The sequence below is a fragment of the Oncorhynchus gorbuscha genome, linkage group LG06 (genome assembly GCF_021184085.1).
Source record: "Oncorhynchus gorbuscha isolate QuinsamMale2020 ecotype Even-year linkage group LG06, OgorEven_v1.0, whole genome shotgun sequence".
Lineage (NCBI taxonomy): Eukaryota > Metazoa > Chordata > Actinopteri > Salmoniformes > Salmonidae > Oncorhynchus > Oncorhynchus gorbuscha.
Window position 1 is genome coordinate 45874691 of NC_060178.1, and position 121896 is coordinate 45996586.

The following is a 121896-nucleotide window of genomic DNA, read 5'->3' on the forward strand; positions in this document are numbered from 1 at the left end:
AGGGATTCAGACCTCTTGGATTTCTTCACATTTTGCTGTGTTTACAAAGTGGTATTCAAATGGATTTAAAAGGCATTTTTTGTCAACAATCTACATAAAATACTCTGTAACGTCAAAGTGGAACAAAAATTCGAACCTACTAAACTAAAACTAAAATATAGTCCTAACATACATATTCAGCTCCCTGAGTCAGTACATGTTAGAAACATATTTGGCATTGATTACAGCCAGGCACATGCACATGCCACCTTGCCCTTCCAGTCTCCAAAGTGCCGTTTTCGGCGGCAGCAGATTCTTTGGGGGGAATACATTTTGTGTCCATTTGGTGTCCATTCTGAATCTACTGGCAGCAAGTCATCGTCAAAAAGAGAGTAGGGCAGGCCTACGTTTATATTATCTATATAAAATAGTTTCAACTACAGAAATCAACTACAGAGGCATCTTTGCCAGAACAATAATAGGCTACCTGGTGATTTGAGTGATAATTTTCCCATCTGTTAGTTTCGGTGGCTACTGGCTATACAGTATGTATAAAGATAAGCAGCTGTAACATCATACTTACTTCAATATTATGGGATGAAGATGTAACATATTCTGGCAAATTTATTACGATATTTAATTAATAAATTGTTAAAATATTATTTTTGTTAAATCTTCTATTTTGAGTGGAACATGTATTACAGTTCAAAATAGTTTTACCCAAAACTTTACTGATCAGATTGTGCTGCTTTCCCCTTTTGTAATAATTGCTCAAGGAGTCTGTGACCAGGGATGCGGAAAATATTACCCGTTATTCTTTGCTAAATTCTTCAAGCTCTGTCAAGAGGTTGGAGGTCATGGCTAGACAGCAATTTTCAAGTCTTGCCATAGATTTTCAAGCACATTTATGTCAAAACTGTAACTTGGTCACTCAGGGACATTTACTATTTTCTTGGGACGAAACTCCAGTGTAAATGTGGCCTTGTGTTGTAGGTTATTGTCCTGCTGAAAGGTAAATTCCTCTCCCAGTATCTGGTGTAAAGCAGATTGAAGCAAGTTTCCTCTAGAATTTTTCACATGTGCTAAGCTCCGTCCTGTTTTTTTTTTATCCTGAAAAACTCCCCAGTATTTTCTGATGTCAAGCATACCCATAACATGATGCAGCCACCACCATGCTTGAAAATAAGGAGGCAGTAACTTAGTGATGTGTTGTGTTGGATTTGCAGCAAACATAAGGCTTTGCATTTAGGCCAAAAATGTCCTTGCTGTATTACTTTAGTGCCTTGTTGCATACAATATGATATAATAGTTTTGGAATATTTGTATTCTGTATATGTGTATTCTTCTTTTCACTGTCATTTAGGTCATTATTGTGGAGTCTCTCTACAATGTTATGACTCAACCTCAGTTTTCTCCCATCACAGCCATTGAACTCAGTAGCTGTTTTAAAATCACCAATGGCCTTATCGTAACATCACTGCGCAGTTTCATTCCTCTCCTGCAGCTCAGTTCAGAAGGACGACTGTGTCTTTGATGTGTCTGGGTGGTTTAATACATCATCCACAGCATAATTATTAACTTGACCATGCTTAAAGAGATAGTCAATGTCTGATTAGTTTTTGTTACCCATCTACCAATCCAGGCTGTATCATAACTGGCCGTGATTGGGAGTCCCATAGGGTGGCGCACAATTGGCCCAGAGTCGTCCGGGTTTGGCCGGTGTAGGCCGTCATTGTAGAATTTGTTCTTAACTGACTTGCCTAGTTAAATAAATAAACTACCAATACATTTACATTTAAGTCATTTAGCAGACGCTCTTATCCAGAGCGACTTACAAAATTAATACACTGCCTTTCTTTGAGGCTTTTGAAAAGCTCTCTGGTTCTGTAGTTGAATCTGTGCTTGATATTCAATATTTGACTGAGGGACCATGCAGATTTTGTATGTTTGGGGGACTGAGGAAGGGTTAATCATACAAATCATGTAACTTATTATGTGATGTGTTACGCGAAATGGTTACTACTGAACTAATTTAGGCTTGCCTCTACAAAGTGGCTGAAAACGTATATTTTATTTGTGTATTTGTGTTTATTGCATTTTTCCTCCACTTTGACAGTACGAAGTATTTTGTGTCGATTGTTGACAGAAAAATGTCAAATCTATTTGAATCCCACTTTGTAACACAATACAATGTGATGAAATCCAAGGGGTCTGTATACTTTCGCACGGCACCGTATCTGTAAAGTATAAACATCAGGCTCCAGGTTTAAGAAGGAGACCATATATAAATTTATCTGTACACAAGAGCACTGGATTTCTTTACTACTTGATTGTAACTAAAAATTAATCATCTGCCAAAGTGTTTACTCTTTTTTTCCCTCTCTGTTTTTAATTTTGTTTTGCTTTTTAACAGTAAAGCATTGCAGAATTTAGGTTGTTTATACTGTATTTAATTCTGTTAGATAGGTTTTGTTGTTTCGTATTTTTAAATGAGGGGTTATCATTTAATTTATTGGTGCCTTGTTTTGTGCTCCTGTATATTTTACTTGGTTCTTTCTGTTTTGGTGTTTTGTGTCTGTGGGAGGGGAAGGGGGGTATGGGGGAGGGGGAGTTAAACTTAGCAACTTCTGTACTTACATGGAATATCTGTACTGTATGCCAAAATGGTCTCACTCACGTTTCTATGAAATCAAGTTGTTGATAAATATCTCTATATATTGATATATTAAATTTATAAAAATCGCCCAACTCTTGTTTGTGTTGCGTCGTTATTAGTACTCTCCTTGGGTCTCTCTGATTGCCCAGGGAACCACAAAGCCTCTATCAGTTGTCAAGGTCGATGGTAGGAACTGAGGTAAAATATCTCTTTGTTGGTTAATGGCTGATAAAGATGAGTTACCCCCGTGCAACTGTCAGCCGGTGTTTTCCCTGCTTCTATATTGAGTGTTGTTCTCTGGAAATAGAGAAGGAGAGGGAGGGACAGAGAGGAAGAGAGCGAAGCGAGTTGAGGGAAAGAGAGAGGCGAGTGGAGCGGGGAATAGAATAAGGTACCCCAGTGGAAGGAGAATGACAGCTCGCTGGGGGTTTAATGGATGTGAGAGCGGAGAGATGGCATTGGATATCACGGCTCAGAGGGTGGGATGGCCGTTGTTGCAGGGTTCCTCTTCACTGAACATGCTTCCTCATGCCCTCTTATGTCATATATGTCTCCTAGATACCAGAAGGCCACTAAAATATATTGCAAATGTTAATAATTTCATTGGAGATTAACGACAGACACAAAGCCACACTCCCCCCTCCATGTCACCTCAGATGCTCCCTACAGCCATGCCCAAGAAAGACAGCTAGTGTGGGTTAGGAACAAGGTGGTTGCCCTCTGCATTGCTACATGGCATTTCCACAGCAGTCAGGGATAGGGTTGAGACTAGGGTTAGGGTTGAAACTAGGGTCAGGTTCGAGGGTTATGGTTGAGGTTAGGGTTAAGACTAGGGTTCAGGTTGAACCCCATCTATCAGCCTCATTTATTATCCTGTACCCCAATGGCCAGTGGCGCTCACTGGCATCGTAAAAATAAAAAAAAAATGGGAGCAGAGCAGTAGGAAACCTCAAACACCATATTAATCTGACTGGCACCCTCTTCCATGAAACATTAATACACTGTTTGTGTCCAAGTACCAATTCTCCCAAGCCTCCCTGTCACTGGCGATGGGAATGGGAGCCATGGGGGTTTCTCTCTTCTCTCTGTTTTCCTCAGCAGCGAAATGGATGACATTTTCTATTATTTCCTAGAGTGTTTAAAATCAGTATTCAAGGGGAGTGGGGAGAGTGGTGGTGGTGGGGGGTTGACGGACTGAAAGAGTTATTACGGGTTATTACGAGTTATTTACTCTTGAAAGTCTTCACGGTAACAAGCCAGCCTCATCATGCTGTCAGATGAAAAGCCACATACAGGGGAGTGAAAGAATCTTTAATTCAGATTAGGAGTGTGTGTGTATGGGGGGGGGGTGAGAAGTAGGGGGATTTATATCAAAACGTAGTATCTTAGCATTTTGCATATTACGTGTGTGTGCGTGCACATTCTCAGTTCAGCTGGAGGCCATACTGTATCGATGATTACTGTAAATGTGCTCTTACCTTCTTTCCTCTGCTGGGTTTATATCCTTCCTAACTGCTATATATGGAACTGTAACTTTTAGAGAGAGACCTACGTACCCCCTCTCTGTCTGTCTGCTGTGCCTCTCTTCTCTGGAAGTCCTTGTTAGGAGTAGGGCTGATGCAATTTTTAGCACACAGTATGAAAAGGTTGGGTGTGCAAGACTGCCTTAGTATTCAGACCCCTTGACTGTTTCCACATTTTGTTACCTCACAGCCTTATTTAAAACTTCTTTACGCACCCATCCCGTCAACATCCGCTGAATTGCAGAGCGCCAAATTCAAATTAGATTACTAAAAATATTTGATTTTCATGAAATCACAAGTGCAACACACAGCGTAGCTTAATCCACCTGGCGTGTCAGATTTCACAAACACTTTTCGGCGAAAGCCAAGCGTTTATGTAAGGACATCGCTCTCAGCAGAAAAAAAAACATTACAGCTAGCAGCCGAGTAGATTGGTCACGAAAGTCAGAATTCTCACCTTTGATGATCTTCGGATGTTTGCACTCACGAGACTCCCAATTATGTAATAAATGTTTCTTTTGTTCCAAAAGATTATTTTTATATCCAAAATACCTCAATTTTGTTGGCGCGTTATGTTCAGAAATCCACAGGCTCGAGCGGTCATGACGGGGCAGACAAAAATTCCAAATAGTATCCGTACATTTTCTAGAAACATGTCAAACGTTTTTTATAATCAATCCTCGGTTGTTTTTACAATATATAATCGATAATATTTCAACCGGACTGTAGCTTCTTCAATGGGAGAGAGAGAGAAAATGTCTGCTCCACTCTGTTGGCTCATGTAAAACGCTGCTGGCACCCAGCCATCCAATGACGCGATGTGATCTTTCTCGCTCATTTTTCAAAATAAAATCGCGAAACTATATCTAAAGACTGTTCACACCATGTGGAAGCCGTAGGAAAAGGAATCTGGTTGATATCCCTTTAAATGGCGGGACGGCATGCAATGGAACAGAGAGCTGTCAGGAAAAACAGCACCTCCGGGTTGGATTTTCCTCAGGTTTTTGCCTGCAATATCAGTTCTGTTATACTCACAGACACTATTTTGACAGTTTTGGAAACTTTAGAGTGTTTTCTATCCTCATCTGACAATTACATGAATATTCTAGATTCTGGGCCTGAGAAATGGGCAGTTTCATATGTGTACGTTTTTCATCCGAACATCAAAATACTGCCGCCTACACTCAAGAGGTTAAAAATGGATTAAATACATTGTTTTCCCTCATCAATCTACACACAATACCCCATAATAACAAAACAAAAACAGGTTTTTAGAAATGTTTGCACATTGATTGGGTATGATTTGGAAAGGCACACACCTGTCTATATAAGGTCCCACAGTTGACAGTGCATATCAGAGCAAAAACCAAGCCATGAGATCGAATGAATTATCTGTTGAGCGCCGAGACAGGATTGTGTCGAGGCACGGTCTGGGGAAGGGTAGTAAAAAATGTCTGCAGAATTAAGGTCCCCAAGAAAACAGTGGCCTCCAACATTCTTAAATGGAAGAAGTTTGGAATCACCAAGACTCTTCCTAGACCTGGCCTCCTTGCCAAACTGAGCAATCGGGAGAAGGTCCTTGGTCAGGGCGGTGAGCAAGAACCTGATGGTCACGCTGAAAGAGCTCCAGAGTTCCTCTGTGGAGATTTAAGAGAGAACTCTTATCCACAAATTGGGCATTCACCTTATGACATCCAGTGGGACAGTCACTTAACAATAGTGCATCTAAAACTTAGGGGGGTGGGGTGAGAGGGATTACTTAACCTATCCTAGGTATTCCACAATACAAGGACGAGCATCTCTGCAGCACTCCACCAATCAGGCCTAGAGTGGCCAGACAGAAACCACTCCTCAATAAAAGGCACATGACAGCCCGCTTGGAGTTTGCCATAAGGCAACTAAAGACTCTCAGACCATGAGAAATAAGATTCTCTGGTCTGATGAAACCTAGATTGTACAGAGAATGTGCAAATCGGGGGCTGAATTTTTGTAAGAATTTGTATCCTATTTTTTTTTCTTCCCCAAACTTGTCTTCCAACATATGTCAGGTAGACATGAAAGCCTGCTCCAGAGTGCTCGGGACCTCAGACTTGGGGTGAAGCTTCACCTTCCAACAAGACACAGCCAAGACAATGCAGGAGGGGCTTCAGGACAAGTCACTGAATATTTTTGAGTGGCCCAGCCGGAGCCCGGACTTGAAATCGATCTAACATCTCTGGAGAGACCTAAAAATAGCTGTGCAGCCACACTACACATCCAACCAGTCAGAGCTTGAGAGGATCTGCAGAGAAGAATGGGAGAAACTCCCCAAATACAGGTGTGCCAAGCTTGTAGCATCATAGCCAAGAAGACTCTAGGCTGTACTCGCTGCTTCAACAAAGTACTGAGTAAAGGATCTGAATACTTATGTAAATGTGATATTTCAGTTTTATATGTAATATTTTTGCTAATAAATTCTAAAATCCTGTTTTTGTCGTTATGGAGTACTGTGTGTAGATTGATGAGGTACATTTTTGGGGTAAAAAGTCAAGGGGTCTGAATACTTTCTGAATGCACTGTATGGGTCTTTCTGCAAATAATGCGGCCAATGTGTGACATTGGGATCAAAATTGTAAAAAAAATGTTTGAAACATAAAAATATTTTTATGCAGTTCCAGGTGTATTTAGAGGAATGTTTGCAACGGAACACAGTGTCGTGTCTTTGGCTATGCTGGATTAATTGCTATGACATATTAATCTATAAAATAATTTATCCGTAATTAATATCACCCGATTGAGCTAATCATGTAAATGTAATTAACTAGAGAGTCGGGCACCACGAAATAATATTTATAAAGCTGTTATCTTCCGAATAAACCCTTAAAGATTTAGTAATATTCTACATCAATAGTAGTCAACATTAATCGTCATCTTACTTCAGTCTCATAATCTGAAAGTTGTAAATTCTTGGTTATCTGCAAGAATCCTGGCTAACAAGTTGAATCAGCAATACAAAATTGGGTTTAATTATCTATTTACTAAATACCTAACTAATCACACAGAATCACACTTCCACATAATTAAATCATAACTTGATTACAAATTGCTGTCATAAAGGAAAACGTCCCTAGCGGGCGGAACAGATATGACAGCTTGTTACACAAAGGAAAAGGGTCTGGGTTTGAGCGAAAGAGCGGGAGACTAGAACAAAGGTGTAGCTGTGCTATCGTAAATGCAGTATCTTATGCATTCTAAATTACCGCCCATTTGGAAAAGGAAAATGCAATAAATATTTATATATACTACAACTTGGATAAGTTGGGGTAGAGAGGGAAAAGGGGGGGGGTATTTATGACTGTCATAAACCAACCCCCAGGCCAACGTCATGACAACAGGCACAACTGTCTTCGCCGGCATAATGAATTAGACACCAAAATATTTGGTACATTCCTCGAGAACCGCCTTTTTTCCAGCACTTGGGCTGTTGTTGTAATGCATGCGCTATCACAACAGCTGTACATCACTTGACTGTCAATCCGACAATTCCTTCCTGGATGTGTGAGAATATCACAGCTAAAACTAAATCAGCTGGACACCAAATGTGCATCCAACAAGCATTATGCATAATTATTGAAGAACCATGTTAATGTCAGTATCGATTTAGGTTTTAGGTATCAAGGTAAGGTGACTCTTTCCGTGAGAAACTATACAAAAAACTATTGGACAGCTAGATGCGATTCTTACACAGTTCAATGTCTAAGTTAACTGATTAATGGTTAATATACAGTATGATATAACAACAACACTGACCAAAAATCCAAGGACAGAAAATGTATTATGTCACATGATTTTGGACAAATCTGTCAAGACACGAGGCATGATAAAGGGTTAAACATGGGTTTTAAATCAACTGGTGAATTATCAGATTATTATCATCCGACAGCTGTAAGAAGATGTGCAGCGTAGGAAATCATCACTTCTACCCTAGTTTATCGAAAGACTCCCAATGTATTTCATGGTTTCAGAGTCAGCATCATCATTTGCCCATCATTTTCTTTCATGATCTCCTATTTGAGGAACACAAATGCTTTGCAAGTGTTTGCTCTGTATACTCTGTGTGTTTATGTGCTCGTTCATGTGCTCATGTTTGTGTGCACACGCAAGTGACTGCATGTATGTGAGAGAAGGAGAGAAAAGCACGTTTTGAGTGAAGGCGTGTTATATCATGTGGGGTCGTCCTTCTGTACGCACCTTTGTTTTCTATTATCTCCTGTATTAGGAAGCATATTGTTATTTACAGTATATACGGTGTGTGTGCAGGCTTGGTTGTGTGTAGCTGTGTTTGCTTATTTTTTATGTTTATGTGTATGTGTTTAGAAACTGCGGGGGGTTGCTAATGAGAGTTCTCCTTGGGGAGCTTTTACAATGGTTTCTTCAGTGGCTTAGAGTGAATGAGGCCGAATGTTTCTGCTGCGGTGCTAAAACCTCACCATTGCACCTGCCAATATGGGAAAACCATCTATTTCAATCTGTTTAAGCTTGTTGTGTGCAACAGGGAGGGGCAATTCACTCCCCCCAAAAAAAGGATAGTTGAACATTTCTAGCCTGATGTTTGACGTGTCACGCTCAACCCGCTCAGTTTTTCACAACAAAACACCAGAAAATCATTTGACTATTAGATGTTCATTGTTCAACGTTTCACAATATTCAAATGAGAGTTCAGTTCACGTCACAGGGCGGATCTTAAAATGAGGGGCAGACATAAACGAATCACTAACCACGTGAAATAAATAAGAATCTTCATACATGACTTTGTCAAAGCAACAAAATAACTAGGGCTGTACAATTACAGTGAAAACACTGAATATATTAAGGGGTTAGTGGGTTAAAATCTTCCTAGAAGTAACAGAGGGACATGTCAAAATGCTGAATTTAGGCACTTTAGCAACTGCTTATTCACATGGAAAATCTGATTTATTGAATTACCCATGTGGTCTGTATTAAAGGGCACTTCATTTCATATGACAGGCTTTTAGAATGCAATATTGGCGCATCATTTCTACTTAACATATCAAAGGGACGCAAAAGGCACTTATTTCATGGAATGATCCAGTATGAGTTAAGTTCTGCCCATTTGACGTTGGTTATCTGCATATTAAAGACATGGAGTCACTAAATGACCGATAATGTATCATGTTTGCACCCATTTTATTTTCTACATTTGAATGCATGTTAGTGCTTTTGTTGTGTTTTTGTGCCAAATATTTAATCAAATGATTTTGTATGGGGAGGTTTTCCAATGCAAGATGTTGTATGCCTATTACAAGACTTGGAGGCATGACTTGTTGGGTGCCTGGATTAGTTTGAGTCTTTTTTGGCCTCCCAGGAGACGGATTGTCATGCCAGTTAATGTGTTCTGTTGTGTTCTGTTTTTAAAGGTTAGGCTTGTACACTGCCTGTTCTGCAGTCTTAATGATACTGACATGAGTGTATGTGATGTCAATGAACAGTCACCATTTTGTTACAATATGATTTGGGCAGTTTTTATATTTGCCTTACATTTGAATTTAAAATATTTTTCTCACAAATACATGTTGGAATATGTTTGACAAAACATTTTCAATTTTTTTTTTCCAAATATATTTACCAAAAACATTGATTAATACATGTGAAAATATATTCTAAAATACGTTCTCCAGAATTTTTCTTCTGAATTTTTTAGGAAATATACTGAATGCATTTAACATACACTGAGTAAACCAAACATGAGGAACACCTGCCTAATATTGCATTGCACCCGACTCTTTTACCATAAGAAAAGTCTCAGTTCATCGGGGGTGTCGAAAGTGTCATGACTGTCCTGTGAGGATCCAAATAGGTCAGATCAAGCTTGGCAATAGATGACAGTAACCAGACCCTCTCTCACCCACAGAGGGGGGAGGAGGGAGCTGGTGGGGGGTTGACACCGCACGCCCTGTTGTAAATGAAAGGAGAGGAGATTCAGGGTCACAAAGGAATGTGCTTTGTCTCCAAATACTTTTTCCAGACGAAACTCTAACACGTTCTAAAGCGAATACTGGAACAATATTTCTAATGTAGAATGTGGGGAATGGTCAGAGACGATCTAAAGAATAATGACGTCATTTCGGTTGTTATTTTGTGACGTCAATGAAATTGTTATAAAGGAAATACTGTAACTTGAAAAGGATACCCACTACATGTACAAAATCTCCATCCTCTACATTGTGCATGAAATATGAAGAATGATTAAAGTAGTTTTGTTAAAATAAGGAACTATCAGAGATAATTTGTTTTTTCTATAAACTTTTCACGGTAAGTAGCCACACCCCGAGTGAGGTCAGAGAGCGTGTCAGCCTGACAGAACCGTCCCTTTCGACCAGAGTGTATAAAAGGATTGGTAAAAAAAAAACATTTAGACCAGAGAGGCGTGTAGCTGCAGCTCACGCCCAAAGTGGTTTGAACTCTGAAATCTAAACACGAGGTAGAGGCGATAGCGTCATCTCCAGGACAATAACTGGTACGGCCGATTAGCTGTCCTATGTAAAGTATCTAGAAAAGGGAATTTAAGTGGGAAGATTCTCCTATTTTTAAGAGAGCGTGAGCGCCCTCGTCTCCTGTCTGACGGGTCGTGTGGAATGGCCCAGACTCGGCGAGGGATCACTACCCCGAGTTCACCTGCCGGTTCCGGGCTGTGTTCGACCACCCACCTGAGTGCCGAGCGGCGGGTGAACAGCTATTCCACCTGCGACAGGAGACGAGGAGCGCGCAGGACTTTGCACTGGAGTTCAGGACCTTGGCCCCAGGGGCGGGGTGGAACGACAGGGCCTTGATGGACCACTATCGTTGTAGCCTCTGGGAGGACATCCGCAGGGAGCTAGCGTGTCGGGACACCACCCTCTCCCTCGATGAACTAATTGACATGTCCATTCGACTGGACAACCTGCTGGCTGCCCGCGGGCGTCCAGAATGGGCCCTCCTGATTCCACCTCCAGGCCCTCCCATCTCCATGGAGTTAGGGGGGGGGGGGCGCATCGAGGGGGACCGGAGGAGGAGGTGCCTCCTGCACCGGGTGTGGTCGAAGAGGACACACTGCCAATTGGTGCAGGAGGATCTCGTCTGGGAGTCGGGACGGCAAGCAGAGCACTTCTCATTCATCACAGGTGAGTCAGCACCAGACTCACCCAGAGCTTCCTGTCGGCCATATGTTTTTGTTAATTTCTTTTCCTGGTTTTTCTCCCTCTCTACAGCATAAGGCGCAAGTCGATTCAGGCGCAGCTGGGAACTTCATGGATCGTGGGCTCACGTTAAGGCTAGGATTCCCCTGGTGTCGATAGACCAACCTTTCCCCGTGCACGCCTTAGATAGTCGATCATTAGGGTCAGGGCTGGTCAGAGAGGCCACGGTTCCATTGGACATGGTAACGCAGGGGAATCATAAGGAGCGGAATAGTCTCTTCCTTATTGATTCAGCTGTGTTTCCAGTGGTGCTGGGGATTCCCTGGCTGGCTTATCACAATCCCGTGATTTCATGGAGACAGGGGGCTCTTCGGGGGTGGGTAGAGGAGTGTTCAGGCAGGTGCATAAGAGTTTCCATCGGTGCGACAACGGTGGAGAGTCCAGACCAGGTCTCCACTGTGCGCATTCCCTCTGAATATGGCGATTTGGCTATTACCTTCTGTAAGAAGAAGACAACCCAATTACCACCCCATCGACGAGGGGACTGCACGATAAACCTTCTGGAGAGTGCTGCACTTCCAAGGAGTCACGTGTACCCATTGTCCCAGGAGGACACAGTGGCTATGGAGACATACGTCACTGAATCTCTGGGACAGTGGGACATTCTGCCCTCCACGTCACCCGTCTCCTCAAGCACGTCACCCGTCTGTGCATAATTGAGAATTTCAATAAGCATTTTTCTACGGCTGGCCATGCTTTCCACCTGGCTACTCCTACCCCGGTCAACAGCACTGCACCCCCAACAGCAACTCGCCCAAGCCTTCCCCATTTCTCCTTCTCCCAAATCCATTCAGCTGATGTTCTGAAAGAGCTGAAAAATCTGGACCCCTACAAATCAGCCGGGCTAGACAATCTGGACCCTTTCTTTCTAAAATTATCTGCCGAAATTGTTGCCACCCCTATTACTAGCCTGTTCAAACTCTCTTTCGTGTCGTCTGAGATTCCCAAAGATTGGAAAGTAGCTGCGGTCATCCCCCTCTTCAAAGGGGGGGGACACTCTTGACCCAAACTGCTACAGACCTATATCTATCCTACCATGCCTTTCTAAGGTCTTCGAAAGCCAAGTCAACAAACAGATTACCGACCATTTCGAATCTAACCATACCTTCTCTGCTATGCAATCTGGTTTCAGAGCTGGTCATGGGTGCACCTCAGCCACGCTCAAGGTCCTAAACGATATCTTAACCGCCATCGATAAGAAACATTACTGTGCAGCCATATTCATTGATCTGGCCAAGGCTTTCGATTCTGTCAACCACCACATCCTCATCGGCAGACTCGACAGCCTTGGTTTCTCAAATGATTGCCTCGCCTGGTTCACCAACTACTTCTCTGATAGAGTTCAGTGTGTCAAATCGGAGGGTCTGCTGTCCGGACCTCTGGCAGTCTCTATGGGGGTGCCACAGGGTTCAATTCTTGGACCGACTCTCTTCTCTGTATACATCAATGAGGTCGCTCTTGCTGCTGGTGAGTCCCTGATCCACCTCTACGCAGACGACACCATTCTGTATACTTCCGGCCCTTCTTTGGACACTGTGTTAACAACCCTCCAGGCAAGCTTCAATGCCATACAACTCTCCTTCCGTGGCCTCCAATTGCTCTTAAATACAAGTAAAACTAAATCCATGCTCTTCAACCGATCGCTACCTGCACCTACCCGCCTGTCCAACATCACTACTCTGGACGGCTCTGACTTAGAATACGTGGACAACTACAAATACTTAGGTGTCTGGTTAGACTGTAAACTCTCCTTCCAGACCCATATCAAACATCTCCAATCCAAAGTTAAATCTAGAATTGGCTTCCTATTTCGCAACAAAGCATCCTTCACTCATGCTGCCAAACATACCCTTGTAAAACTGACCATCCTACCAATCCTCGACTTTGGCGATGTCATTTACAAAATAGCCTCCAATACCCTACTCAACAAATTGGATGCAGTCTATCACAGTGCAATCCGTTTTGTCACCAAAGCCCCATATACTACCCACCATTGCGACCTGTACGCTCTCGTTGGCTGGCCCTCGCTTCATAGTCGTCGCCAAACCCACTGGCTCCATGTCATCTACAAGATCCTGCTAGGTAAAGTCCCCCCTTATCTCAGCTCGCTGGTCACCATAGCATCTCCCACCTGTAGCACACGCTCCAGCAGGTATATCTCTCTGGTCACCCCCAAAACCAATTCTTTCTTTGGCCGCCTCTCCTTCCAGTTCTCTGCTGCCAGTGACTGGAACGAACTGCAAAAATCTCTGAAACTGGAAACACTTATCTCCCTCACTAGCTTTAAGCACCAACTGTCAGAGCATCTTACAGATTACTGCACCTGTACATAGCCCACCTATAATTTAGCCCAAACAACTACCTCTTTCCCAACTGTATTTAATTTATTTATTTATTTTGCTCCTTTGCACCCCATTATTTTATGTCTACTTTGCACATTCTTCCATTGCAAAACTACCATTCCAGTGTTTTACTTGCTATATTGTATTTACTTTGCCACCATGGCCTTTTTTGCCTTTACCTCCCTTCTCACCTCATTTGCTCACATTATATATAGACTTGTTTATACTGTATTATTGACTGTATGTTTGTTTTACTCCATGTGTAACTCTGTGTCGTTTTATCTGTCGAACTGCTTTGCTTTATCTTGGCCAGGTCGCAATTGTAAATGAGAACTTGTTCTCAACTTGCCTACCTGGTTAAATAAAGGTGAAATAAATAAAATAAATAAAAAATTAATTATAGAGGTCTAAATTCAATCATAGTGGGGTTTAGTTACCTACCTCTCATCGCCACGGCGGTGGAATCATTTCACAGTGCGCGTTTCTTCACAAAACTGGACCTTAGGAGTGCGTATAACCTGGTGCGTATCCGGGGGTGAGATGAGTGGAAGACCGCATTTAGTACCATATCGGGCCATTATGAGTACCTCGTCATGCCCTATGGGTTGAAGAATGCTCCAGCCATTTTCCAATCTTTCGTAGATGAGATTATCAGAGACTTGCACGGGCAGGGAGTGGTAGTGTACATCTCGATGACATACTGATACTGATTCTGCCACACCGCGCATGTGTCTCTGGTGCGTAAGGTACTTGGGCGACTGCTGGAGCATGACCTGTACTTCAAGGCTGAGAAATGTGTGTTCTCCAAACAAGCCATTTCCTTCCCGGGTTATCGTATTTCCAACTCTGGGGTGGTGATGGAGTGTTACAGCCATGCGTAATTGGCTGACTCCGACCACGGTAAAGGAGGTGCTGCGTTTTTTTAAGGTTTGCCAATTACTACTGGAGGTTTATCCGGGGTTTTGGTCAGGTGGCTGCTCCCATTACTTCAGCAGAGGCGGGCAGAGCTTTCAGTCACTAACACATCCGGGCCCCTCTTTGGCGTTCATAGTGGAGGTGGACGCGTCCGAGGCTGGGGTGGCAGCCGTGCTATAACAGCCCTTGGGCACGCCACCAAAGCTCCACCCTTGCGCTTTTTTTTCTGAAGAAGCTCGGTACGGTGGGGGACCGGGAGTTGTTAGCTGTAGTCAAGGCTCTGAAGGTGTGTAAACATTGGCTTGAGGGGGCTAAGCACCCTTTCCTCATCTGGACTGACCATCGTAATCTCGAGTATATCCGGGCAGCGAGGAGATTGAATCCGCATCAGGCTAGGTGGGCCATGTTCTTTACCCGTTTTCGTGTCACGATTTCATATCGGCCAGGCTCCCAAAATATGAAGGCCGACTCGCTGTCCCACCTCTATGATACCGAGGAGCGGTCCATCGAGCCGACTCCCATCCTCCCAGCTTCATGTGTGATGGCACCGGTGGTATGGGAGGTGGACGCGGATATCGAGTTGGCGCCACGGCCAGAACCTGCACCCCCCCAGTGTCCAGCAGGGGTTCAGTACGTGCAGCGTAGTGTCCGTGATAGGTTGATTCGATGGGCCCATACACTACCCTCCTCGGGTCATCCTGGCATTGAGAGGACAGTGCGGAGTCTTAGGGGGAGGTACTGGTGGCCCACATTGGCTAAGGACTTGAGTTTTTATGTCCTCCTGCTCTGTGTACGCTCAGAGCAAGGGTCCTCGACACCTGCCTAGAGGGAATTTACAGCCCCTCCCCGTTCCACAACGGCTGTGGTCGCACTTGTCGGGTGGACTTTCTCACCGACCTTCCCCCATCTTAGGGAAGTACTACGATCCTGGTCGTTGTGGATCAGTTTTCGAAATCCTGCCGTCTCGTCCCATTGCCCGGTCTCCCTACGGCCCTGCAGACCGCGGAGGCTCTGTTTACCCATGTCTTCCGGCACTACGGGGTGCCTGAGGACATCGTTTCTGATCGGGATGCCCAGTTCACGTCCAGAGTTTAGAGGGCGTTCATGGAACAGCTGGGGGTCTCTGTCAACCTGACCTCGGGTTTCCACCCCGAGGGTAATGAGCAGGGGGAGAGAGTAAACCAGGATGTGGGTAGGTTTCTGCGGTCGTATTGCCGGGACCGGCCTGGTGAGTGGGCGAGGTACGTCCCATGGGCGGAGCTCACTCAGAACTCCCTTCGGCACTCCTCTACTAACATGTCTCCCTTCCAGTGCGTGTTGGGCTACCAGTCGGTCCTGGCGCCATGGCATCAGAGCCAGACCGAAGCTCCTGCAGTGGAGGAATCGGTGCAGCGCTTGAAGGACACCTGGAGAGCAGAAGAAGAAGAGCGCTGACCAGCACCGCAGTGAGGCCCCCGTGTTCGCACCGGGGGACCGGGTCTGGCTCTCGACCCGAAACCTGCCCCTCCGCCTGCCCTGCCGGAAGCTGGGGCTGCAGTGTGTAGGGCCATTTAAAGTCCTGAGGAGGATAAATGAGGTGTGTTATAGGTTACAGCTTCCTACTTATTATCGTATTAACCCCTCATTTCATGTGTCTCTCCTCAGGCCGGTGGGGGCTGTTCCCCTGCAAGAAGGTGAGGTGCCTGAGGACCCTCCGCCCCCTCTGGACATCGAGGGGTCCCCGGCGTACACATTACGTGCCATTCTGGACTCGAGACGCCGGGTGAGATGCCTACAGTACCTCGTAGACTGGGAGGGGTACGGTCCAGAGGAGAGGTGCTGGGTACTGGTGGGGGACATTTTGGACCCTTCACTTCTGAGGGACTTCCACCGCCTCCACCCGGATCGTCCGGCGCCTCGCCCTCCGGGTCGCCCTCGAGGCGACCTGGGGGGGTACTGTCACGACAGGCTCCCCTGCCTGTTCAGGCGGTGCTTGGCGGTCGTCGTCGCCGGTCTACTAGACGCCACCGATCCCTTTTCTGTTGGTTTAGTCTTATTAGTTGCACCTGTTTCTTTAGTGTTTCTTGATTTCTGGTCTATGTCAGCCTGTTAGGCTTAGGTTTGTGCGGGATTATTTTGTGTTCGCTGTCGGTTGTGGATGTATTTTTGTTCTCTGGATGGTTTTGCCCTGTGTGTTTGGGCTGGTCAGTGTTTCTGCGCCCTGTGTTTGGCGTGACCGTTTTGTGCCGGAGAAATAAATCATCTATTATTTAACCCTCTGCTATCTGCGCCTGACTCCTACCTTCCGCTCCTAGTAACTCGTGACAGATAGGAGAAAACTGAGGATGGATCAACAACATTGTAGTTACTGTATAATACTAACCTAATTGACAGAGCGAAAAGAATGTACAGAATAAAAATGTTCTAACACAAGCATCCGGTTTGCAACAAGGCAATAAAGTAATACTGCAAAAAATATGGCAAAGTGTTATGTTTGGGGCAAATCCAATACAACATATTACTGAGTATCACTCTCCATATTTTCAAGCATAGTGGTGGCTGCATCATGATATGGAAATGCTTGTGATTAAGGCCTTGGAAGTTTTTCAGGGTAAACATTTTACTGAATGGACCGAAGCACAGGCAAAATTCTAGAGGAAAACCTGGTTCAGTCTGCTTTCCACCAGACACTGGTGGAAAATAAATAACCTAAAACACAAGGCCTAAATAACCTAAAACACAAGGCCTAAATAACCTAAAACACAAGGCCTAAATAACCTAAAACACAAGGACAAATCTACACAGGAGTTGCTTACCAAGAAGACAGTGAATGAGTGACCGAGTTAGAGTTTTGAGTTAAATCTGCTTGAAAATATATGGCAAAACCTGAAAATGGTTTTCTAGCAATGATCAACAAACAATTTGACAGAGCTTAAAGAATTTTGAAAAATATAATGGGCAAATGTTGCACAATTCAGGTGTGGAAAGCTCTTAGAAACCTACCCAGAAAGACAAAGCAGTAATTGCTGTCAAAGGTGACTCTAACATGTGTTGACTCAGGGGACTGAATACTTATCTAATCAAGATATACTAGTGTTTCATTTTTCATGAGTACAAATGGTAGAGTGTTTTGTGTAGATTGTTGACCCCACCCCCCCCCCAAAGAAAATCATAATTAAATTAAATCAATTTGAATCCTACTTTGTAACACAAACAAAATATGGAAAAAGTAATTGGGTTTGAATACTTTCTGAAGTCACTGTACTGCTGGCATTCTGAGGATGCAGAGACACCCTCTTGTCTTTATCCTGGGGTAACATTACCATCTGCTGGTGCAAACTAGTTTTACACACACACACACAAACTACACACTTGCGCACGCATGCACGCGCACACACCCTAGTGGGTGCCACATGGCATTTGATTTCCTCTGTGATGTCCCTGGGGTGAGTGGTCTGTCTGGCAGAGTGAAATTGGCTCAGTGAAGGTATTTGACAGGTAGACAGCTGCCTGTGAGGTCAGTATAATACAATGCATTCGGAAAGTATTCAGACCCCTTGACTTTTTCCACATTTTGTTACATTACAGCCTTATTCTAAAATGGATTAAATTGTCCCCCCCTCATCAATCTACACACAATACCCCATAATGACAAAGCAAAAACAGGTTGTTTGACATTTACTCAAAATACTCAGTGTTTTGTTGAAGCACCATTAGCAGAGTTTACAGCCTCGAGTCTTCTTGGGTATGACGCTACAAGCTTGGCACACCTGTATTTGAAGAGTTTCTCCTATTCTTCTCTGCAGATCCTCTCAAGCTCTGTCAGGTTTAATGTGGAGCATGGCTGCACAGCTATTTTCAGGTCTCTCCAGAGATGTTAGATCGGGTTCAAGTCTGGGCTCTGGCTCAAGGACATTCAAGGACTTGTCCCGAAGCCACTCCTGCGCTGTCTTGACTATGTGCTTAGGGTCGTTGTCCTGTTGGAAGGTGAACCTTCACCCCAGTCGGAGGTACTGAGCGCTCTGGAGCATGTTTTCATCAAGGATCTCACTGCGCATTGCTCCGTTCATGTTCCCTCGATCCTGACTTTTCTCCCAGTCCCTGCGGCTAAAAGACAACCCCAAATCATGTGTGCTGCCACCATCATGCTTCACAGTAGGGATGGTGCCAGGTTTCCCCCAGACGTGACACTTGGCATTCAGGCCAAAGATTTCAATCTTAGTTTAATCAGACCAGAAAATCATGTTTCTCATGGTCTGAGAGTTTTTAGGTGCCTTTTGGAAAACTCCAAGCGAGCTGTCATGTGCCTTTTACTGAGGAGTGGCTTCCGTCTGGCCACTCTACCATAATGGCCTGTTTGGTGGAGTGCTGCAGAGACGCTTGTCCTTCTGGAAGGTTCTCCCATCTCCACAAAGAAACTCTTGGGCTCTAGCAGAGTTCTTGGTCACCTCCCTGGCCATAACCCTTCTCCCCCGATTGCTCAGTTTGGCCGCGAACTCAGCTCTAGGAAGAGTCTTGGTGATTCCATTCTTCTTCCATTTAAGATTGATGGAGGCCACTGTGTTCTTGGGGATCTTCAATGCCGCAGACATTTTTTACTACCCTTTCCCAGATCTGTGCCTCGACACAATCCTGTCTCGGCGCTCTACGGACAATTCCTTCAACCTCATGGCTTGGTTTCTGCTCTGACATGCACTGTCAACTGTGGGACCTTATATAGACAGGTGTGTGCCTTTCCAAATCATGTCCAATCAATTGAATTTACCACAGGTGTACTCTAATGAAGTTATAGAAGCATCTCAAGGATGATCAATAGAAACAGGATGCACCTGAGCTCAATTTTGAATCTCATAGCAAAGGGTCTGAATACTTATGGAAATAAGTTTTTACTTTATTTTTAAATATGTTTTTGGTTTGTCAGTATGGGCTATTGTGTGTAGATTGGCGAGGGTAAAAAAACGTGTTAAATCAATTTTTTAATAACGCAGTAACGTAACAAAATGTGGAACAAAACAAGGGGTCTGAATACTTTCCGAAGTAGATGGTCAGAAGGGGAAAAAATAAGTGTGCGCTTATTCAGACATCCTTCAGAGGTTAATGCATCTTAGATGCTAATATCCATTGGATCATCACATTATATACTTCTACCCAATAGTTTCATTTTTATTTAGGAGCAATTCTCTGATTTGCAAAAGGTTAACATTCAGGCCAATTTGATAGTAGGAATATTACAGGCAGGTACAGCTGTTTACATCTGATTGAGATAAAGTATTACAACAGTCAGTCCTATTGACACAGTACAGTACACAGCCTTGTCCAATAAGAGACGAGCATGAACCACCCAACCAATTAACAGTCACATTGCTTTTTAGAGTAGAGCAATCAGCTTATATATACCATCCAGAAGAACCAATACATTCACATATTAAATTCCAACATGTTCATTGGACTATTGGCCCATGCATATACTGTATATTGTAAAAATATAGCATTTTGAATAAATACTAAATATATTTAAGAGCAAATGTCAGACAATACCAGATATATTTTTCACAATACTGTATCTTCAGGTATTTAGCCATAATACTTCTTGAACCAGTAGAGGTCAGTCTTCAGCTCCTAAGCCTGGTTTCTGATGAACAGGTGAGAAAGGCAGCACCACTCCACCTTGTGAGTACAGTCCCTTTCCTTTAGGACTGGGTTCTTAAAAGACCGGGTATGAAAAATCACATTGCGCCACACACCTCTTCATTTTCTGATAGGCAAGCTAGGATATTCTCATCATGCCATTACTTCACACCAGTGTCCTACACTAAGCCGTCGTCCAATACATAGAAGAGGTGGGTGTGGAAGAGAGAGGCGCAATCAACTTTTTTTTAAAAACGTTCCACTTTTCTAGCAGTGAAAGCAGCCTGTGTGTGTCCGTTGGGGGGGTTACAGAAAAGGTTACAACCCTTATTACATTATGGCCAGTGATGGATAATAGTCTACTGCAAGGCTTCCTGTTCTCGGTGGTGTGTTGTACCATAGTATGAATGACAATGTATCTGGAATGTAAAATTGCCTGACATCCTTTGTGCATTTTGTAGCAATTTGTGTGCATACATCATTTAATTTGTAGTCTAAAAGCAGGCAGACAGAGGAAGGGATGCATTACAGTGGAGTGAGCGAGAGTGTGTGTGTGTGCGTGAGGTGTGTGAGCGACAAAAGAGAGAGATGGAGCGGGAAAGTAAATTGTTCAGTCGAGTATACAGTTGCTGCAACATACTGCAGTGTAGTAGCCTGTGTAGCTTCTGCGAGGGTTGTTATATTGCTGCGTGCTGCATGCTACTGTACAACCTTCATATTGGAAGACGTCTGAGTGAGTCAGTCGTCAGGCTGTACTGACGAAAACCAAGCTTGGATATGTACAGCGTGTGTCAAACAAGAGTAAAACAAATTCCATTGCACAATAAATATACTGTGAGTATTTTATAAAACGCTATAATAACATTGACTTTATGAGTTAAATAAATGGCTCATGTCCAAATATAAAAGAATAGTGATGTCATTAATAAACACGTTTCCATCCAGTTTTCATGTGAGTAAAGTCAGACCTTATAAAAAAAATCACAACAGCTGTGATGCAAACAGGACATTTCGTAACAATTTTATAAATGCCAACAGAGAATTTGTTCGTTAGACATGTTGGGAAATTTTTGTTTCGGTAAAATGTATTTTGCGTGAAATGCCGCTGGAAACACCTTTATGCGTAAATACTGATATAACTCGGGAAACCGTACAGTTTATTAGGCTACATATTAAGTCAATTATGATGAACTTCACAGGGTGTTGAAAGTGCGCGCTGTGAACTTGATGTTCTGTTCGAATAAATATCGAGGGTCTTATTCTGGTGTCATGATGATCGATGCTTGTTGCCATTTGACAAATGCAAATATTCTTATCCATAATATTCTCACTGTGTAGATTAGCCTACCCGCAGTGTATCTGCGAGCAGTGTATCTGCGAGCTGTTGGCAAAACCAGAGTAGGTATATATTTATATTTACGGCAACAGTTTTTGTGTCAAAACTAGTGTAAAATGCGATGGAAACACATTGATTTAGGTTAATGAACGTTTGAACATCTTGAAGAACAATCTGGATTTAATGGCCATGTACTCTTATAATCTCCAACTGGCCAGAAGAAGACTGGCCAGCCTTCAGGGACTGGTACTCTATATTTTCTTCTAGGTTCCGGCCTTTCTAGGGAGTTTTTCCCTTATGCATCTGCATCGCTTCCTGTTTGGGGTTTTAGGCTGGGTTTCTGTATAGCACTTTGTGACATCTGATGGAGAAAGGTATTTATAAATACATTTGATTGATTGCTTAATTGATTGATTGAACTTTTGGCTCCCAACTGGTGCAGCGGTCTAAGGCACTGCATCTCTGTGCAAGAGGAGTCACTACAGTCCCTGGTTCAAATCCAGGCTGTATCCCATCTGGTTGTGATTTGGTGGTGCACAATTGGCCCATGTTGTCGAGGTTTGGCTGGGGTAGGCTGTCATTGTTAATTAGAATTTGTTCTTAACTGACTTACCTAGTTAAATAAAGGTAAAACATATATATTTTTTGAAACACACAACAACAAAAAACATTTGAATTTATGCGAAAATTAAAATGGTGTGTGCAATACATCAACAAGTCAGTTTGCTAGAAACACACCGCCGGAGGGAAAATGTGCATATTTTCTTCATGCGGATGTTATAATATTCACATGAAAATCTGTTGCCAATTGGATGGAAACTTAGATACAGGTATAACAAGGAAAAACATAGTATTAATAATAAAATGACCGATTGTTAAGGTAGATCATGTGTTTAAGATTATTTTGGCCTGAATAGCTTGTTTTATATTATAAAGCAGCAAACCATCATCCTTCTGTTGGCTTCTGCCCTCTTCCTGGATCACCTGTCAATCACCACTGTCGCCACTGCTACTGGGTTTTTTAGTGTCACATTGGCTGGCTGCCAAACAGTTGACACATTATTCCCACTCCCTAAATGTTGGCAGAAATGTGAAGAATGTGTGCTATTCTGGTTCCGTGGGGCTCCGGTCCAATAGGCCCATCTGTGAGCTGAGCTCTGGTCGGTGGGGCTCCGGTCCAATAGGTCTATCTGTGAGCTGAGCTCTGGTCGGTGGGGCTCTGGTCCAATAGGCCTATCTGTGAGCTGAGCTCTGGTCGGTGGGGCTCCGGTCCAATAGGTCTATCTGTGAGCTGAGCTCTGGTCGGTGGGGCTCTGGTCCAATAGGCCTATCTGTGAGCTGAGCTCTGGTCGGTGGGGCTCCGGTCCAATAGGTCTATCTGTGAGCTGAGCTCTGGTCGGTGGGGCTCCGGTCCAATAGGTCTATCTGTGAGCTGAGCTCTGATCGGTGGGGCTCCGGTCCAATAGGTCCATCTGTGAGCTGAGCTCTGGTCCGTGGGGAGATATAGGCAGTGGTGGTGAATACAGCCTTTGTCTGTCCTCCAGACAGTCTGGAAAAGAGTATGGTCCATGACAGTGGAGGCTGGTGGGAGGAGCTATAGGAGGACAGGCTCATTGTAATTGCTGCATTTGAATGAATGGAATGGAGTCAAACATGTGGTTTCCATATGATTGATCAGTTTGACACCGTTCCATTTATTCCACTCCAGCCATTACAATGAGCCCATCCTTTTATGCCTCCACCCACCAGCCTCCTCTGGTCCAGAGAAAGGGGTTCGGGGTGTAGTGGGTCCAGGGTGGGGGTGGGTCCGGGGTTAGAGAGGGGCTACTGGAGGGGGCTCAGAGGAGAGAGGCTGTGGTGGTGGTGATGATGGTGGCAGAGGTGGTGGTAGAGGGGTTGGAGGCCTGGGTGGTGGTGGAATCTGAGTGGCTCTTGAGTAGGTCAACTATCTCGGCGTGGGAGGACACTACCGCCACCGACAGAGCCCTCTGACCATTCTAGAGAGAGAGAGAGAGAGAGAGGCAAAGGCAGAGGCAGAGAGAGAGAGAGAGAGAGAATGTTGATTCACTTTTAGAGAAAACAAAAACAGTGTGGGTCAATCATGTTTGAACAGTGAACACTGTCCTCTCCACTAGCCAGACAATGTGTGCTTTTGACCCCTCCCTCGCTCCCTCCCCTTCCCACAGTAGGACCAACAGGAGAAACAGGAGACCTGGGTAATGAGCGTACAGGCAAAACCTACACCCAAAAAAAGGTTATCGTCACAATGGGCCAGTGGTGCAATGGATAATGTGTCGGAATCGTAAGATTCTCGGTTCGATTCCTGGCTGGCTTGTGGGACGAGAGTGAGAGCAGGATAATACCATGTCAGGACCATGAGAAAGGAAGAGATAGAGAGAGTGATATTTGCAGCCTGTCTGCCACAGCACCACACCCACACGGCGATGTCTGGGGTTCCAGGGTCTACTTTACCCTGGAGGCTTCGCACAAGGTCTGATTGCAGCCATAGCCGCCACGCAATTCGCATACAGACACCTCTACACATCCTGTACAGTGTAATACCTTCTAGGAGGGATTAGTGTGTCAAACCCAGAGAGACATCACTACAAACCAGTCATTAACCTAGAAGCTGGATGCCCATGCTGCTATCACTCGGTGGAGGTAAAATAGGATAGTGTGCTTCTGGTCAATTCAGCTCAAAGGTTAGGGGGATTTGACATTCTCTGCGGGTCTCTGTACTCTTTCAATTAAATGAACATGATGCACTTCACAGTGTTAGCCATGTGGTGGCACTGTTGTGTTGTTTTGAAATATTGGGAAGTCCAAAAGTAACTGCACTCCATGTATTACAGGGGGCTGCTGAGGGGAGAACGGCTCATAATACGGAACAGAAACAAATGGAAACCACGTGTTTGATCCCATTGAATCTGCTCCAGACATTACCATGAGTCCATTCTCCCCAATTAAGGTGCCACTAATCTCCTGTGGTATGCATGTGTTCATGTTTGTGTGTATGCCCTGATGTGTGTATGTGTACAGCATGTGTGTGCGTGCGTTCCTACCTTGTCTGTGAGGCTGGTGTCACAGTGGCCAGACTCCAGTAGCACCCGAGCGATCTCGGTGTGACCGTGCTCACACGCGCACATGAGTGCGGTCGAACCGTCTCTGTCCTGAATGTTGAGGTCAGCCTGGCAGCTCAGCAGCAACCGCACCATGGCTGTACGACCATGGCTGACCGATAGCATCAGAGCCGTCTGCCCTGCCTTAGAAGCAGGGAGAGAGAGAGGAGTAAGAGAAAAGGAGAGAGCACAGGAAGGAAACGATGTATGTTTGTGGTAGGAAGAATGAGTGTGAGGAAGAGAGTCAAGTACACTGTGACTGGGTGAGTAGGTTTGTATTGAGTATAGGTATTTTTTGTTAAATATATATACTTTTTTGGGGCCACACAAGAAAAGAGGTACAAATAAAAGGGCTCGTAGGTCACTGCAGGTATTTCAATGTCTATAGATTGGCTTGTACAGGAGATAGCTGAGTGAATGTACAGTCTGTGACTGCCTGAGTGCAGGTGAGTGTGACTATACAGTGGCTCAGTGTTAATGTTCGTCTGTGAGTGTACAATATGTGTGTGTGTGTGTGTGGAGGCAGATGTGCACATGTTGTGTGTACCTGGCTAGCGCGGGCATTGACATCTCCCTGTCTCAGTAGCTGCAGAGCCACCTCCATGTCCTCTGATCCATCAGCAGCTGTTAGGGAGGCCAGCATCACGGCTGTGTAGCCCGCCTTGTTCAGGATGTCCACCTCACACAGACCTACCACACACACACACACACACACACACACACACACACACACACACACACACACACACACACACACACACACACACACACACACACACACACACACACACACACACACACACACACACACACACACACACACACACACAGTACACAAAACCAAAAGCACGCGTACATGAACACACACGCAGACATACGTACGCGTGCTCAAGCGTGCCGTGGGCACATACAAACTCACACACAGACCATTTCAAGTCAATAGCGAAGGACTCGATGAGGGAAAAGGGGTATGGAGGGGGGAAAAAGGCGCACTAGAGAGACTGAGAAGAAGGGGTGAGAGAGAATTGAATTGGTAGATGAGAGTGAGGGTGAGGGTGTTAGAGAGAGGTGTATGGTTGTCCCGTACCGGTGTCCAGCAGCAGTTTGACCACAGGGAAGTTGGAGTGGGACACGCTGTAGTGGAGCGCTGTGTTGCCGTTGCCGTCGGCCAGGTTCACGATGTAACGCAGGAGGGTCGGCGTGGCGATGCCCACCTCTCTCAGGTAGAGGGTGACGGTGTCAGCCAGAGAGTCCTTCTGACTAGACACACGGAACCACTCCTGGTACAACACCATCAGGACATGTCTCTGATAGAGGGAGATAACACACACACTATGACACACACACTTTCCTGGTACAACACCATCAGGACATGTCTCTGATAGAGGGAGAGAACACACACACTATGACACACACACTCTCCTGGTACAACACCATCAGGACATGTCTCTGATAGAGGGAGAGGACACACACACTCTCCTGGTACAACACCATCAGGACATGTCTCTGATAGAGGGAGAGGACACACACACTCTCCTGGTATAACACCATCAGGACATGTCTCTGATAGAGGGAGAGGACACACACACTCTCCTGGTACAACACCATCAGGACATGTCTCTGATAGAGGGAGAGGACACACACACTCTCCTGGTACAACACCATCAGGACATGTCTCTGATAGAGGGAGAGGACACACACACTCTCCTGGTACAACACCATCAGGACATGTCTCTGATAGAGGGAGAGGACACACACACTCTCCTGGTACAACACCATCAGGACATGTCTCTGATAGAGGGAGAGGACACACACACTCTCCTGGTACAACACCATCAGGACATGTCTCTGATAGAGGGATAGAACACACACACACACATTGTTGTACTGGGATGTGGACATGAAGCTAGGGTTAGGGTTGTGGTTGAGGCTAGGGTTAGGGTTGTACTGGGATGTGGACATGAAGCTAGGGTTAGGGTTATGGGTGGGGTTAGGGTTTAGGGTTTAGCCGAGGTGTGGAATTCAAGGTAGGGTTAGGGTTCACGTTTTGATAGCACTTGTACTTGTACCCAGTTTTTATTGAAAGCTCAAAAATGAGGTACATAGTGGGAAGACCACGCTGTTTATGGATCGCATACAATACCAGTCAAAAGTTTGGACACCTACTCATTCAAGGGTTTTTCTTTATTTTGACTATTTTCTACATTGTGGAATAATAGTGAAGACATCACAACTATGAAATAACACATATGGAATCATGTAGTAACCCAAAAGTGTTAAACAAATCAAAATATATGTTAGATTCTTCAAAGTTGCCTTGATGACAGTTTTGCATACTCTTGGCGTTCTCTCAACCAGCTTCATGAGGAATGCTTTTCCAACAGTCTTGAAGGAGTTCCCACATGCTGAACACTTGCTGGCTGCTTTTCCTTCACTCTGCAGTCCAACCCATCCCAAACCATCTCAATTGGGTTGAGGTCGGGGGATTGTGGAGGCCAGGTCATCTGATGCAGCACTCCATCACTCTCCTTCTTGGTCAAATAGCCCTTACACAGCCTGGAGGTGTGTTGGGTCATTGTCCTGTTGAAAAACAAATGATAGTCCCACTAGGCGCAATCCAGATGAGATGGCATATCGCTGCAGAATGCTGTGGTAGCTATTCTGGTTAAGTGTGCCTTGAATTCTAATTAAATCACTGACAGTATCACCAGCAAAGCACCCCCACACCATAACACCTCCTACTCCATGCTTCATGGTGGGAACCACACATGCAGAGATCATCCGTTCACCTACTCTGCGTCTCACAAAGACACGGCGGTTGGAAACAAAAATCTCAAATTTGGACTCATCAGACCAAAGGACAGATTTCCACCGGTCTAATGTCCATTGCTCCTGTTTCTTGGCCCAAGCAAGTCTCTTCTTATTATTGGTGTCCTTTAGTAGTGGTTTCTTTGCAGCAATTTGACCATGAAGGCCTGATTTCACGCTGTCTCCTCTAAACAGTTGATGTTGAGATGTGTCTGTTACTTGAACTCTGTGAAGCATTTATTTGGGCTGCAATCTGAGATGCAGCCAATTGCTGATTTCTGAGACTGGTAACTCTAATGAACTTATCCTCTGCAGCAGAGGTAACTCTGGGTCTTCCTTTCCTGTGGTGGTCCTCATGAGAGCCAGTTTCAATCATAGCGCTTGATGGTTTTTGTGACTGCACTTGAAGAAACTTTCAAAGTTCTTGAAATGTTCCTTATTGACTGACCTTTATGTCTTCAAGTAATGGTGGACTGTTGTTTCTCTTTGCTTATTTGAGCTGTTCTTGCCATAATATGGACTTGGTCTTTTACCAAATAGGGCCATCTTCTGTCTACCAATCCTACCTTGTCACAACACACCTGATTGATTAAGAAAGAAAGAAATTCCACAAATTACTTTCAACAAGGCACACCTGTGTATTGAAATGCCTTCCAGGTGACTACCTCATGAAGCTGGTTGAGAGAATGCCAAGGGTGAGTGTGTAAAGTTGTCATCAAGGCAAAGGGTGGCTACTTTGAATCTCAAATATAAAATATATTTTGATTTGTTCAATTTATTTAACATTTTTGTTGGCTACTACATGATTCCATATGTGTTATTTCATAGTTTTGATGTAGTAAAAATAGTAAAAAAGTACAAATAAAGATACTCCCTTGAATGAGTAGGTGTGTCCAAACTTTTGACTGGCACTGTATGTGAAGAGGGTGTCGGCCTTAACCACGATTAACCTCAGGCACAACAGTGTGAAGGGAACCGTTCTTACCATTTCTTTATCGGGGGCCACCACCTCTGCCATACGACCCTCAATGTAGTCACACGCTTCCATGAAGCCCTTATCGATCGTCTCCCTGTGTGAACATGGCAGAACTTTAAGTTATCTTTCATGGCAATTCATATTGACAGACAGACGTATGTGGTGGTGAAATGGTCTGGATTAGATTAGCATGAACCGGAGAAGGGAAATCGAGTCCCTCAAAACAAAACATGCCTAAACATACAGTACATAAGCAACAAGCATCCAGCGGTAGCATAATGCAAAGCACATTACCTTATGCAACATGATCGCTTACATCGCTTGGACACTACGTTTACCGAGACTATAAATAAAGAGAAAGATACACTCGTGTGACGATGACTCATCGAAAGCAATAAACGCGCAACTGTACATTTCCTATCTCTTCACTGTGGCACCTTATCCACTGTGGTAATATATAAGCATGGCATGTCTGTCTTCTCGTCGCGCTGCTGCATGTAATGATGTCAACGACAACGTAGAGCCCACATGATGTCACGCCTGCTCCTTCCTGACCAACACAGACAGAACAACCCCTGGGGGCTTTTCTGAGACAGAGGTCAAAGGTCAACATATGCAACACATCCTCCATGGAACTGAATCACACTTTAGTGTGTGTGTGTGTGTTGTGTGTATATGTGTGTGCTTGTGTGTGCTTGTGTGTGTGTGTGTGTGTGTGTGTGTGTGTGTGTGTGTGTGTGTGTGTGTGTGTGTGTGTGTGTGTGTGTGTGTGTGTGTGTGTGTGTGTGTGTGTGTGTGTGTGTGTGTGTGTGTGTGTGTGTGTGCGTGTGCGTGTGCGTGTGCGCGTGCGCGTGCGCGTGCGTGTGCGTGTGTGTGTGTGTGTGTGTGTGTGCGTGTGTGTGTGTGTGTGTGTGTGTGTGTGTGTGTGTGTGTGTGTGTGTGTGTGTGTGTGTGTGTGTGTGTATATGTCTGGTATGTCAGCAGCGGAAGGGGCCGGTCCCCATCAGTGGGGTGGATGGCTGATATATTAAAGCCTCACTCAGCACCTGTCTCATTGTGGTCTAACTGGGCCCTGAAGGCTCTATACTGTAGGTTCCAGGCTTTACTCAGCTGGGCCTCACCTGAAGAAAGCCCTGGATCAAGGTTGTCCCTAATGAATGTAAGAGGTGTGTTGTGCCATCTTGTGGACTGGTTGCAGCACTATGTAAAAAAAAGACATTTTTGTTGCTCTAGATGGCAGGAAATGTCAGTTACAGGTGTTAAAAAATGTAAATATCTGGTATTACCCCTCTCTGGGCTTTCCTTGGAAATATGTCAATTTGTTGATTGAAAAGTTATTGTAAATATTGTAGGCAATTTATACTTTTTCTTGCTCCCTTATAATTATCCGTGTTTTCATTTTATATCTGTTTTTGTGATGCGTCCACTTTCTTTTGTTTCCCAGAGCATCAATTGAAGGGTGTTGCTCTACTCTGTTGCGGCAAAGCCGCGTGCGGTTCTCATTTCAGAAGTCATCGACTCTGGATGATATTTAATGAAACAATGTGGGTAAAGAACCTTGGTCAAGAACTGCCTGGTGGCTGGCCCACTGTGGGAGTCAACCAACACATGTTCTGGTCACCAACTTCTCTATCTCACTACTTAAATAATCATATATTTTTTGATAATCCATTTCCCCGCACATCCACACTCTCCTTCTATCTCCCTACACACCCTGATGATGCAGCTAGCTGCTCCTCCAGGAGTGCCTGGCTGTTCTCTGGGTCCTGAGAGTCTTCATGGACCTCCGTCTCCCCAGCCTGGGCCCCTGCTCCCTGGGGCTCGTCCTCTGTAGCTGTGGCCTCCCCCTGGCCCTGAGCTGCTCCACCTCCCTCCTCCTTCTCCCGCTCCTCCTCAGGCTCAGAGCTGTCCACCTCCTCCTCCTTCTCCCGCTCCTCCTCAGGCTCAGAGCTGTCCACCTCCTCCTCTACCTCCCCCTTCTCCTCCTCACTGGATTCCTCCTCACTTGAGGTAGTCTCATACCTGGACATTAACAACAGCACAAACAGCATCAGTGAGAGTACAGATGTTGGAAGAGCATTGAAATGATCAAATAAGTCCATTCAGCCCCATGTGGGCTGGCCATTGGCCTAACATAACATTTTTGTGTAACATCTTGGAATCACTAACATCTGTGACCAGTGAGAACATGGCTTGGGGAAGATGGTTCATGAAAAGGTATGTGTGTTTGTAAGTTTTTGTCACTGTCAAGGAACTTCTATAGGGCCCTTGATCAGAAAGACTAAGGTCAGATAGGCTAAGGTCTGGCATGGAATAGTGTTCCTTCATGGATGTTTGTGGACCTTTTGTTCAGGGGCCACAGAATTCCAGAAGGAGAAGGGCAAATAGAGGCAGTGTAAGGAGAGGTCATGGGATCAGGGTCTGAAGGAAGGAGGGAGGTCTGTGCTATGTTCTCATGGCAATGTGTGTGTGTGGGTGTTCTTAAAGTTGGGTTGTGATGGGGGACAAGGAGGGTATGGATGGAGAAAACATCTGAACAGAGGTATTCAGCATGCACTTCCTGGTATGGGTCAAAGGTTAGGGGCAACCATAACCAGGCTATTACATTTTTTATATGACACAGTGAACCCTTTAAAAAAGTTGAGAATTTTCCATTCACAGAACAGCTAATTATCAATAATATACAGTAGAAGTTAGAAGTTTACATACGCTTAGGTTGGAGTAATTAATACTAGTTTTTCAACAACTCCACAAATTTCTTGTTAACAAACTATAGTTTTAGCAAGTCGGTTAGGACAACTATTCTGTGCATGACACAAGTCATTTTCCAACAATTGCTTACAGACAGATTATTTCACTTATAATTCATTGTATCACAATTCCAGTGGGTCAGAAGTCTACATACACAAAGTTTACTGTGCACACACATTTTCTATAGGATTGAGGTCAGGGCTTTGTGATGGCCACTCCAATACCTTGACTTTGTTGTCCTTAAGCCATTTTGCCACAACTTCGGAAATGTGTTTGGAGTCATTGTCCATTTGGGAGACCCATTTGCGACCAAGCTTTAACTTCCTGACTGATGTCTTGAGATGTTGCTTCAATATTTCCACATAATTTTCCCTCCTCATGATGCCATCTATTTTGTGAAGTGCACCAGTCCCTCCTGCAGCAAAGCACCCCCACAACATGATGCCGCCACCCACTTGCTTCACGGTTGGGATGGTTTCTTCAGCTTGAAAGCCTCCACCTTTTTCCTCCAAACATAACGATGGTCATTATGGCCAAACAGTTCTATTTTTGATTCATCAGACCAGAGGACATTTCTCCAAAAAGTACGATCTTTGTCCCCAACTGCAGCAGAATGGAGTCTGGCTTTTTTATGGCAGTTTTGGAGCAGTGGCTTCTTCCTTGCTCAGTGGCCTTTCATGTTATGTTGATATATGACTAGTTTTACTGTGGATATAGATACTTTTGTACCTGTTTCCTCCAGCATCTTCACACGGTCCTTTGCTGTTGTTCTGGGTTTGATTTGCACTTTTCGCACTAAAGTACTTTCATCTCCAGGAGACAGAATGCGTCTCCTTCCGGAGCGGTATGACGGCGTTGTGGTCCCATGGTGTTTATACTTGCGTACCATTGTTTGTATTGTACAGATGAACGTGGTACCTTCAGGTGTTTGGAAATTGCTCCCAATGATGAACTAGACTTGTGGAGGTATACATTTTTTTCTGAGGTCTTGGCGGATTTCTTTTGATTTTCCCCTGATGTCAAGCAAAGAGGCACTGAGTTTGAAGGTATGCCTTGAAATACATCCACAGGTACACCTCCAATTGACTCAAATGATGTCAATTAGCCTATCAGAAGCTTCTAAAGCCATGACATCCTTCTCTGGAATTTTCCAAGCTGTTTAAAAGCACAGTCAACTTAGTGTATGTCAACTTCTGACCCACTGGAATTGTGATACAGTGAATTATAAGTGAAATAATCTGTCTGTAAACAATTGTTGGGAAAATTACTTGTGTCATGCACAAAGTAGATGTCCTAACCGACTTGCCAAAACTATAGTTTGTTATCAAAAAATGTGTGGAATGGTTAAAAACGAGTTTTAATGACTCCAACCGAAGTGTATGTAAACTTCCAACTTCAACTGTATTTATAAAAAATATAAATGGGGGATTGGAAATCATGCAGACAAATTACATTGATAGAATTCACAAACTATTTGCAATATTAAAGATGTTCCACCCCCTAAATTAAAACAAATACAAATAAAAAACATCTTCAGAAATGATCAGTTTGATCACCTTACACAATTATTATAGTTTGTTGCATCATGATACGAGTCTCCCTTTGAGCTGTTATCTGAATGAACCTCATCAGGTAAGAAATCAAAGAATCAGTTCATCAGTAGATCCATTCTGATTGTGTTGTCTGTTATAGTTTTAATGAGAGGGACGGGCTGCTGTCTGCTGTCACACCCAGAAATGTGTTATGGCCAGGCTATAGTAATTATATAGTAATTATGTGTGTGCTGGTGGGCGGGCCAGTCAGCAGGTAGTGTATTTGTTGCACATGGGAATGTGTGAAACTTACTCCTCAGCCTGAAGTGTCCCCATTTGTGCCAGCAAATAGCTAGCTTTTTGCATGGCAGTGACTGGTAAGAAGCAGAGGATGGTCACATGTGCTAGCAAGGCAGAGGTCCTGGGTTTGAGCCTTGGTGTGAGCTGAATCAGGCGGAAGCTGTACTGGCTAAGTCCTTTACATATACTAACTATAGCACTAATGCTAAGTCCTTTACTTATACTAACTCTACCACTAATGCTAAGTCCTTTATTATACTAACTATAGCATTAACGCTAAGTCCTTTACATATACTAACTATAGCACTCATGCTAAGTCCTTTACTTATACTAACTATAGCACTAATGATAAGTCCTTTATTATACTAACAATAGCATTAATGCTAAGTCCTTTACTTACACTAACTATAGCACTCATGCTAAGTCCTTTTCTTATACTAAGTATAGCACTAATGCTAAGTCCTTTACATATAATAACTATAGCACTAATGCTAAGTCCTTTACTTATACTAACTATAGCACTAATGCTAAGTCCTTTACATACACTAACTATAGCACTAATGCTAAGTCCTTTACTTATACTAACTATAGCACTAATGCTAAGTCCTTTACATACACTAACTATAGCACTAATGCTAAGTCCTTTACTTATACTAACTATAGCACTAACGCTAGGCCAGCCTGTTCTAATCACACAGACAGGAGAGAGGCCTTTGACAATCAGAACACAGCTGAATCAGAGAGCATCACACACGTACACACACACAAGCATGCACACACACCCACACAGTGTCAGAGTGAGGGCAATGTGTCTATGGGACAGACAGGATGAAAGATGGAGCAGATAGAAAAACAGAGAAAGAGTGAGCAGAAGGCCAGAACACCACAGGCTGTGTGAGGAGTGTGAAGAAATACAGATGCCGTATCTTAATTTGATCATACCATAGGCAGGAATTTTCCTGCACATTTCAGTCTTGATTTGCCCTAATGAAAATTAAGATTAAGATTAAAATAACTTTATTGGTCAATTGCACACAAGGTCCAACCGAAATATTACTTCTGCTTTTAACCCACCCCTCTGAAAGACACACACATATAGACATACAGTTTATTTGGATGGGTGCAAGGGGCTGCCACAATGTGCGCCCGGGGAGCTGTTGTTGTGGGGGGTTAAAAGGGAAAGGGGGATACTTCGTCAGTTGTCCGACTGAATGTAACTGAAATGTGTCTTCCGCATTTAACCCAACCCCTCCGAATCAGTTAAGTGCCTTGCTCATGGTTTCTGGCTGGCCTCTCTAACTGCAAGGCTACCTTACAGAAAATGTCCATTAAAACAACATAACAATACATTTCCCTGCTGGGTGAAACTGGCTGAAATTAAGATATGGCATCTGTAGTGTTCTGCAATGGGCTGGTCAAAACAAGCCTTGTGTGCCTATGTTTGTCCTGTACAACCGTGGTCCTTCCGCGGGGGCTGAAATTCATACTTTTAATGCAAACTTGTAACAAATACAACCAACTTTTTTCAGATTTGTGTTGCTCAATTCCGCGTGAATGCACGTGTGCCAACTGAATCGTAGTTTACGTGCAAATGAGGAAAAAGTCGGTGGTTGTTTTCAATAAAAGTTTGAATTAAAAGTCTGAATTTCAGCACCCCGTGGAAGATCCACAGTTGTACAGGACAAACATAGGCACAGGTAAGCATTTTCAGAATTGATTAGTGTTGATTGAAGGTGACTCAATGTTGTTGCTAGAAAATCATGCGGCCATTTATCAAAACTCAAAACTCTGCCTCGATATAAGAGAATGGAGTTGACCTTTTCTCAGCTAGGAGTTCCCTTCCCTCAGAACAGCTTCAATTTGTCAGGGCATGGACTCTACAAAGGGTTCCAAAAGCATTCCAAAAGGATGCTGGCCCATGTTGACTCCAATGCTTCCTACAGTTGTGTCAAGTTGGCTGGATGTCCTTTGGGTGGTGGACCATTCTTGATACACACAGGAAACTGTTGAACATGAAAAACCCAGCAGCGTTATAGTTCTTGTCACAAACCGGTGTGCCTGGCACCTACTACCATACCTCGTTCAAAGTCACTTAAATATTTTGTCTGGTCCATTCACCCTTTGAAACGTACACATACACAATCCATGTCTTAATTGTCTCAAGGCTTAAAAATCCTTCTTTAACCTGTCTCCTCCCCTTCATCTAAACTGATTGCAGTGGATTTACAAGTGTGGGATCATAGCTTTCACCTGGATTCACCTGGTCAGTCTATGTCATGGAAAGAGAAGATGTTCTTCATGTATACTCAGTGTATATTAGCAAGCTCCTGCAAGACACCCCAGCCTTCTACCTGCATCTCAAGCGGGTGGTCTCTGTAGTGTGTGGTACAGTCGGGAGCCAGTCGGAGTTAACACACGGTTCCATGCTGCGCCGACTGTTTGTTGTGGAAATAAATAGTCTACATATTTTGATATTAGAGCTATTGGACCCCTTCCCAGGGCAGCAGGAAAAGATGGAACAACATCCTGACAGGGTCCGACTTCAAGAACCACCCGCCAGTTCCGGCTAAACGGCTGACTAGGCCCCATTAGATGCATACTTCAAAGGCTGCACAATGAATGGCAAAGTGCACAATAATGTTTACAACCAATAGTGGATGATGGGAATAAATAAATCATGTCAGTTTTATGATTACAATAATTCCCTTTTCTGTAAAATGGTCCGACAGTAGGCTACAAGGTTTGGTATTTCTGCTTGATGAGCGTGATTATTAATGCGCTAAATTCAGCACGGCGGACAGCGCCATCACTGTCAGCAGCATGAACGACCAGTAGGTTTGGATGATAACGACACCAACCGACCAGCTGGCTTGGCCTGCGACCATAGATTTGTGTCAAAACTATATTTTCTGTGGAGGGATGAAATAGTAGCCTATGAATACATTTATCAAACTAGCGTTATTTATTTAATTGGTAAAGAAATTGTACACTCAAGGTTGTGCTCAGCTCCGCCTCGTACTTACAACCGCAACACAGCCGTGCTAAAAATACAATTACTTTAGTCAACGTAAATACTATAGAACCATATAGTATTTTATGCCGAATTCATTATGCTATACGTACTATTGCATAAACAACATATTCTAAATATAGTTCTGTAATCTATAATGTATAGAGTATAGTGATTTTTTGTGCAACTAACAGTACATGTATATAGGCTACACCTACATACAGCACTGTACGAGCTTTACCCTCCGTTGACGCCCACAAACTTTAGGCTCTTCTTGGCTCCTCCTCTGTTCCCCTGTTTGTCAGCGGCATCGTTCTTCTTCATGATGGATTTCAGACCTAGAGAACGAGAGAGAGCCAGAGAGAGATCGAGAGAGACAGAGAGAGAGAGAGAGAGAGAGAGAGAGAGAGAGAGAGAGAGAGAGAGAGAGAGAGAGAGAGAGAGAGAGAGAGAGAGAGAGAGAGATCGAGAGAGACAGAGACAGAGCGAGACAGAGCGAGACAGAGCGAGAGAGAGAGAGAGAGAGAGAGAGAGAGAGAGAGAGAGAGAGAGAGAGAGAGATCGAGAGAGATCGAGAGAGAGAGAGAGAGAGAGAGAGAGAGAGAGAGAGAGAGAGAGAGCCAGAGAGAGAGAGAGAGAGAGAGAGAGAGAGAGAGAGAGAGAGAGAGAGAGAGAGAGAGAGAGAGAGAGATCGAGAGAGACAGAGAGAGAGAGAGAGAGAGAGAGAGAGAGAGAGAGAGAGAGACAGAGCAGAGAGAGAGAGAGAGAGAGAGAGAGAGAGAGAGAGATCGAGAGAGACAGAGAGAGAGAGAGAGAGAGAGAGAGAGAGAGAGAGAGAGAGAGAGAGAGAGAGAGAGAGAGAGAGAGAGAGAGATACAGAGAGAGAGTTGTCAGGCCTCTGGGAAATAGGGTAGTGTGTGCTTTCCATCTTCAGCACGTACAGGATATCTTGTATCCACACACACACACACACACACACACACACACACACACACACACACACACACACACACACACACACACACACACACACACACACACACACACACACACACACACACACACACACACACACACACACACACACACACACACACACACATGGATACACTAATCACCTACTCTATATAAATCTGAAACAGATGTGAACTTTCTGCTGGGTCAAACAAGAAGATTGTAACAGCGTCAAGGAGGATAACAACATGACATTACAACACCTGCTACAGTCACTACTCAGTAAACAAAAGGGTACAGTAAGGGTACAGTATTGTTCCCTGTGGTACAAAACGATCAAAATACACAATGTACCAGAGGTGCACATATGATCTCTTATGGTACCTTTTATGGTACACATGTGCGGATAATCTAGTATGATGGTACATTTTTGTACCCAATGTTTTGAATATAAAGGTGCAATCATTGGAGGCGTGGCTTTCAGTTAGTTATTTTTGGCCACCTGTGAGTGGAAGTGTTTACGTGGCCTATGGTTATGTTAATTAAAGTCCGCTGCCAGTTCTGAAGTCTTTAGAAACGCTCACATAAGAGCGTGTGACAATAGAGAGCTGTAATTAATATTGTAGTGACCTAACACTGATCAACCTTGCAAAGAGGTACAGACCACTTGGTGTCATGGCTAAGGTGTTGGCTTTAACAGTCACTGGACACAGGTTCCAGTCCTGGTTGCGATTACCACCTGAATGGTGGCAGGTACCCTAGTGGTTAAGAGTGTTGGGCCTGTAACAGAAAGGTTGCTGGTTTGAAACCACACGCTAACCAGGTGAAAAATATGTTGAAATACCCTTGAGCAAGGCACTGAACATTAATTGCTCAAGGGTCACTATCAATAATGTCTGATCCTTGACCCCAGGGTGAGTGGGATATACAAAAATGCAAAAAACTAATTTCCAGTTCACACATGTGTATAATACAAACTTGTTCATGTGAAATAAGACGAATGTTAGCACCCACCTAATTATTATATAATTTGTTACATTGGTGTCAGAAGTGGGATGGCGGACAGGCATAGGTTTTGACTAATGGTTTACTGCTTATGTCAGAATTTACTTTTTGTAGCAGTTTCTGAGAATTTACGCAGCAGGTTATGATAATTAACATAACAGGGTAAGAAAATTAGGTTAAGGTTAGGAAAAGGGTTAGACTTAGCTAAAATGCAAACATGTTAAACTTTTGACATAAGATGTATACCATCTAGACATGACTAGAGGCTCGTACATGTAAGGGACTTGGTATAAGATAATTTAAAAAAGAAATGTAACCTTTATTTTTACTAGGCAAGTCAGTTAAGAACAAATTCTTATTTACAATGACGGCCTACCGGGGAATAGTGAGTTAACTGCCTTGTTCAGGTGCAGAACAACAGATTTTTAACTTGTCAGCTTGGGGATTTGATCCACAAATATCTAATGATACAATGGATGTACCTTATAGGGTAGTGTTTGATGAAATGGCATTTTTGAATCTACCTATCAATTTTGAGATTTGTTGATATTTTGGTCCAAAAGTAATATTATAAAATAACTAATAAATATTAAAATGTCAGAAACTTGATGAAAAAAAAAATATACTACTGTCATAAACATTTGAATGATTTAAAAAACATTTTTTACAACGTACATACATAAATATTTTCAAAGCTCACTACATCACGTTACACATCATTTAAAAGCACTTTTCATAGAGAATGTTACAAACTGGACTGTATTTAGTAACTTATTTTGAAGAGATGGAAATAGAGTCTAAATAAGCAGAGTGTCCTGTCCTTTGGTCTGATATGTGTGTTTGGAAACAAGCGAATGCAAGACCAAGTCAAGCTTCACTGCTTGATCAATACGGCGGGAAGGATAATTGGTATAAATCAAGAATCAGCCACAAAACCCATCCTCCTCAGACTTGAAAGCATTTTACAGGTCAGTACTCATCTCTCAGTTACAACAGCAGGACAGTGGGAAAGAGGCTTCTTCAAAAGAAAACCAAAACAGATAGATATGGGGGCTCTTTCATTTCAACAGACATTAGGCTGTGTAATAGATAGTCTTTTGGTCCCTCCAGCATATTGCACTTTCACTTTAAACGTGCACTTCGAATGACTTCTATCATGTCTTTTCTGTGTTTTCATGTTTTATGTACCTTCTTTTTAAGCACACGACCAAATTCATTTATAATGAATAATGAAGATAATAATAAAGTTGATGAAGGATAATGAAGTTGATCTGGGTCTGAATCTGAATCTGTTTGGTAGTCTAAATCCAGTGTACATGTCTCTGACTCCCAATTTAAGCCAGACCTTTTCCTCAAATGTCAATGACTCTCTCCAGAACAATCAATAGCTGAACGCACAGCGCAGAGGGGGGGAGGTCACAATCAAAGGTCACGCTGTTGTGTATGCTCTCCCCACAGAAATTCACATGAGCTACAGTATGTGTGCTCTAGCTTCTGGGCCAAAACACAACAAGGAGAAGAAGAGAGGTGAGAGGGGGAAGAAGGAGGCAACGTGGGGGGGGGGGGGGAGAGAGAAGAAGCTGCATATTTGATCTGTTCTTGGAGGTCATCCAACAACGTCATTTAGCTCCGTTGCATGTGTTCCACCACTAGTCCTCACAATCAATAGCCATCACAAACACATGGAGGCCCCTGGCCCATCAGAGTCAATGGAGGATTCCTCTGACCTGACCCACTGTAGACAGAGACAGGAGACAGCTCAGTATCGTGGAGATGAAGCTATCGAAGAGGCGTGACCTCATGGTACACAACGCCTGAGCATGTTGGAGAAGAGGGTTTGAAAGTGTATCCACATGTGACTGGGGAACGTTAGAATGTCATCAAATCAAATTTCATTTGTCTTCGTAAACAACCGGCGTAGACTAACAGCGAAATGCTTACTGAGGCCCCGTCTGAGATGAAAGTGGAACATACATGTACAGCGGATTTGATTCCAGGAACACATATGTACTTACTATGTTAACTACATTGATACTGTACAAAAACATTGACCTACCTTGTTGTTTGCTGGCAGCTGCCTTCTGTCCAGGGGAGTAGAAGGCAGACAGGGCACTGAGGGAGCTGACCAGCTGGCTCTGGATGGAGCTCATCTTAGACAGACCTGACTTCCCCGTTGCCTTCCCCGCTAAAGGCTTCCCTGCAGCGGGCGCACCCTGCCCTTCTGCAGGCTTCTGGGCACTCGGGCTGGTGGTCTCCTGCTTGTCTGGCTTGTCCTGGCTGCTACCTAGCTGGGCCCACTGCTCATTGATCAGCCCTGTGAGGCGCGTCACTACCTGGCCCAGGGCTGGGTTAGACCCCTGGCGAGAGTCCTGTGACTGGGGCTGGGCCTGCTCCGACTCCTTCTGACCCATCTGGGTCTGGCTGGAAGAGGGAGTGGGTGCTACTTCTGGGCTCTCTGGGGCTGGAGATTCTATGACCGCACTTCCTGTGACCGTACTCTCTGTAACTGTGGTCTTTACAACCTCACTCTCAGTTGCCAAGTTCTCTGTGGCTGCACTCTCTACGACTGTACTCTCTGTGGTCATACTCTGTGTAACGACACTTTCAGTCAATGTAATTTGTTCAACGACAGTCTCCTCTACTACCACTACTTGTCTCTTCACCATACTTCCCGTGACCACATTCTCTGTGACCACATTCTCTGGGACCACATTCTCTGTGACCACATTCTCTGGGACCACATTCTCTGGGACCACATTCTCTGGGACCACATTCACTGTGACCCCATTCTCTTTGCCCACACTTTCTATAACCACAAAACGTACTGCACTCTCAGTGATCTCACCCTCCTTAACCAAACTGCGTGAGACTACACGTTCTGCTTCCACAATTTCTGTGACCGCACTTTCTATGGCCGCACTTACTATGGCCGCACTCTCAATCTCTATTTCTCTATGGTGGTTATTGGTCGTCTCAACTCTTTCTCCCTCTGTCTCTGTCTGCTGATATGTACTCTGTGCTACCACTGTCTCTGTCACCTGGTCAACTGTACCCACTCTTTCTGTCTCTGTCCCCCTGTCCACACTGTTAGCCCTATGTCTCGCTGGTCTCACTGGACCTACAGGTGCTGTCTGTGTTTGTGTCTCTGTCACCTGGTCTACACGGACTCCTGTCTGTGTCTCTGTCACTGTCACCTGGTTCACAGTATCCACTGTCTGTGTCTCTGTTTCCCGGTCCACACTGTTAGCCCTATGTCTCGCTGGTCTCACTGGACGTACAGGTGCTGTCTCTGTTGACTGATCTACACTGACGACTGTCTGCGTCTCTGTCACCTGGTCTAAGCTGTCTCCAGGCAGTGTCTCTGTCACCTGGTCCACTGTGTCCACTCTCTCTGTCTCTGTTCCCCGATCCACACTATTAGCCCGCGGTCTGACTGGACATACAATGACTATCTCTGTCTCTGTCACCTGGTCTTGAGTGTCAAACCGCTCCGTCTCCGTCCCCTGTTCCACACCACCAGCCCCCTCTCCGGTTAAACAGATAACTATCCTTTCTGTATCCGTGCCCTGCTCCACCATATCCGTCCTCTCTGTCTCTGTCTCCTGACTTGCACTTCCCACTCCCTCCGTCTCGGTCTGCCGGTCCACACTGGTCCTCCTGCTTGTCTGTCTCTGCCTGAACACCTCCTCCGCGCCTCCTGTCCCTCCCACGCTCAGCTGCAGTATCCTCTCCTCCTTCATCATGTTCTCCTCTACCTGTTGTTTCAGGAGACTGTTCGTTCTCTCCAGGTCTTCGCTAGCCTGACTTAGCTTAGCCTCTAGCGCTACTAGCTTAGCCTGGAGCTGTTCGACACTGAGATGGTGCTCCTCACCACTGACACTGACTCCCTCTGTGACTTGCACAAACACTCTGCTGTCTAAAGGTTCTGGTTCGTTCGGTGTTGCAACGTTCTCTGGTTGCTCTGTTGGCCTTTCCTCTGCGTGCACTAATGGATTCAGAAATGCTGTTTGTCTATCTGGTCCCTCTGCTGTCTGTATTTGTCTCTCTGGTTCCGGTGCTGCTAAAAGCCTATCGGGTTCTTCTTCTTGCGCGGTACTCTTTAAGGATTCCTGTTGCGTTTCTGCCTCTGACACGGTGCTCTCTGCTCTCCCGGGATCCACTGCTGCTTCAGCCCCCGGCGGCTGAGAGGCTGGCCCGGGATCAGTGCTTGGGGCTGGGGAGGGTGAGTCACTTTGTGGGTGGGCTGGAGGCTGTAGCTTGGTTTGGACCTGCAGCCTGAGGATTAGCTGCTCTCTCTCCACCCTCAGTGAGCAGATCTGGGACTTGAGCTCTGGGATGGTCCTCACCATGTCCTCCAGCTCTCTGACCCTCTTCAGGGCTGCTGTGATCTGCTGGTGCAGCCCCGACCGGTCCTGGGGAACAGCGCGGACCACGTTCTCAGATGAGACGTTCTCCGTTCTTTCGTCCCCGGACTCAGAAGCCTTCCTGTGCGGGATGGTGACTGGCATGCTGGACGTCCGAAGGAGGTTGGGCCTCCCCAGGGGCTGTTCACCTAACACCCAAGGCCCGGCACCTGCCTCCTCCCTGGGCCTGGCAGAGGCAAAGCTACTCCCTTGCACCCTGCTGTTCTGGCTATGAATACCCGATGTGCCACCGTCACTGGGTCTAAAATCCAAGATCTGCTGGACATCAGTAATTCTGCCCCGGGGCTTGGGCCCTAAGGTAGAGGACCAGGTGTCCTTAGGGGCTGGCCTGGCTCCATGCCCTAGCAGGCTGAAGTTCCTGGGCAGGGTGCTGAACTTAGGAGGGCCTCTGGCCTTGCGCTGGATGTGCACCCTCTTGATGGTGTTGCCTTTCTCGATATCGTCCACATACTTGAGGAAATCAAGGTCCAGGTGGAAGCCGTAGGGGGTCTCTACGGAGTAGGGCAGCTGCTTCCTCTGACCCCCACCTCCACTCTCTCCTCCGGATCTAGGGTAGCCATTTTCTGCAACATGAAGACAGAGTTTTTAGTATTCACAGTCATCCCCATGCATTCAGGAACATGCTGTACAGTACTGTACAGTACACAAAGCTCATCAGCGATGATGTTTTGGGGGGATGCAGATTTTTTGGTGGGGCTTTTGCTGAAGACATCTATTTTTGGTCTACTGATACAGTACTAGTGAAAGCCCAGTGAACTACTTTTGTGAAAAAATGCAAACTAAAAGGTTTTGTGTGTTTACCAGCATTTGTAACTGATAATTATCCGTACAAAACAGTTCATCTGATAATACTTGTGGAATATAAAAACATTTGCTTGATATGTTTTCCAGTTTGTTGAAATGAAAGTGAAACGGTCCATTCATTCATTTTCAGTAGACTCTCTTATGGAGAGTGACTTACAGTAGTGAGGGCACACATTTTCTCACTTGTCCCCCTTGGGACTCAAACCCACAACCCTGCCCTTGTAAGCACCATGCTCTACCAACTGAGCTTACATGGGACCTTGGTACAAACCCAGACGAGCAGCCTACAATATAGTAAGGTAAATGTACATGAAGCGGTTTGTAAGGATGCTAAATTAATACTGCACATCAAGTGGTTGTTTTCCATGTGATTTGATGTGAATGTTTGAGGACAGGGTTTAGTTCTTTCTGGATTCCATTAGAATGACATCACAGAGAAAGGGGCAGGGTTTAGTTCTTTCTGGATTCCATCAGAATGACATCACAGAGAAAGGGGCAGGGTTTAGTTCTTTCTGGATTCCATCACAGAGAAAGGGGCAGGGCCACATCTCTTACAATTCCAACTCCTGAATCCTGTAAACTACTGGTCTTAACGATACAACTCACTGAAAGAAAAGCTGAGAAAAAAATAAAGTCTATATCGGTCTGCTAATGCTAGTAAATGCCCAGTGCACTACTTTTCAAGGGATGCTGCAGCACCCTCAGCACCCCTACTTCCCCCACTATGGGTGAAATACAGTGAGCTCAGAAAGTACTGGGACAGTGGCACCGATTGGTTGTTTTGGCTCTGTACTCCAGCACTTTGGGGTTAAAGTGTAGACTGTCAGCTTTCATTTGAGGGTATTTTCACCCATATTGCGTGATCCTTTTAGTATTTACAGTCCTTTTTGTACATAGTCCCCCCCATTTTAGGGGACCAAAAGGATTGTGACAAATTCACTTATATGTGTAGTAAAGTAGCAAAAGCGAATGATTTGTTCCCATATTCCTAGCATGCAATGACTACATTAAACGTTTGACTGTATAAACTTGTTGGATGCATTTGCTGTTTGTTTTGGTTGTGTTTCAGAGTATTTTGTGCCCAGTAGAAATGAATGGTAAATAATGTATTGTCTCATTTTGGAGCCAGGTTTATTGCAAATAAGAATAGAATGTTTCGAAATACTTCTACATGAATGTGGATGCTACCATGATTATGGATAATTCTGAATGAATCCTGAATAATGATACGTGGGAAAGTAACAGACGCATACCATACCACCACACGGAAAGATGAGATTCTCATGAACACAATGGTGACTTGTCTGAAGGTAACATGTTACCAGAAAACAAAAGGTTATAGTAACCTAGGCAGCCGATACAGTCGCGTTACCTGTGGAACAACTCTTACATAAAGCATCCTCCATTCAGGCTCATCAATTTCCTCCTTAACTAGCTTTAATTGCAGGATGAAAATATGCGTACATTCTTTATTATTAAACACCATTTTCCACTATCCTTTTTGAATTTTTTGGCAAACATCCTAAGTTGTTCTTAAGGAGTAACGGTAGGCTCCTTAAGAGTACATCTCGGGCTAGTCAAAGAGGATTGTTTCATGTACCTAGCATTTTTATGATTGTCAGAGTAGAGCAAGCCACTATCTGGGTATGTGTATTTGATGGTCTAATGATTGCTGATGATTTATTTATACTGGTAAAACCAAAAGGAACTGGTAGTTGTTTTTTAAAGTATTTGTTCAGAATTACGTGCTCGGGGACGTGGGGAAGGGTATTCGTGACAGGTGTGCCTTCTACCCATCTCTATGGTACGGACAGGTTCGAGGGTGCCTCCTTTCAATCTGGTTCCTTCACCATGACAGAGCTGAGTAGTTGAGCAGGGCAAACAGGTGTGCCTTCTACCCATCTCTATGGTACGGACAGGTAATAATAATAATATATATATGCCATTTAGCAGACGCTTTTATCCAAAGCGACTTACAGTCATGTGTGCATACATTCTACGTATGGGTGGTCCCGGGGATCGAACCCACTACCCTGGCGTTACAAGCGCCATGCTCTACCAACTGAGCTACAGAAGGACCACAACAGGTTCGAGGGTGCCTCCTTTCAATCTGGTTCCTTCACCAAGACAGAGCTGAGTAGTTGAGCAGGGCAAACAGGTGTGCCTTCTACCCATTTCTATGGTACGGACAGGTTCGAGGGTGCCTCCTTTCAATCTGGTTCCTTCACCAAGACAGAGCTGAGTAGTTGAGCAGGGCAAACAGGTGTGCCTTCTACCCATCTCCATGGTACGGACAGGTTCGAGGGTGCCTCCTTTCAATCTGGTTCCTTCACCAAGACAGAGCTGAGTAGTTGAGCAAACAACTCTCACCAACCATAACATTGAAATGTAAAATACAAACGTTTTTATCTCCCAGCAGAGGATAAGAAGAGGACTCCCTCGTCATTGATTGTTTTGTACAGGTGATATTGTTCGCTAGTGGCTGTGAAATGCTAACGGCTCAGTCAAACAGACATTTTGAGTCCCTTGATCTGTTCTCTTGGTACTTGTAGTGTTAATAGTCACGGTAATAAATGTTAGGCTTTTTTGTGCATTGCCTTTGTTATGCTAACTACAGTAGGTGCTTTATTGCTAAGCTCCCTACTTCTGTTAGTTGTTTTGTTTGATTGCCATGCTATGTAGACATTGATAAATTAGCCTGCTATATTTACATTTACATTTAAGTCATTTAGCAGACGCTCTTATCCAGAGCGACTTACAAATTGGTGCATTCACCTTATGACATCCAGTGGAACTATATCTTCATCTTACCATGCTGCATGCTATTGCACCCCCCTTTCTGGCTAACTGCTGCTATATTTCTGCATAACGCATTTTTATGCTTAATTCATTTGCATATTTCCATTGATTAGCAGACAATCAAATGATGTATATTCATTGCTGTTATTGCCCATTATTATTCGCACCATGGTCTCCTTTTAGATAAACCTTATTCCATACAATGCCTACCAAGTCTCAATTCAATACAAGTCCCATGTCAGCGACTGTAAATCATTCCCTGCCATGTGTCATCTCCATTACCAGAATCTATAAAGACTCAGAACTACATCTCTGCCTCCGTCAGCTATTTAACTGTAGTCCCACAGTAGATCGGCATCACCACAACCCTCACCTAACCTCAACCAGTCACAATCTTGTAACTGAAGAATATTGTGAACGTTTTATTCGGGGAGGACATGCAGGAAATGTATTAAAGCACCGTGTGTGTGTGTGTGTGTGTGTGTGTGTGTGTGTGTGTGTGTGTGTGTGTGTGTGTGTGTGTGTGTGTGTGTGTGTGTGTGTGTGTGTGTGTGTGTGTGTGTGTGTGTGTGTGTGTGTGTGTGTGTGTGTGTGTGTGTGTGTGTGTGTGTGTGTGTGTGATAGATTCATTCACTATCTGATTGTGTGGAGACTATCATTATGCGGCTGTAGTCGTGTGTGTGTTGAGTCTGACCAGGGCACTTATTTACATGGCAATATTCAATATGTTCATTATGTAAAGCCATTGCAATGTACTTTTGTTTTCAATTGGTTTGTTTGGAGAGGCTTTGCTGGTTTGAGGTCCAGATAGTTATTGGCAGCACCCTCCAAAAAGGGGACTGTCTTTAAGTAAAGTCCATATTTATTTCTAAAATCTATTGTTCGTGTAAATGCAGTGTAGCTGTTATTTGTTTTCTACCAACGGAAGTACAGTATTGCTTGTCACTTTTTGGTAATCTCACGAAGTTGGTTTTTCTCTGTGAAAGCACCATTTCAGAAGGCTAGTGGAAGTAGCATCCAAGTCATTTTGGTGTACTCTTGTTAATGTGTTACTCATGTTTCATTAAACATTAACTGGGGTATGTTATACTAGTTATGTCCATGAAAACACTAGTGTTGTCACACCCTGGCCTTAGTTATCTTTGTTTTCTTTATTATTTTGGTTAGGCCAGGGTGTGACATGGGTTATTTATGTGTTTTGTTTTGTCTAGGGGTTTTTGTAGATTTATGGGGTTGTGTTCAGTTTAGTTGTCTAGGTAAGTATATGGTTGCCAAGATTGGTTCTCAATCAGAGGCAGGTGTTTATTGTTGTCTCTGTCCAGAGCCCAGTACTCCCTGTTCCTCCTCCCCGCACTCGCCCTGAGGTGCGTGTCCTCGGCCCAGTACCACCAGCGCCGGCACCACGCACCAGGCCTACAGTCTCCCGTCTGTCCAGAGCTGCTAGAGTCTCCCGTCTGTCCAGAGCTGCTAGAGTCTCCCGTCTGTCCAGAGCTGCTAGAGTCACCCGTCTGTCCAGAGCTTCTAGAGTCTCCCGTCTGTTCAGAGCCGCTAGAGTCTCCCATCTGTCCAGAACCGCCAGACAGCATGGAGCCGCCAGAGCCGCCAGTCAGCCAGGATCCTCCAGAGCCGCCAGTCAACCAGGATCTTCCAGAGCCGCCAGCCAGCCAGGATCCGCCAGAGCCGCCAGTCAGCCAGGATCTTCCAGAGCCGCCAGTCAGCCAGGATCTGCCAGAGCCGCCAGTCAGCCAGGATCTTCCAGAGCCGCCAGCCAGCCAGGATCCGCCAGAGCCGCCAGTCAGCCAGAATCTTCCAGAGCCGCCAGTCAGCCAGGATCCGCCAGAGCCGCCAGTCAGCCAGGATCCGCCAGAGCCGCCAGTCAGCCAGGATCCGCCAGTCAGCCAGGATCCGCCAGAGCCGCCAGTCAGCCAGAATCTTCCAGAGCCGCCATTCAGCCAGGATCCACCAGAGCCGCTATTCAGCCAAGATCTGCCAGAGCCGTCGACCTGCCTGAGCTACCCCTCAGTCCTGAGCTACCCCTCGGTCCTGAGCTACCCCTCGATCCTGAGCTTCCTCAGTAATGAGGCACCCCTCAGTCCAGGTGGGCCCTTTGTTAGGGTTACTAGGCCAAGGTCAGCGGCGAGGGTCGCCACTCAAAGGACGCTACAAAAGCGGACTAAGACTATGGTGGAGTGGGGTCCACGTCCCGCGCCAAAGCCGCCACCGTGGACAGAAGCCCACCCAAACCCTCCCCTATGGGTTTAGGTGTGAGGCTGGGAGTCTGCACCTTTGGGGGAGAGGGGGGGTACTGTCACACCCTGGCCTTAGTTATCTTTGTTTTCTTTATTATTTTGGTTAGGTCAGGGTGTGATATGGGTGATTTATGTGTTTGTCTTGTCTAGGGATTTTTGTAGATTTATGGGGTTGTGTTCAGTTTAGTTGTCTAGGTAAGTCTATGGTTGCCTAGATTGGTTCTCAATCAGAGGCAGGTGTTTATTGTTGTCTCTGATTGGGAGCCATATTTAGGCAGCCATATTCTTTGGGTATTTTGTGGGTGATTGTTTCGGTTTTCACGTTTCTTGTTTTGTAGTTGTGTTCATGTTAAGTGTCTCTTATTAAAGAACCATGAACTATAACCACGCTGCGTTTTGGTCCGCCTCTCCTTCCCAGGAAGAAAGCCGTGAAAAGTGTATACTACAGTAAATATGCACAAAAAAAACTAGTGAATACTATGGTATGCTACGGTATTTAGACCATAGTATACTGTACTATTTTCATGTGGCTTAGCTGTAAATGGATAACAGGTTTGATGTTTGAACTAGGATGGAATGGAAATGCATTTGACATTTTTTAGTGTTATGCTTCACAAATGTCTAAATGCATTATATCAACATTTAAATAGTCCAAATCAATTAAGGGTACCCTCGTGTGGAGTATAGTATTCTACTGTATACTACAACATTCTACAGTTAGCACCACACCATTGAGGGGGAACCTCAGAGGAAATCCACGGCATGAGCTCCCCAAGGACAGCAAGTTGAAATCAAAACGGCATTGACAAAAGCTAACTAGTAGTCTAATCGATCAAACACTGCGTGATCGAGGGATACTACAGTGCGTAGGATTCTACACCGTGTACAAAATAATTATCCCGAAGTCTGGCAGATGGCGACATTGTCGTTTCATCTTACTGTCCAAAATATGCTTACTTTGAAACACCCTTTCCTACCACCATACTAGTGGCTAATGCAACTTCCTGATGTTGCGCCCCCACGTTCAGCCAGAGGTAGACAACAGACTGCTGCAACCTGATTGGCTGAAGATTTTTGACTTGGATACCAATACCAGGTTAAGGATCATAATACTCTATACCGAAACGACACTCGATACCAAAACGATACTGATATACTGAAACAATACTCATATACTGACACGATACTCATATACTGACACGATACTCATATACTGAAACGATACTCATATACTGACACGATACTCATATACTGAAACGATACTCATATACTGAAACGATACTGATATACTGACACGATACTCATATACTGACACGATACTCATATACTGAAACGATACTGATATACTGACACGATACTCATATACTGACACGATACTCATATACTGACACGATACTCATATACTGACACGATACTCATATACTGTCACGATACTCATATACTGACACGATACTCATATACTGAAACGATACTCATATACTGAAACGATACTCATATACTGAAACGATACTCATATACTGACACGATACTCATATAATGAAACGATACTGATATACTGACACGATACTCATATACTGAAACGATACTCATATACTGACACGATACTCATATACTGAAACGATACTCATATACTGACACGATACTCATATACTGACACGATACTCATATACTGAAACGATACTCATATACTGAAACGATACTCATATACTGACACGATACTCATATAATGAAACGATACTCATATACTGACACGATACTCATATAATGAAACGATACTCATATACTGACACGATACTCATATAATGAAACGATACTCATATACTGACACGATACTCATATAATGAAACGATACTCATATACTGACACGATACTCATATACTGACACGATACTCATATACTGAAACGATACTCATATACTGACACGATACTCATATAATGAAACGATACTCATATACTGACACGATACTCATATAATGAAACGATACCATGGGAAAAAATAAACAAAAAATGTATTCGCTAAAGTCACAGAATAACCACTGGGCTTAATTCTTTTTTTTTAAACATTGAACAATGTTAACTGGTAGAACAAATACAACGTATTCTATTCTATAATCAATTTCTTGCAACAAAAAAATGAACACCATACTAAATCAGAATACCTCCAATTTTCCACATGTAAAACCATAGTGGACGTATGTACAAATAATTGTACAAATACATTTAAACTGTTTCAAAAATGTAATTTTATACATATCAGGGTATCTATGGCCATAATATTGGGTCAAATGACATTAGAACTCTAATTCATGACAGCTAACTCATTTAATGTATGAATATACTTTACATACTTTGAAGCTCACTTCTGAAACTGCTATATTGCAGTCTACCATAAAAATACAATAGAATTTACACAGCATTCAATGATTCCAAGAGTGCATTCACTTCCCAGGATGCCCAGGGCTGCTGGCTGGTGCTAGTGGCTACTGCTAGTAAGCCCAGACAAATGCGAAGTATTGCTGTCAAGTTAAGTGCATTTCACATGACTTTTGGTTTGTGTAATCATATACCGAAAATAAGTCTAATATATGGATTTCACATGAATGTCAGGGGTGTAGCCATGGGTGGGCCTTGGAGGGCCTAGGCCAACCCACTGGGGAACCAGGACCTGGCAATCAGAATTATTTTTTCCCCCACAAAAGGGCTTTAATACAGACAGAAATACTCCTTAGCAAACTCTTGCTTCGTTTTTTTGGTAGGCTAGCCCTCGTCTGATCTGTAATCAAAGTTTTCCCATAGTTCACTTCTGGAGCCAGTTTTGTCAAGCTGCGGGCGTGGAGGTATGTTTTCGTTAGAAGCCATGCTGTCGGCATTTTCTATCTTTCTCTCTTGCTTGCGTCTCAAACGTGTCCTGCGCTGTGTCCCTCGATCGTGTAGTACGCACTACACGATCGAGGGATACTACAGTTCACTACAGTAGCATACCACGTTGCATCCCACTGTTGGCTTGCCACTGAAGCTAAGCAGGGTTGGTTCTAGTTGGTCCCTGGAGGGGAGACCAGATACTGCTGGAAGTGGTGTTGGAGGGCCATTAGGAGCACTTTTTCCTCTGGTCCCCCCCAAAATATCTTAATGACCCAGGGTGGTGATTGGGGACATTCTGTCTTTTGGATATTAAACTGGTGTTCTGACTCTCTGTGGTCACTGAAGAGCCCGTGGCACTTATCGTAGAGTAGTGGTGTTAACCCCGGTGTCCTGGCTAAATTCCCAAGCTGGCCTTCATACCATCACGGTCACCCAATCATCCCCAGTTTACAATTGGCTCATTCATCCTCTCCCCTGTAACTCTTCTCCAGGTTGAGAATGTGTTCTCAGTCAACTTACCTTGATAAATAAAAACTATGTAATTCTATAGTAATCTGGTATTTTTATGTGGGTTTACTTACCACTTTTCTTGTCCATCGCTGTAGTAGTTCAGGGTCATGGACTTACTTCTCTCTAGTCAGAGTTGACAACCTGGAAACGAGAATAGAAGTCTGTGAGCCACTGGAATAGCACTGAATATCAACACTGGCCAACTGGTTTTAATACAACCTCTGTATTGTCTTAAACATATTTGTGTTGGAAAGAGATAAGAACGTAGCGCAGCCTGCGAAACGACTGTTTCTCATTGTGTTCTACCAGTGACCCGTGATAACTATTTGTTGGTAATGACAACCTCTCCCCCGTGTTATTGTCTAACGGAGAGGGAGAGATCCTCGGTGGCCATATAAAACCACCACAACACTCACAAGGGTTTCATCCAGCTAAGTAGGAAAATGTTCCATCTGGGTGCCATTTTGTGCTGTTTGTTCCAGTTGGAGCTGCCAAGAAACCAGAGCCCCTGTTTTTCTTTACGAGGGCTTTGGGTGAGGCAACAGGGATGGGAAAACAACTGAGATTTCAAAACTTTTAGAGGCTTATGCAAAGATTTTAAATGTAATATCCAATCATACGAATAACACACAGCCCAGGCTAGAATGTTCCCACAGCTTTAAGTGGGCTTTCCATATTGAACCCATCCATATTGAACCCATCCATATTGAACCCATTTTAAATAGCTACGTTAACTCGACAGCAAAACATAAATGTCAAAGCAATTTAGCAAATAAGCACACATTCACACAATTGCCATGCTAATTTGTTCCGGTTACAAAATATCTGCTCCTTAGGAGGATACAGTTACTAGCCGGGAGCATTGATTTAATGAGAGTTTGAGTGTGGTCTTGAACCCGGCAGGTGGGAATCAATTTCAGTGCAATATAAACTATGGTTAGATAACGAAAAACAGGGACGCTACCTGTATCAATCCTTGTGATTGATTTGTCATTTTAAATGTGTTATCATGGAAACCTGTAGGTTCCAAAGCACTTTCATTGTCATCTCTTAGTCCCTTTCCTACCATCACAAATACCTTAATTATTCACAACACTTTAGAAGCCTAAGTCTATGAACAAATGACAAGAGGCAATCTTCCCTTTGCACATTCTGCTTTGATGACTGTGGAGAGAACAGAGGAAGCATCTTTTTGCCCGGCAACCAATGTCCTGTATCTGTAAGAAGTACACACTGGGACAATGGTGCTGGGCAAAGCCTGTGTGCTTAGATTAGAGGTAGGCTTTTGCCATCAGAGTGTATCACAGGAATAGACTACAGCACACAGACACCGCGCTGGATGGCAAGGCCATCAATTAAAATGACAGCCAATCCACACAGGAACCTGATCATGTATCCATAACACTCCATAAATAATCCCCAAACACTGACAATAAAGCAATGTGTGATCGAGAGCAGATGTGTTTCTATCCACCGGTGTCTCTATCTTGTACAGTCATGGTTTTATCCACAGCAATCTATCCACATCGACTTTCCTCCAGTTCAGCTGTGAGACAGAGACTTGCGGGGAGTTGAGTTGTGACACATTGTACGACTGTCCTCTGAAACACGGGATCCGACTGACAGTGTACTCCCCTACCACACCGACAGCTACTGTAGTTAGTCTCCGGGGTGTTGCCATGGGAGCAGTGTCCCTGACACTCCAAATCCTTAATGTGACGGCGGGGCAATCCGCATTCTGCTCGCTGACCTTGAGGCCTAAATGGCTCATTTGCGAGCGGAAGAATGCCGTTGATAATCACTGAGTAAAGTGTGAGGCTATACGGACCCGACAGGCAATTACACACAGATCCTTACTAAAAACACAGGGATAGAAATTAAATAGAGAGAGGGGGGGGGGGGGCGCAAAGAGAAACCGAGGGAAGATGAGAAACAGAGGCTGGCCAGACCTGGACGGAGATACTTAGTGAGTCTCTCTCCAGCTGAACTTCCACCAACCTCCTTTTGAGGAATCGAAGAGCCTTTAATGGCGACAGTAACGTCACTTTAAAGGTGCCCCTCTCTGACGAGGGCCTTTGAGCAGCTCACCGTGACGTGATGTTCAAAGGCGTGATGCAAATGCGCATCACTGCTGGGTGACACGTAGAACACCACTCCGAGATGCACAGAGGAAACTGGGCCAGAGTGGGGGACCCATCACCTCACAACAGTAAATAAGAGTAACAAGGCCACGAGTACCGGACAGGTTGAGGTCTGTTTCCGTGGGTCCAAAGTCAAAACCGCACACGTGAGCCTCTTCACAACAATGACAAGAAAACACACACTATTTCCATGGCGCTCAACGAGATGAGTGATCTACAATCTACAAACACCATGTTTTAAAACCAGCGAAGCATGACTGGGGCTGATGATATGAAGACTGACATGCGCTATAGTAACGCCTGGCCGGAAACGATGGATGTTACATCACCATAGCAGTTACAGTAAATTACCTCCTACTGACAGCCTTTTAATAAATGCCAGCTGATCCCGCAAACCACAGGGGGGCGAAGCCTTAATTGAACGTCATGGGTCGTTATGAGTCCCTTTGCTACCCTGCAGATTGAATTACATTAATACAATAACACACGCCAGAGAGGAAGAGAAGAGACGGGGAAATTAGATGGGAGAGACGAGCCTAGAGGTGGGTGAGAGAGAAAGAGGGAGAGGACAGCTGCGCCGTCATATCCCTAAACAAACCCACTGAGCGGCAAGAAATTGCAAACGGCAGCCGAACGAATGGCTGAGCGAGACAACAACACAACATCTGGGAGTTTCTCATCAGTTGGTAGCAGGTGCACAGCTCTAGAACGTCTTTGAACAACTCCCTCACATGTCCACTATCTGTGTTTACCTCGACTTAACCCTGAGAAAGTGGACATAGCTGGTCACCCCCAAAAACACACACACACACGCACAAAACATACACACACAAACGTACATACACACGGTACACACATCCAGGAGTCAGGGGCTCTTTACTCAACATTTCTCATTGGAACGTTCTCGTTGCTTGTTGTTAAGAATCGTCTGCAAATTAAGCAGGAAATAGAGGGTTGGGCATGTGCCCAATTAGTTTCTTCTAATAAGCTGCCAGAGTTGGAGTTCTCCCTCCAGATGACACAACACAGAACACATCGACTCCACAGAGAGACCAGACAAAATCTCCATTTCTCTGTCTGGAATGGAGTAATACATTATACTGTGTGTGTGTTGTGCAAGACCAGCCGCCCACTTTCATTAGAGATAAAGAACAACACAAACATCAATTATTTATTCACCCAGCCCCATGGCTACCCTATCCCAGCCTAGCAGACTTTGCATAATGGCTAACCCTATCCCAGCCTAGCAGACTTAGCATAATGGCTACCCTATCCCAGCCTAGCAGACTTAGCATAATGGCTAACCTATCCCAGCCTAGCAGACTTAGCCTAATGGCTACCCTATCCCAGCCTAGCAGACTTAGCATAATGGCTAACCTATCCCAGCCTAGCAGACTTAGCATAATGGCTACCCTATCCCAGCCTAGCAAACTTAGCCTAATGGCTACCCTATCCCAGCCTAGCAGACTTAACATAATGGCTAACCTATCCCAGCCTAGCAGACTTAGCATAATGGCTACCCTATCCCAGCCTAGCAGACTTAGCATAATGGCTAACCTATCCCAGCCTAGCAGACTTAGCCTAATGGCTACCCTATCCCAGCCTAGCAGACTTAGCATAATGGCTAACCTATCCCAGCCTAGCAGACTTAGCATAATGGCTACCCTATCCCAGCCTAGCAGACTTAGCATAATGGCTACCCTATCCCAGCCTAGCAGACATAGCATAATGGCTAACCCTTTCCCAGCCTAACAGACATAGCATAATGGCTAACCCTTTCCCAGCCTAGCAGACATAGCATAATGGCTAACCCTATCCCAGCCTAGCAGACTTAGCATAATGGCTAACCCTATCCCAGCCTAGCAGACATAGCATAATGGCTAACCCTTAGCGTACCTCCCCATCAGAGGGAAATGGGGGTTTCTTAGGGAAAAGCTACCTCTAATTAGCGCGCCATGGGGCTAGCCCTACAGTATATGTTGAAATCGTCGGCATGTTAGAGCTGGCTTCCTAGGCAAATGGATGAGGGGGAAGGGATGGAGGGAACGGGGGAGGAAGAGAGAGAAGGAACGAGGGGAAGGAACTGCTGTCAGGAGAGATGACAAAGTTGGGTTTGTGTTTTGAGAAAAGGGACAGAATCTAATTGTATTTGGCACATGCTTCGTAGGCAACAGGTATAGACTAACAGTGACTTACTTACAGGTCCTTTTACAATAAGGCGGAGAGAAAGATACAGGAGGGAGAGAGGGATGGAGGGAGAGGAGGAAGAGGAGGAAGGGCTGGGCACATGTCACATTAGACTGGATCAATTACAGCATTATATCAGATCCCCTGCACTCCCTTCTGCACATAAAAAACAACACACATGAATGCACGCATCACATTTACAAACAGAAGCAAACACAAGCATTCACATATGCACAAACACATTTTCAAGCACACAGACGTGCACACACGCAGATTACATGCCACACACACACACGTGCACACGTGCACACACGCGCACACACACACACACACACACACACACACACACACACACACACACACACACACACACACACACACACACACACACACACACACACACACACACACACACACACACACACACACACACACACAAAAGCCAGCGGACCCCAGGTAGTAAAAGTCTGCATGGTAACAGTCAGCAGCACTGATGTAGGGAGTCAACACTCTCTAAATTCACACACTATTGATTGTATTACTGTGACAGCTACAGAGCCATGTTTCCGCACACACACTTACACCTACATGCACACGCACATCTACACACAAACATAGGGGCACACTCTCATACGCACACACAAATGCAGGCAAATTAGTGGGCTGCTTACCAGTAAGGGTAAACCGACTGCATGTTCATTTCTCTCCATTTGTGTATTAGCGTATGTGATCTCAGCCCAGAAACATGAGCTCAGAGGCTGCCTGTTCCTCCTGCAATGCAGCAGCAGCAACGGCTAACAGGAACAGCAGAAACACACTAAAACGAGCCACCCCTCTCTGCTACCATAGCAGCCTGACTTGACACAGAGCAAACCGGAAACACACACGCAGACGATCCCTCGCGCACACAGGCATGTGGAAGAGTCACACACTCCACGGCCTGACACACACACCTCTCACCTGCGCTGCTCCGAGCATCAGGTCCCCGCGTACCCCGCAGAGGGAGAGGAGGAGGGGGTGGAGGAGGAAGGGTACAGAGAAAAAGGAAGGAAAGAGGGGGACTGAGAGCGTACCAGAGATGAGAGAGAGAGACATCGACAGGACCGTCAAAGGGAAGAGAGGGAGAAAATAGACTGAAACAGAGATAAAAGGAGGTGAGTCACAGGGAATAATGGAGAGCGAGGGGACCCCTCTCACCTGCTATGCAGCCAGCTCCTCTGTTCCTCTCTTCCTCAACTCCTTTCCTCTCTGCCTTCTGTACACACTAACGCTGCCTTCCCTCCCTCCCTCCCTCACAACTTCAACCCAACACCCACCCACCCGAAGAAAAGAAGAAGTGAGGAAAAGAAAGGTGTTGGTTGGGGTCAGAGAGGAAAGGAGAGAGAGGCGGTAGTCAGGCAGCAGCTCTGTGTAGGATTGATCACCCTCTGCCTGCCTACAGCGATGAGCCCAGAAAAACAAGAACAGGAAAAAATAATACCCAGGAACACACAAGCCAAACAACACCGCTACAGTGCGTGTGTTTGTGAGCTGTTCTGCTGTAAAGGAATGTACCAATCCCCCCCCTCCCCTGGAAAGAGAATTGGCCCACACACTCTCTTACCGTCTCCCCATCTTCTCACTGTCTGGTCTTGAGAAGTATGGCCGCCCCACCACTCACCGGTCGAATCATTACTGTAGGGCCAGTCAATGTTTAAGCGCTATCTGTTAAGCACAGCCCTATCACTCACACGCTCACACACACAGACACACAAGGGTTGGGCGATACTTGGGGATACCTCTTCTACGATATGTTACAGCAAATATGTGATATCCTATATAATCGCTTTGTGCCGTTAATGAATAAATCATACCAGACCGCCATTTTTTTTTTGCTTATTTAAAACATTATAGTCACATTCTCAGTGAATCATTTTTGTGTGGTGACAGGATAATGCTTAGTTAATTCATTTAGACTTAACTTTAGTTCATTCATTTAGACTAATAAAACTGGAGAGTTTTGATTTGTAAAGTTTTAAGAAATGATTGTCTTTTACTTCAAGATATATTGTCTATGTCAAATATCACAATATTACATTTAATCATATCGGCCCAACCCTAACACACACGCACGCACACACAGAAATACACACACACACCCGCACACACACACACACACACACACACACACACACACACACACACACACACACACACACACACACACACACACACACACACACACACACACACACACACACACACACACACACACACACACACACACACACACACACACAAATACACACACACACACACACAGAAATATACACACACACACTGCCGTTTAAAAAAGACTCTATTAAACAGGAATACAGTATCTCTTATCTTCCCCCGGCATAAATTCTTCAGGCGGGATGTAAGCAAACCCTAAAGACAATTTCCAAGCCACCTTTATTATAAAGGGCGTTGTGCACAGAGAGGGACGCACGCACTCATGTGCGCAAACAGGCGCACACACACACACAAGTACACACACCCACACCCAAAACGCATGCGTACATGCACTCCATGCTGCTCACGCAGGGTGTTTTCATTAAACTGGCAATAGCAGGAGAAATAAGGCGATTTAGGATATAATTAAATTGCCATAAACATGTCACCGACATGGATAATGTCAATATCCACACATTTCCATATTCACATTTTCTAAGCTGTTTACTGTACTGTCAGCTAAAAAACAACAACCTGTGGTTGGACTATTTTTCATTCTATCCTTCTAATTCTTAATTGCAGTAAACCTTTAAGCCTATAAGCAAATCCATCTGGACAGAACCATTTCCCTGCTCCCATTTTGATTTAGAGGTCTGGCCATGGTTTGTCTAATCACAGAAGTGAGAACCATATATCAGGCTCTGCCTGTCAGACCTGGCCGAGGCTGTATTTCACAACTAAACTCTGGTACACTAAACTGAAGTAGGCACCGAACTTACTTCAGGATTACTTGGAAACACTGCGTAACAGTACTGCCCGACACACACACACACACACACACACACACACACACACACACACACACACACACACACACACACACACACACACACACACACACACACACACACACACACACACACACACACACACACACACACACACACACACACACACACACACACGCAAGTGCGCACACACACACAGCTACCGGTAGAACTGTGAATCATTGGCAGTTTTCTCCCTCTCAGTTTCTTCTCTGTAATGGGAATCGAGAGCAGGCCGCCCAGCAGACAGACAGACAGGATCACGTCCAGTAGCCTTTTTTCAAATCCAATCAGTGTTTCACGTTGATTCAACGCCATCACATTGAATCATTTTGTTGAAATGACATGGAAACAACGTTGATTCAACCAGTTTTGGGATCGCTGGAGCACACACACACCAATACAAACACGTGTAAAACACCCACACCCACGTTAACAAGTTTCCCTCTTTCTCTCTCACAGGCTCACCAGATATACCATCACAGTCCCCAGACTCCTCATAAATACATACATACACACACAAAAACACACACACATATTGTACCAGCCAGGTCAACCGTGGTATAAGTCGGTATTCAACGTCCATCCATGTCTGAGGATGTGAAAACCTGCCACTGTGAGCACTGTTGTAGGCACTGCGGATGGGCGTAAGCATCTGCTTCTGATTCCAAAGGTTGCGAGTTCGACTCCAGCGATAGAAAGTTATTTTTAAGCCTATCCCAAACCTTAACTCTTACCTTAACCATTCAAAGTTAATGCCTAACCTTAAGATTGCAGAGTTAATGCCTGAACTTAACCTTAAAAACACCTTGAAATTTGACGCTTGAGAAGCATGGATGAACGTCTAATTCTGACGTGAGACTGTGAGAGCTACTTCTACTGTACGCACACACACACGCACGCACGCACGCGCACACACACACGCAGAGGGCCCGTTTCCTTTGGGGGAGAACATGGGGTTGCAATTTATCAGTGGATTGTTCCCGAAAATGGGTCACACAGACATAGATGCAGCAGGCAGAACCATAAAGGCGCGCTGGCAGTCTACGCTGCGAGATGGTCGTCTGTACAGAGATGTGAACGTTGTGCCCGTATCTGCTGATGCATGTACTGCAGTAAGACATCACGTCTGCTTTCAAAACATGCACATATGTAGTATATATTGTAGCCGTGTATGGACACAGTGTAGGGTTATGCTATCTTTAGACTTTCACCCACTGGCAAAAACAGTGTACCCATTATCTACAGACTGTATGTACATGTAGAAGGACTGTATGGACTCTGTAGATACGCGTCCCTTACTGACTGTACCTAAACCCCATGCTGTGCTGTATGTAGCCTACAATACCGCAACCTTAAACCCTACTCTGTGTAGCCCACAGTGTGCACAGAAGCCTTAGAAAAATACATTGAAACCAAGAAAACATTGGAGTCATTGTGTATGAAAAGAAAAAACTACATAAATACATGAAATAACACGCGAGGGATGCTGCCACGTATCTAAAAAAGGTTTTAACTGGCAGACTCACAGCCTCACAGCCTATTGACACACACATAGTATAGTTCACCACAGCTCAGCAGCAGAAGCCCAATGCACACTGCACTAGACCTGCGTTCAGATACTAGAAAACCATGTCAAATACTTTTAGCTTTATTGGGTTTGCCTGAACCAATAGCAAATGCCCAACAATGCAAACTCACCCACCTGGCACTCCAGGCAGGCTAAAGCAAACGCTCCAAGTATTTGAGATCGACGTCTCCACTGCACTTAGTCTAACACTCACGTGTGTGTGCTTCACTGGTCCAGCATGCCCAACGTATTGTAAACCATTCACCCCGCTGAAACACATCTCATCACCATATATAGGCAACCCAGTGCATGATTCTTTTGATCAGTTTCAGCTCGTGCGGATGGAATGCTTGTTGTCTCTTCTTCCATTCTCATGTTCTTTTCTTTACCCCGTTCCTATCACACACACGTGTAGTAAATGCACGCACGCACGCACGCACGCACGCAGACGCAGACGCACACGCACACGCAGACGCAGACGCAGACGCAGACGCAGACGAGACGCACACACACACACACACACACACACACACACACACACACACACACACACACACACACACACACACACACACACACACACACACACACACACACACACACACACACACACACACACACACACACACACACACACACACACACACACACCATATTGCTTGCAGATACTCCTTTCACAAAAAGTGAAATCTAAGCAAGCCTAAGTACCTTACATTTAGTGTTCATTCACATAAAATGTGTTTTTTGCCAAACAAAATTATCGAACACCATTGGCGGCTAATTTGGCATATTTTTACCTAAAAAGAGGCTTAATACAAGTAATTTATCTTATTTCAAAATTTTGTTCTAGATATTTAACCTTAATATGACGATTAAGGTCAAATATGTTGAAATAAGATAAATAATGTGCTTTTTTCAGTGCATATACAGGCTTCATGTAACTATAGGAACTAGAGTAACAGCATCACCTGACACAACATCATCTCAGTTATATGTCCACATACAACATATTGCTGCATTGTTCTGGGCAGACCGAGTGAAGAGCGAGTGAAGAGGCTTCAAAGACTGGTAGAGTATGATTGGCCAGGACAAAAGAAAAGCAACAATATTTATATTAACTGCTGAGGTACTGTTAGTACATGTTGGGTACTGTTAGTACATGTTGGGTACTGTTAGTACATGTTGGGAACTATTAGTGTAATGAATTTCGTCTGCTGTTTGAAGAGAGTCAGACCGAAATGCAGCGTGTAGGTTACTCATGACTTTTAATGAAGAAAATGCTGTACATGAAATAACTGAGAATACAAAACAACAAACGAGTGAAACTAATTACAGCCTATCTGGTGACTAACACAAAGACAGGTACAATCGCCCACGAAATACAACGCGCACTCAGGCTGCCTAAATACGGTTCCCAATCCGAGACAACGAGAATCAGCTGACTTCAATTAGGAATCGCCTCAGGCAGCCAAGCCTAACTAGACACACCCCTACTAATACAGACTCCTAATTAATACAAACCCCAATACGAAATACAACATATAAACCCATGTCACACCCTGGCCTACCCAAACATATAACAAAAACACAAGATACAATGACCAAGGCGTGACAATTAGTACATGTTGGGTACTATTAGTACATGTTGGGTACTGTTAGTACATGTTGGGTACTATTAGTACATGTTGGGTACTGTTGGGTACTATTAGTACATGTTGGGTACTGTTAGTACATGTTGGGTACTGTTGGGTACTATTAGTACATGTTGGGTACTGTTAGTACATGTTGGGTACTGTTAGTACATGTTGGGTACTGTTAGTACATGTTGGGTACTATTAGTACATGTTGGGTACTGTTGGGTACTATTAGTACATGTTGGGTACTGTTGGGTACTATTAGTACATGTTGGGTACTGTTAGTACATGTTGGGTACTGTTGGGTACTGTTAGTACATGTTGGGTACTGTTGGGTACTGTTAGTACATGTTGGGTACTGTTAGTACATGTTGGGTACTGTTGGGTACTGTTAGTACATGTTGGGTACTGTTAGTACATGTTGGGTACTGTTAGTACATGTTGGGTACTGTTGGGTACTGTTAGTACATGTTGGGTACTGTTGGGTACTGTTAGTACATGTTGGGTACTGTTAGTACATGTTGGGTACTGTTAGTACATGTTGGGTACGATTAGTACATGTTGGGTACTGTTAGTACATGTTGGGTACTGTTGGGTACTATTAGTACATGTTGGGTACTGGTAGTACATGTTGGGTACTGTTGGGTACTATTAGTACATGTTGGGTACTGTTAGTACATGTTGGGTACTGTTGGGTACTGTTAGTACATGTTGGGTACTGTTAGTACATGTTGGGTACTGTTAGTACATGTTGGGTACTGTTGGGTACTGTTAGTACATGTTGGGTACTGTTAGTACATGTTGGGTACTGTTAGTACATGTTGGGTACTGTTAGTACATGTTGGGTACTGTTGGGTACTATTAGTACATGTTGGGTACTGTTAGTACATGTTGGGTACTGTTGGGTACTGTTAGTACATGTTGGGTACTGTTAGTACATTTTGGGTACTGTTAGTACATGTTGGGTACTATTAGTACATGTTGGGTACTGTTGGGTACTGTTAGTACATGTTGGGTACTGTTAGTACATGTTGGGTACTGTTAGTACATGTTGGGTACTGTTAGTACATGTTGGGTACTATTAGTACATGTTGGGTACTGTTGGGTACTGTTAGTACATGTTGGGTACTGTTAGTACATGTTGGGTACTGTTAGTACATGTTGGGTACTGTTGGGTACTATTAGTACATGTTGGGTACTGTTAGTACATGTTGGGTACTTGTTGGGTACTGTTAGTACATGTTGGGTACTGTTAGTACATGTTGGGTACTGTTGGGTACTGTTAGTACATGTTGGGTACTGTTGGGTACTGTTAGTACATGTTGGGTACTGTTAGTACATGTTGGGTACTGTTAGTACATGTTGGGTACTGTTGGGTACTGTTAGTACATGTTGGGTACTGTTAGTACATGTTGGGTACTGTTAGTACATGTTGGGTACTATTAGTACATGTTGGGTACTGTTAGTACATGTTGGGTACTGTTAGTACATGTTGGGTACTGTTAGTACATGTTGGGTACTGTTAGTACATGTTGGGTACTGTTGGGTACTGTTAGTACATGTTGGGTACTATTAGTACATGTTGGGTACTGTTAGTACATGTTGGGTACTGTTAGTACATGTTGGGTACTGTTAGTACATGTTGGGTACTGTTGGGTACTGTTAGTACATGTTGGGTACTGTTAGTACATGTTGGGTACTGTTAGTACATGTTGGGTACTATTAGTACATGTTGGGTACTGTTGGGTACTATTAGTACATGTTGGGTACTGTTAGTTAGAGCCAGGGCGCCATTTAGACAGAGGAGACTTCAAAGAGGTAGAGTATGATTGAAAATGGCCAGGACAAAATAAAAGCAACAATATTTATATTAACTGCTGAGGTACTGTTAGTACATGAAGTAGGACGGCAAACTGTGTGTGTGTGTGTGTGCTCACATGTGTGTGTGTGAGCGTACGTGCTTGAGTGTGTATAAAGAGGGCTGAAATGAAAGCACCAGCGGCTATAGTGAGGTAGGAAGGAGCAGAGTGGTGGGTGGGACTGTGATTGGGCCGAGTCGGGCCCTGCATGGACAGACATCCTGAGGAAGAGCAGAGTGTGAGGAGCTGATAAGACCATTGGAGGGAAAGGACTGTTTACGTTGTAATGGACGCCTTTGAGTCGCACTGCTCCTGAGACACACAGGCTAATGGAAGCACTGAACAAAAGAGACAGAGAGAGAAAGGGAGAGGGGGGAGATGGGGAAAGAGAGAGAGAGAGAAAGGGAGATGGGGAAAGAGAGAGAGAGAGAAAGGGAGAGGGGGAGATGGGGAAAGAGAGAGAGAGAGAAAGGGAGAGGGGGGAGATGGGGAAAGAGAGAGAGAGTGGAAGGGGGACAGATAGAGAGATACCCTTGTTGACCCATGACTGACAGGCATTAGAACATGACACAAACACAAACTAGCCTTCTGTTGTCCTGCCAAATGGTTATCTTGTCTGTCTACCCCCTCCAGTACTGTCTGTCTACCCCCTCCAGTACTGTCTGTCTAACCCCTCTAGTATTGTCTGTCTACCCCTCCAGTATTGTCTGTCTAACCCCTCTAGTATTGTCTGTCTACCCCCCCAGTACTGTCTGTCTACCCCTCCAGTACTGTCTGTCTACCCCCTCCAGTACTGTCTGTCTACCCCCTCCAGTACTGTCTGTCTACCCCCTCTAGTACTGTCTGACTACCCCCTCTAGTACTGTCTGTCTACCCCCTCTAGTACTGTCTGTCTACCCCTCCAGTACTAGTGTCTGTCTATCTACCCCCTCCAGTACTGTCTGTCTACCCATCCAGTACTATCTGTCTACCCCCTTCAGTACTGTCTGTCTACCCCCTCCAGTACTGTCTGACTACCCCTCTAGTACTGTCTGTCTACCCCCTCTAGTACTGTCTGTCTACCCCCTCCAGTACTACTGTCTGTCTATCTACCCCCTCCAGTACTGTCTGTCTACCCCTTCCAGTACTGTCTGTTGTCTGTCTACACCCTCCAGTACTACTGTCTGTCTACACCCTCCAGTACTACTGTCTGTCTACACCCTCCAGTACTACTGTCTGTCTACCCCCTCCAGTACTACTGTCTGTCTACACCCTCCAGTACTGTCTGTATACCCCCTCCAGTACTACTGTCTGTCTACCCCCTCCAGTACTACTGTCTGTCTACCCGCTCCAGTACTACTGTCTGTCTACCCCCTCCAGTACTACTGTCTGTCTACACCCTCCAGTACTGTCTGTCTACCCCCTCCAGTACTACTGTCTGTCTACCACCTCCAGTACTACTGTCTGTCTACACCCTCCAGTACTGTCTGTCTACCCCCTCCAGTACTACTGTCTGTCTACACCCTCCAGTACTGTCTGTCTACCACCTCCAGTACTGTCTGTTGTCTATCTACCCCCTCCAGTACTACTGTCTGTCTACACCCTCCAGTACTGTCTGTCTACCCCCTCCAGTACTGTCTGTCTACCCCCTCCAGTACTGTCTGTCTACCCCCTGTAGTACTACTGTCTGTCTACACCCTTCAGTACTGTCTGTCTACCCCCTCCAGTACTACTGTCTGTCTACCACCTCCAAGACTGTCTGTCTACCCCTTCCAGTACTGTGTGTCTACCCCCTCCAGTACTACTGTTGTCTGTCTACCCCCTCCAGTACTACTGTCTGTCTACCCCCTCCAGTACTGTGTGTCTACCCCCTCCAGTACTGTGTGTCTACCCCCTCCAGTACTACTGTCTGTCTACCCCCTCCAGTACTACTGTCTGTCTACCCCCTCCAGTACTACTGTCTGTCTACCCCCTCCAGTACTACTGTCTGTCTACCCCCTCCAGTACTACTGACTGTCTACACCCTCCAGTACTGTCTGTCTACCCCCTCCAGTACTACTGTCTGTCTACCACCTCCAGTACTACTGTCTGTCTACACCCTCCAGTACTGTCTGTCTACCCCCTCCAGTACTACTGTCTGTCTACACCCTCCAGTACTGTCTGTCTACCACCTCCAGTACTGTCTGTTGTCTATCTACCCCCTCCAGTACTACTGTCTGTCTACACCCTCCAGTACTGTCTGTCTACCCCCTCCAGTACTGTCTGTCTACCCCCTCCAGTACTGTCTGTCTACCCCCTGTAGTACTACTGTCTGTCTACACCCTTCAGTACTGTCTGTCTACCCCCTCCAGTACTACTGTCTGTCTACCACCTCCAAGACTGTCTGTCTACCCCTTCCAGTACTGTGTGTCTACCCCCTCCAGTACTGTGTGTCTACCCCCTCCAGTACTACTGTTGTCTGTCTACCCCCTCCAGTACTACTGTCTGTCTACCCCCTCCAGTACTGTGTGTCTACCCCTCCAGTAATGTGTGTCTACCCCCTCCAGTACTACTGTTGTCTGTCTACCCCCTCCAGTACTACTGTCTGTCTACCCCCTCCAGTACTGTGTGTCTACCCCTCCAGTACTACTGTTGTCTGTCTACCCCCTCTAATACTACTGTTGTCTGTCTACCCCTCCAGTACGACTGTTGTCTGTCTAGCCCCTCCAGTACTGTCTGTCTACCCTCTCCAGTACTGTCTATCTACCCCCTCCAGTACTTGTGTATGTCTACCCTCACCAGTACTACTTTCGGTCTACCCCCTCCAGTACTGTCTGTCTACCCTCACCAGTACTACTGTCGGTCTACTCCCTCTAGTACTACTGTTGTCTATCTACCCCCTCCAGTACTGTCTATCTACCCCCTCCAGTACTACTGTCTGTCTACCCCTCCAGTACTGTCTATCTACCCCCTCCAGTACTACTGTCTGTCTACCCCCTTCAGACCTACTGTATGTCTACCCCTTCAGACCTACTGTCTGTCTACCCCCTCCAGACCTACTGTCTGTCTACCCCCTCCAGTACTGTCTGTCTACCCCCTCCAGTACTGTCTATCTAGCCCCTCCAGTACTGTCTGTCTATCCTCACCAGTACTACTGTCGGTCTACTCCCTCTAGTACTACTGTTGTCTATCTACCCCTTCCAGTACTACTGTCTGTCTACCCCCTCCAGTACTGTCTGTTGTCTATCTACCATCTCCAGTACTACTGTCTGTCTACCCCCTCCAGTACTACTGTCTGTCTACACCCTCCAGTACTACTGTTGTGTGTCTACCCCCTCCAGTACTGTCTGTCTACCCTTACCAGTACTACTGTCGGTCTACTCCCTCTAGTACTACTGTTGTCTATCTACCCCCTCCAGTACTGTCTATCTACCCCCTCCAGTACTACTGTCTGTCTACCCCTCCAGTACTGTCTATCTACCCCCTCCAGTACTACTGTCTGTCTACCCCCTTCAGACCTACTGTATGTCTACCCCCTTCAGACCTACTGTCTGTCTACCCCCTCCAGACCTACTGTCTGTCTACCCCCTCCAGTACTGTCTGTCTACCCCCTCCAGTACTGTCTATCTAGCCCCTCCAGTACTGTCTGTCTACTCTCACCAGTGCTACTGTCGGTCTACTCCCTCTAGTACTACTGTTGTCTATCTACCCCTTCCAGTACTACTGTCTGTCTACCCCCTCCAGTACTGTCTGTTGTCTATCTACCATCTCCAGTACTACTGTCTGTCTACCCCCTCCAGTACTACTGTCTGTCTACACCCTCCAGTACTACTGTTGTGTGTCTACCCCCTCTAGTACTGTGTGTCTACCCCCTCCAGTACTACTGTTGTCTGTCTACCCCCTCCAGTACTACTGTCTGTCTACCCCCTCCAGTACTGTGTGTCTACCCCCTCCAGTACTACTGTTGTCTGTCTACCCCCTCTAATACTACTGTTGTCTGTCTACCCCCTCCAGTACGACTGTTGTCTGTCTAGCCCCTCCAGTACTGTCTGTCTACCCCCTCCAGTACTGTCTATCTAGCCCCTCCAGTACTGTATGTCTACCCCCTTCAGACCTACTGTCTGTCTACCCCCTCCAGTACTCGTGTATGTCTACCCTCACCAGTACTACTGTCGGTCTACCCCCTCCAGTACTGTCTGTCTACCCTCACCAGTACTACTGTCGGTCTACTCCCTCTAGTACTACTGTTGTCTATCTACCCCTCCAGTACTGTCTATCTACCCCTCCAGTACTACTGTCTGTCTACCCCCTCCAGTACTGTCTATCTACCCCTCCAGTACTACTGTCTGTCTACCCCTTCAGACCTACTGTATGTCTACCCCTTCAGACCTACTGTCTGTCTACCCCCTCCAGACCTACTGTCTGTCTACCCCCTCCAGTACTGTCTGTCTACCCCTCCAGTACTGTCTATCTAGCCCCTCCAGTACTACTGTCTGTCTACCCCCTTCAGACCTACTGTATATCTACCCCTTCAGACCTACTGTCTGTCTACCCCCTCCAGACCTACTGTCTGTCTACCCCCTCCAGTACTGTCTGTCTACCCTCACCAGTACTACTGTTGGTCTACTCCCTCTAGTACTACTGTTGTCTATCTACCCCTTCCAGTACTACTGTCTGTCTACCCCCTCCAGTACTGTCTGTTGTCTATCTACCATCTCCAGTACTACTGTCTGTCTACCCCCTCCAGTACTGTCTGTTGTCTATCTACCATCTCCAGTACTACTGCTGTCTGTCTACCCCCTCCAGTACTACTGTTGTCTGTCTACCCCCTCTAGTACTACTGTTGTCTATCTACCCCCTCCAGTACTACTGTCTGTCTACCCCCTCCAGTACTACTGTCTGTCTACCCCCTCCAGTACTGTCTGTTGTCTATCTACCATCTCCAGTACTACTGCTGTCTGTCTACCCCCTCCAGTACTACTGTTGTCTATCTACCCCCTCCAGTACTGTATGTCTACCCCCTCCAGTACTGTCTGTTGTCCATCTACCCCCTCCAGTACTACTGTTGTCTATCTAGCCCCTCCAGTACTGTATGTCTACCCCCTTCAGACCTACTGTCTGTCTACCCCCTCCAGTACTACTGTCTGTCTGTCTACCCCTCTCTAGTACTACTGTTGTCTATCTACCCCCTCCAGTACTACTGTCTGTCTACCCCCTCCAGTACTGTCTTTCTAGTTCCTCCAGTACTACTGTATGTCTACCCCCTCTAGTACTGTCTATCTAGCCCCTCCAGTACTGTATGTCTACCCCCTTCAGACCTACTGTCTGTCTACCCCCTTCAGACCTACTGTCTGTCTACCCCCTCCAGTACTAGTGTATGTCTACCCTCTAGTACTACTGTCTGTCTGTCTACCCCTCTCTAGTACTACTGTTGTCTATCTACCCCCTCCAGTACTACTGTCTGTCTACCCCCTCTAGTACTGTCTATCTAGCCCCTCCAGTACTGTCTGTCTACCCCCTCCAGTACTACTGTCTGTCTACCACCTCCAAGACTGTCTGTCTACTCCCTCCAGTACTAGTGTATGTCTACCCCCTCTAGTACTACTGTTGTCTATCTACCCCCTCCAGTACTAGTGTCTGTATACCCCCTCCAGTACCGTCTGTCTACCCCTCCAGTACCCCCTCCAGTACTGTCTGTCTACCCCCACCAGTACTGTCTGTCTACCCCCTCCAGTACTACTGTCTGTCTACCACCTCCAAGACTGTCTGTCTACCCCCTTCAGACCTACTGTCTGTCTACACCCTCCAGTACTGTCTGTCTACCCCCTCTAGTACTGTCTATCTAGCCCCTCCAGTACTGTCTGTCTACCCCCTCCAGTACTACTGTCTGTCTACCACCTCCAAGACTGTCTGTCGACTCCCTCCAGTACTAGTGTATGTCTACCCCCTCTAGTACTACTGTTGTCTATCTACCCCCTCCAGTACTAGTGTCTGTCTACCCCCTCCAGTACTGTCTGTCTACCCACTCCAGTACCCCCTCCAGTACTGTCTGTCTACCCCCACCAGTACTGTCTGTCTACCCCCTCCAGTACTACTGTCTATCTACCCCCTCCAGTACTTCTGTCTGTCTACCCCCTCCAGTACTGTCTGTCTACCCTCACCAGTACTACTGTCGGTCTACTCCCTCTAGTACTACTGTTGTCTGTCTACCCCCTCCAGTACTAGTGTCTGTCTACCCCCTCCAGTACTGTCTGTCTACCCCCTCCAGTACCCCTCCAGTACTGTCTGTCTACCCCCACCAGTACTGTCTGTCTACCCCCTCCAGTACTACTGTCTGTCTACCACCTCCAAGACTGTCTGTCTACTCCCTCCAGTACTAGTGTATGTCTACCCCCTCTAGTACTACTGTTGTCTATCTACCCCCTCCAGTACCCCCTCCAGTACTGTCTGTCTACCCCCTCCAGTACTGTCTGTCTACCCCCTCCAGTACCCCCTCCAGTACTATCTGTCTACCCCCACCAGTACTGTCTGTCTCCAGTACTACCCCTCCAGTACTGTCTGTCTACCCCCTCCCCCTCCAGTACTGTCTATCTTGCCCCTCCAGTACTGTCTGTCTACCCCCTCCAGTACTGTCTATCTAGCCCCTCCAGTACTGTCTGTCTACCCCTCCAGTACTACTGTCTGTCTACCCCCAACATTACTGTCTGTCTACCCCCTCCAGTACTACTGTCTATCTACCCCCTCCAGTACTTCGGTCTGTCTACCCCCTCCAGTGTTTTTGTTCAGTCCGTGTTTCTCCCGAGACTCCGGGACAATAATAATAATTTTCATCCTAAGGAATTCAATCTGTTCTCTCTCTCCTCCTGTGTCTGTCTTCAACATACTGTGCAGGCAGGAAGGGAAGCAGGGAAGCCCTCTAGTTAAAATGGAACAAAACAGTTATGACAGGAAACAGAGAGAGCGTGAAGGATTTTTTCTCTGTTCTTTTCAATCCCCTTTTCTCTTATGCACACGTCCTTGTTGTCATTCCCTTTTTCTGTCGATTTTCCCACATTTAGTTCTCTCTCAATGCCTTTCTTATAAACAGAATGTAGGCCTGGATCTATTCACTTAATTTCTGACTCCCTCCCTTCCTCCATCTGTCCTCTGTCTGTTTCTCACACTCACTCGCTCTTTCATCCTGTTTCCTCCACAGCCCTTCTCCCATCCTACCAGTCTTCAGCAGTGTCAGTGTAGGGCATGTGTCTGATGACGAAGTGCTCCAGACAGCCATGATGCCATTGATTTAGACAGCGTGGGTTGTTGCTGGGTGATTGTGGATCTCTGCTTTAGTCTGCCCATCCATGTGTCTCTCTCGGTCTGTCTGTCTGGGGATCATAGCTTTGGCTCTTGCAACGACAGGATAGTGGGTTCGATTCCCAGGCCCAGCCATATGTCAAATGTAGGAACACATGACTAAGTCACTTTGGATAAAAGTGTCTGCTGAAATTACATATATTATATTATTCTCTCTCTGGATCTCTCGCTCTCTCGCTCTCTCTCTCTCTCTCTCTCTCTCTCTCTCTCTCTCTCTTCTCTCTCTCTCTCTCTCTCTCTCTTTGTCTCCCCACCCTCTCCCCCTCGGTTTCCTTCACTCTGTCTCTCTCTCTCTCTCTGTCTCTCTCTCTCTGGATCTCTCTCTCTCTCTCTCTCTCTCTCTCTCTCTCTCTCTCTCTCTTTGTCTCCCCACCCTCTCCCCCTCGGTTTCCTTCACTCTGTCTCTCTCTCTCTCTCTGTCTCTCTCTCTCTGTCTCTCTCTCTCTCTCTCTCTCTCTCTCTCTGGATCTCTCTCTCTCTGGATCTCTCTCTCTCTGGATCTCTCTCTCTCTCTCTCTCTCTCTCTCTCTCTCTCTCTCTCTCTCTCTCTCTCTCTCTCTCTCTCTCTCGGTTTCCTTCACTCTGTCTAGGCGGGAGACTAAACAGCCTCTGCTGTCGCTAATCGCAAAAGCCAGAAGTCAGAGTCATGGCCAGCAGACACACAGATCACTGGAGGAGGGCAGTAAAGCCGGGGTAGAAGGCCTGTGGCGTGTAGAATGTAGCTCATTATCATATCAAGATGACTGTGTAACCTGAGGGGTACTGTTCACGTTCCTGAAGGGGCATCATGCTACAGCTGTTAACCCTGCCTCAGCAAATAATGAGCTCATTATCATATCAAGATGTGTAACCTGAGGGGTACTGTTCACGTTCCTGAAGGGGCATCATGCTACAGCTGTTAACCCTGCCTCAGCAAATAATGAGCTCATTATCATATCAAGATGTGTAACCTGAGGGGTACTGTTCACGTTCCTGAAGGGGCATCATGCTACAGCTGTTAACCCTGCCTCAGCAAATAATGAGCTCATTATCATATCAAGATGTGTAACCTGAGGGGTACTGTTCACGTTCCTGAAGGGGCATCATGCTACAGCTGTTAACCCTGCCTCAGCAAATAATGAGCTCATTATCATATCAAGATGTTTAACCTGAGGGGTACTGTTCACGTTCCTGAAGGGGCATCATGCTACAGCTGTTAACCCTGCCTCAGCAAATAATGAGCTCAACAAACGAGCCATTTTTCAGCCATACTCTACATTATTGTCAACATAATCAGGCATTCTAGACCTCTGTCTCCTGGCATGGGTTAGGAAAAGGAAGTTCCTCGTGTGTGTGTGTGTGTGTGTGTGTGTGTGTGTGTGTGTGTGTGTGTGTGTGTGTGTGTGTGTGTGTGTGTGTGTGTGTGTGTGTGTGTGTGTGTGTGTGTGTGTGTGTGTGTGTGTGTGTGTGTGTGTGTGTGTGTGTGTGTGTGTGTGTGTGTGTGTGTGTGTGTGTACGATGCAATCAAATTGTATAATAATGCTCGCTGCTCACGTTTTACAATTTGACAGAAATCTGTATCTGTCTTGATAGGATTAGTGTTGTGTCTCAGGGCCATATGGTTTTACAGGCCAGATCTCACTGCCTTACTGCAGCAGAGTCTCTTCTGTTGTAGATTATAAGACGTGCTCACAGAACAACAAGAGCTGCCTTTATCTGCCCAAAGGGAGTCCGAGCTGTGTTTGCGTAAGGTTTTTTTCACCAAAAAAACAACAACCGCCAGGACATACATCTTTGTCATGCACACCAACAGATGAAAAGCACCGCTTTTAAACTCTACCACATTGAGAAAGACTCGGGGGATTTGCCTAATTGCTGATAACAATGAAAATAGCTTTGTAAGTAAATAAACGGTTCGTCTTGGGAACGTTTGGGTAGTTTACTTTGGTTCAAATCCAGCGCCTTCTAAACTAGAAGAATGTAACCTATGATCCGTTACTCCTATAGAGTTTGTCTGATTGCCTCTCTTGGCCCTCCCTTCACCTCTGGTTTGTAGAGGAGAGGAGAGTATCCCTGACTGTTTCTCAAGGCGTGAGGCTGTCATGTGGACAAGGTCTGGTCTGCAGACAGTCACTCCCCAGCGCCCGACTCTCCTACCCCCTCTAGCCACTCCTGCCTCTCTACCCTACCTCACCAGCCACTACTCCTGCCTCTCCATGCCTCTCATCCTACTAGATTTGTAGTCAGGCCCCTGATCCACTCCCTCAACGCGCTTAGAGAGCGTGCTAAGCACAGCGAAACACAAAGCGCATCACAGGATATTGGATAGACGTGAAGAATGGGGCCGGGGCGAGCTGGGAAGATAAAGTTGCCCACCACGGTCTGTTGTTTATGTGTGATGTATTCCACAGGGTCACACAGAGAGAAGTGGGAGGCTGAACATGCCCCTCGACACGAAGAGGAAAGGAGGAGGGGGGGGGAGAAGACTCAATCTAAGGAAAGGAAAAGAGCACAATAGAGGAGAGAGGAAAGGAGGAGTGGGGGGAGGACTCAATCTAAGGAAAGGAAAAGAGCACAATAGAGGAGAGAGGAAAGGAGGAGTGGGGGGACTCAATCTAAGGAAAGGAAAAGAGCACAATAGAGGAGAGAGGAAAGGAGGAGTGGGGGGAGGAGGACTCAATCTAAGGAAAGGAAAAGAGCACAATAGAGGAGAGAGGAAAGGAGGAGGGGGGGGGAGAAGACTCAATCTAAGGAAAGGAAAAGAGCACAATAGAGGAGAGAGGAAAGGAGGAGTGGGGGGAGAAGACTCAATCTAAGGAAAGGAAAAGAGCACAATAGAGGAGAGAGGAAAGGAGGAGTGGGGGGAAGACTCAATCTAAGGAAAGGAAAAGAGCACAATAGAGGAGAGAGGAAAGGAGGAGTGGGGGGGGACTCAATCTAAGGAAAGGAAAAGAGCACAATAGAGGAGAGAGGAAAGGAGGAGTGGGGGGGAGGACTCAATCTAAGGAAAGGAAAAGAGCACAATAGAGGAGAGGGGAAAGGAGGAGAGAGGAAAGGGAGGGGGGACTCAATCTAAGGAAAGGAAAAGAGCACAATAGAGGAGAGAGGAAAGGAGGAGTAGAGGGGGGAGAAGACTCAATCTAAGGAAAGGAAAAGAGCACAATAGAGGAGAGAGGAAAGGAGGAGTGGGGGGGGGAGAGGACTCAATCTAAGGAAAGGAAAAGAGCACAATAGAGGAGAGAGGAAAGGAGGAGTGGGGGGAGAAGACTCAATCTAAGGAAAGGAAAAGATCACAATAGAGGAGAGAGGAAAGGAGGAGTGGGGGAGAAGACTCAATCTAAGGAAAGGAAAAGAGCACAATAGAGGAGAGAGCAAAGGAGGAGTGGGGGGAGAAGACTCAATCTAGGGAAAGGAAAAGAGCACAATAGAGGAGAGAGGAAAGGAGGAGTGGGGGGGGAAGACTCAATCTAAGGAAAGGAAAGGAGCACAATAGAGGAGAGAGGAAAGGAGGAGTGGGGGGAGAAGACTCAATCTAAGGAAAGGAAAAGAGCACAATAGAGGAGAGAGGAAAGGAGGAGTGGGGGGAGAAGACTCAATCTAAGGAAAGGAAAAGAGCACAATAGAGGAGAGAGGAAAGGAGGAGTGGGGGGGGAGAGGACTCAATCTAAGGAAAGGAAAAGAGCACAATAGAGGAGAGAGGAAAGGAGCAAGGAATCAAAAAGAGTAGGGGGGAAAACAGAAGAGGAAAAGAGGGGTAGAATAATAAGAGAAATAGAGGGAGGAGAGAAGTTGGACCATCCCCTATGGGCTTGTATGAGTCAGTCATAATCACATTCACTAGGAGTGGGGTGGTTTGGCTCCCCTAGAGATGATGGTCCATCAGTTAGTCAGCTACGTTCTGAGAACCATATGTTTCTTAGAGCGTGGTTGTCCTATGGTTATTTTGCATACAACCTTATCACAGCTTTCTGGGAATGGTGCAGGATAGTTGCTTTCCACTGGGCACAAACTGGTTGAATCACATTGTTTCAATGTCATTTCAATTCAATTGAATTGCGTTGATTTGAAGTCTGTGCCCAGTAGGTTGGCTTTGGAACATTCTTAGTACAACATTCTTTTCCTTGTATTTTATTATTTTAACAGAACGTTTCCTAAAAGTTCAAACATGGTTACATTTTGTTTAAATTTTGGTGATAAACTAGGAATGTTCTCCAACTGGTTTGGCATTGGGAATGTTCTCAAATAGTTCAGAGAACATTAAGAAACAAATTCTTCCGTAGGAATTTCAATAATTTTCTACAGGTTTCCTCGTGGTTTTATTTAAAGTCATGTTCTCAAATTGTTCAGAGAACATTAAGCAAACTTTCCATAAACACCTAAAAACCATTTCCATTTAAAAACATTTGCATTCTGTTCTCAGCATCAACAAACTCTCTCTATCCTCTATCTTGTTAAGTGTGTTCAGGTTGTGTTTGCCAATGTCACTAATTGGCCACACCTGGTCTTAATTAATGCTTGTTTCCTTTGAAATGGGATCTGTTTGAAAAGTCTTAAATGAACAGCTTTTATGCGTTAAGAACCATGGCATCTCCATCCTGGTGGTGCAGCATAGAGAACAGAAGACCATAGGTTTGAATCTCACTGACACCGTGCCGTAATAAAAACATTTATGGATTTGCATGATTATTGCCTAAGCAAATGAAATTCCATGTGTCCTGTGCTTGGAGTTCACAACAGTTAACCCAAACTTAGCTAGCGGTGTTATTAAAAGCCTTATTGAAGCATTCTCTGTACTTTTTTTTAATTACCTTCAAATAACCTATAATTTGTGTTCTCAAAATGTTAATAAAACCTCCCTGACCAAGGCCCTTCTCCCCCGATTGCTCAGGTTGGCCAGGTGGACAGCTCTAGGAAGAGTCTTGGTGGTTCCAAACTTCTTACATTTAAGAATGATGGAGGCCACTGTGTTCTTGGGGACCTTCAATGCTGCAGAGTTGTTTTGGTCCCCTTCCCCAGATCTTTCCTCGACATAATCCTGTCTCTGAGCTCTACAGACAATTCCTTTGACTTCATGGCTTTTTTTTGTTGCTCTTACATGCACTATCAACTGTGGGACCTTATATAAACAGGTGTGTGCCTTTCCAAATCATGTCCATTCAATTGAATTTAGCACAGGTGGACTCCAATCAAGATGAATAAACATCTCAAGGATGATCAGCAGTGTTCAACACCATAGTGCTCACAAAGCTCATCACTAAGCTAATGACTCTGGGACTAAACACCTCCCTCTGCAACCGGATCCTGGACTTCCTGACGGATCACCCCCAGGTGGTAAGAGTAGGCAACAACACATCTGCCACGCTAATCCTTAACACCGGGGCCCCTCAGGGGTGTGTGCTTAGTCCCCTCCTGTATTCCCTGTTCATCCATGACTCTGTTCATCCATGACTCCAACACCATCATCACAGTGGTAGGCCTGATCACCGACAACAATGAGACGGCCTATAGGGAGGAGGTCAGAGAACTGGCAGTGTGGTGCAAGGACAACAGCATCTCCCTCAATGTGAGAAAGACAAAGGATCTGATCGTGGACTACAGGAAAAGGCGGGCCGAACCGGCCCCCATTAACATCGATGGGACTGTAGTGGAGCGAGTCGAGAGTTTCAAGTTCCTTGGTGTACAAATCACCAACAAACTATCATGGTCCAAACATACCAAGACAGTCGTGATGAGGGCACGACAAAACCTTTTCCCCCTCAAGAGACTGAAAAGATTTGGCATGGGCCCGCAGATCCTCAAAAGGTTCTACAGCTGCACCATCGAGAGGATCCTGATCGGGTTGCATCACCGCTTGGTATGGCAACTGCTCGGCATCTGACCGTAAGGCACTACAGAGGGTAGTGCGAACGTCCCAGTACATCACTGGGGCCAAGCTTCCTGCCATCCAGGACCTATTTAATAGGCGGAAAGCCCATAAAATTGTCAGAGACTCCAGGACCCCAAGTTATAGACTGTTTTCTCTGCTACTGCATGGCAAGCAGTACCGGAGCACCAAGTCTAGGACCAAAAGGCTCCTCAACAGCTTCTACTCCCAAGCCATTAGACTGCTGAACAATTCATAAAAATCACCACCCGGACAATTTACATTGACATACCCCACCGCTCTTGTACACTGCTGCGACTAGCTTTTTGTTTGTTAACTTGTGAGCGCAGGGTACAGTAAATTAGAAGGTTTGCAGCCAAGGGGTGGAGAGCATCTGTAAAGCCTACAGGGGAGCGAACATGTATAGAAAACACACATAGTTGCCAAAGCTACAAATTGAGATCTAAAAATAGCTAGGTAAGATTGTAAAGTGAGAGAGCGGTGTGGAGCCTTTCTCGCTTTCCTTCCACAAATAACTCGACAAAACGGTCTTTGCTCCGGTGACAGTATTAGTTTTGCTGAGGTGATCACCACTGACACGACAGCCACTTACAGCTGCCACTGAGAAACCAGGGAAGACTGAAGTACTAACACTAATTGCTATTTGCCTCTCAGAGGGGAAGAGCACACCTCCCTGTACTAATTGCTGATTGCCTAGGAGAGGAGAAACCACTCCACCTCCAATACAGCCACCAAAACATGTGTCATGACTGACCACAAGAATCCAAATAGGTCAGATCATGTGTGTAATGAATAACTTCAATCAGACCCCTATTCACCTGAAGGTAGAAGATCCAGACCTGTGCTCTCAAAATTCATCAAAGGAATGTGCTTTTTCCCGCTGAAACTCTAACACTTTCAAAAGCGAATACTGGAACAATATTTCGAACGTAGAACGTGGGTAATGGTCAGAGACAATCTATAGAACACTAATGTTATTTTGTTTGTTATTTTGTGATGTCATTAAAAATGTTATTAACAGAAACACTTTAATAATTTTTCATATTACATGCTCAACTCATAGTATGAAAACTTTAGCTATGTTAGTGTGTGTACTTTCCAAGTTACAGTATTTCCTTAAGGAAGGGATGCGATTTGAGAAGCTATAAGAGATAATTGTTTTCCATAACTTTGCACAGTGAGTAATCACCGCCCCAAAGTGAGGTCAGGGAGCGTGCCAGCCATCCGGAACAACCCCTTTTGTGCAAAAGGTATAAATTATGGGTTACGAATTAACACATGGAACCAGAAAAAGTGTGAAGTGGCAGCTATATGTTTAAGGTGGTTTGAACTTTGAATCTCAATCCAAGGCAGAGACGATAAAATCACCTCCCGGACGATCACTGGTACGGCAAATTAGCTGTCTTAAGTAAGGTTGCTTTTAAATAATTTAAGTAGGACCATCCTGTTGCTCTGCTCAAAGCATCGTATTGTGCTACTCTTATCACCCCACTGGGGAACCATCAATACGACTGGCTAGCCTATCTTCAAAGAAGCATCTTCAAGAGCAAATGGAAAAAAAAAATAAACTATGTAGTTCTGTTCAGGACTATACGACAAGTCACCTGATACCAGACAATGGCGAAGAAGGACAACAGTAGAAAAATTGTTGGAACCATTTCGGAAAATCAGAGCCTTACACGCGTGTCGGGAAAAGGCCCAAACCCCTTTCCAAGGCTGCCCCTTCAACGAGAGGTCCCCAGTGAACCCAGGCATTTCACGTAAATCCATTCATGATTTCTTGCTCAAACGGGCGGAGGTTTGTGTGCAAAGTATATGGTTATTGTAGGTGAGAGTAATTTCTGAAAGTGGCAATGTTGTGTCCCTGTTCCTAATCGCTCCCTCTCCATCTCTTCTTTAACAAGCATCCATGTTGTTGTCATTCCTCTAGGGACATGCTTTCAGCGTATCACGTCTCCTGTCAATAACCGGTGCAGAGTGTGTGTGTTGATCCTGTGTTCCCATTTAATTAGCTAGTAAATAAACAATTAAACCAATTTGTGTAGTACTGAATCATAAGTAAGGCTCTGGTTGTCGCAGATACAAGGAGGTTACGACTGTTCAGAATGATGATATGATACGAGGTTATGATTAATAAGTTGACTGTTTATAGATGTGATAGGTAAAGACCTTTTAGAGTTTTAAGATGGTAACTCTTTCAAGAACCGCTCTCGTGGTGCCCTAGATCCTAGAGTTAAGTGTTGCATGATTAATTTAATTGGGTAACAATTACACAGTTAGTTGATTCAATAAATAACAGTCTTCAGATTCATGTCAAAGTCACAAGTCATAAATTGCCCTGCCCCTTGATCCTGGTTGATCTCAACAATCAGCTGCAAGTTATGAGCAGTCACCAAGTAGGCTTCTGGAAAGACAGGCAGCTCTTAAAGTAGATGGCCCTAGCTGGCAAAAAGACTATTAGACAGACAAAACTAAAGACAAAAAATATACTTATCACTCCTGGAGATATCAGGAATCCTCTAGCTATAGAATGATGCTAGCTTGCCAACTGTATTGTTGCTAAGAGAAATTTCATCAGCTAGTTAACTTCATATTAGCTTGTTATCTTGATGTAGGCCTACTTATCATTGTAAATGAAAAACTCGTGCTCCAAATGCATTTGTAGATAACAGCAATGGAAGGCGGTGAAAGGATTTATGCTCCAGCTGTCAGAAAAGGGAGTAGATGTACTAGTTAGATGGGGAAGGTTGTGGGATGACATTATACAAATATTCTCCCGTTTTATTCCCTAGAGAGAAACACTATGAAGAGAGACAGACATAATAGTCAGGGCTGTCTAACTAATAAAATGAAGCCTGTTTCTTTGTGATGTCTGTCCTCAGATATGTAGAGCTGTGAAAGCCTGTCTGCAGCTGGTTTCGGTCCCAGTGAAGGTCCCAACAGACTGCTGGCACAACCTGGTATGACATGGGTTGTATGTGTTCTTACACTACATGGCCAAAAGTATGTGAACGCCCCTTCAAATGAGTGGATTGGGCTATTTCACCCACCCGTTGCTGACAGGTGTATAAAATCGAGCACACACCTAAGCAATCTCCATAGACAAACCTTGGCAGTAGAATGGCCTGGAATGAATAGCTCAGTGACTTTCAACATGGTAACGTCATTTACATTTTAAACTTTATTTATCTAAGAAAGTCAGCTAAGAACAAAATCTTATTTACAATGACGGCCTACCCCGGACCAATTGTGAACCGCCCTATGGAACTCCCAATCACAGCCTGGAATTGAACCAGGGACTGTAGTGTCACCTCTTGCACTGAGATGCAGTGCCTTAGACCGCTGCGTCACTCGGGAGCCCACCTTTCCAACAAGTCAGTTTGTCAAATTTATGCCCTGCTACAGCTGCCCGGTCAACTGTAAGTGTTGTTATTGTGAAGTGGAAACAATTAGGAGCAACAACGGTTCAGCCGCGAAGTGGTATGACACACAAGCTCACAGCCAAGTGCTGAAGCACGTAGCGCATAACAATCGTCTGTCCTTGGTTGCAACACTCTCTACCGAGTTCCAAACTGCCTCTGGAAGCAACATCAGCACAAGAAGTGTTCGTCGGCAGCTTCATGAAATGGGTTTCCATGGCCGAGCAGCCGCACACAAGCCTAAGATCACCATGCACAATGCCAAGCGTCAGCTGGAGTGGTGTAAAGCTTGCCGCCATTGGACTCTGGAGAAGTGAAAACGCGTTCTCTGGAGTGCTGAATCACGCTTCAGTCGAATCTTGGTTTGGCGGATGCCAGGAGAACGCTACCTGCCCCAATGCATAGCACCAACTGTAAAGATTGGTGGAGGAGGAATAATGGTCTTGGGCTGTTTTCATGATTCAGGCTAGGCCCCTTAGTTCCAGTGGATGGAAAATCTTAAAGTTACAGCACACAGTGACATTGTAAACTTTGTGGCAGCAGTTTGGGGAAGTTTCAGCATGACAAAGCCCCTGTGCACAAAGTGAGGTCCATACAAAAATGGTTTGTCGAGATTTGTGTGGAAGTACTTGACTGCCCTGCACAGAGCCCCGACCTTAATAACCCCATCAAACACCTTTGGGATGACTTGGAACGACGACTGCAAGCCAGGCCTAATCTCCCAACATCAGTGCCCGACCTCACTAATACTCTTGTGGCTGGATGGAAGCAGGTCCCTGCAGCAATGTTCCAACATTTAGTGGAAAGCCTTCCCAGAAAAATAAAGGCTGTTATAGCAGAAAAGGGGGGACCAACTCCATATTAATGCCTATGATTTGAGATGTTCGACGAGCAGGTGATGCCGAAACGTTGGCAAATAACCATTAAATTGCTGGAAGTGTGCGACTCTCTTTCTTTTGATAGTTTATAGTTTATTCCCCACTAGTCAGCACCTCCACACTAACTATTATTCTGGGTATGCGCCAGCTCATGTTGTTTTATCGACGAGCAGTGTGTCCACATACTTTTGGTCATGTGTATTTTAGCAAATGTTGTACACAACAGCACAGTTAAATCACACAATGTAGGCTACAAACATATTATAATAATAATAATAATAATAATAATACAACTGTATCATGCCAATCCTTCTCCTGGAGGGATGCTGGGTGTGCAGGCTTCTGTTCCAGCCCAGCACTAACACACCTGATTCAACTTATCAAACCTAATGAGTTGATAACACTGTGTATTATTGCTGGTCTGGAATAGAAGTGTGCTCACCAAGTTGATCAGGGAGGGGAGCAAGGTTGGTCACCTCTGGTATGGACTTTTTTGTTCACCCAAAAGTATTCTTTAGTAATAATAGCCTTCTTACTAAGATGTCTAACATTCACAAACAAGTTACATTATTTGTATATTTGGAAATTATTTTTGGATTCATTCAATGTTGATTCATTGAAGTGAAGTAAACTTGTTTTAATTGTTAACTTAAAAACATTTCAAGATGAACTAGGGTCAATGTTCATTCACCACAACCCTGCAATAGAAAGACGCGAAGGGGGATCTGTCTCTAATTTGTCTGTGGTTTCTGTGTTGCTTTCTCAAGTGAACATTACATTTTTGTCCAGTCGTGAGCTCTCCAATCGGTTTTAATAATAATATAATAATAATAATATAAATAATAATATATGCCATTTAGCAGACGCTTTTATCCAAAGCGACTTACAGTCATGTGTGCATACATTCTACGTATGGGTGGTCCCGGGGATCGAACCCACTACCCTGGCGTTACAAGCGCCATGCTCTACCAACTGAGCTCACTCTGTCTCAGGGTATCAGCCATGTGGACCCATTTTGCAGCTTATCATAATGGTGTGCATCACCAACGCGGCCGTAGTCCTACAGTATGATCGTGCAACTGGCCTGATGGGAATGTGCAATCAATGTGCCCCTTGTCATTGTACATCTGCAGCAGAACATAGCTAAACTCACACATCCTTTGCATGTTGATGCTAGCTATATGTTCTCAGGCTAACCTGAACCCGTGTGTTCTAGGTAGAGTCCCCTACATGAAAACAAGGAGCTGGCAATTTGTAGGCTAATTAAAAAAATATATTAAAAAGGAAAATAATGTGGCATGGGGAGCCTCGTTCATTTGCTGAGAATATTTTAGAATACAGAGACAAAAACGTCTTTTAGAATACAGAGACAAAAACAGGTCAATTGCATGGAGGAGGATTGCAGAGATGTTGGTGTTGATTATGGGTAAAGGGAGATTTGCACAACAATGTTTGCAAGTCAAAGCCACAATTTCCTTTACCCGTTCATGTGCATGTAGGCCTATGTATTTTGCAGGGGGCTATAATCATCAATGGCATGACACCAGTATAATGAAAGAGCCATAAGCTATAATATATGAAAATCATAATGTTAAGATACCATCATCCAATTGGTAGCATATTACATGGGAAAGGCATGCTTAGTGTAATTGGTAGCATATTACATGGGAAAGGCATGCTTAGTGTAATTGGTAGCATATTACATGGGAAAGGCATGCTTAGTGTAATTGGTAGCATATTACATGGGAAAGGCATGCTTAGTGTAATTGGTAGCATATTACATGGGAAAGGCATGCTTAGTGTAATTGGTAGCATATTACATGGGAAAGGCATGCTTAGTGTAATTGGTAGCATATTACATGGGAAAGGCATGCTTAGTGTAATTGGTAGCATATTACATGGGAAAGGCATGCTTAGTGTAATTGGTAGCATATTACATGGGAAAGGCATGCTTAGTGTAATTGGTAGCATATTACATGGGAAAGGCATGCTTAGTGTAATTGGTAGCATATTACATGGGAAAGGCATGCTTAGTGTAATTGGTAGCATATTACATGGGAAAGGCATGCTTAGTGTAATTGGTAGCATATTACATGGGAAAGGCATGCTTAGTGTAATTGGTAGCATATTACATGGGAAAGGCATGCTTAGTGTAATTGGTAGCATATTACATGGGAAAGGCATGCTTAGTGTAATTGGTAGCATATTACATGGGAAAGGCATGCTTAGTGTAATTGGTAGCATATTACATGGGAAAGGCATGCTTAGTGTAATTGGTAGCATATTACATGGGAAAGGCATGCTTAGTGTAATTGGTAGCATATTACATGGGAAAGGCATGCTTAGTGTAATTGGTAGCATATTACATGGGAAAGGCATGCTTAGTGTAATTGGTAGCATATTACATGGGAAAGGCATGCTTAGTGTAATTGGTAGCATATTACATGGGAAAGGCATGCTTAGTGTAATTGGTAGCATATTACATGGGAAAGGCATGCTTAGTGTAATTGGTAGCATATTACATGGGAAAGGCATGCTTAGTGTAATTGGTAGCATATTACATGGGAAAGGCATGCTTAGTGTAATTGGTAGCATATTACATGGGAAAGGCATGCTTAGTGTAATTGGTAGCATATTACATGGGAAAGGCATGCTTAGTGTAATTGGTAGCATATTACATGGGAAAGGCATGCTTAGTGTAATTGGTAGCATATTACATGGGAAAGGCATGCTTAGTGTAATTGGTAGCATATTACATGGGAAAGGCATGCTTAGTGTAATTGGTAGCATATTACATGGGAAAGGCATGCTTAGTGTGTAGTGTAATTGGTAGCATATTACATGGGAAAGGCATGCTTAGTGTAATTGTGTAGCATATTACATGGGAAAGGCATGCTTAGTGTAATTGGTAGCATATTACATGGGAAAGGCATGCTTAGTGTAATTGGTAGCATATTACATGGGAAAGGCATGCTTAGTGTAATTGGTAGCATATTACATGGGAAAGGCATGCCTAGTGTATCATTTACAATGGTATAATTAGTGCTACTGGTGATTTCTATCCTTTGTTGACTTTGATCATAGTTTTGAGGTCGAGGTTGCTTCAAACAAATACCCAACCATCTAACACTAAACTCACAATTTATTTTCTTTTATAATAATAAAATAAAACCCTACTCCACTATTTAGTCCTACTACAAGCCAACAATCTGAAAGGACGGGACACCACCTCTTAACACACCATGTAACTCTTCTGACGTTAAGTCTCATATACCCAAATACCTCTCTGCAGCTGCCACCACAACCTCAATTTCTCTGCCACTTACATTCCATCCCTGCAGTTTAGTTGATAACCATTGCTATAAATGCTAAAAAATCCAATCTTACTGAAACATATATCACCTGTTGACCTTTCTCTTTGTGCTGGTACAGATCTACTACTCACACCCCTGCTCTCAGGATCCCTCCCCCTTGATCCTTCTCCTTCTACTTTCTTCACCGTCTCAGCATATGACAACTTCTCTGACCCTGGAAACCTCAACCTGCCTCTCTTGCACGGGACATTTCTGATTCCCAGTCACATGGGCACCCCTACAATTAACACATTCCACTACTTTCCCCAATGCTACACATGCTAGCAGGGTTCGCACCACTCACCTTTCCACAATCCCCTGTGCATTACTCCTCCTCATGCTCCCGTTGAAAACAAATGTGGGCCGAACTTCGTCTGGGGGATTCAGAAGTGGCGGAAACCCAATGTCGGTGTATGTCATTGTCAAGTTCATAGAACTTTGGCGATACATTGATCCATGAAAGACAATGTGATTCTTCACTAACTCCACCTTCGTGTCCACATTCCAGGAGTCAACAGACCACAACAGTTCAGCCTCACTGAAGTTTGCGAAGAATGCAGTCTTCACATTCATTTGAGTAGCTTATTGTGAAGGTAGGACTATGTCACTGTACATAACATCACGCACACAAGCACTCTCTATACTCCCCTATCTCTCTCTCTCTCTCTCTCTCTCTCTCTCTCTCTCTCTCTCTCTCTCTCTCTCTCTCTCTCTCTCTCTCTCTCTCTCTCTCTCTCTCTCTCTCTCTCTCTCACACACACACAAAGAAAATGCAAATCAGGTCACCATGCGTGGTTGTCCAACACCACCTAGGTGAAGTAGAGTAGAGTTAGGAAAACAATCGTGGCTTGACCAGGCTGTTGCTGTTCACAGTGGGTAGAAACCCGACAGCAAAATGAGAGCAGCACAAGTGTCATGTATGGACCAGAGCCATGGTGGACATAATGACAATTTAACAACCTACTTATGCGTTTCACGTGTTTTACAGGACTGAGGACTCCCGTGCTGTGCAATGCAGACCAAGGACAGAGGGCTGAGCAAGCAGCAATATTGTAATATTGATATAAAGTGAGGATGTGGATGAAATTGTAAATAGAAATATCACAGCATGGGTCCATGTCCTGTTTTGCTTATCATTCAATTCCTTTTTTTGGGGGGGATAATGTTTACTTATCCAACTACAGTTACAAACTGAGTAAACAATGGAATGGAAAATACATGATTACAATGTACGGGAAGTCCACGTGTTCATTATAGTCTACTCCTGCGTACGAGGTCCTGTCACACATATACTGAGGGTTCCCGATGTTACAATGTTTGAGGGGAGCCCCATTGACATTTCAATTGTTAACGGGGGTCGTCATGAGCAACACTGACATTAGAACCATGCCTGTGCTCTAACAAGCCTCCACTAACATCTCTCTTGGCTATAACCTATAATACAGGAGACACATTCTGGCACAGGAACACTGGTGTTATTGTTCAGAGAACACAAGCTAACTAGTAATGTTGCGCTCCATACACGTCAGCAGTGTAATATCTGGGTGAAGTTTGATAGCACTAATAGGCTAGTGACAAGTCCACCCAAAAACAATTTCGATACCCCTTCTTGAGATATTACAAAGCGTGACCATGTTTTAACATATCTCTAAGGTTTCCGTTCTATATGAAATGGATGGTTGTGTACTAATATTTGACTGCAAAAGTGTTTGATGTATAGATATTGTGACACACCCCCTTAACGCAAACAGTGCAGAACAATGCCCCCTTATTAACAGCTGAAATGTTAATGTGGCCCCCCGCAAACATTGGGAACCCTCAGTAGTCAATGTGTGATACAGTAGGACCCTCAGGCCCGGCGGGAAGCAAAAGTCATTCCACTCCCTAAAAATAGTAAAGCCCCCTTTACTGACTCAGAGCCGACCAATCAGCCTGTTACCAAACCTTAGTAAACATTTGGAAAAAAATGTGTTTGACTTGATACAATGCTATTTTACAGTAAACAAATTGACAACGGATGTTCAGCACGCTTATAGGGAAGGACACTCAACAAGCACAGCACTTTCACAAATGACTGATGATTAGCTGAGAATTTTTTTTATGATAAAAAGATTGTGGGGGCTTTTTTGTTAGACTTCAGTGTGGCTTTTCACATTATCGATCAGTCTGCTGTTGGAAAAACATATGTGTTATGGCTTTACACCCCATGCTATACTGTGGATAAAAAAAGTACCTGTCTAACAGAACACAGAGTTTGTTCTTTAATGGAAGACTCTCCAATATAATCCAGGTAGAACCAGGTATTCCCCAGGGCCCCTTACCTTTTTCAACTTTCGTAATGACATGCCAATGGCTTTGAGTAATGCCAGTGTGTCTATCATGTTTCAAGGTAAGACCCAGGTGCAGACAGTATTGAAGTAACAAAAAATGTATTAAATCGAACAAGGGCAGGCAAAGGTACAGGATGGGATGCAGGCTCAGTGTCGGGGCAGGCAGACATCAAAACCAGAAAACCTAGAAAAACAGGAACTATAGACAAGACAGGCGCAAGGCTAAAACCGCTGGTAGGTTTGATGAACAAAACTAACTGGCAACAGACAAGTAGAGAACACAGGTATAAATACACAAGGGATAATGGGGAAGATGGGCGACACCTGGAGGGGGGTGGAGACAAGCACAAAGACAGGTGAAACAGATCAGGGCATGACAGTGTCTATGTATGCGGATGACTTAACACTTTCAGAATGGGTGGCAAGGAATAAGTTAGTCCTAAATATAAAAAAACAAACTAAAAGCATTGTATTCGGGACAAATCATTCACTAAACCGTAAACCTCAACTAAAGCCTGTAATGAATCTTGTGGAAGCAAGCTGCTTGGCGTAAACCTGGACTATAAACTGTAATGGTCAAAATATATTGATACACCAGTAGCTAAGATGGGGAGAAGTCTGTCCATTATAATGCAGCACTATCAACAAGGCAGGTCCCACAGGCTTTAGTGTTGTTGCACCTGGACTACTGTTCAGTCTTGTGGAAGGACTTGGGAAAATTGCAATTGGCTCAGAACAGGGTAGCACAGCTGGCCCTTGGATGTACACAGAGAGATAACATTGATCATATGCATGTCAATCTCTCCTGGCTCAAAGTGGAGGCGAGATTGACTTCATCACTACTTGTATTTGTGAGAGGTATTGACATGTTGAATGCACCGAGCTGCCTGTTTGAACTACTGGCACACAGCTCGGAAATCCATGTAAACCCAACATGACATGCCACCAGAGGTCTCTTCAGTACTACATAGAGCCATGACTACTAGGAACTCTATTCCACATTATGTAACTCATGCAAGTAGTAAAATTAGATTTAAAAATACACCTTATGGAACAGTGGAGACAGTGAAGAGACACACAAACAGGGACAGACACATGCATACACACACTATAACATACGCACTAGACACACACATACACATGGATTTTGTGTTGTAGATATGTGGTATTAGAGTAGTGGCCTGAGGGCACACATTTAACTTGTTGTGAAATCTGTTGTGAACGTATTGTGAATTGTATAACTACCTTCATTTAGCTGGACCCCAGGAAGAGTAGCTGCTGCCTTGGCAGAAACTTATGGGGATCCATAATAAATACAAAATACAAATGACTGGCTGGAGAGGAGGTGGGCCACACATGGGTCATATAACCACATTTTTCATTATAGGTTCTGAACCATCAGTTAACGTTTCAATCAACTCTTGATTTAACTTGGCAATCAACTTCTTTGGCGTAGCAGCTTCTTTCAGTATTTCATCTATGCTAGGTGCTACGTTCATCCAAATTCTGTTGGTAATTGAATGTGATTTCCGAGTTTTAGAAACTTCAAGAAATCGGTCTTGGATAATCTAAATCTTTCTTGTAGTTGATTGAATGATAATAAAGATCATAGTACACATGTTCAAAATTCATGACGCCACGTTGGAACCAGGACTTGAAGGTGTTATCATTAACCTTTCCATGCATGAGTTCTACATATCTCTTAACAGTCATCTGCATACAATGATATCACATGTTGATCACCAATCTCTATGCCCCAGATTGAGCTATGAATTATTGATTCTACGGGTTCCGCGGCTAAAGAAAATAAATGATCAGACAAAGTGCATCCCTGTCGCGTCCCTCTTGATATGATTCAGAGATCTGTCCATTTGTTCGTAAAGATGCTTTGGAGGGTTTGTATAATAGCTCAATCCAGGAAATAAAATTCGGACCAAAAACAAACATTTTTAAGACAGAATATGCCCATTCCACTTAGCATGTATTGATACTGCTACTTTTGGAGTGTTCAAGTCCTCGGTCTATACCTTTTTTCTGAGTACATCACCAGATTTACAGGCTCCATCTCATCTCAGCCCCTCGCACATTGACTTTGTACCGGTACCCCCTGTATATAGCCCCGCTATTGTTATTTACTGCTGCTCTTTAATTATTTGTTATTCTTATCTCTTACTTTTTTTAGGGAGTTTCTTAACTGCATTGTTGGTTAAGGGCTTGTAACTAAGCATTTCACTGTTATTTGAGTGTGCTTCATTCATTGGCTACAGGACTCCTGATATCTCCAGGAGTGATAAGTAAAATTGTTGTATTTGTCTGTTGTCTAGTACTTTCTTTTTGCTAGACAGGGCCATCTCCTTTAAGTCCTGCCTGTCTTCCCAGTAGCCTATTTGGTTTGTGAAATGCTGACTGCTATTAGTTGTTTTGATTATCAGTGGCTGTCTTGGAGGGGGAGTGGTTTATCTTCTCCTAGGCAATTAGTACTGGGAGGTGTGCTCCTCACCTTTGCAAGGCAATGAGCAATTAGTGTTAGTACTTCTGTCTCCCCGGTTTTCTCAGAGGCCGCTGTAAGAGGCGGTCTCGTGACAAAAATAAAATCGTCGCAGAAACAAAGACGGTTCCACCGAGTTATTTGAGGAAGGAAAGAGAGGAAGGCTCTACACCATTCTCTCACTTAAGTATCTTACCTAATTATTTTTACATCTCATTTTGCTCTTTTGTAACTTTGGCAACTGTGTGTGTGTTTTCTATACCTGTTCGTTCCTCTCCCTGTTGGCTTTGCAGACGCTCCCCACCCTTTGGCTGCAACCCTCCTAATTTAGTGTACCCTGCGCGCTCACACCCATGTCAAATTCCTGGTCTCTGGCAGCTGGGAACTGCCAATCTGCGGTAAAGAATGCAGAGTTCACCTCAGCCTATGCTTCCCTTCCGTCCCTTGACTTTTTGGCCATGACGGAGACATGGATCACCCCAGAGAACATTGCTACTCCAGCTACTGAAATCTTTGATTCGACTTTCACGGGCTCTAACAGCTGCCAAGCCACATTACCTGTCCATGGTGCTGATATGTCTATGCGTCCTTGGGGACACACTTTGTGATGGCATTTGTGTACCTTCGGGTTTATCCCAATGGGCAACACTTTATCCCAATGAAGTTGCAACACTCATGGCACTGATGGCCGAACATTTGTTGTAGGAAAGGTATGCAGCTCGCTTGAGCGCACACACGCTTGCATGAACGCCATAAATTGTCAGCACCCCCTATCCGTCGACCAAGCTACCCCCTTCAGCTACTCCAGAGAAAACCTCCTTGCACCGCCACTGAGTCTAGTATACCAGCATGATATTATTTTGGCTATAAAATATTACACTAATGACTTATAACACATTTCCACTCACCCTTACAACCTCTTCCTCCCCTCTCCTCTCTTCCCGCACCCTCTTCCTCATTAATGAGTAGAATATGTTTGGCAACAGTCTTTCCCACTGAGAACCATTATCTCTGCCATGTCTTTGAAGTTCTTTCTCTCTTTCTCCTCAGCCAAACTGATCTGAAACTAACAACCGCTTTGGTCTTTATTGCATCACATTGCTGCTGAAGTGGAATATGTTAATGTAGGAAGGAAGAAAGAAAAATGAACGGTTTCTCTGAGGAAAATAGATTGTCAACTCTTTTGCTGGTGGGAGTAATCCTTCACGTAGTAATATCACTGGGGTGTCTTTTTGGTAAATGGTGCAATGAGGTACTGATGGAATGAACTCCTGATTGGCTGAGGCGAAGGCTGATGTGACACAGATGACACATTCATCTGTAAGTGCCAGCCGGCCTGACAAATGAACGGCTGCTTTATGACATTACCCAAACAATGTTTCATTTTAGCATGACTTGCTCAATGTATTAACGACCCTTTCCAGGAAGGGGACATCAAATTCCCACGTTTACAAAGTGATTGATAGGGATGTCAAGCCATGAAACGATTTTAAAAGTTGTAAATGTTTTTAATGAACACAACTCAAGTCTCTTTTTTTATTATAATTTTTTTTTATCTCTGTCTCTGTGAATACATGTAGACAAGGGGTCATCAGGTTGATTGCATCTGCTTCACGGAGAAGCCATTTTTCTCTGGTTAAGCACAGTGTTAGAAGAAGACTTCAACATGGCAACATGTAGGACTACTGTCACCATTACGGAACCATTTCATATTGTTAGTGCTGCCGCTGGTCTCCGCCAATTTGTAACACTACACAGAGACGTCTCAGTCTAAACCATTAGGCAAACACATACAGTACATCTGCGGTAGGTCTCCAGTCGGTCATGTCATTTCTGTATCATGGGAATCTATACGTGTGAACCCCTAGGGTAATGACTGCTCCAAAAGCTATTTGGAGTCAGGAGTCAGCTAACCTGGAGTCCAGTCAATGAGACGAGATTGGAGATGTTGGTTAGAGATGGCTTGCCCTATAAAAAACACTCACAGAATGTGAGTTTGCTATTCACAAGAAGCATTGCCTGATGTGAACTATGCCTCGAACAAAAGAGATCTCAGAAGACCTACGATTAAGAATTGTTGACTTGCATAAAGCCGGAAAGGGTTACAAAAGTATCTCTAAAAGGCTTGATGTTCATCAGTCCACAGCAAGACAAATTGGAGATGTAGATGGAGAAAGTTCAGCACTGTTGCTACTCTCCCGAGGAGTGGCCGTCCTGCAAAGATGACTGCAAGAGCACAGCGCAAAATGCTGAACGAAGTTAAGAAGAATCCTAGTGTCAGCTAACAACTTACAGAAATCTCTGGAACATCTCTGTTGACGAGTCTACGATACGTAAAACACTAAACAAGAATGGTGTTCATGGGAGGACACCGCGGACACCACTGCTGTCAAAAAAAAATATTGCTGCACGTCTGATCTTTGCAAAAGTGCACCTCGATGATCTTCAGGGCGTTATTCTGTGGACAGATGAAACTACAGTTGAGTTGTTTGGAAGGAACACACAACACTATGTGTGGAGAAAAAAAAGGCACAGCACACCAACATCAAAACTTCATTCCAACTGTAAAGTATGGTGGCGGGAGAATCATGGTTTGGGGCTGCTTTGCTGCCTCAGGGCCTGGACAGCTTGCTATCATCGACGGAAAACTGAAGTCCCAAGTTTATCAAGATGTTTTGCAGAAGAATGTAAGTCTATCTGTCCGCCAATTGAAGCTCAATAGAAGTTGGGTGATGCAACAGGACAACGACCCAAAACACAGAAGTAAATCAACAACAGAATGGCTTCAACAGAAGAAAATGCCTTCTGGAGTGGCCCAGTCAGAGTCCTTGATCTCAACCCGATTGAGATGCTGTGGCATGACCTCAAGAGAGCAGTTCACACCAGACATCCCAAGAATATAGCTGAACTGAAGCAATTTTGTAAAGAGGAATGGTCCAAAATTCCTCATGACCGTTGTGCAGGTCTGATCCACAACTACAGAAAATGTTTGGTTGAGGTTATTGCTGCCAAGGGAGGGTCAAACAGTTATTAAATCCAAGGGTTCACATACTTTTCCCACCCTGCACTTGTTTGTGTGTTATTAGTTTAAGCAGACTGTGTTTGTCTATTGTTGTGACCTAGATGAAGTTCAGATCACATTTTATGACCAATTCATGCAGAAATCCAGGCATTTCCAAAGGGTTCACATACTTTTTCTTGCAACTGTATGTTACATGATGTGAAGCTGCTCAGGGAATATATGAGTGATGAGGTCTGGCGCTGTCACCTGCAGAGTACTCTGTCACCCTTCCCTTCTGTTCTCTCTCACAGTCACATACATTCCCTCTGACCCACTGCTAGCACACTGTCTTTCTGGCAACCTCCCCTCTCTTTCCCTGGCAAAGGGACAGTACTTTTTGTTGTCTGTCTGTCTGTCTGTCTGTCTGTCTGTCTGTCTGTCTGTCTGTCTGTCTGTCTGTCTGTCTGTCTGTCTGTCTGTCTGTCTGTCTGTCTGTCTGTCTGTCTGTCTGTCTGTCTGTCTGTCTGTCTGTCTGTCTGTCTGTCTGTCTGTCTGTCTGTCTGTCCCTACTGTTTGCTCTGCCTCGTGTTTTATCGTGGCTCCTCTTTCCCAGCATTGAGTGCCACTACCCAACACCACTACACAGCCTCTACGGTTCCTCTCAACACTACAGAGGCAGATACAATTTGTACAGCTGGGGAGAGTTTAGACTGGCCCTGAATCAGCCAACGTCCCCTGGACTCATTATAACAGGGAAGTGTTTCTGGCAACAATTTGCATGCTGCTTCATCTGCACTATGAAGAGAGATACTCTACGACTGTAGTGGCTGCTACTTTAGATGTAAGTACTCACACGCACGTGTCACTCGCAGGCATGCTGCACAAACGCACATACACACACACTCAACAACATACTCGAACACATTAATTCCTGTCACATATCAGTTTAGCAAACAATGTAAAAAATAAACGATTCCTTGAATTAATAAAGCAGAGTACAAAATTGTTCTATTTCTTTGAGCGGCTCTGAAATGCAGCTGTTTCGGTGTTTTAGCTCAGTGCTTTCTTTGGTGGAGGGGCAGCCAGCGAAAGCACAGAGCAAAGGCATTGTTCATCTTCTCTGGTTGCGCCATGATCTCTGTTCTGTCACTCATGGGGACACTACTTCACCACAGAATCTACGAGAGAGCTAGTCATGCCATAGATTTATACAGCCAATCCAAGAAGGCTCAATGGTCATTGGCCACAGATAAAAATGACTTAAAATCACCTTATATCTCCCGTAGCTTTGATTGGGCTCATCATGTCAACATCCTATTTTCAAATTATTAGCTAGCAAGCTAGCTAGCTAGATTAGCAGTCATCATCATGAATCATGTCAGGAATCTACTGGAAAATCCTTTTCAACCCTTGTCATATGAAGATAAATTAGAGATAAAACGTCTTGGTGCTCAATCGCCATTGGACATAAACATTTACACAAGTCAGAAATCGTAAATTCAACAATGAGTGGTTCGGAAGAAATCAGTGGCTGACCGTGAGTGTCGCCAAGCAATCCCTATTAGCTTCGCCTGCCTGCTATTTGGTGGAGAGGGTGTGTGCTCCAAATCTGGGTAGAAGGATTTGAAAACATCTGTCTGTAAGGGTCTCAAAACATGGGGATTGTGCTGTTAAACTCGGATTACTGGGAAAATCAGACATGGTGGCTTAGCTAGACATGGCAAAAAGATGAGCCGTCGACCATCACAACCAAAGAAAGATGGAGAAGAATAGGCAGCTTCTCGCCAGAATTATAGCTTGAATAAATTGTGTGGCTGAACAAATAGCTAGGCATACAAACTACGTCCGTCTCAGCTCGCTCATGTCTTCATGGAAATTACAGCTTGCCTCTTATCCTCTCATCGTTCCCTCATGCCATAGTTTGTAGGCTACATCTCCGGTATTATATATTTCTCATACAGGTCTATCTCAGTGGGGATACTATGTGATGTTTTTGGGTCTGTAACCACGTTTTGTCGGGTGACAGTCTCTTCCCATTCAAATATTTTTGTTCAACAAAAGGTTCAGTAATATGCCAGTCATTTCAGTTCATATCGCAAGAGATGTTTTTGTTTGCGCTAAAAAAAAGCCTTTTGTGTGTCGATATGTTGTCTATAAAAGTGAATCCGTGTGATTGTATTTCCCTTCCTTTTTTAGACCGCATAATGAAAATACTTCTAATGTATGGCTAAGTGCTGAGTCCGCCTCTCTCTCTCTTTCTTGCTCATACTTAGAGCTGCATGCTTAATGGCATAAGAACAAATATTATGAATTTACTGAACATAAAATGTGATAATGTTTGTGTATGGTTCAAAAGTCAACACTCATCATGTCAGCATTCATTGTTATTGAAGGACAATGCGGTGCTTATCGAGTTACAGAAATCCTCAAGGAGTCCGTAAAAAAACACATTTATTTAAGCAAGTGAGCCATATCAGCTATGGTTTGTAAATGAGGCAGAAAGAAACTGTTTAGCTGCCAGACAAGGCTCCGCTGATAGCCAGGTGTAGTGGTGGTAAGGATTCACTCCGTGGTGCTGAAAGGAAAGCAACACTGTTGGAACAGCTTTAACACCGTTATAGTATATTTGATGTATTGTTTAGCGTTGTGTTGTGGCTTCGCTGGCATGCATAAAAAGGAATGGTTGAGTTTTAGACTGACATGCTAAAATCGCCACTGCTAACACTACAAGAGTGTGGTTGTTTTTCTGGTAGAATGATGGTAAGTGTGGGAGGATGGGGGCAAATGTTCAAACATTATGCCTTTATTGTGATTCTGATTGACTATACAGTTTAAGTGATAAACTGTGAAAAATGTAAATGGTGCAGTATGGGTGGACAGATGGAAGTGTAATGCCATTATTCCCAAGGACAGTTCACATTATCTCCTTCTGATTCTGCAAGGGGAAGAAAGGCAGATACTGAGGCAAAGGAAGAGTATTCCCAGTGCAGGGGAGAGATATCTCTCTCTCTTCTCCTCCCACCTCACTCTTTTCTCCTCTCCTGGAAGAAATTACACACAACCCAAGGGTTCACACACACACACACACGCATACGCACGCACGCGCACGCACGCACACACACACACACACACACACACACACACACACACACACACACACACACACACACACACACACACACACACACACACACACACACACACACACACACACACACACACACACACACACACACACACACACACACACACACACACACACACAGCACAGTCAGTCCCTGGGGAGTGTGTGGTTAGACACCGGGTCCACTGGTGAGGGTGTCTGTTAATTATCTACTGCAGGGTGGTCACATGACCAGACAGCCTCTACCCCCCCACAGATGGGTCTCCTCTGAGCTGCTTACGTTACACACAAAACACACTGAGAAACAGGCAGACACACTGGGAAACACACACACACACTGAAAAACCACAGGCATATAGAGAAGTGGGGTGGCACATACAGTACACAGCTATGAGCACACACTCAAAGACACACACAGCTTATGCACACTTATATTCACTCACTCATATTCTCATACACATCAACTGATTGCACACAAACACACACAGAAATACACATAGAACAAAATCCCCACCCACCCGCCCACCCACCACACACACATTTAACCATGACACAGAGAGCATTAGAAGTTCAGCGGGACCTCCCGAGGGTTGCTCCACTGTAATTGATGTATTTTAGGAGGCGCCCTGTGGCTTCAGAGGCCACTCATTACGTCCGAACACAAAGGTTGTGCTGAAGCTGCTGAGTGCTGTAATTCTGTTCCTGCCGTAGAGGCAAATTACCCGATGTCCTTTCACTCCTCTGTTCCTTCCCAGACCTCTCCTTTACTCTTTGAATTGGTTCTCTCTGTCTCCCTTTCTGTCTCTCTCGCTCTCTCTTGGAGTCTCGGTCTCTCTCTGTCTCTGTCTCTCTCTGTCTCTATCTCTCTTTCTCCTGGACCCTTGGTCTGTCAATTAGAAATACAAAAATATGAAAGGAGAGTGGAATTTAACTGTCAACGCAGCAGCAACAACAACAAACAAAGTCACAGGGAGCGGTCAAGAAGAAAAATGGAGGGATGCTTTGGCTTGAAGGGGATCAATTTAGGGTGAGTTTCATTCGACTGAAGCCAAAAGAGAGGGCTTAAACAAAGAGGCCAAACCAATGCATTTTCCTCTGCACTTCATGACATGTTTTGGGTTTGGGTATTTAGGGAGGGGAGGAAAGGTAGTGTGTGCTAGATGTTGAGGGATTCTCTGTGTGTTCCTGGTCACGGAGGGGGTTCAGCGAGAGGACGTCCAACAGGAAGCTAGTGAGTCTGGGAAGGAGTAGTTCACCCCACTTAGGCCCCACTGGCTCCCCCTTGCTCTTCAAAGGGCTGGATGCTGCCTAGGCTTCTTTAAAGACACGCACGCACACACACACACACACACACACACACACACACACACACACACACACACACACACACACACACACACACACACACACACACACACACACACACACACACACACACACACACACACACACACACACACACACACACACACACACGCACATGCACGCGCACACACAAATCAATTTCCTGTACATCTCTTATCAACGCTGCTTGGTTAAGTACAAATTTGGCCCTGTTCTCTCCAACCCATCTGTTTTATTAACATTAAAAACACTCTCCTAGAATTCCTCACCGCCGCCACAAATAATATCTGAAAACCTTGACAGACTCAAGCTGCTGCTGCATTCCCATAGAAACTGTAGATCGGCCGGGGACCGTGTTCTCACACACACACACACACACACACACACACACACACACACACACACACACACACACACACACACACACACACACACACACACACACACACACACACACACACACACACACACACACACACACACACACACACACACACACACACACACACACACACACACACACACACACTCACAAAAACGGTGTTGTATTTCTCATTGGGGTAAAGCGTGAGAGTAGTTTAGGACACTGGAAGAACTCGCCGAAGGTAAACATTGAAAGAGCAGTTGGTCCTACAGTACAGTTGCCTGAAGAGGATGTTATGTGGAAGAGAGAGAGAGATTCAGGGCACTATACCAGTTTGGACATTTACACTTTTTTTATTCACCAATCACTTTGGATAATTCTCTCACAGCATGCCTGGTAGAAAACAGAGGAAACCTTCTTTTTGAACTCCTCTCTGTCCTTCTCTCTCTCTCTCATTCTCTCTGCCCCCCCCCCTTTCTCTCCCCCCTCTATAGGCCATAGGCCATACATGTTGGGTTAAGAATACCACTAATCCTCTGTTTCACCCTGTCTATTCTTTTCCCAGATCTGTTCCCAAACCCCCAGCCAAACACACAGCGACCACACAAACCTCTGCTTCCATGCTAACAGTCCTGGGACTATAACCACAGAGAGCACTGGACCACTTTTCCCACTCTCGTTTCAGAGGGATAAGAGATTCCCATGAATCGCAACCCAAGCGCTGCATGGAGAAATGGACAGTTTGTCCCTCCAGGAGGATCCAATGTGTGCGTCAGAGACTACCACCACTCACGTGTCACCTCCCTTCAAGGTCCTGCAGTCTGTTGAGAAAGAATGAGGGCGAGAACGATCGAGAAATCGAAAGGGCGAGAAAGAGCGACGGGGTTAGTGTCGGCGATAGCAGGCCACGCATTTATAATCACACAGGCTTATCCAGCTGGATTAGTTTCTAATCAATCTAAGCAGTGGTCCATCCTTCCTGACATGGTAATCCTATGGAAGGAAGGGTCTCTCTCTCCCTCTCTTCTTTCTCCCTACCTCCCTCCCTCCCTTTTTCTCTCCCCCTCCCTCCCTCCCTCTCGCTCTCTCTCTCCTTGTTTTTCTCTCCCTGTCTTTCTCTCCCTGTTTGACGGCGTGTTCTCCCCATATTAACAGGCTGCTTGCATCATACTGAAATGTAAAAGTCAGACAGCTTTTGCGTGAGGACATGTGGCCCTCCTCGGAGCTTCACATTCAATCACACTCAGCAGCTTTGATTAGGACAAATACGATGCCTGGTGCAAACTGAAACGCTAAAGTCACAGCATCAGCTCAAGCTCCAGGTATACATACTGTAGATAGTACGACTGCAGACACAGCCATATGACAAGATCACAATGATTAGGTGTGTGAAACGTAAGTTGTATAAGAATCTAGGATTTCACCGATTCCTCAAGCTCACTAAGGGTAGATCTGATATGTAGGGTTGTTTCCCTGTGTACGTACATTAGCGATAGTCATTAGTAGTTTTGGGGGTGGGGGGGCTGCAATCTTTTTTTCAGAGGTGGGAGAGAGGGATACAGAATTCTTTTATTTTTTTTGCCCGCGCTGGAGACATTTGTATCGGTCTACTAATACAGTACTAGTGAAAGCCCAGTGAACTACTTTTGTGAAAGAATGCAAACTAAAAGGTTTTGTGTGTTTACCAGCATTTGTAACTGATAATTATCTGTACAAAACAGTTAATCTGATAATACTTGTGGAATATAAAAACACTTGCTTGATATGTTTTCCAGTTTGTTGAAATGAAAGTGAAACGGTCCATTCATTCATTTTCAGTAGACTCTCTTATGGAGAGTGACTTACAGTAGTGAGGGTACACATTTTCTCACTTGTCCCCCTTGGGAATCAAACCCACAACCCTGCCGTTGTAAGCACCATGCTCTACCAACTGAGCTTACATGGGACCTTGGTACAAACCCAGATGAGCAGCCTACAATATAGTAAGGTAAATGTACATGAAGCGGTTTGTAGAGGTTTAGAAAGTAGAAGTAGAGTAGAGGTTCAGAATTAGAAGGGAAAGTAGAGGTTTAGAATTAGAAGGGAAAGTAGAGGTTTAGAATTAGAAGGGAAAGTAGAGGTTCAGAATTAGAAGGGAAAGTAGAGGTTTAGAATTAGAAGGGAAAGTAGAGGTTCAGAATTAGAAGGGAAAGTAGAGGTTTAGAATTAGAAGGAAGAGTAGAGGTTCAGAATTAGAAGGAAGAGTAGAGGTTCAGAATTAGAAGGGAAAGTAGAGGTTCAGAATTAGCGACACCAACTCCATCGCCAACTTTGAAGACGACACCACATTTGTAGGCCTGATAACCAACAACAACGAGTCAGCCCATAGGGAGGAGGTAAGTTAACTGCAGTAAAGGTTTCAGTGAAACCGATATAGATGTGTCATGTCTCCAGATGTAGGAGTCAAAGGAACCAAACTGGCACAATGAGACACTAATCAGTAGCCATCTGCTCCACTGTTCAGCCGACAAATTGGGTTGTGATGCGTTTCATATTCGCTGACAGTCCAGAGCAATATGATTTGGACATAATATGTAATTGTGGCCGACAGCCAGACTGATCATCCATGGAGAGAGAAAGACTGAAGAGGCGTATAAGCCAGCCACAGTAGACAATGCAGAGGATTGCTAAATCATCTGTAACAACAACAACAACTGAGCATTAGTGACCACTTTCATATATGTGCCACAACACAATGCTGTACTGCTGGCAGTGTGGATCAGGTTATCCAACACTCAGGAGAGACAGGTTTAGGTCCAAATGGTGTGGGGCTTAGGTATGGTTGGGAGTAATGATAATGAACAGAGGTTTAAATAAGTTTGGAGGTGATTGAACACATATAGGACCCATAGCTGACCTCTGACTCATCAAAACAGCCAACAGCAGGGCTACCATGGGGCATCAGTGTGAGGAAGCGTTTTCATTATCATTTACATTTCACTCTCTTATCTTTCTCTCCTCACACTGATCTCTGCCACCATATTCCCAGAAGCAATCTCTCTCTCTCAATTCAATTCAATTCAATTCAAGGGCTTTATTGGCATGGGAAACATGTGTTAACATTGCCAAAACAAGTGAGGTAGACAACATACAAAGTGAATATATAAAGTGAAAAACAAAAAAAATGAACAGTAAACATTACACATACAGAAGTTTAAAAACAGTAAAGACATTACAAATGTCATATTATATATATATATATATATATACAATGTACAAATAGTTAAAGGACACATCTCTCTCTCTCTCTCTCTCTCTCTCTCTCTCTCTCTCTCTCTCTCTCTCTCTCTCTCTCTCTCTCTCTCTCTCTCTCTCTCTCTCTCTCTCTCTCCTTTTTATCTATTCCTGTCACTCTCTCTCTATATATATACACACATACATATATCTCTTTCTGTCCCTCTGTCCCACCCTCTTTCTCTGAGATCTCATATTGGCTGCGTATGATCCTATCTACCAGTAGCCCCTCCCACCTCTTCCCTCTATCGCTGTATCTGGGGAGAACAGAGACAGAGCAACACACACCAATATTTGGATTAATAAATAGCTTCATGAAAACACCACTCCATGGAGCTTCTTATAAATACGACATTGTCTATTGTGACCATAAAGACACAATTTATGCATACCTATATTTTCTATGTGGTCTCTCTCTGCAATGAATATGAAATAAGCAGAGCACAAATTGCTCGTTTGAATGTCCACTCACTATTTTAACAGCTTGAAGAGGTCGAAACAGAGCTGATTCACACACGCACGCATACACATGCACACTTATTGGCTTGCGGGAGAGAGAAATGTTAGAGACAGGGAGAGTGCAGGCCTCAATGAATAGACGTAAGTGCAGGGCAAATACACACTCTGACTAATGCACACACACACACACAGACCAGCCAGTCCCGTGGAGCTGAGGTGCGGAAGCAGTAGAGGTGTACACACTCGATCACACACATCGACCAGTCACTCTTGCAGGCCATAATGTCTCTCCTGTCCACACCACACTGTGCTTCAGTTGGTTTAGCCATGCTGCAGCAGTGTTGTTAGTTGATGTGGAAATCCTGCTTAAGCTATAGAACACCTGTACTGCTGTTGCATCTCAGCTCCGTGTGTGTGTGTGTGTGTGTGTGTGTGTGTGTGTGTGTGTGTGTGTGTGTGTGTGTGTGTGTGTGTGTGTGTGTGTGTGTGTGTGTGTGTGTGTGTGTGTGTGTGTGTGTGTGTGTGTGTGTGTGTGTGTGTGTGTGTGTGTGTGTGTGTGTGTGTGTGTGTGTGTGTGTGTGTGTGTGTGTGTGTGTGTGTGTGTGTGTGTGTGTGTGTGTGTGTGTGTGTGTGTGTGTGTGTGTGTGTGTGTGTGTGTGTGTGATGTACATTGCCTACAGTCCAGCATTCAACACTATTGTTCCTCCTCAAGTCTGTCACCAAGCTCAGAGCCTTGGGTCTGCACACTACCCTCCTCAACTGGATCCTGGACTTCCTGACAGACAGACCACAGGCTGTGAGGATTGCCGACGACACCTCTACACCGACTCTCAGGTGTTTCTCAGCCGTCCTCTGTACTCCCTGTTAACCCGTGGCTTTGCCACGACACCAACCCCATCATCAAGTTTGTTCCCTCCCTTACCGTGGGGCAGACGGTATCAGAGGTCTGATACTAACAGGCTCTACAAGCCATCAGACTGCTCAACATTTGAATGGGACTGACCACCTGCACTGACTCTTCGCACCTTAGCACACATTCACTTACTCGTGCACACGCACGTTCACGTGCATGCGCGCACACACACACACACACACACACAACGAGATGGCGCCAATAGACACGTTCACTGTGTTTCCAGCTCCTAGCCAACTTTGCAGTATTTTTTTATGTGTGTGTGTGTTATTTATGACATTATTTACCCAGAACGATTCTTGTATTATTACGTACAGACAAAAATGATTTTTGGACATTAGATCTGTGGTCACTCACCAGACATTCCAGCAGAAATTTGACTTCCCTGACCTGGATCAACATGCCAACACCGGAGAAGAAGAAGAAGTGGGGCCCTAGTCAGACTCAGGCGGCGTGCATACCATCCACTGGAGAAGAAGAGGAAGAGGGGCCCTAGTCATACTCAGGCGGCGTGCATACCATCCTCTGGAGAAGAAGAGGAAGAGGGGCCCTAGTCAGACTCCGGCGGCGTGCATACCATCCTCTGGAGAAGAAGAAGTGGGGCCCTAGTCAGACTCAGGCGGCGTGCATACCATCCACTGGAGAAGAAGAAGAAGTGGGGCCCTAGTCAGACTCAGGTGGCGTGCATACCATCCACTGCTTCCATGTACATTACATTCAGTCCCCGGAAAATAAAGTAGATGAGCTCCGGACAAGGATCTCCTTACAGAAAGACATCAGCGACTAACATCCAGAGTCCTGTCTCTCTCTGGATATATTGTCCCCATCCATTCAGCCAGCAGGGTTCTCCCTCCATCAGGTGGACATGGTTTGATTGTGGTACAGGAACTCACATCCTTTTGCTCTCTTGATCTGGAATACATCACCGTCAAATACCGACCGCAATACCTCCCGAGATAATTTTCTTCGGTCATAGTCACTGCCGTATATACACCCCCCCACAAGCCGACAACGTGGCGGCTCTCGAGGATCTACATTGGACTATGTCCAAACTGGAAACCGCATATCCTGAGGGCACATTTATTGTAGCTGGGGAACGCTAACAAAATTCTATCAATACATCTCCTGTGCTACACACACATTACATCACATTTACTCCCCCTTCCGGGACGGCTACAAGGCCATACCCCACCCTCCCTTCTGCAAATCAGATCACGCCTCAATTTTGCTCCTCCCCACCTATAGGCAGACACTTAAACAGGAGGTACCCGTGGTAAGGACTGTTCAATGTTGGTCTAACTCATCAGAATCTATTCTTCAAGATTGTTTTTATCACGCAAACTGGGGAATGTTCCGGGTTGCCTCTGAGAATTGCATTGACCTATACACTGACTTGGTGACTGGGTGCATAAGGAAGTGCATAGAGGATGTTGTTCCCACTCTGTTGATTAGAACTTATCCAAACCAAAACCTGTGGACAGATGGCAACATTTGCGCAAAACTGAAAGCACGAACCACTGTATTTAAACATGGCAAGGTGACTGGGAACATGGATGTGTACAAAAAGGTAAACTTTGACCTCCGTAGGGAAATCAAATACACAAATACACCAGTACAGGGACAAAGTGGAGTCACAATTCAATGGCTTAGACAAAAGATGTATGTGGCAGGGACTCCAGACAATAACATATTATAAATGGATAGTGAACCAAGTCATGGACACTGACTGCTTCCTGCTGGATAAGCTAAATACCTTATTTTCCCGATTCGAGGAAATCAACATCAAGCCGCTGACGCAAGCCCCCAGCTCATGAGGACTGTGTGCTCTCATTCTCAATGGCCAACATGAGTAAGTAATTTAAGCATGTTTACCCTCACAAGGCTGCCGGCCGAGACGGCTTCCCAAGTCGCATTCTCAGAGCATGTGCAGACCAGCTGGCTGGAGTGTTTACAGATATACATGTATTCAATCTCTCCATATCCCAGTCTGTTGTCCCCACTTGCTTCAAGATGTCCTCCATTGTTCCTGTACCCAAGAAAGCGAAGGTAACTGAACTAAAAGACTATCGCCCCGTAGCACTCACTTCTGCTTACCAACAGTGATGAGACAGCCTACAGAGTAGAGGTGAGAGCTCTGGTGAAGTGGTGCCAGGTAAATAACCTCTCCCTTAACTTCAACAAAACAAAGGAGCTGATAATGGACTACAGGAGACAGCAGGGAGAGCACGCCCCCATCCACATTGACAGGGAGAGGGTCTAAAGTTCTTTGGCATGCATGTCACTGATGATCTGAAATGGTCCCTTATCACAGACAGTGTGGTGACGAAGGTGCAACAGCGCCTCTTCAACCTCAGGAGGCTGAAGAAATGTGGCTTGGCCCTGAAATTCTACAGATGCACCATTGAGAGCATCCTGTCGGGCTGTATCTCCACCTGCAATTGCACCGTTTGCAACTGCAAGGCTCTCCAGAATGTAGTGTGGTCAGCCCAATGCATCATCGGGGGCATACACCTGACCTACGGCCTGCTTGCCCCACTACCATCTAGAAGGCTGAAGCAGTGCAGGTGCATCAAAGCTTGTACCAAGAGATTGATAAACAGCTTCTATCTCCAGGTCATCAGACTGTTAAACAGTCACCACTAGCCAGCCCCGCCCAGTGCCCTGCCCTGAACCTTTGTCACTGTTAAAAAATCTTAATGTGTTTTATATTTGAGATTCTTCAAAGTAGCCACCCTTTGCCTTGCTGACAGCTTTGCACACTCTTGGCATTCTCTCAACCAGCTTCATGAGGAATGATTTCCCAACAGTCTTGAAGGAGTTCCCACATATGCTGAAGACTTGTTGGCTGCTTTTTCTTCACTATGCAGTCCAACCCATCCCACACCATCTCAATTGGGTTGCGGTCGGGTTATTGTGGAGGCCAGGTCATTCTAATATATCTCGTTCTGATATTTCACAATTTAGTTTCTTTTCATTTGTGCGTATTGTATTTCTAGGTATTATTACTGCACTGTTGGAGCTGGAAGCACAATCCATGCTACACACACATTACAATTCCTGCTACCAGAATATTATTTATTATTGCTAATAACAATTTGCCCCTCAATCCCCCCTTTTCTGATACATGTGTAAATATTGGACTATAAATTGAGCCTTCCTGTATTAGACTCATGCTAAAACGTTCATTCTATTCTACTGAGCCATTTACTTTAAGCTCATATTCTAATCGTTCTTGTTTTTTCTTGTTGTTGCATTGTTGAGAAGGAACCTGCAAGTAAATGTTTAATTGTACAGCGTATACCATGTATGTATGACTAATAACAATTCAAACTTGTGTGTGTGGTCTGGTCTGGTCTACTCCCAACTGGATTCACTCTCCTTTTTCCATGGCTCTCTGTGCCCGTGTGTACACTACATCACTACATACAGTACATAGTATACCCACTGAGTGACTGGCTATCCTCCATGCCTGGGCCCGGCTGGCTTGCCTTCACACACAGAGAGAGAGAGAGAACCTGATATATGGCAGTCAAACACGGCCCCATCTGTTGATCTACTGCCCAGCTTCAGCTTATCCACATTCTAGCAATCTGCTCCCTACGAACCGTTTGCAGTGTCTTCGCAGAGTGGGACAATTTGAAAGATGGTAAATAGTTCAAACCCACCAGTTTCTCTCTTTCATCTTCTCCCTTCCCTCTTTCTCTGCTTAAGTCCTACTCCATCTCTGCTCTTCTCCGTCTCCTCTCACATCTCTCATTGGATTCTCAGAGGATTGTTAGGCATATGTTTAGGCCCTCAGAACACAATTATCACCCAAAGCCACTGCAGAGGACGCATGAGAGGAAGGGCAATAAACTCAAGTTTTCCTCTATAGTTGCGGATGGGAGAGATAAAACTTTTATTAGTTAGCAAGTCATCAGATTAGAAATGCATGTGCACGGTTCTGTTGTCCCGAGAGAACAGCAGAAGTAGTGAAGTGGAGCATGTTATGTTTTACAGCTTTAATTACCCGAAGACATCAACACTATCACTCACCACAAGGGCACTACAGGGGCCTCCACGTACCCCTTTGACCTACTGCGATAGAGGAGAGGTGGAGGAGGGAAGGGAAGAGAGGGGGGAGATCAGTGAGACAGAGAGACAGAGGGAGAAGGAGTGATACCCAGAAGAATGACTGAATGAAATCCAAAATGACTGAATGTAAGAAAGTGGAAAACAAGCATAGACCCAGCCAAACTACTCAAACACACTATTGTCCTAAAAAGCCACAGTGGTAAATATAGCCTGTTCTACTCTCTCACATAGCTGTGGTCGACAGTTTCCCATAGGGGTGCAACTTTCACTGGAGACGGGGACATGTCCCCCCACATTCTGAAATATGTGTTTACAGTATGTCCCTCCCAGTTGTATCATTGGAATGTGATACAAAACAAGGCAAAAGTGTGATTTAAGACCATGCAGACACCTCCGAGGGTGTTTGGAGTGTTTATTTGACTGGATTTAGGACCACGCGGACACCACAGAGCGGGCTGACAGGCTGTGTGAAGGCAAAGCTTCTGGAAGGCATGGGAGAGTTGAGCATATTTCAGTGTACGCGTTGCACTCTTTCACCGAGTTGTAAAAGTAACAGAAACTGGCTACTCTTTAGTAGACTGATGTAGCTGGCAAGGTAACTGCTGTTTAACTTAACAGAAAAAAAACAAGTGTTTATTTGCAGTGCTGAGCTAGTATTGTAACTGGCATGTAATGTTAGCTAATGTTTCATCTCCTCTCGACTCAGGTATATTTATAAGCTATGATAGTGAGTAGCTTCCACAACCAGGTCAGCTCTAGCCTTTAGTTATCTGTCAGGTAGTGATATAAGGTGGCTATTATTACTATCTAACAGCAGTTGTTTGTATGGACTTTGTTTTGTCACGTTTCAGAAGTAAATGAACTTGGCAAGCTTTTGCCAGGTAATGTACCGTTAGAGATAGAGAGCTATGTGAGTTATATTAGTCAGTATGTCAATGTCATGTTATTGATCTGTCAGTTTCCCTAGCAAATTCCCTACTTTTCACATACAGTAATACAGTAATAAACAGTAATAAACAGCTCTAACGTTACAGGCTTCAGTGTCATGGTGCACAGTAGAGGTCTGCCCCCTGCCCCATCTGATTGCTTCATTCCGCTCCCGCCCACATCTGCTGGTTTTCAATCCGACTCCCACCCGGTACCGCAAGAACTGGTCCCAAGAGATTCTCACATGGCCCTTACATTGTATCACAGGTCCATATCAATCAATATGCTGAATGTAGTTTGAAGAGAGCAGAGTTGGAGAAACTTGCACTTTCTCTTGAGCAATTTTTATAGCCTACCTTTTAGGAGTGGGGAGATTTTCAGATGGAGAAATATGGGTGACCAATGTTTAGGCCTATATCTAGGCAATGTAGTAAACTATAGTCTAATCATAGGCCTATTTAGGAAGTACATTTCCTTTCAAATATAAGTGTCCCGTGCTTCTCTACATAGGCTATAGCCTACTCTATTTAACTGAGACCACATGCACACCTGATCTCACAGGTATGGCTACTGAACTGGAAACAGCAAGAATTATGACAGTGACACCTGCTATGTTTTGCATAGTCCTATAGGATATAGCCTAGTTTTTAGGAAGATGATTGGCAGCCAGAGACAACTGGCTTCAATACTAATTGAAAATGAAAAGGCACAACGCTCGCTCACCCTAGGAGCCTAACCTATGGTCACCCTAGTAGCCTAACCTATGGTCACCCTAGTAGCCTAACCTATGCTCACCCTAGTAGCCTAACCTATGGTCACCCTAGTAGCCTAACCTATGGTCACCCTAGTAGCCTAACCTACGGTCACCATAGTAGCCTAACCTACGGTCACCCTAGTAGCCTAACCTATGGTCACCCTAGTAGCCTAACCTATGGTCACCCTAGTAGCCTAACCTATGGTCACCCTAGTAGCCTAACCTATGGTCACCATAGTAGCCTAACCTATGGTCACCATAGTAGCCTAACCTATGGTCACCCTAGTAGCCTAACCTATGGTCACCCTAGTAGCCTAACCTATGGTCACCATAGTAGCCTAACCTATGGTCACCCTAGTAGCCTACCCTATGGTCACCCTAGTGAGATCATCCGTTCACCTACTTTGCGTCTCACAAAGACACGGCGGTTGGAACCAAAAATCTCAAATTTGGACTCATCAGACCATTGGTCTAATGTCTATTGCTTGTATTTATTGGCCCAAGTAAGTCCATTCTTCTAATTGGTGTCCTTTAGTAGTGGTTTCTTTGCACAATGTCATGAAGGCCTGACTCACGTAGCCTCCACTGAGCAGGTGATGTTGAAACATTTATTTGGGCTGCAGTCTGAGGTGCAGTTAATAGCTTATTCTGAAGCTGGTAACTCTAATGAACTTATCCTCTGCAGCAGAGGTAACTCTAGGTCTTCCTTTCCTGTGGTGGTCCTCATGAGAGCCAGTTTCATCATAGCACTTGATGGTTTTGCGACTGCACTTTAAGAAACTTTCAAAGTTCTTGAAAGTAATGATGGACTGTCATTTATCTATGCTTATTTGAGCTGTTCTTGCCAACTAGGGCTATCTTCTGTATACCACCCCTACCTTGTCACAACACAGGTGATTGGCTCAAACGCATTAAGAAGGAAAGAAATTCCAAAAATGTACTTTTAACGAGGCACACCAATTAAATGAATGCATTCCAGGTGACTACATCATGAAGCTGGTTGAGAGAATGCCAAGAGTGTGCAAAGCTGTCATCAAGGCAACGGGTGGCTACTTTAATATAATCTTTAATACAAGATACAGTATATGTTGATTTGTTTAACACTTTTTTGGTTACTACATGACTCCATATGTGTTATTTCATAGTTGTGATGTCTTCGGTATTATTCTACAATGTAGAACATTTAAAAAATAAAGACAAAATGACTAGGCAAAGGGTGGCTACTTTGAAGAATCTCAAATATAAAATATATTTGGATTTGTTTAACACTTTTTTGGTTACTACATGTTTCCATATGTGTTTTTTGTTGTAGTTTTGATTACAATGTAGAAAATAGTAAAAATAAAGAAAAAACCCTTGAATGAATAGCTGTGTCCAAACTTTTGACTGGTACTGTATATTTACAAATATATACAGTAACTTTCAAAAGTTTGGTGTCACTTAGAAATGTAATTGTTTTTGAATAAAAAGCTATTCTTTTGTCCATTAAAATATCATCAAATTGATCAGAAATACAGTGTAGACATTGTTAATGTTGTAAATGACTATTGTTGCTGGAAACGGCTGATTTTTTATGGCATACAGAGACATACAGAGCCACCATCACTCCTGTGTTCCAATGTCATGTTGTGTTAGCTAATCCAAGTTCATTATTTTAAAAGGCTAATTGATCATTTTGCAACTATGTTAGTTAGCACAGCTGAAAACTGTTGTGCTGATTAAAGAGGGAATAAAACTGGCCTTCTTTAGACTAGTTGAGTATCTGGAGCATCAGTATTTGTAGGTTCGATTACAGGCTCAAAATGACCAGAAACAAATAACTTTCTTCTGAAACTCATCAGTCTATTCTTGTTCTGAGAAATGAAGGCTATTCCATGCGAGAAATTGCTAAGAAACTGAAGATCTTGTGCAACGCAACCCTTCACAGAACAGCGCGAACTGGCACTGACTAGAATAGAAAGAGGAGTGGGAGGCCCCGGTGGACAAGTACATTAGAGTGTCTAGTTTGAGAAGCAGACGCCTCACAAGTCCTCAACTGGCAGCTTCATTAAATAGTATCCGCAAAACACCAGTCTCAACGTCAACAGTGCAGTGAAGAGGCGACTCTGCAACTCTGTCTAGAAGCCCAGCATCCCAAAGAAAAAGCCATATCTCAGACTGGCCAATAAAAAGAAAAGATTTAGATGGGCAAGAAAACACAGACACCGGACATAGTAATGTGCTTTTCTTTCAAAAAAGTGACCCCAAACTTTTGAATGGTAGTGTATATGGGGGATTGGAAATGATGCAGACAATTACATTGATGGGAGCCACAATCTATCTGCAATATTAAAGCTGATCTATCTTTTTTCTTGTAGTGTGCCCCCATAGGATCAGTGCTTCTGGCAGCAGGTCTTTCCGGGGAGAGGAACACCTCTCCTCTGAACACCTCACACTCCAGTCAACTGTCAGGGCAGACCCCGGGTCCCAAGAGACTATAGTCGCACAGCCAAATACACACACAAGACACTCAGACACACACTGGACCCTTCAAACACAATACACACTTAACACTGTCCTAGTGGCTACAGCTGCAGGGAGCGGTCTCCTCCAGCTCCAACAGGAGATTCCAAAAGGAAGTTGGTCTTGGAGGGTTCCACTAAGAAAAATCACAGTCCCATGGCCATTCCGCAGTCCTCTCACGGCTTGTTTTTTCCTGTCCGCTAATAGGAACCAATTATAGATCAGTATTAAGACTCTGGGGGCCAACTTTAAAGTGAGCTCATCCATTGTTCCTCAGTCCACTCTCTGAGAAATTTCCTACCCAGGCAGGAAACAAAGGACAAGCAATCACCTGCATGCCCTCGTCCATTCGTCTATCCCTCATTTCCCCCTGGAAATGCTTTAACCCTTGCCAAACTACGGTGGCCCAGCTGACATTTCCAACTCACACACCCACTATGGAGCCTGTCCACAAAGAATATATACAGTGCATTCGGAAATTATTCCTAGAGTTTTTTCACACTTTGTTATGTTACAACCTTATTTTAAAATGTATGAAATTGTATTAAATAAATCATCATTCTACACACAATACCCCATGATGAAGAAAAACAGGTTCTGACATTTTTGCTAATTTCTAAAAAAGAAAAGAAAAACATCACATTTACATAAGTAATCAGACCCTTTACTCAGTTGTTTCTTGAATAACTTTTGGCAGCGATTACAGCCTTGAGTCTTCTTGGGTATGATGCTACAACCTTGCCACACCTGTATTTGGGGAGTTTCTCCCATTCCTCTCTCTCAAGCTCTGTCAGGTTGGATGGGGAGCGTCGTTGCACAGCTATTTCCATGTCTGACAAGAGATGTTCTATCAGGTTCATGTCCAGGCTCTGCCCGGGCAACCCAAAGCCACTCCTGCATTGTCTTGGCTGTGTGCTTAGGGTCGTTGTCCTGTTGGAAGGTGAACCTTCGCCCCAGTCTGAGGTCCTGAGTGCGCTAGAGCAGGTTTTCATCAAGGATCTCCCTGTACTTTGCTCCCATTCATCTTTCCCCACATCCTGATTAGTCTCCCAGTCCCTGCTGCTGAAAAACATACACACAGCATGATGCTTCCACCACCATGCTTCACCGTAGGGATGGTGCCAGGTTTCCTCCAGATGTGACGCTTGGCATTCAGGCCAAAGAGTTCAATCTTGGTTTCATCACAGCAGAGAATCTTGTTTCTCATGGTCTGAGAGTCTTTAGGTGCCTTTTGGCAAACGCCAAGCGGGCCGTAGCATTTCGCTACACTCGCATTAACATCTGCTAACCATGTGTATGTGACAAATAAAATTTGATTTTATTTAAAATTTAATTTAATTTTATTTTATTTACTGAGGAGTGGCTTCCATCTTACCACTCTACCATAAAGGCCTGATTGGTGGAGTGCTGCAGAGATGGTTGTCCTTCTGGAAGTTTCTTCCATCTCCACAGAGAAACTCTGGAGCTCTGTTAGAGTGACAATTGGTCAACTCCCTGACCAAGGCCCTTCTCCCCCGATTGCTCAGTTTGGCTGGCCGGCCAGCTCTAGGAAGAATCTTGGTGATTCCAAACTTCTTCCATTTAAGAATGATGGAAGCAACTGTGTTTATGGAGACCTCCAATGCTGCAGGAATGTTTTGGTACATTTCCCCAGATCTGTGCCTCGACACAATCCTGTCTCTGAGCTCTATGGACAATTCCTTCGACCTCATGCCTTGGTTTGCCACTGTCAACTGTGGGACCTCATATAGACAGATGTGTGCCTTTCCAAATCATGTCCAATCAATTTAATTTGCCACAGGTGGACTCCAATCAAGAAACATCTCAAGGAGGATCAATGGAAACTGCACCTGAGCTCAATTTCGGGTCTCATAGCAAAGAGTCTGAATACTTATGTAAATAAATAATTTCTGTTTTCTTTTTTTAATACATTTGCACAAATAAAAAAAAAAACTGTTTTTGCTTTGTCTTTTACGGGGTATTTATTGTGTGTAGATTGATGATGAAAACATTAGATTTAATACATTATTAGAATAAAGCTGTATTGTAACAAAATGTGGAGAAAGTCAATGGGTCTGAATACTTTCCGAATGCACTGTACAGCTAAATCAAATCAAATCACATTTTATTTGTCACATGCCCCGAATACAACAAGTGTAGACTTCACCGTGAAATGCTTACTTACAAGCCCTTAACCAACAGTGCAGTTCAAGAAGAAGAAAATATTTACCAAGCAGACTAAAATAAAATGTAATAATAAAAGTAACACAATAAGAATAACAATAACAAGGCTATATACAGGGGACACCTTGTCAGTGTGTGGGGGTACAGGCTTGTTGAGGTAATCTGTACATGTAGGTGGGGCCGAAGTGACTATGCATAGGTAACAAACAAACAGCGAGTATACAAAAGGGGGAGGGGGGGTCAATGTAAATTGCCCGGTGGCGATTTTATGAATTGTTCAGCAGTCTTATGGCTTGGGGGTAGAAGCTGTTGAGGAGCCTTTTGGTCCTAGACTTGGCGCTCCAGTATCGCTTGCCATGCGGTAGCTGAGAAAACAGTCTAAAACCTGGAGTCCTGGAGTCTCTGACAATTTTATGGGCTTTCCTCTGACACCGCCTATTATAGAGGTCCTGGATGGCAGGAAGCTTGGCACCAGTGATGTACTGGGCCGTTTGCACTACCCTCTGTAGCGCCTTACAGTCAGATGCCGAGCAGTTGCCATACCAGGCGGTGATGCAACCTTTCAGGTGCAGCTGTAGAACCTTTTGGAGGATCTGGGGAACCATGCCAAATCTTTTCAGTCTCCTGAGAGGGAAATGTACTGGTACTAGAGCTCTGTGTTGCTATTGTTGCTCCAGTGGCAATGTTGGGCTGCTAATCTCTATTATTATAGTATAGTGCACACTGCAAGGCAAGCTAGTGGCAATGTAGCCTTGCAATGCTATTCTACATTGGTAGAGTACAGTCCAATGCGAGGCAGGGTTAAAATCCCTCTAGCAGATGTGCCTCAGTGCAGAGCAGAGCACGGAAAGTATGATTCCCAGACTTACTACGAAGGAACATAATAGAGGACAGCTAGAACCGTGAGCTCAGCCGGACAACAGGCCTGCTGGAGCACAAGCCCACTGCCTCCAACAATGACAAGAGGAACATAGCGTGCCATCAGGAATTAGGACCAAGTCATGTCATGTGGTCAGGAAAACTCCAGGCCCAAAGGTGTTCTCAGTTCGATACATGGTCAGTAACAACTTTGGGCCTTATCGGAAGAACACCAGCACAATAACATGATACAAACCCACAACAACAGCTAAGGACATCTATATGAAGTCGTACTATCCCATTATTAACCCATCACTATCCCAAGGCATTTTTTTCTTTGTTGTGATCTGTACTTTCTCTGAAATTCCTGGGAGGATTTTTCTCTGCCTCTCTCCCTGCCTGCCTGTCTGCCTGCCTGTCTGCCTGCCTGTCTGCCTACCTGTCTGCCTGCCTGCCTGTCTGTCTGTCTGCCTGCCTGTCTGCCTGTCTGCCTGCCTGTCTGTCTGCCTGCCTTGATGATTGACTCCCCGAAGCGAGACAAGCAGGCATTAAGAGGCATTCAATCTCCTTAACCCTACTGGAGCTAGTAAGTGAAAGGAGAGAAAATTGGCTTTTTTCTAGTCATCCTGTGAAGATAAAACAATTTGAAATCCCTACACACACACACACACACACACACACACACACACACACACACACACACACACACACACACACACACACACACACACACACACACACACACACACACACACACACACACACACACACACACACACACACACACACACACACACACACACACACACACACACACACACACACACACACACACACGCACACACGCACACACGCACACACGCACACACGCACACACGCACATACCATGCTACAGGTTGATATATGTCTCAGTGGGAGCTACAGTAATATTCAGCGGGAGCCAGAGTCTGGAGAACGTGAACCATCTGGAGGTGTTAGGCGCTTGATCAACAGTGATAGGGCACACACAAGCAACCATGCAACCTCCACAAGTCCAGGTGTGTGTAAGCTAGGAATGTTATAGGACAAACACAAGCACCATGTATACGAAGCTTCCCACCAAGGGTGCGGTAAAATAAAATGAGGCCCACGCTACAGACGGCTATATCTGTCCACTAATACAGGGCTGGTGAAGGCCCGGTGTTCTGTTTGACTATTTATTTTCCTGTATTTAATTTAAACTAAATTGCAATGCGGGGTGACGCAGACAGGGACGTTCAACATCTAGTTTTGACTTACATTTGGTTGGAGTTGTCAGCTAATGAGAATTTGAAAGCGAAATCAACAAAAGAATTCACCTTCGCATTGGGATTTATGTTCAAAGTTGGGCGGGAAAAAAATACGCAAGGCCCTTTTACGTTGATGGATTTTTGCAAATCCAACCAGTTTTCCATACTGATTCAACGTCATCCCATAGATTTTTTTCAAAACTGAAATTGAATGAAGTCGTTTTCACTTGTTCGTCTACAATGATCTGTTTTGACTATGTACTGATGGTCCTCTGTTGACCTGTTTAACATCAAATGTCTGCCAGTGTTGAAGGTTAAAGATTTTGATTCCAGACTGGATTTGAGGACACTGATCATGTATCTGTGACACTGTGATTCTGTAACATCTGCAATTGTGGCTTCCTACAAGCCTCCCGTGCTGGCATTTACAGAACCTTCGGTGCCGTGTGATTAATATACTGTATAAGGGACTTCTCATTTTCTTGACTTCTGGTGCTGAAGGTGTCTCCACCGTTGCAACTGATTTTTGATTGATGTTATCCACGACCGCCCTCCTTTCTGTCAACCTGGAAGTTCCTGTTACAAGCAGTGAGTTCTACGAACAGAGCTTTCCTGTCGGTGACCACACAAAGAAAAACATTAACACAGACACACACACTGGTAAACTACAATAAAAACCATACTCACGCAAACAAACAGAAATGCAAAACGCATTCTACATACAGTGGAGAGAAAATGTGTGAGAACCCTTTGGAATTACCTGGATTTCTGCATAAATTTGATCTGGTCTTCATCTTAAGTCACAATAATAGTGTGTTTAAACTAATAAGACAAAAATGATCGTATTCTTTCTTGTCTAGATTGAATACACAATTTAAACATTCACAGTGTAGGTTAGAAAAAGGAGGTGAACCCCTAGGCTAATGACTTCTCCCAAAACGAATTGGAGTCAGGAGTCAGCTAACCTGGAGTCCAATCACTGAGACGAGATTGGAGATGTTGGTTAGAGCTGCCTTGCCCTATAAAAAAACACTCGCAAAATTTAAGTTTGCTATTCACAAGAAGCATTGCCTGATGTGAAGCATGCCTCGAACAAAAGAGATCCCAGAAAACCTACGATTAAGAATTGTTGACAGGCATAAAGCTGGAAAGAGTTACAAAAGTATCTCTAAAAGCCTTGATGTTCATCAGTCCACGGTAAGATAAATTGTCTATAAATGGAGAAAGTTCAGCACGGTTGCTACTCTCCCTAGGACTGGCCGTCCTACAAAGATGATTGCAAGAGCACAGTGCAGAAGAATCCTAGAGTGTCAGCTAAAGACTTACAGAAGAAGTCTCTGGAATATGTTAACATCTCTGTTGACGAGTCAACAATGCATAAAACACTAAACAAGAATGGTGTTCATGGGAGGACACCACCGAAGAATCCACTGCTGTCGAAAATAAATAACATTTCTGCACGTGTAAAGTTTGCAAAAGTGCACCTGGATGTCCCATAGTGCTACAGGCAAATATTCTGTGGACAGATGAAACTACAGTTGAGTTGTTTGGGAAGGAACACACAGCATACCAACATCAAAACCTCATCCCAACCGTAAAGTATGGTGGAGGAAGCATCATGGTTTGGGGCTGCTTTGCTGCCTCAGGGCCTGGACAGCTTGCTATCATTGACGAAAAAATGAATTCCCAAGTTTATCAAGACATGGGACTCAACAGAAGTTGGGTGATGCTTCAGGACAACGACCCAAAACATCGACAACAGAATGGCCCAGTCAGAGTCCTGACCTCAACTCAATTGAGATTCTGTGGCATGACCTCAAGAGAGCAGTTCACGCCAGACATCCCAAGAATATTGCTGAACTGACAGTTTTGTTAAGAGGAATGGGCTAAAATTCCTCTTGACCATTGTGCAGGTCTGATCCTCAACTACAGAAAACGTTTGGTTGAGGTTATTGCTGCCAAAGGAGGGTCAACCAGTTATTAAATCCAAGGTTTCAAATATAGTACTTTTCCACTCTGCACTATAAATGTTTACATGGTGTGTTCAATAAAGACATGAAAACGTATAGTTTGTGTGTTATTAGTTTAAGCAGACTGTGTTTGTCTATTGTGACCTAGATGAAGATCAGATCAAATTTTATGACCCAATTTATGCAGAAATCCAGGCATTTCCAAAGGGTTCACATACTTTTTCTTGCCACTGCACACATAAACCAAAACAACCTTACAGACAAAGATAAATAGGCCTACAGACACAAACACATACGAACACACGGACCAAAATAGCCACATACACAGAAACAACAACAGTCGGGCAATTCCACGGTAACAGAGTGACGCTGAGATTTTTCACTTTAAAATGTATGTCAAACACAAACTCAGCATCACTCTGCCATTCGGGGTAGAGAGGCAGCCCGTGCCGAGAGCAGATAGAATGTAAACGTTTTGCCTTGAATGTTCCTTGCCTGAGAAGATGACAATGGACGATGCATTCACTCACTCACAGACTCACTAACCAGACAGGAGGAAAGAGCCTTGCTGTGTGAATAAATGCAGGTTATAAAAGAGCAGCCAAGCAAAGGATGCACTCAAGATAAAGCCCAGCCTAGTGCAATGCTCTCTCTCTCTCTTTCTCCATCTCTTTCCCTCGCTTTCTCTCTTTCCATTCATCTTCACCTACCTCTCTCCATCTACATTTCTCTCTCTCGCTCTCCCTCCCTCTCATCTCTCTTTCCCTCTCCCACTCCATCCCCACTGCCCTGTATGGCTACATGTGTGGCTGTGTCAGGCTGGTTGGCTGAGAGAAGGGCCAGCTGTAAGACATTAGCCAGCCCAGCAGGACTGTAAACTAAAACATAGCATGGCCAACCGCCAAACGGGATAGAATATGGAATACAACGACGGTAAAAATCTCTAATAGACCATAAAGACAGACCATACTAGTTACACGGCGTGCACTCAATCTCTCGCTGTGTGTGTGTGTCTGTGTGTCTGTGTGTCTGTGTGTGTGTGTGTGTGTGTGTGTGTGTGTGTGTGTGTGTGTGTGTGTGTGTGTGTGTGTGTGTGTGTGTGTGTGTGTGTGTGTGTGTGTGTGTGTGTGTGTGTGTGTGTGTGTGTGTGTGTGTGTGTGTGTGTGTGTGTGTGTGTGTGTGTGTGTGTGTGTGTGTGTGTGTGTGTGTGTGTGTGTGTGTGTGTGTGTGTGGCGGCATCCTATTACCACATTCACAAAGTCTGAAAACCCCAAGGAGAGAATAAAACACGATATCAGAAAACCGGAAGAAAGGAGAGGGACCAGAGATAGAAACAATGCGAGGAGAAAAGAAGAAGAGAGGAATGAGGGGACTGAGATAGTAGCAGTTAAGGAAACAGACCGAGACCAGCAGAAGAGAGGAAAGAAGAGGGGTGGGAGAAGGAGATGAATGAAGCAAGGAATCTCTCCAATATTCTTACCTCCAAGGCAGCTTGTTTTCCCAGCTGTCCACGTCAGAAGTGTTAATGGGAACTCAAGTCCAAGTCCAGCACATTGCTTCAGTCAGTCTCTCCTCTCCCTGTGTGTGTCTCTCTCTCTGTGCCTTTCTCTCACGCTTACCTGTAGCATCTGGAGCAGAGGCATGGGAGTGATTGAATTGAATGAAGAGGACTGAATGTACAGGATGGGAAAGTACTTCACAACACCAGCATTAGCTTGTGTGGACACACCCACTTCCTCAGCGGCGGTCCAATGAGAGTGCTGAGGTTCTGATCTCACACACACACACACAGCTGTGTGTCTGTTAGATACAGACTTCAGCTGGACTGCAAAGAGCCAGTGTGGCGTGGCTGCTTTAAGACTGAAAGGGTACTAAACCCACTGATGAAAAAGCAAAACAACGAGGGGGATTTAAAAAGCAGGGCAGCTTGACCCTGTAGCCTACATGGCTCCTACTGTTTGTGAGGGTATGATTGAGCACTCACTGTAGCACGTGTGTGTGTCTGATGGGAAAGGAGGGGGGGGGTGTAATGCTAAGCCCCACTGCCCACTGTAATTAGAAAAACAGTGCTGGGGGTTTCATTTCGATGGCTTCAGGACATACTTGTCATTCTTGGAGTGCACTACCCTATCGTTCTATCGCTCTATCCCTCTCTCCCTGTCTCCCTCTGCATGCATTTCCCCTAATGATGCTACCCTGGGGAGCCATGTCGGAGCTCTGAGCTGCTGTACCACCCACCCACCTACACAGACCTGACCTGGAATCAGCAAGCAGGCTATATCTCCTTCAATAGCATACATAGCCCACCATCAGACTAGGTTAACAACCATAGAATTATAATAAATAGAATAATTATAGTTCTATAGTGTACAACATCATGCCTTATATTAAATACTCTTATATCGTGGTGAATTACTGAACAACAGTGTCAAAATCACGTGCTATCCGGGCCAGTAACTGAAAAGGTTGCTGGTTTGAATCCCTGAGACCACTAGGTGAAAAATCTGTCAACGTGCCCTTGAGCAAGGCACTTAACCCCTAATTCCTCCTGTACGATGCTCTGGATAAGATGGACTGGAATACCTAATGTAATATTTGTTTGAACTCCGGTAATGTTTTATGTAGGCTAGTCTACAGGAGCATAGGATAAATAAACACATTAATAATCGAATCAATCACGTTACGTACCGGAGCCTGGGTCCACAGTATGCGCACGTTATGGTGCATCACATCACTCCGTATCGCTCAGCTCAGCCTCGACCAGAATGGATTCTCCAAGAAGAACACAGCTCAGCTCCATCGAAACGTTGGCTTGCTGACCAAGCAAGGAACCACAGCAGCAGCTCTTAATGCCCTGCATTGCATTATCTGCTCCGTGGTCCATGTATATCTTGGACAGATGATATCCTTTATAGCTCATTTGGTAGACCATGGCGCTTGTAACGCCAGGGTAGTGGGTTCGATCCCCGGGACCACCCATATGTAGAATGTATGCACACATGACTGTAAGTCGCTTTGGATAAAAGCGTCTGCTAAATGGCATATATTATTATTATTATTATTATTATTTATATTATTGTCCTACATTAAACAAGAAGATGGTTCATCGTTTGGGTCCTGGCTGCTTATTTAGAATGATTCAGTCAAACGAACAGATACTATCATTTGCCTTTAATGCAGTGGTATGGTATATTTTTCAAATTCTCGCTCATTAAGAATCTGCACTGATCAACACATGCTTCTCTTTGTACATTTGCATATAATATTATGCTACCTTTTGCTGCAGTGGGATAAATCAGGGTCAAACAGAGTGTTTCTTGGTAGCCTTAATCAAACCTACTTTGAAACAAAAGTATACACATTTACATTTACATTACATTTAAGTCATTTAGCAGACGCTCTTATCCAGAGCGACTTACAAATTGGTGCATTCACCTTATGACATCCAGTGGAACAGTCACTTTACAATAGTGCATCTAAAACTTAAGGGGGGTGAGAGGGATTACTTATCCTATCCTAGGTATTCCTTAAAGAGGTGGGGTTTCAGGTGTCTCCGGAAGGTGGTGATTGACTCCGCTGTCCTGGCGTCGTGAGGGAGTTTGTTCCACCATTGGGGGGCCAGGGCAGCGAACAGTTTTGACTGGGCTGAGCGGGAGCTGTACTTCCTCAGTGGTAGGGAGGCGAGCAGGCCAGAGGTGGATGAACGCAGTGCCCTTGTTTGGGTGTAGGGCCTGATCAGAGCCTGGAGGTACTGAGGTGCCGTTCCCCTCACAGCTCCGTAGGCAAGCACCATGGTCTTGTAGCGGATGCGAGCTTCAACTGGAAGCCAGTGGAGAGAACGGAGGAGCGGGGTGACGTGAGAGAACTTGGGAAGGTTGAACACCAGACGGGCTGCGGCGTTCTGGATGAGTTGAAGGGGTTTAATGGCACAGGCAGGGAGCCCAGCCAACAGCGAGTTGCAGTAATCCAGACGGGAGATGACAAGTGCCTGGATTAGGACCTGCGCCGCTTCCTGTGTGTGGCAGGGTCGTACTCTGCGGATGTTGTAGAGCATGAACCTACAGGAACGGGCCACCGCCTTGATGTTGGTTGAGAACGACAGGGTGTTGTCCAGGATCACGCCAAGGTTCTTGGCGCTCTGGGAGGAGGACACAATGGAGTTGTCAACCGTGATGGCGAGATCATGGAACGGGCAGTCCTTCCCCGGGAGGAAGAGCAGCTCCGTCTTGCCGAGGTTCAGCTTGAGGTGGTGATCCGTCATCCACACTGATATGTCTGCCAGACATGCAGAGATGCGATTCGCCACCTGGTCATCAGAAGGAGAAAGGAGAAGATTAATTGTGTGTCGTCTGCATAGCAATGATAGGAGAGACCATGTGAGGTTATGACAGAGCCAAGTGACTTGGTGTATAGCGAGAATAGGAGAGGGCCAAGAACAGAGCCCTGGGGGACACCAGTGGTGAGAGCGCGTGGTGAGGAGACAGATTCTCGCCACGCCACCTGGTAGGAGCGACCTGTCAGGTAGGACGCAATCCAAGCGTGGGCCGCGCCGGAGATGCCCAACTCGGAGAGGGTGGAGAGGAGGATCTGATGGTTCACAGTATCGAAGGCAGCCGATAGATCTAGAAGGATGAGAGCAGATGAGAGAGAGTTAGCTTTAGCAGTGCGGAGCGCCTCCGTGATACAGAGGAGAGCAGTCTCAGTTGAATGACTAGTCTTGAAACCTGACTGATTTGGATCAAGAAGGTCATTCAGAGAGAGATAGCGGGAGAGCTGGCCAAGGACGGCACGTTCAAGAGTTTTGGAGAGAAAAGAAAGAAGGGATACTGGTCTGTAATTGTTGACATCGGAGGGATCGAGTGTAGGTTTTTTCAGAAGGGGTGCAACTCTCGCTCTCTTGAAGACGGAAGGGACGTAGCCAGCGGTCAGGGATGAGTTGATGAGCGAGGTGAGGTAAGGGAGAAGGTCTCCGGAAATGGTCTGGAGAAGAGAGGAGGGGATAGGGTCAAGCGGGCAGGTTGTTGGGCGGCCGGCCGTCACAAGACGCGAGATTTCATCTGGAGAGAGAGGGGAGAAAGAGGTCAGAGCACAGGGTAGGGCAGTGTGAGCAGAACCAGCGGTGTCGTTTG

General features: G+C 44.8%; 1 protein-coding gene across 4 annotated transcripts; it reads right to left on the reverse strand.

The window, feature by feature from the left end:
* Positions 1-22142: 22142 nt before the first annotated feature.
* Positions 22143-118441, reverse strand: LOC124038020 (KN motif and ankyrin repeat domain-containing protein 4-like). Of its 4 annotated transcripts, none has more exons than XM_046353382.1 (10): positions 118248-118441; positions 51768-51837; positions 40105-43035; positions 36331-36427; positions 30210-30518; positions 28506-28590; positions 25800-26019; positions 25260-25402; positions 24656-24856; positions 22143-23590 (listed from the first exon to the last, which is right to left on the reverse strand). In XM_046353382.1, the coding sequence occupies exons 2-10, from the start codon at positions 51781-51783 to the stop codon at positions 23432-23434; spliced, it is 4161 nt and encodes a 1386-aa protein (XP_046209338.1). In that variant the 5' UTR covers positions 51784-51837; positions 118248-118441; the 3' UTR covers positions 22143-23431. The 4 variants fall into 4 exon arrangements, with proteins under 4 accessions (XP_046209338.1, XP_046209341.1, XP_046209339.1 ...); XM_046353385.1 differs by lacking the exon at positions 118248-118441 and adding an exon at positions 57628-57693; XM_046353383.1 differs by lacking the exon at positions 118248-118441 and adding an exon at positions 57222-57280.
* Between the last annotated feature and the right edge of the window lie 3455 nt (positions 118442-121896).

What these genes read in the sequence shown, in the direction of transcription:
- LOC124038020 (XM_046353382.1), bottom strand. An exon ending in CAAACTGCTGCTGGACACCG is followed by an intron (nt 25,403 to 25,799) that starts GTACGGGACAAC and finishes TGTGTGTGGTAG; the next exon opens with GTCTGTGTGAGGTGGACATC. An exon ending in ACACCAGCCTCACAGACAAG is followed by an intron (nt 23,591 to 24,655) that starts GTAGGAACGCAC and finishes CTCTCTCTCTAG; the next exon opens with AATGGTCAGAGGGCTCTGTC.